The 119,428-nt window shown below is 37.0% G+C and overlaps 1 protein-coding gene across 1 annotated transcript; it reads right to left on the bottom strand.

Moving 5' to 3' along the window:
• Positions 1-25,885: 25,885 nt before the first annotated feature.
• Positions 25,886-116,989, bottom strand: Cmpk (cytidine/uridine monophosphate kinase Dak1). Its single transcript, XM_090374862.1, has 7 exons — positions 116,664-116,989; positions 112,477-112,582; positions 95,332-95,478; positions 89,619-89,756; positions 65,183-65,262; positions 41,632-41,728; positions 25,886-26,095 (listed from the first exon to the last, which is right to left on the bottom strand). The coding sequence occupies exons 1-7, from the start codon at positions 116,987-116,989 to the stop codon at positions 26,045-26,047; spliced, it is 945 nt and encodes a 314-aa protein (XP_090230988.1). The 3' UTR covers positions 25,886-26,044.
• Positions 116,990-119,428: the final 2,439 nt, after the last annotated feature.

Genomic DNA, 119,428 nt, shown 5'->3' with positions numbered 1-119,428 from the left:
GCTCTTACCAGGAAAGGCTTAAGTTCTGCAAATTGCAGAACTTAAGCCTTAAGAACCTAAGAACTCAAGGTGATCTGATTGAGGTGTATTAGCCCTTGAATGGGATGAGCAAGCTGAATGCTGATTGGATTTTTCCTCTTGCTCAGATTAAGAACTTGAGGGGGGCATAGATTCAAATTGAAGAAAGACAGTTGTAGACTAGATGTGCAGAAATTTGACTTTATCCAGCTCAGCTTTAAATAAATTTAAAGCTGAGCTGGGTAATTGGAATGAATGGAAGAGTGAAATGGGAAGTTTTTTTTTTTTTTTTTTGCTGATGCTGCATAAGCTTGCATTGTATGCTAATGCTATAGAAAAAATGCTACTTATTGTAATCGAAGACGAGTGGCCTAAAATTGTCTAACTTCTTGCCGTGTAGTGTACAATGCAGACTGAACTGGACTCTGCTATTGTCTTGCCTGAACACAATTGTTAATAAAATGAGGATGCTAAAGGCAGTAAAACATTGAAGGAACATGCAACAATATTATTTTGTGCAAGTATGTCTGGTGACATAGAGACTTGGTGGTAGCAAGAACCTACTGCTTTAAAGGTGAATAAATTTGGACTACTACCCACTCCAGCCTGGATGATTCCTTGATTTTTAATCAGTGGTTAATGGAATGGGACATTAGGCTGGATTACACAATTGTTTTGCTTGATGACAACTGTGCTACACAATCCTTCATTAAAATATAATGGTTGTTTTCTTACTACTAATATAATCATGCAACCAGGAAATCATCCATACTACCACTGAGAAATTATACTAGAACCTCATGAAAATATGGAGGATATGGCCAAAAAAAAAAAAAACCCATTCTAAATGTCCTGCATGTTTCAGCCATGTCATGGAATCAACTGTCAGGAAATTCTTCTGAATTATTTTCAGTGTCGGAGATTTTAAAAAGCCGACGAAATTGTAGATATACAACCATGTAATGTGACTAACAATTAGCCAGTTGTGTCAACAATAACAATATTCTGATGATGTTGCTGCCAAGCTAAAAGGCGACATCTGTGAAGCCATTATTTCTGCAAACAAGGGTGAAGATAAAGATAATGCTCATGAAACCTCCAATAAATACTGAAATGCAATAGCTTTAGAAGTTTTTCATAGTATACATAGAGATCAGTGGATTTCCAAAATCATGAATATGAATGTTTTTTTAATGACCTTATTGGAAAAGATAGTAGACAAACTTTAAAACATTTTTTCTAATTCTTTATTTTAATATTTTGTTTTTAATGGTTTGTGCAAATTTCCAGAAACATTATGCCAGTTTCATTTTTATTAAAGAAATAGTGGAGTCATATTAAAGCACAATGCAACCTCAGTATAACTGGTGTCAAGCGACAACTTTATAGCAAAAAAAAAAAAAAAATTTAAAGCACTTTATGGCCAAAAAAATTACCATTTTCCCCCCAATAACATTTTACTTAATAAATAAACACTTTTACTTTTTATGAGTATACAGGCATTATCTTACATTCTACTAACATACAATGCTATTATGGACTTGCATATGCTCTGAAATAGTCATGTAATATATAGTTTTCCAAAACATAGAACATGTTCACTATCACTCTGACATCCTAACCCTGCCACCACTTCATTAATGTTTTCAAGAAAAACATTAATGAGGTGATGGCATGGCTGTTAAATTCTGGTGCTTTTTCCTCGTACAAGTCAACGTTATCTTCCCAGTCACCTGTCACTAACCTGTTTGTTCATTTGTCTTCCCACTGTTCACAGAGGCTGCAATTTGTTCTTGTTTATACGTCAGCACGAGTATGGTCAGTCACTTAACGATTTGGTAGAGTTCTTAGTGGGTGTGAGCATAAAACGCTACATCATTCATACTAAATATTTTGGACAAGTAAAACCGATTGATAATGAAAATGTGAGACACAAACGTCACTTCTTAAATGACACTTAACTCAATCACTAACATTGATTCAGTAGAGAAAGTGGGTGTAACATAAAATGTTACATTGTTCATAACTTCAGTTCTAGCTTGTTTGGTTTTAAAAATTTGAAATGGTTTTGATTTTGTTTCGTCATCTATCGAAAAGTATTGAAAATATAATCTCAAGTGTATGTTTCGCATAAAACATCTTGTGTGTTTTATGTGAAACATTTCTTACAAAAATTACTCTAACTGAATGTATCAAAGCAAAAATACAGCCAGTTTTCAGCTAATTTCCACTCTTTAAAATTTGATAAGTAGAATGTACAATAGATACAGTATTCACTTTTTCCAGTTTCCAACATCAACTTGCTAGTTCTTTGAGCACACTTTTTTCCCCATAGTTATACTCTTACTACTACTTTTTTCATAATTCCTGGTTTTTGGGGGGGGGGGGCATGATCATAACCAGGGCACATATTGAGGTTGCACTGTTTTTACATTGCTTGATGTTTTTTTTCCTGTCCATTTACACATTTTTATATGCACATTTCTGGTCTGCATCAATAAATGCCGAATAGCTGCATTCTTTGGCTATTATCAATTAGGCTATGATCGCAATATATGGTATCTACTGTATGTGTTCTGATGGATTCAAAGTCAGCATCATAGACAAACATCTAAGAAAGGCTTTGTTAATACCAACAGACTTGGAATAACTGAATTACAATTTAACAAAAACTGATTTGGTACGCTTTTTTTCAGACCATCTTGTGACTAAGAACAAAGAAATTTTTAAACAAAGGCTTAGTTAGTCATTGCTGCATCTGTTCTGCATTTGGGTCTAATTCTCCAGGCAGTAAATAAAAGATTTCTTATTAAACAGTGACAAAATAATGATTTTGCTCCCCAACAAAAAAGGTGCCATTGTAAATATTTCCAAAACTAATAATTGCTAATTTACTAATGAATGTTTAAGGCAACTATAAATAAGGCAAATAACTTCAAAAAATCTGATTTGCATAATTTTCCCTGTCATAAGAGATGAATTGTTTATTACTAATCAGGGTATTGATTTTTGGTGGAGGGCATCTTGTTTGTAAAGTAATAAAATACAGCCAGGCCTCGCATTACACAAGTTCAATTAACGCGTTTTTCAGTTGCTACTATTTGAAAAAATTATACCACTTTTCACTTTATGCCATGCAAATTTCCAATTAACAGGTTTTTTTTTTTTTTTTATGCGATAGTTGAAAAAGATTTCAATCACGCATTAAGCTTACCGTGCGTCAGACGGGCAATGAACAAACGTTTGCCTGCTGCCCGCCTTGGTGTGTTCCATCAACCATCGGAAGAAGCAGTTGTTACTTGTTTGTCTCCCGCTAATAAAGTTAATGCAGACTTGCACTTAAAAATTCTAATTTTTAAAATGAAAATGTTACAGAGTTTAATGGTTTGAGTTTCTCTGCGATATTTATTTTGCCAGGGCCCAAAGAAGATCGTTGTCAGCTATCGGAAATTGATTGACGAAAAGAGAAAGTCAACACTTCAAATATTTCCGCAAGTCATTTCTTCATTGTGTATTTTATGTCAGAGGTTCCCAGACTTTCTCGGTTCACGGCGTCCTTAGTGTCTCAGTAATATTTTCGCGCTGTACCCGGACCAAAAGAAATACCTAACAGTTCCGTTTAGTAGTTAGGTCCAAACAACTAAGAAATGTTGAAACTGTGAGCTACCTCGAGCTAGTAGTTCGTGTGCGTCCGACAGATGTCACGTATTACAGTGTTTCCCTCGAAAATTTAAAATATTCCAGGGTGCACAGTTTGGGAACCACTGTTTTATGCAATAAACATTTAATTCCATAATTATTTTCAAATATCTTTTATATTGTATACAGTTAAAAAGGTTTCCTATTGATTATTATGTTCGATTGATGCATTTGCACGCTGCGTTCTCGTGGGACAAATTAATCGAGGCCAGCCTGTATCTCTGACATTACTATTTTTATTGTAACAATGAACTAAAAAAAAATTGAGCACACTATACATGAAGTAACTGCCTTTTACTTTTTTTTTTTTTTTTTTTTTTTTAACTCAGACAGCAATGCCTGAAAAACAGCCACCGGTTGGAACCGAGGCTGTAGATTCTGCAATGCTTACTTTGAAATTATTGAGTGGTATACCCTATATATTAAATAGCAATTGCAGCCTTCCATAAAGAACATTTTTTTTGTAGTCTGAATAGTGAAGTTGACTAATCTCTTTCTTTTTGTGACATAATGGAGACTAACCTATACCACAGAACTCTGTTGTAGGTTTCCTTTTTCGGGTCATCTAGGACTGTAGCTAATTATTAAAAACTTATGCTCCTATAGAAGAAGCTACCTTTAAAGAGCACTAATTTTGCAAAACTTTTCTTTCCAACTATAAGCCAAAGATGGTTCACTTTCAACTTATTTGGGAAGTATGCACTTTGAAAATCAGCAGCTGTGGCATCTAATCCTTTGCCTACTTGATCTTGGGCTGTCATAGACCTCCTGTTTCAGTCATTTTTTTGCAAATAGTCCTAGCTTACAGAGCTCCATATACTTCCAGTTAATCAGTTGGCTCTGTTGTAATATATACTGTCACAATGGAGAAAACTATTTTAATTACAGTAATTTTGAAGACCACTATTTCATAATTCATGTACTGCAGTTATTCAGAAGCCAGTGTGTTCCACACTGGCACATTGTTAAACACGAAGACTAGTATCAAATACACACTAAACAGAGGGGTTCCCCAAGAAGGGGATTCTCTCTCTCTCTCTCTGCAACATTTTTTCTCTGCAGCCCTTGATCGGTTTCTCAACCTGCAATAACATCCTTACCTTAGTGGACAACATGAGAATGGTCTTTCCATCCAGCAAGTGTTAGCAAGCACAACGTTGCTCTACAAGCCACACAGCAGTTAACTAACCTGGCTTTGAATGGTCTTGAAATAAACCCTCAAAATCGCCCAGATGTCCTCCTGATAGCATAACATCATCATACTCTTAAATGGTCAAGTCAAAAATCTGAGACAAGTTATCCTTCATGGAGCATTTCAAACAAAGAAGACGATAACCACCACCTGGAGCTCAAGACAGGAATTTACTGGGGTTCATAATGCTCAATTGATGAAAGAATACACTGTTAGGTACGTTGGCTTATATGCTTTGGTCATCAGTTTCAGAATTGTATCTTATATCTTAAAACTTAGGTGGTTAAACCGGATCTTCCAATTTCCCTTCACTGTATCAAAAGCCATTGTGTGCAAATATGGAGTGAACACGGGATTTTGTTATCAGGACAAATATACATATCTTGACCAAGTTATTGACAGGAGATATGACACACCAGTGCTATCCAGCACCACCTCTCATCTGCAAAGGCTGAGACAATCACGCAGTTTCCAAATCAAACCACTTTGCTCCAACCTAATGAAAAGTATTAACATCCCACTTAATACAATGGAAATCCTGAACTAGTTTCAAGTTAACTGAAAAATTATGCTCCAGTAAGACCTACAGAACGACAAACAATGAGTCACATCATTACTAATACTCCTCTTTGGAGACAACCAGCACAATGAACTTTTTTTTTTCTTTTACTAAACTCACTATTTATGTAAATTTATTCTGAGTGTTGTAAATTTTTTTTTATCCCCTCTGGCTTGAATGCTGGAGCAATTGTAACTAGCAATCAATTGAATAAATAAATAAAAAATTGGAGAATTTATTTATTTATTCAATAAAAATAAAAAAAATGCCATAAAGCAGGCCTGCTCAATGTTTTTTTTATTAATGTTAATACAATGCCAGTTATTTAATTTAATACATTTGCAGAAGAATAAGAAAAAAATATTCTGCAAATCTCAATATGATACATAGAACACTTCTATTTGAAATGAATATAACATTAACACAGAATGATTTCAGTAAAAAAAAATCAATTGAATACAATTAAAAAAAGTTTAATGTAAATTCAAAAACAATTTTCCTTCCTGGAACGAAAGAAGGAAAATTGTTAAACTTCCTGTAATTTTTTAATTGTTTTCAATTTATTTTAATTTCTAGAGAGTATCATACAGAAATGTTCTATGTATCACATTCAGGTAAATTTCTCTCATTCTTCTACAAATATTGAAATCAACGTATTGAGCATACTATATATGGTTTATGCTATTAATTTAATACACTGCAGTTAAAATATTATGACCACTTTCGTGTTTTAGCAATTTGCCATTCCCAGTTGGCAGCATGTGGTGAGAACCAGTAAATGTAACACTAGGTTTGCAGCTCATATGGAGCTGCAAATCAACATGGGCAAGGGACATGATCTGACAGACATCAAAACAGAGATGGTTGAAAGGGAGTAGTAGTAGTGGCATGTGATGCAAGAAAGCAAGTGTATGAGCTTATGCAGCATCAGCCAAAAAAAACAAAAAAAAAAAAAAAACACACCATTCCTTCCAAATGCCTGTCCAGTTCCTCAAATTTATTCAACCTATCAACTTCCACAACAACAGATGGAAGTTTGTTCCAGCAATTAACCACCCGCTGGCTAAAGGCAAATCTATTCTACATCTATTCTACATCTGTCTTCTTAATTTGAATTTATGCCCCCTTAGGTTCGTGATCTGAACAAGTGGAAGGATCCCATCAGAATTCAGCATGATCAACCCATTCAAGGCCTTATACACTTCAACCAGATCACCACGCAGGTGCCTAGTCTCCAGCCACTGCAATTTGCAGAACTTAAGCCTCTCTTGGTAAGAGGATCCCTTCATTCCCCTCCCCAATCTTGTTGCCCTTCTCTGTACACGCTCAAGTAAATCTACATCCTTCCTAAAATGAGGCCTCCAGACCTGTACACAGTACTCAAAGCATGGCCTCACCATTGCCTTATACAGAGGGATAATCACCTCCTTTTCCCTGCTAACAAAATTCCTATATATCATTGACAAAACCCCATGACCTGCCCTGGCAGCCTGTCTGCATTGCTCAGAAAACTTCATATCTGACTGCACAATTACTCCCAGGTGACAGTATTGCAGAAACTGCAAATTTTGTGGGCTGTTCATGGAGTGCTGTAGTGAAGGGCACATTCAAAAAGTGAACAGAGACAAGGTTTCAGATGCCCATGCCTCATCAATGGTTGTGAATATAGACTGTTCTGCTGTTAGATGGAAAATTGTGGAATGGCTGACCATGGACCTAGAGATGGCCAGTAGCATTTCCAAGGACACAACCCATCCTTTGTATTGGCTTCCAGAGTAGGCACCCATGCTTAGTATGAATTTTTACTAAAGTTTGTATCTGAATGACATTATTGGACCACTGACAATGGAAAAAGTTTCCTTTTCTGAAGAATCATGTTTCCTGCTGTGCGATGTGGATGGCAGGTACGATGAAAAACTTCAGAGAGGAATCACGCCAGTGTCCTCATCCAACAGACAGCTGGTGGCAGGGTTTTAGTATGTGGGATATTTTCCTGGGAATCCCTTGGAGCCCTTATACTCCTAGACCACACTCTGAATGCTATCTATCGATTATGGTTGATCAGATACATCTCTTCATAGGCATAGGTGTGTTCCAACATGATAATACACGTCACACTGGTATTGTCTTTTTTTTTTTTTTTGACAAAGCATAAAAACTTGTACCTGTGTGGCCATGATACAATTTTCATGAAAATCATGACTGGTAGATAATAAAATCATAGGTATCAGAAAAATCACTTAATAATATGGAGTTCAATGGCTTTGTTTTAACTGTTTTTCCTATAACTTTACAAAGAAACATCTATTTCATTTATATGGTTATAGGCACCTACATATTTCATGTTATATACAAACATATTTTGTTTTTTAGCCATCAAAAACGGAATTTCCCCCCAAAAAGAGGTGGCTCTGTTCTTATAACAAAAACTGGGAGCAATAATGATGGCTGGCTTCAACAAATTATCCTCATGAGGTGAGATGTCTCCCATGCAGAAATGTATAATGTATTTAAAGTTGGTTATATGGGCATCTTAATAGTTACTCAGCATAAAGACTTACAAGCTCATAAATCAGCAAATTCTTCAAATCTTCAATTCTTGATAGACTTGTGAAAAAGTATATGAAGGAAGAGGAGGATTTAGTTATTGGAGCTGAAATAACCCATATTTATCATTCAATTAAGAATTACCATTCTTATAACTCATTAGATTGTAGCATGAAATTGAACTCTAAACTTTACAAAGATTCAAAATTTGTACCAAAAGTATGTGGAAGAACTAAATCTGTTCCATTGTAATGTTTTAGGTAAAAAAGCATTGCAAATTATTTTGGATGATTTAAAACCTCATGATCCACCATTATTTTTGTTTACAGACTGATCCTTCTAATAGAAAGCATTAGCATTAGTAGAGGCATTTGATGCAAGAAAGCAAGCTTATGCAGCATCAGCCAAAAAAAAAAAAAAAAAAAACCCACTTCCACTTCACCCCTCTGTTCGTTCAAAATACCTGTCCAGCTGAGCCTTAAACTTATTTAGGCTATCAACCTCCACCACAAGAGATGGAAGTCTGTTCCACCAACCAACCACCCGCTGGCTAAAGGCAAATTTCCGCACGTCTATCCTACATCTGTCTTTCCTCAATTTGAATTTATGCCCTCTCAGGTGATTTTTCTGAGCTAGAGGAAGAATCCCATCAGCATTGAGCATGCTTAAACCATTCAAGGCTTTATACACCTCTATCAGATCACCTCGCTGGTGCCTAGTCTCCAGACACTGTAATTTGCAAAACTTAAGCCTTTCTTCGTAAGAGCACCCCTTTGTTCCATTCACTAATCTTGCTGCCCTTCTCTGTACTCGTTCCAGCAGCTCTACATCCTTCTTGAAATGAGGCCTCCAGACCTGTATACAGTACTCTAGGTGTGGCCTGACCATTGCCTTATACAATGGAATAATCACCTCCTTATCCCTGCTGTAAAAATTCCTGTATATCATTGACAATACTCCATGAGCTACTCTTGCAGCCCGTCTGCACTGCTCAGAGAACTTCATATCTGCCTGCACAACCACCCCCAAGTCCCTTTCATTCTCTACCACTGTCAGTGTAGTACCACAGAGTTGATACGTTGCTCTGGGGTTGCTTTTTCCCATGTGTCGTACTTTACATTTGTCAATGTTAAACTTCATTTGCCACCTCTCAGCCCATCTGCTCAACCTTTCCAGATCCTGTTGCAGCAGCATAGTGTCAGTAGTGTCCTTGACAACCCTGCCAACCTTTGTGTCATCTGCAAACTTGGACACTAAGCTTGATATACCATCATCAATATCATTTATAAATACAGAAAACAATAATGGACCCAACACTGAGCCCTGAGGGACTCCACTAATAACATTAGTCCACGATGAGCAGTGTCCATTGATTACCACTCTCTGTCTTCTCCCCCTCAACCACCCCTTTATCCATAGCAGCAATTTGCCTCCAATGTCACACTGCTCCAATTTGTGTAGCAGTCTTCCATGTGCAACAGTATCAAAAGCCTTTCTAAGATCCAAGTATATAATATCAAAGTTATTCCCTGCATCCAGTTCTTTTGTGACTGCATCATAGTATCCAATCAAGTTGGTCAGGCAAGACTTCCCCTTAACAAAACCATGCTGTGTCTGAGCTATAACTGAAGTCTTGTCTAAATGATCCTGCAGTACTTCTTTAACCAGTGCCTCCATTAATTTTCCTGGAACAGAAGTTAAGCTCACAGGTCTATAATTACTTGTGTCAGCCTTTGATCCTCCTTTGTGAATTGGGGTCACATTTGCACATTTCCAGTCTATGGGTACCTCCCCTGAGTCCAAGGAAGCTCTCATAATTATGGCTAAGGGTTTGCTTACTTCCTTTGCTGCCTCCTTTAATATAACTGGATAGATCCCATCCACCCCGGGTGCCTTTCTTGTGTTTATCTTCAACAGTTTCTCCTCCAGTTTACTCCCAGTTATTTCAAGATTCTGTAGCTTACTGCTAGAGTTGAATACACCTCTGGCATTCCCCTTGCTGAATAACTCCTCATGTGTGAATGTCGATGCCAAATATTCATTTAGTTTGTTAGCTACCTGAGCAGGATCATCAACAGTTGACCCATCAATATCAAGTGGACCAATCTGATTCATCCCCTTCCTTCTAGAGTTTACATAAGTAAAGAACTCTTTGCTGTTTTTCTTTGCATCCCTTGCCAAGGATTTCTCGTAATCTGCCTTCGCCTGCCTAACCTCCTTTGTAACTTGGTTGCATATCAACTTGTATCTATCATAGGCTTCTGTGTCATGTGTTAATTTGTAAGTATCCCATGCATTTTTCTTCTCTGCCATATGCCTCATTAGTTCATCTGACATCCATTTTGGCCTAAACCTTGAACAATATTTCTTAGTTGGTATGTAAAGCCTAGTAGCTTCCAAGATAAGTTCTTTGAATGCTTCCTATTTTGAATTTGCTGTTGGTAACATCATCAGTTGGTCCCACTGTATAGAATTTAAATACTGTCTCAGTCCATCGTAGTCGCCTTTACGGAAGCAATAACCCTTCCCTTTACCCCTAATGGTAGTTACCTCTTTGAGTAAATCCCACTTCAGCACACTGTGATCACTGCCACCTAGTGGTTCATTTATCTGCAGATTCTTAATGCATGAAGAATCACTGCTGATAATCAAATCAAGAGTATTCTTCCCTCTAGTTGCCTCCCGAACATGCTGATGTAGAAAACAATCATCCAATAAATCCACAAAAGCCCTGCTAGTGCGTGAGTAACCAGCCCCCAAATTCCAGTCAATATCTGGGAAATTAAAATCTCCCATTATAAGACTCTCTGATTTACTGGCCCACTCTATTTCCCTGTACAGTTCCTTATTATACTCATCAGAGTCATTAGGCCTATAGCACACTCCTATTCTCAATTTTGATCTCCCAATGCTTATGTCACACCAAACTGACTCAACACTGCACTGTCCAGCGATGTCGACTGGACTTGGTTTTTATGTGTTTCTTAACTAATAGCATAACCCCTCCCCCTTCCTATCCTTTCTGTAGACGTTGTACTCCCCAAATTGCAGTTCTGCATCCCTTATATCTGTGTGACACCACGTCTCTGATATCCCAACAATATCTGCCTTTGATGTTTTGAGCAATACCTCAAATTCATCAAATTTATTTACTAAACTCCTAGCATTGGTGTACACGCAAGTATACCTGCACCTGTTTCTATTCTTAGCTACCCTAACACAACCCATGTGTTTACTTGTACCACAATGGCTCCCAGCAGTCTCTGAAATACCATGCATCTTGTTTTTCAGGCTTCTGCTCATTCTAATAGAAGCAGTGCAAGAATCTCTTTCACCTCTGCCAGTGGCTACTGTCAATCTATTGGTCTTTGTCTCCCCCCAAGCTAGCAGTTTTCCGACCCACCTAACACTGCCTCGATAGCATCAGCAAATATTCTTGCACCCTTTCTATTTAAGTGTATCCCATCCCTGTAGAAGCAATCTCTCCTGTTAACAAGTACAGTCCAGGCTGAAAAAAATTCTACCCCTTGAGCCTTGCACAATCTTTCCAGGGCCGAATTGATCGCCAAGGCTCTCATCATATACTCCCTCCTATCGTGTCTGGGCAGAATTGCAGACACTTTCAAATTCAACCCTAATTCTCGGCTTTTGTTCAACAGTGACCTGTACTTGTTAAGTAATTCTGCAAGTCTCCTACTCTTAATATTGTTAGTGCCAACGTGAAAGAATATGAAAATGTTTCCTTTGTAAATTCAGTACTCCAACAAATAATATGGTCTCTAATGCATTAAGGGCTTATGCCTCAAGCTGCAAAAGAGTTAGACTATGTATATTTTAGTGCACTTGCATCATTTATACACAGCCAATTATAGATTAGCAAATTTGCAATAGCAGCATCGTTTAAGTTACATCTCATATTGCGAATACCTTCATGAGTTGCCATGACATTGCACTACTTTGAATAAGTAACGCTTTACCAAAAGTAGAGAAAAAAAAAAGTGAAGTGCAGCCAATATCAACCCACTGCAGGATGGAAGCCTCAACAATTCATGCTGAGAGAAAATGGACCACAATCTGCCACACTGGTCCAGTGCGGGTTGGCAGATCGACTGTATTCAGCAGTCAGGGTCTACTCAAAGAGCGTGTGCTGATGCAAATTAGACTTAGAAAAGCAAAAAAGGTAGAGGGAAAGTAATAGTAGGAGTGGAAGAGGAAAAGAAATGGTGTAGAAGAATGAAATGGACAGTAACTACTTCAACTCACACCACTCAAACTCCTCGAATAGGCAAAGCCTCCCTAGTGGAGAAGGCTGTTGTTACCTATTCTTGGAAACTCCGGACATCATCTGGCTCCCCCTGGTGCCGTTTCAGGGCTATTTGGCCCTTCGTCGGTGGGTGGGTAGGGTATTTTAGTGCACTTGCATCATTTATACACCAGTTATAGATTGGCTATTGCAAGCTATAACTTAAATGATGCCACTATTGCAAATTTGCTAATCTATAATTGGCTGTGTATAAATGATGCAAGTGCACTACTAAAATATACATAGTCTAACTCTTTCGCAGCCTGAGGCATAAGCCCTTAATGCATTAGAGTCCTAACTTATATCATACACCATCAGGAATCTCTCATATTGTGGAGATATACTTCACAACTGTTTTGTCATCATTACATCACTTGGGTACCTACCCACCCACCGAAGAAGAGCCAAATAGCCCTGAAACGGCCCAGGGGGAGCCCGATGATGTCCGGAGTTTCCAAGAATAGGTAACAACAGCCTTCTCCACTGGGGAAGCGTTGCCTATTCGAGGAGTTTGAGTTTTTGAGTGGTGTGAGTTGAAGGAGTTACTGTCCCTTTCATTCTTCTACACCGTTTCTTTTCCTCTTCCACTCCTACTATTACTTTCCCTCTACCTTTTTGCTTTTCTAAGTCTAATAGGGACAACTGGGTAGTCGAGTTATTATCCCACACAAATGCAAAATAGCCCTGAAACGGTGCCTTCTGGGTGGTGGTATCCGCTGAGAATAAATAACAACAGTCTTCTCCTTCGGGTGAAGCGTTACTTATTCACAATATGAGATGTAACTTAAACGATGCTGCTATTGCAAATTTGCTAATCTATAATTGGCTGTGTATAAATGATGCAAGTGCACTAAAATATACATAGAATATGGTCTATAAATTATTTAGTTGATTTTTTTTTGAAAATGCTGATGAAAGTGCAGATGGAATGTTTCGGTGCCTAAAAAATTCAAAGTAATTTACGATTGGATTGGAAAAGGCTATCTAATTTCAGTGCAGACAATGTAAATTGTAATTTTTAATAAATCCTTATTCCAAAATATTAAGCAATTAAATGAAGACATAATTAAAACTACCATGCTCACATTACTCATAATTTAGCTAAATATGCTTAAGGTAATTTATATACTGATATAGAAAATATTGTTTTAAAAATATATGGTCATTTTTCTGTTTCAGCTAAAAGAGATAACCTTAAAGAATTTCACGAGTTTGCCGAAACAGAGTTTAAGGAAATTTTAAGGCACGTACCAACCAGATGGATTTCTTTACAACCATGTACAGAACTAATTTTGTTTTCATGGAAGGCTTTGAGCAAACAAATCAAAAGAATGTTCCAAACAGCTTTTTAAAATCCTTCAAATTCATAGAGGTCCCTATAATTATAGAATATTTTCTTTTCTCAACGTATGCGATCAAAATAATTTGCAAAGCAATAAAAGAGCTTGAAAAGAATGAAACGTGTGCCAGTGATATTTTTTACATAATGAATGATCTAAAAGATTCACTGAAGAATCGTCTAGATCAAGAATTTTTTGGGTATCAAATTCATCAGCATTTTCAGAAATTAGACCCTGTAGTTAAAAGTGCAGTAATAAATAATTTCAAAGCATTTTATACTGCATTGAAATATTTAGGAAAGAAATTTAATTTTAATGAAATACCCCTTTTTTGAAACTCAGAAAATTAAGCTTTAAAAATGGTCATCATAACTATGACTCATTTGAATATTTTAAATTAATAGAAAAACTAAAGTTGGATATGAATATTATTTGATGAGGTTTTAGTACTGAAAACAAATCAAACTGTGTCAACCTCTGAAAAATTTAAAGCTTGTTCGAGTACTTGGAGTCAATGGTATTTAATTTTGAAGTGTTGATTTTAAGCTTTCAAATATTTTCAAGGTCATTTCGTATGAAATGGCCAAGGATTCGGCCAATTCAGAATGGATTTTTAGTGTAATGAACTCAAAGTGGAAGGATGGGCGAAATAGATGTTCAGTTTCACATAAAAAGCAAACTAATGATCTACTTCAATTTTAAAGATAATTGTTTAGATTTTTCTGAGAAAATTAAAAATGATGTTCAAGTTCTTAAGGCTGTTCGAAGTAGTACAAAATATGTTCAGCGTGAATGATTTCTAGCTATTAAACCAGTACTTTTTTTTTTTTCACCTACCTAAAATTACTTTAGCTTGACGTCAATTAATGCACTAAAATTGCATTAAAATATTTGGATCAATTCATGCTTTCTGTATCATCCATATTGTTCATTATCCTTATACAAAGGGTACTAGGAAAGTTTTGCAATACAGCTTTGTTTATTTAATTTTTTCAAAGTAATTTCCTCTACATTCAATACACCTCTCCATCCTCCGAAACCAATCTTTAAACCAGTTCTGCCAAGTTTCACTAGGGAGTAAAGCACACTCGTCCCAAGCCCGTAGAAGGTCCTCATCACTGGAAAACCGCCTCCCTTTTAGCTTCATTTTCACATGCGGGAACAGTGCAAAGTCGCAGGGAGCAAGGTCTGAACTGTAGGGAGGGTGCTTGAGAAGTTTCAGTCCTGTCGTGGTCAAATATTCGGTGCAGGCTTTGGCGTGATGACCTGGAGCATTATCGTGATGGAGGTACCAGGTGTCCATTCTTGACTTTGGCCGCAGGTTCTTCATAGATCCAATGACTTTAGGCAGGCATTGTTCAGTATACCGCTTAGCTGTGACTGTCTTCTGCGTGTCCAAAACGATGTGTTCCACAATTCCACTCGATTTGAAAAATACAGCTATCATTTTCTTCTTTACAGATCGGGATTTTCTGACAATTACGGGTGTGTCGTCATCATCAAAGACCCAAACTTTGTTTTGAGCCTTGGTCGGCAGAACGTAATAGTACAGCCAAGTCTCGTCACCTGTCACGATGTTGTTCACATACCGAGATTGTCCCTTATCAAACTTTTTTAACATCTCCCGGCACCAAGTCACACATCGTGTCATCTGCTCTTCAGTCAGTTGATGCGGCACCCAGAGAGAACAAAGTTTCTTCACGTGCAAATGATCTTGCAGAATCGAACGAATTGCTGGTGCATTTAGGCCCAAAGTATCCTCTATCTGTTGGTAGGTCACTCGCCTGTTTTCGTCAAGAATTTTCCTCACAGCAGTAACGTTTTCCTCCGTAACTGACGTTCGTGGCCTTCCCGGCCTCTCAGAATCCTCCAGAGTGAAATTTCCCCTTTGGAATTCTTTCTCTATACCACCTGAATATCGTTGTACGATGTGGACAATCATCATCTAGTGCAAGAGTCATTTCTTCTAAGCACTGGTCTATGGTTAAACCACCCACGAAATTATACCGCAAAACTGTCCTTATCTCATTTCGTGACAGGCGCCTCCGTAGCCAGGTGGGAAGGAGCAGCAGTGCATAGCACACGCTTCTTGATTAGACCGGGGTTCGAGCCCGTCACCACCAAATACGAAGGATGCGGAAAGGTCACGAAATGACCACCGCATATCCCGGAGCAATATGGCCTTAGTTGCTAATGCTCCTAAAAATCAAATAACAAACAAACTCATTTCGTGACCACGATGCCATCGCAAGCACTTTACACTCTCACTACTAATGAATAACTGAGCCCATCGACTTGGCGCGGCGGCTACTATGCACGTATGAACATGCAGCTTCCTGTGATTCATTGTTGCGTCATATTGCAAAACTTTCCTAGTACCCTTTGTATATCAATCCATATCCTTCTCCATAGAAAGCCATGGTTTGCCATTAAATATTTTAAATTCTAAATTAAACTAAAATTTGCAAATTTTTATGAAAACTAATTTTTAAACCAAAATCTAAAAAGTATAAACTAAATTTTTAATTATTAACTAAAAAAATCATTAAATTTTCCTTTTTTGGGGTGGAGTGAGAGTTCGAGAGTGGTAGCATTAATTATTTTTGAGTGTCCTTGAATCCAGTCATAGAAATCTGGCAACCCTAGTTACAACCTCAAGCCTGCCTGTCTTAGGGTGTTTTCCTCCCCCCTTCCTGATGTTTTAAAATAGGAAAACAACTTCTACTGCCACTACCAATTAGACTCGTTAGAAGTCGTTTTCCTATTTTAAAAAAAGCAGAGGGGGGGGGCTAAACATCCTAAGACAGGCAGTCTGGAGGGTGTACCCGTAAGTAAATTTCAGCTACAAAAACACAGCTACAAGGATTCAAATAATCTGCTTTTAATAATGAGAAAAAACTAATCAATACATCGTTATCAACTTCTACTGCCACCATCAATAACACACACACACATACACACAGTTTATTGAGAATGCAGGGAGAAACGAGTTTGCCATGGTTCTCGTGTTGGCTTTCTTTACCTTTGCCAGAATGCCTATTCTTAATTTTTTTTTATATTCTCAAAGAAAGGAACTACCAAGTTTTTTTTTTCCCTTTATTGGTTTCTTGCATTACATAAAATGGCTAGTGTGAAAAAAGTAGCTTATATTACACAAATATAAACTTTGCACAGTTGCAACAAACTATGCAATTTCTTTTGACAGCTGAATTTCTTATGCAATTTCTTTTGACAAATTAAAAATTACGCAAACATTTAATGGAAAGCAAGGCAAATCTTCCTTTAGTGAAGTATTGCATGTATACCAATGACAATGGAATAAGTGAAGAGCATCAAGAATTATCCTAGTGACATGCACATATACAAATACTGGCCCCATTTTTATGGAAATTAAAAGGACCAATAATATCTTGAGTGTTTTAACCCTCCCATCTATAAAGGATTATAATATAAAATAGCAGCTGAATGACATCTCCAGAAAAAAAAAAAGAAGTTCCAAATATGTTTTTGTACAGTTTAATAAAAACCAACTGCAATAGCAGAATTGATATTAATCAGTTGAACATGACCACTATTCACAGTCAACACATATTTGTGGTTGAGCATAGCTGTTCCCCCCCCCCCACCATAAGGCAATTATTGGCAATCTCAGACAAATCTGTATTGAGTTAGTAAACAAGGACTTATTACTAAAAATTTCCAGTTGCATATTATTTGATATTATTAATTGACATGAAGTAGTTTAATATCAATCCTAAATGAAAGTATTAAAACTGATTCACTCTTATTTAAGTATTACATTCAATTCAAGAAACACGGGTAAAGTACAGCTGGAACGGAAAAAAAAAAAAAAAAAAAAAACTGGTTAAAAGATTTTTTATTGCACTTTGCTCAAACTCTTGACAGAGAGCTCCTTATACAGTCATGAGCCTTGAGGACATTCACAGTCCATTGTGCACATTGTCCTCCTGTTGGGTGTGTTTGTGGGTCAATAGTCATTAACATTTTAGAGGCCTAATTAGCTTTGTTTGGAGGAAGTAAAGCATTCCCTCTTTGTTTCTTCAAACATTTCCAGCTGCCAAGTTTTTTTGTTAAAACAGTTTTAGAATGATAACACTACTGCAGAATCCAATTATTACATATACTCAGATGCAAATCTTTTTGGTCAACCACACACATATTTCATGATCAAAATTAACAAGTTATTTGGTTTTTTAGGAGCATTAGCAACTAAGGCCATATTGCTGCGGGAATATGCGGTGGTCATTCCCTGACCTTTCTGCATCCTCCGTATTTGGCGGTGAACAAAATTAACAGAAGATGTAGATTACCTGCAAAGTGAGTATGTGGTGGCAATCAGCAGAAAGTGGCTGTGAGTTTCATGAAACTAAGGAATAAAACTAGTAAAGGGGTTGTCAACTTCTTGACAGTGTGCCAAGTACACTCCAATATGGGGGGGGGTCTCTGATACTCGTGTCGGTTATGTTTGAAAGCCAGGATTGTAAGGAAGTTAGCTGTTGCCAATTTGCAAAACGTTTACAGAATAAGAGAATTTTAAATACACAAAGGGCTTCACTTTGAAATTAGAATATAGGTGTACCTGTTTTTCTGGAGACTCATGGCAACTTGTGACATTGAAGGTATCTAATGCTGCTATTGACACTGCTGTAGTAATTTGGTGGCAGATTCCCTTTTCAGTTTGAAGACAATTTCCATTATACCTGAAACTTATTTCTGAAATTCTTGAACAATGTTCAAGTAACTAAAATGTATGTGATCAAGAAACTTATCAATCATGAAATATTTATATCGCTGCAAAACTAAAATAAAAACATTCAAGTATTCATTTGAAATGCAGAAGACAGTATTTATGATTGAATACAGTGATTTTAACAGGCAGTGTTTTTAAACATGTGGAAGTATTAGCCATCTTAATTTCCAAGGATGTCATAAAAGTAAGGGAATCAACTTTTTTTATATATATATATATATATATAATACCAGCTCTAATAATCATGCTGAAACCTGTTACTGAAAAGAACTTAAACAATCAGTTGTATGACTTTAAATGAGTCATTACCTTTGCAGGTTATTACTAATTAAGAGAACTACAATTTAGACAGTATCACATTCTAGATCCTCAACCTATGACCTGCAAAAACATTTTGTTGATTCACTAGAGAAAGTCACTAATTTTTTTTTTTTTTTTTTTATAAAAATAGTCTACTAAAAACCCTTATGTAAAATAAAAAAATTGTGTTATAAATTTTTTTATATAACTATGTAATTTGTACAAATTCTATATTATAATATAAGAATCGTTACATGTACAGATAAAAATTTTTTGAATACTACTCCATTAGCTGAAAATCCAGGATCAAATTGACAAAAACTGCCTCCTATAAAAAAAAAAAAAAATCTTTGGTGACCCATCATTCTTGATCATATAACAGTTCCTTGGTTCCATGCACAGGATTGCCTGGCCAGGATGTCCAGGCAAGTAAGAAAAGGTAGATGACATCATAAGAGAGCAATTAACTCCCAACCGGTCAGTCAAAAGACCCAGTAACCTGCCTTACACTAAAGGATCAGTTCTCTTGCGATTATGTATATTGATTTTAAACCAAGTAAAAAAAATAAATATATTCTGTATAGTTGCAACTACATACTTTTCTGTGTTTCTTTTTAAATAAAGGGACATACAGTTGAACTTGGTTATAATGAGCAACTCATTATAATGGAAATAACGAGATCGCGGCTGTAATGAGAAAAGCATATATGATTTTAATTTACACGTATTCCCATACAATTGCTCACAGTTATGAGCGTACTACACTGATATACCATACAAATTTCGGTAACAATGCAAACATTAATTGCTCGGGTAGCTGAAAAACGGGGCTATACAATAGTGCAATGGTGTTACGCTCGTCACATTACCCTATTTACAGATTGTCTTGTATTCACTGAACCATAAATTTATTTTTGGACTTAGGAATTTTGGAAATGGGACTTCAGAACTTTATATGCAGATCAGTGCAAGGTTACAAATGTTGATGAAGCATTGCCTCAACAGTTCACTACACAAAGAAGTGCTAAATTTTCAATAGATGGTCCGATCTTGAAGACTTAAGTGGAAAAATCTGCTAAACAATTTGGACGTGATGATTTTGTATGTAACAACGGTTGGCTGGATAGATTTAAAAACCAAATAAGCATATTAATACAAATAATATGTAGGTATATACTAATATTATATTATTTTTCTCTCTCTAATATTTCTTTCATTTTTTTTGAATCTTTTTATCAAGTTATTGAGAATTAAAAAAAAATATATATATACAGGAGGTAGATTTAACTCAATCACTGATATAGTGAGTAATGGTTATAATGAGGAAATTTTGTCGGTCCCTTGATGCTCATTATAACCAAGTTCAACTGTACCAAGAAACAGATAGTAGAACATGCTTTTATTGTTTTGCATCCTCTGGCAGCAAGTTTGTGTGCTTATCATAGCTGTTTAAAACTAATCTATAACACTGTGATTATGGTTGGGGGGGAAGAAAAAGGTATTTTTTTCAACTCCACCATGCACTTTGATTTTATAGAACAGTTTTCTGAATCAATTTTGAGAGCATTCTTAAATTTAGGGTAGTTAGTAGAATAGTCACAATTCTAATTAGTGAAAGAGCAAATGACTATTATAACATTCATTGTTGGCTTTTCCGACTGCCTTTTAGACCTGCGATTGAGTAAATCTGGACTGAAAACAGCAGCTTTCTTCTCACTATGATTGAATTATTCAGCCGGGTGAATGCTGCTTGACAAAAATATCTAGTTTTTCTTGTCAAATTGAAATTTGAAGCCTTATACTTGTGTTCAAGCAGCAGCAAACATCAAGAAATAACAATTTAAACCTCTGTTATGAACCTAGACTAGAAAATCTGCCTACATCTACAAGGACTTGGGATATCACATTTGTATCCTACATGCTTTGAGAATAGTTTGTTTCTTTATAAGGTTAAACTCTTATAAGGGAGAAAATTACACAAGAAAAATGTTAAATTCCCACATGAAACTTGGCTAACACAGGCATGCTTGAAAAGTTCTTAAAAAGCTCTTTGTAATAGCAGAACTCCATTAAAATTACTATATTTAATACCATGTGAAATTAATAATATAGTTTATTAAGCTCCTCGCCTAAACTATTAAATACAGTAATAATCTTAATGGAAAACAACCACGTAATGTCCTTGCCTAATTATATTGAAGTGGAACTGTTTTGAAACAAGTAAAACATGTTTTACCTGTTTGAAATGATTCAAAATATATAGATGAATGAAATTCACTCAGCTTTATTTTAGCAGTGCTCCAAATGTTTTGGGAATGTTCCTAAGGAATATTGTGAGTTTTAAACAGAACACAAAGTTCTTCATAAACTTGAACAAATTCTAGCACTTTGGTCAGGTTAGGGTTGATGGAAAGTCTAATTTATTATGATTGAAATTTCTTGTACTATATGCTCTTTTTGCTCCTATTATAGTCCCATTTCAGTCCATTATCCATTTTCTCATCCCACAAGCACGCACACTGAAACACAAATTTTTAGAAAAATACCTATGATGATAAAGTGCCAGGGGGACTGCCCTTATTCCTATACAGCCACCCTGAGGGATTAATAAATTATGGTTGCTGGATGTTGGTATACACTGCAATTAATTACTAATAATGCTACATCACTTTTTCAAAATTTAAAGATAAAAAAAAAAAGCTAAAGGTTCTAATATCTTTACATTGGAACCTTTAACAAGTTTTTTTTCACACCTGCAGCTTCATCATTTTTTTTGGTTAACAAAGCCGATTTTAAAATGTCAGTATAGTTTTCACAGTATAATTTTAACTATGCATTCTTGAGAACATTATAAACAAATGAAAACAATGACATGCTGTTCAGTAAGCGGTACTAAATAAATATAAATATTCTTTACTGCACTATACATATATATTTGATACTTCTTGATTGTTTATAGACTATAATGTACAAAGTAGATATGAAACTTCAGAGATCAACATGGAACATCGAGAATAATATAACGTCTTAAAGAGAAATAAATGTTCTCTTATAACATCTCTGTAATTTGAGTATAAATATGTAACATACAATATATACATTTCTATCTCAGTGTAAGGATTCACATGTCAAACTACTACTAATCACAAGGCATTCAGTTTGATGGGTGGTAGAAGCTATATTAAAAAAGGGAGACTAATGACTAACAACACACAACACAATAAAATTTAAATATTCTCATATGATAACGAATAAACAGTTTAATACATGATTTAAAACTAAACTGCTAATGAACACAACATGGCATGTGAATAAATACTCTGCATTTCTTAAGGATTTCTATCTAATAGGTCTCTGAAATCAAATGGTTTTTACCCTTAAACATTTAAGAGAAAATATGCAATTATGTGTGATTATGGAAATACAAATGATCCTTGCATTTTCTATAAGTAAACAACAAACTTTTTTTAAATTCCTTTTACAACAAATACTGTTTTACATAATATAGTAGGGCCTCGACTTACGATGACATCGGCATCTGATATTCTCAGGAACCGATATACCATCCATGCGATCTTTTATTTTAAGGACTGATGATATTTGCAGGTACTGATGGCTTTCTGATATAGCTGGAACGATACATGGGTGGAAATTTTCAAATGCGTGGTGCACAGAACATCACTCATACGATTGTTTCAGATCTATGATGATCTGAAACTTCAAGTTCCATCAACGCATGGCAGTGCTGTGCACTTTGAAGACTTTAAAAAAAAAGGGCTCAAAAGTGTTGAAAGTTATGAGGAGGCATCCAGTGCTGATAATGAAGCAGCTGAGACCTCTAAAATTGAATTCAAAGGTTAGTTGATCAGGAGGGTTATCTTCCCCAGCAAGTTTTAACATTTACAAAATCGGCCTCTTCTGGAAGCGAATGCCCAGGAACACATACATCACTAAGAATGAGGCTAGTTTACCTGGGCATAAGCCTATGAAAGATAGGCTCACTCTTCTGTTGGGTGCCAATGCCTCTTGAGATTTTAAGCTGAAGCCTTTGCTTGTGTATCATTCTAATGCTCCCCCCCATAGTATTTAAACAACAAAAGGTCAACAAATGCATGTGGGAGTATTTTTGCACAGTAACAAGAAGGCCTGGCTTACAGGATATGTCTTCAATGAATGTGAGCTTGAAGTTTTTTGTCCTTCAATGAAGAGTTATCTTGAGAAAAATAAGCTTCCTGTGAAGGCACTGCTCCTGCTGGATAATGCACCAGGCCATGATCCCAACCCTGTTCAATCTCTTCAGGTACAATTTTACTTTGTTTAAGTCAAATTTTTGCCACCAATACCACTCCTCTTCTTCAACAAAACCAGCAAGTGATTGCAAACTTCAAGAAAATCTACACCACAAAAATGTTTGCAAGTTGCTTTTGCAGCAGCCTCTAGTGAAAATGCTCTCACCCTCAAAGATTTTTGGAGGTCAAAGTTCAACATGCTGGACTGTGTGAGGCTGATTGTAAGTTCTTGGAATGATGTTTCCACCAGGTGCTTAAATTCAGCCTGGAAAAAGATCTGGCATTAAATTATTCACAACGTTGACAGATTTGAAGATGATGGTGCTTTAACAAATGATATTGTCACTCAACTCAATGGGTCTGGTCTGGAGGTTGGCGAAGAGGATGTGGAGGAACTTATTGACGCTCATGGGTGTGAGCTAACAACAGAGGAACTACTAGAGTTGGAGAAAATTACGGAGAGTGACACTGGTCCTCGGGAAGCTACAAAACAGTCGTCAAAATCAGTCCATTTGGACAGTTTCTTTGCCAGTATCAACAAAAGGCTGAAAAGATGCATACGCTTGATATAGTCCCACCACCACTATGCCACCGTCCATTGATTTCATCAGCTCTGCACTTCAAGTCTGTTTTTTTATTTTATTATTATTGAAATTATGTGTTGTTGGGGAATGAATTACAGGAAATCTATGTATTATTGGTTTCAACTTACAATATTTTCAACCTACAATGGGTTTTGTGGAACGAATTACCACCGGATGTTGGGGCCCCACTGTACTGTTTAAACCATAATAAATCTTTTCCCAGTGGTGGTGGTGGTGGTGACAGCATGAGACAGGTGCACAAATTTCTTTTAATTTCTAGAATTCTTGGAGAATACCAATATTTCTTCTTTTCTGAATAGATTGCAATAATTATTGTGTATAATTTTCTTTTTTAATAAACAATTAAATATTTATTTTAAATATTATGTTTAAATAACTGTTTTTATGTAAATACTGTTTATATTTTTCTGAAAATCAAAAAAAACAAAAGCATTTTCTACATAAAATATCAACATGAAATGAGTCTCGTTCATTTTCCCCAGTTGAAACAACTTAAACATTGAAATTTCAAATGGTCCTCACTTTGCATGGTTCTGATATGCAGGAATTTCAGTTATGGTTTAGTTAAATAACACCAGTTCCACAACACTGTTCTTTGAATTTCAATTTCAGTTACCACAGTTTATTAACTGTGAGTAATTGCATAAACTTAGTGAAGGCAAACTTATTGACATAAATAAGGAAAGTGGTTGTGACAAAAAGGATGAAGATGTCCCAGAGGAAGTGACAGCAGAAAAAAACCTGACATTAAAGGATCTCTTGCAGATATTTCACAACATTGAAATCACAAAGGATAAAATGTTGGAAGCTGATCCAAACTTAGAAAGGATTATGATAATTTGGCAAGGCACAGAAAAGATGCTTGCTCCATATCGTAAGTTATACGACGAGAAGGCAAGCACTGTTCAAATTACTCTTGATAAGTTTTTTACAAAGAAATAAAACACTTTAATTCTTCAATGTTTCAAATTACAGTGGACTACATAAATAGTAGTTTTTCTTTTTTCATTTCCCTATACATTTATAACCGACAGTAAGAGAGTTTTTAATGTTTTAACAAAAAATTTTAAAGGTCATGGAACAATCATAATTTTTCCCATTGATTATTAAGATCGCTTCGCACGGTTTCAGCCTGCACAGTCATTTTTATGGTCCCGTAATATCGTGCAAAGCGAGGACTGCCTGTATTCCTGTTATTATATGTATAAATTCTTAAAAAATATATAGTAGATATTCTTCACTACCATTTTTGAATCTGAAATGCAAGTAACTCACTTCTCACAGAGACATCTCTAGTGAATATTGCATTTTGTGTTCTCATCTTTATTTATGTAGAAAGAATAACAACTTTTGAAAAGAAACTTGTGTGAGTCTAGATGTTTATATAACTTGGGAGAGGAAAAGGAAGTAACCTTGAACTATAAACAAACAAGTAATTCAAAGCTTCAGAGTGATATCAGCACCTGTCAAGTCCCATGTTACTCCTCACTCAAGCAGATGAAAAGATGGTGATACTTAAAAGTTCATGCATTTAATTATTCAGAAACTAATGCAGTAAAAGTTTGTCTATATTTAGGTAGCTAGAAAAAAATTCCAGATTTTTAATCATTAATTAAAGGGTAACGCAGGATCATCATTTTGGAGCAACACCTGTCAGGTGCAGAACTGCCATCACTACTACCAGGTGAAACAACCAATTTTTCTTTAATTAAATGTAGTTAGGGTTGTGATGTAGTTACAGTTATGAAAACAACTTCAATGTACAAAACAAAAACAGAAAACTCCTCACTACAGAAAACAATCGCCTTACAGCTAATATTTGCAAATTCAACCTCATATAAGTGCACTGAGTGTGTAATATTATTTCAACTATATATTATTGATCTTAGGTAAGCCAAGTGGTTATTTTCCAAAAATTTCCTGTATAAGTTATAGTTACGAAAACACCTTCAGTGTACATAACAAAACAGATAACTCCCCTCTACAGAAAACAATCACCTTTCAGTCAATATAAATATTTGTAAATTCAACCTCATTAGTGCACTGAGTATGTAATATTATATCATCTATATATATTCTTGATTTTAGGTAAGCAAAGTAGACATTGCCAAAAACCTCTTTAAAATAAAATTTACAAAAGATGTTCAATTCTTAAATATAAGAATTGAACTTTTAATTTGTTAAAAGTAATTTTCAGGTAACACTAAATTTATAATAATCTTCAGTTCCAGATAGGAACAATCTATTATAAATGCTTGCAGGGCAGCTTTCTCAAATGGCTCAGAACTAGTAATGGACTTTTGTGGACTTGCATATATATATATATCTGCTGTGCTATCTTAGCTAGGCAATTTCAGAGACCTGTACAGTAAAACAGTGATTCTCAATAATACAAATTAAAAGCACATGTTCTCATCATCTTCATATAGAATATCCTGGAGCCATAAATACTTTCTTTACAAGTTCAAATACCTAGAAAAACAATATATATATATATATATTGATAATCATGCAGATTATGAATCAGAATATTCAGTATTAATAATAACACTAATTGGAGAAAAAAAAAATTTCCACCTGTTATTCAGGGTGATTCTTGTAGATTTGACACTGCTAAATTCAAATATGGCAACCATATTGCTATAACTCTCAACAATTTTAAGGGAGAGCGGATTAAAATCAAAAACTAAATTTCTAATAAAACAGATTTCATATATTTTAAGAAAATGCTATATACAGTACTAAACATTGAACAATGGGTCTATTAACCTTATTCTATTTACAAAAATGTTTATCTAATAACAAAACACTTATTTTGTCGTTTTTTTTTTACTTTTACAATCATCCCTTGGTGTCTTGTGTACAAGATTCCAGCAGTAGTCTGCCTATTTGAACTCCATTTTCCCTGGTATCTTTTTTCCATTTGAGAAATACCTTGGTGAAACCTTTCAGAGTGTTCATCGAAGGCCCCCCCCCCCCCAAGTTTTCAGGAAAAAATAAAGTCTAAATGGAAATGAAGCTTTAACTACATGTTGCAGCTCAACTCTCTGTACGCTAAAAATAGCGTACAGAGAGTCATCCACAATTTCACTGTAATTTTGGGATTTCTCACTGCCTAAAAAAAGTTCTGGCAGACATTTTTGAATGACTTTCAGGCTATTTCTGTAGCATTTAGTTTTTAGTGAATTCCTCATCTTGGAATAGCAATCTGATTTTAGGACCCACAAAAATTCCCTTTTATTTTGGCCTCACTGATTCGAGGAAACTTTTTCCTCAAAGAAAAATCCTCCTTTTTTGTCCACTGCTTTCACAAATATTTTTTATCAAACCCAACTTGACGTGTAATAGCAGTAAATAGATTTTTGACTTATCCACCAAAGGAGGATGTGCTACATTTTCTGGCTTCGTGTAGTTTCTGAACAGTCTGGCCATTGGTCATGGCATTTTTTTTATCCTGTAGTGGCAATCCTTTGCTTGACTTTCCCACTTGCTTAAAAAGCAGCAGTATTTAGTGTATCCACCTTGCAACCCAGTCAGCAAAATTAAACTTTCAGGTCAACATGGATATTCCATTTGTATTCTTGATAGAATATTGTTTGCAAAAGAACCTACAGGTTCTTGTATGCTTCCTTCATGTGAACTGCATGGACCAATGGTATAGATGGATACTTATTTTCATTATGGAATAAAACTACTTTCAAACTGACCTTAGTTTGTTGTTTGTTTATTTGGTTTTTAGGAGCATTAGCAACTAAGGCCATATTGCTCCGAGGATATGCGGTGGTCATTCCCTGACCTTTCCGCATCCTCCGTATTTGGTGGTCATGGGCTCGAACCCCGGTCTAATAAAGAAGTGTGTGCTATGCACTGCTACTCCTGCCCACCTGGCTACGGAGGCGGCCAACTGACCTTGGATGAATCAATGAAAAGCCTCCATTGATTTCTGGATTTTCACAATAAACCAAAGCACACCATCCATGGAGTAATAGGTCATTATGTTAGATTGCCTCTTCCTATAAAAAGATACTTTACACCCTTTTCAAAAAGATTCCACTGCTGAAGCTGTGATCCTAGTAACTGAGCCTTAGTTTTGGAGAGGTCCTCTGAACAAATCATTCAATTTTGCTTGAGTGATTAACTACAGCTTTGCAGTATCAAGAGTTGAAAAGTCTGAATCTGTACTAATTCTGGGTTCTGCATCTTCTGGAGACTCCTTTTCTGATCCTGAATCAGAGTCAAGTCCATAAGTTTCTGGTGGCTTTGGTACTGACAGTGCCGCTGCGACCCTATGTGCCGCCAATAAGCGAATCAAATTTGCAGCCCCCAAAATATTTGGATTAAAAAATAAAATAAGGAGCAAATAATTATTATTAATTTATTGAAAAAGAAAAGAATTACAACATATCTCACATATAATATAATGAAACAACAAACAAAATCATTCTGAAATTAAACTTTAAATTCTAAATCACAATAAGCGATAAAATAAAAGGATAATTATGTTTAAAAAATTATACAAATTTTTCGAATGCAAATTTATTATTTCATTTATGTTTATTTGTTCCAGAAGATCATTTTCTATTGAAATTTTTGCCAAATTAGAGTCGTTGAGGCATTTTTGATTGTAAATAATTTTTGATTAATTTTGAAACATCCATTCACCCGAAACTGGTAAAGTTAGAAAAAATTTTAATGCAACTGCTACATTTGGAAAAGTATCTGTAAAATAGTTTTTAAAAATAAATTGTAACACTTCAAATGGAGTAATATCATCTTTAATACAAATCTTAAGTACTCTAAGTTCTTCAGATAATGCTAAACCATCAATATTGGACTCATTATGATCAATGTCACTTAACTTAATATGTAAATCTTTGCAATTATTTAATAAAATGTTGTCTGACCATTTTTTAATTCAGAAATATTATAAAATATTTAAATTTTTCTACATGTTCTTTCGTATTTTTAAACCTTTCAGTTAACGAGGAGAAAATTTGTGTCCATAATTTGAAAGAAAAAAATTAATTTTGAAATTTTGTTGTGGATCATGAATAGCTCCATCTCTACTTCGATTATGAAATCGAAATGTTTTTTCAATCTTTTCCTTAAAGTGCTCACTTCTGGAAACGATGCTTCAATGCCAATGATAGTAGCGATATTATTATCCTAATGTTGAATTTTTTTTGACTGCTTCCTCTGTTCTATTTTCTTTAAAATATTCCATGATATTTTGTGGACATTCAAGAGCTTCATATATATCAGAATATTTTTTTTTTTTGAGCATTTTACTTATCGGATTAATTTTATTTAAAATATCAGCCAAATTATAATTGAACAAAGAAGCTTATAAGATGCTATATTTCTATATTTAAGGCTATTGATTTAGCATGATTCCTTGTATCTATATTTTTATTTTCATCTTAGCATTAGTAGAGGCATATGATACAAGAAAGCAAGCTTATGCAGCATCAGTCAAAAAAAAAAAAAAAAAAGCCCCGCTCCCATTTCACCCCTCTGTTCATTCTAAATACCTGTCCAGCTCAGCCTTAAATTTATTTAGGCTATCCAACTTCCACAACAAAAGATGGAAGTCTGTTCCACCAATCAATTACCCACTGGCTAAAGGCAAAAATCTGCACATCTATCCTACAACTGTCTTTCCTCAATTTGAATTTATGCCCTCTCAGGTGATTATTATGAGCAAGAGGAAGAATCCCATCAGCATTCAGCATGCTCAAACCATTCAAAGCTTTATACACCTCAATCAGATCACCTCACAGGTGCCTAGTGTCCAGACACTGTAATCTGCAAAATTTAAGCCTTTCTTCATAAGAGCAACCCTTTGTTCCATTCACTAATCTTGTTGCCCTTCTCTGTACTCGTTCCAACAGCTCTACATCCTTCTTAAAACGAGGCCTCCGACCTGTATACAGTATTCACGGTGTGGCCTGACCATTGCCTTATACAAGGGGATAATCACCTCCTTATCCCTGCTGGAAAAATTAATGTATATCATTGACAATATCATCTTCAGTGATCATAGCAAAATATTAGATATGACTAGCTTTTCCAGTAATTTCTAGTATTTTATCTGTAATATTTTGGAAAATTATTTCAATAATTTAATTTTGTATCTGATCACCCAAATAATGCACGATATTTTTCAATTCTGATTTCTGAATATGGAAAATATGTTCTGCCATAACTGAATCAAATTTAGCAATTGTTTCAGAAAGTATTAAAAAGTTACCATTGTAATTTTCATATAAATCTTTTGAAGTTCCCCTGAATACTATACATTACCTTGCTAAAAACAGTACCATATATGTTATTCTGGCTGAACTCCAGAACATGGGTATCTGTTGGACATGGCCAAAGAACAGAGTGATTGGCTGATTATTGGTAATGCATAATTTACCTCATTTTGTATCTCTGATTGTTTGATTGTATGCAAATTCTCTTCTGATTTTAGCGGGAAATGTGAAATTATCGTGCTGTTGTTTAGTTGTCGTCGTGCTGGTCTGCTGTCTCTCGATTATTGTGTGTTATTGTTATTTTGTGTTATTCCATTTGCAAAAGGATGGATGTAAGACTGCAACTGAATGGTGTGTGAGTGTGAATTTGATCCATTTGGAATACGTTTTCAGTGTGGATGTTTGATGAAGTATACTGGCATGCGAGGACTGATGAGGTTAGTTGTTTTTTGTTTTGCTTTCAAGTTGTTTCTTAACAATTTGATGTTTTTTTGCAGTAATTGTATGTATGAGTTGTTAGTATCGCGTTCTCTTCATATTAGTGGGGGCAACAGCCCCCAGAACATAAAAAAAAAAAAAAAAAATTGTTGATGTGCATGAGCAATTCTCACTGTTAATGCACGGAGGAAAAGAATCAATGGTAGTGGCAATATTTGTTATTTGTTTAAAAAAAAAAAAAAAAAATTGCCATTTTGTCAAATACTGTTGAATATAGAAGGCGTTGAGTTGGTCCTTTAAGACCTCAGTCCTTGCGGGTAAAGCGTGCTAACATATGGGAGATGAAAGTTCTCCTGACATCCAAAATTACTCCTAGGTACTTCACAGATCGGTAGTTTTTCAGTTGGCGGCTATTAAAACGTATGGAAGGAGGTCTGGAGAAGTCCAGTTTGCCTTTCAATCGGAGGGTTTTGCTCGTCTCAGTGGAGACAGTTTATTTTCCATGGCCCATACGGACAGAGCAGAGAGAACAACTGACCTCTTCTTCCTTTCTTACGCCAGGGACATAATTATGTCGCTGGAGTAAGAAAGCTGAGTAGTGTGTGGTAGTCCCTCAGGAGCCAGTTGTCGAGTATCATATTACAGACAGCTGGCCCCAGGACGGATCCCTGGGGACAGCCTCGGGTTAGATGTCGGGTGATGCAGTGATATTTTGTTTTGATGCTGACCTTGCAGTTAGAGAAGTAGCTTTTGAGGCAGTGGTAGAAATTCCAGGTACAGTTAGAGACTCTGGCCCTCTGAAGAATGCCCGGTCACCACACTGTGTCAAAAGCTCCTTTGAAGTCAGTGAAGATTGCCAGTAAATAAGTTGCATCCGCCTGTTCTGCAACTTTGAGGGTTTTAGATAGAGCATCAATTGTGGAGCACCCTTGTTTGAATCCAAATTGAAGCGTGGATGCCGGACCACTGGCTTCATATCGGGGGTTGGAAGCAGGAGAGCAGCAGTCTCTCAAAAACCTTGCCGAGAATGAGAAGCGGCGCAATCGGGTGGTATGCCTTAGGTAAGAGCCTCAGGTTAGCATGCTTCCAACGTGATGGAAAGTTACCCTCATTCAGACAGGTGTTGAAGAGCTGAAGAAGTATCATTGGAGCTATGGCCCAGAGACGTTTCACAGTCTCACCTTCAATAAAATCCAGACCAGGAGCTTTACCTTTTTTGATTTTTTTTAATTGCTGCATCGACTTCCTCCTCTGTGAATGGTTCCTCCATAATGTCTGACTGGAAGTTGGAATTTTGTACTGCTATCTTCCTGTGGATGTCAGAGTTGGTGTTGTTCCGATATATTAGTTCATCCAGAATCTGGTTGATTGTATCTTCCCAGTGTGTAGTCTCAGATGGGTCATCAGAGCCGACAGAGTGTATGACATCCATGGATCCCAGCTTATTCCTCGTGAGTTTGTGGACTAAACTCCACGGATTCCGGTTCCCCTCAGTCTCGACAAGGGAACGCCAAGAGCTCTGCTTGGCATGGTAAATGTTGTTAGTATATTCAGGGCGGACTGCTCTGAATCGGTCTCTATACTGTTCTACGATGTGAGCACGTTCAGTCCTTCGCTTGCATTGGTACTCTTTGCAAGTGCACTTCAGAGAATTGCGCAGGTTAGTGAGTTCCTGTGACCACCATGGTACAGAACTTGGGTTCCTGGAACATTTTTTCATGGAAGCCTCTGAAGCTTTGAGAAGCAGACTCTGCACAAAGTCTGTTTTCTGCATAACTAACGAAGTTAGCTGGGTCACGAAGAACATCTTGAATTACATTGTCAAACTGGTCCCAGTTCGCTGTTTTAGTAGACAATCTTACAATATCCTGGATAGACACTTGATGAGGGAATTTTCAGTCAAAATTAATCTAACACTTTCCCGATTAATGTTTAGTTTTTCGGCAATCATTCTTGTGGTTAACTGCCTATCGCTTTGAACAAACTAATGCACACGAACAATGTTTTCATCATGTCGAGTTGTGGAAGGACACCCTGAACACTCAGCATCTTTGACGGATTCACGTCTTTCTCGAAACTGTTTTGCCCAATTGAAAAGCGCAGTTTCAACATGGTTTCATTTCCACAAACTCTGGTCAACTTTTCATAAATATCCGTTGACGATTCGCCACTTTTCACCAAAAATTTTATCACAACCCTTTGCTCTAAATTGCATTCCATTTTTCGCGTAACACAGAACTGAAACACATCTTTACACGAACCAACTTGTACAATGACTGACAATGTTTACCCTTTGCATGCAGGTAGAGGGTGGGTTCGGCTACACAGCAGGAGGATGTAACGGTTTACCGTGTGGCCACTTTGACGGAAACAAAATTATTTTCGAAACTTTGTCATATATATGCCTCATTGTTCTGTTTATGACACCCCAGGCAAGAGCCCTGCTAGCCTGTACCTTAATCTGCCACTGAACACATATCCAGATAATAAGAAAATTAATGCAAGTCTGCAATTTCATGTACTGTATTTATTTCAAATGAATTATCTGCCTGCTGTGTTGAATACTGGTAAATGTTAACCAATCAGATGACCAGCACGACTTCCGGGTATGTGGAACGGGCAGCTGGAGAGGTTTTACGAGTACCACTAAGTTACAGAATGGTAATCCCTTTAACTCTTAATTCATGCTTAAAAGCAGCACTAATTGTCTCAATTTCCTGAAGGCCAGAGGTGCAAACTGTTAATGCCTTCCCAGTTGTCTCTTGTAATCCATTCGTTATATGGAAATTTTGTTTTCTACAGAATTTTAAATGAATTACTAAGGGGAATTCAAAAAATATTGATAAATTGGAAAATTTTGCTTTAAAGAAGTTCGTTAAACAGAGGTCTGACTTGTATAGGTCAAAAAAAATGTTGGCGCCCTCCTGAACTGCCACCTGTAAGCAACGCTTACCTCGTCTACCCTATGTTTACCCTTTGCATGCAGCTAGAGGGCGGGTTCGGCTACACAGCAGGAGGATGGTGCCAATGCCCTGTGCACTGGCATTGTATCATTGTGAGGAACCAGCCTTAAAGCAGAAGGTATGTTGGAGTACTCTACTTTAACCAGAAATATTGGTAATGCAAAAGTAACAATCATTTATGTGGCCTTGAGGTTCCTGCTAGAGCTTACAATACTGAGATTCCGGGATCCTGGTCAATTTTTCAGGAATTCAAATACCAGTATTGATACAAAAATATCAGTTTTTTGGTACTAATTTAAAAAATAATTGTTTATGATTTATTTACATAAAATTTATAAAATTGACAACGATAAATCATTATTATTACTGAATTTGAAACTGTGGGATTGTTATACACAATACAAATAATGGAAACCTAAAAACATTACGAAACTGTAAGATGAAGTCTTACAAATATATTTCTCTTAGTAAGTAGTGTGCATAAGTAAAGCAGTTAAGGAATAAAGAAAACATCCTTACAGAAATATTTCCATCAATGGGAGTAGGCCTGTTAGGGCACTTAAGGAATATGGTGAACAATAGCATGGCAGCTGCTGAAGGGTTAAATTAAAAGCTTCAGAACGGTAGTTTAATCCCTCTATTACACTGCTATTTGAGGATGCAACACTTATTGCTTTTTTGGGAAAGGACGTTGGTATGAAGCAGCTCAAAATCAAATGTAGTGTTAGCAGGTGGTCTAGAAGTAAAAGATGAAAGAGTTCCGTTGTGTGGAAAAAACAGAATGTGAGTTACTGACATATGAGAAGAGTGAGTTTAAAGAATAACACCATGATTGGATCAGGTTTATATTAGATAGGCGGAGATAAATAAATGAGAAGGAAATAAATAACGTTTTCGCGTTAAAAAATAGGGGAGTGGTTGTTGCTCCTGCCTTCTATCGGTAATTTATTTCAGTATTAACAGAGAACTGTTCCTGAAATAAGACTGTACTGGAAAAGCTATACGGAAGAGTTCAACTAAGAAGAAAGAATTGCTGCACTCCGTGGAAGGAATCCTCACCAAGGAACCCCACCATGAAAGAGAAGGAAGGTAAGTTCTCTGACTATGTTGTATTGGAAAGGGTGCTTAGATAAAGTTTTAGATTATTTTAGAGCAGCAGTTCCCAAACTTTTCTGACTCGTGAACTCCTTTCAACATAGTATTTTTATCAGGAACCACTGAAATCATATAATCGTTATTATTTTTTATGTTATAAAATATTTCCAGTACTACTTTTTTATAAGTGACATTGCGTAATAATATAAAATTATTATTAACTATGCTTGAGAATAATAAAAAAAAAATAGTATGGGAAACATTTATTTAACACGATATACTGTATGCTAGTAATATAAATTTTAATATATACAGTATTAATGGATCCCTTCTTCTAGCTCCCTGCTTGCCTTTCAGCATTATCCTTAGTAGTACTGAAATTCAAGAAGCCATCAGTGACTTATTTCTTTCTTTTATTTTTTTTCCTCTTGTATGGGCAACTAAATAAATCTGCCAGCACCCACCGATTTAGCACTGCCTTCATAGTGTGGGGGATCTGCCCTTTTTGGGCAATTAAGTTAATAAAGGCATACCTCATTGTGTTGAGGATGGGTATTGAGTATTCCTTTGCTGCCCGGTTAAGGTAGCACATACAAACCACATGTGATTTCCATTTGACCAAACTACAGCATCCTGTAAACAATAGGATGATAACTGGAGAGTTGAACTCTGTTCCAGGTGCTGATGCTACAATTGAACGTAATTTCTTCAACAGTTACACGTGTACATGCATACATGTTTTTCTTTAGAGTCATTCAATGTTTTATTGTTATTTATGGATTTGTACGAGATGATCTTTAATCAGAAGAAGTTTCTCTGACGAACCGGTGATTTTAAGAAAAGTACTTGTATATATATAAAAAAATATATACAGCATTAAAATATATTATTTAATATATTAAAAGACAAAGATTAACAGTAGCCGCAGGCAGAGGCGAAAGCGATTCTTGCACTGCTTCTATTGTAACGAGTAGCAGCCTAGAGAGCAAGTTGCTGGGGACTTCAAGAGCTGCTGGGAGTAATCATGGAACAAATAAATACATGGGCTGTGTTAGGGTAACTAAGAGTAAGAACAGGTGCACGTATACTTGCATGTATGCCAATACTAGAAGTATAGTAAATAAATTTGATGAATCCGAAGTGCTGGTTAAGACATCGAAGGCAGATATTGCTGGGATATCAGAGACGTGGTGCCACTCAAATATAAGGGATGCTGAATTGGAATTTGGGGAGTACAATGTGTACAGAAAGGATAGATAAGATAGGAAGGGAGGAGGGGGTTATGCTATTTGTTAAGAAACATAAAATCTAAGGAAGTGCATCCAATCGAAATAGATGGACAGTGCAATGTTGAGTCAGTCTGGTGTGACATAAGCACTGGGAAAGCAAAAATTAGAGTAGGAGTAGGCTTTAAGACTAATGAGGACAATGAACAATTATACAGAGAAATAGAGTGGGCCAGTAAATCAGAGGGTCTTATAATGGGGGATTTTAACTTCCCAGATATAGACTGGAACTTGTGAGTTGGGTCACTCGCACACTAGCAAGGCTTTTATGGATTTATTGGATGATTGTTTTCTACAGCAGTATGTTAGAGAGGCAACAAGAGGGAGTAACACTCTTGATCTGATTATCAGCAGTGATTATTCATACATTAAATTACAGATAAAGGAATCCTAGGTAGCAGTGACCACAGGGTATATCAGGCTTAATGTCCTGATGTGGGATTTGCTTAAAGATGTAACTACCATCAAGGGTAAAGGGAAGGGTTTTTGTTTTTGTAAAAGGTGACTACAGTGGTCACAGAAATTTTTTAGGTTCTATACAGTGGTACCAACTGATGTTACCAACAGCAAATTCTAAATGGGAAGCATTCAAGGAAGTAATTTTGAAGCTACTAGGCTTTTTGTTCCAACTAACAAATACTGCTCTAAGTTTAGGCCCAAATGGATGTCAGATGAACTAATGAGACTTGTGGCAGAGAAGAAAAATGCATGGTATGCACATAAATTGTCAGGCAACACAGACGCCTATGGTAGATACAAGCTAGTCTGTAATCAAGTCACAAAGGAGGTTAGGCAAGCGAGCGAAGGCTGATTATAAGAAATCCTTGGCAAAGGATGCAAAGAAAAACAACAAAGACTTCTTTACTTATATAAACTCTAGAATGAAGGAGATGAATCAGATTGGTCCAGTTGATGTTGGTCGTTCCACTGTCGATGATCCTGCTCAGATAGATGAAAAACTGAATGAGTAGTTTGCATCTACATTCACACATGAGGAATTCTGTAAGGAACGGGAGGACAGAAGTTTACTAAACTCTAACAGGGAGCTAAATGATTTTGTAATAACGGAAAGCAAAGTGGAAGGAGAGCAAACTGCCTCTTTCAATATATCTGGGGCAGATGGAATCCATCCAGTTATATTGAAGGAGGCAGCAAGGGAAGTAAGCAAACCCTTAGTCATAACTATGAGAGCATCTTAAGATTCAGGGGAGGTCCCCATGGACTGGAGATGTGCAAATGTATCCCCAATTCATAAAGGGGATTCAAAGGGTGACGCAAATAATTATAGCCCTGTTAGTTTAACTTCTGTTCCGGGGAAATTAATGGAGTCACTGGTTAAAGAAGTGATACAGGATCACCTAGACAAGCTGCAGTAATAGTTCAGACATAGCATGGGTTTGTTTAGGGAAAGTCTTGTCTGACCAATTTGATTGAATACTACAATGAGGAACTGGATGTAAAAAATAATTTTGATATCATATACTTGGATTTCAGGAAAGCTTTTGATACTGTTGCACATGGAAGACTGCTGTACAAACTGGAGTGGTATTGTATTAAGGGAAAGTTGCTGCAATGAATAAAGGGATGGTTGCGTGGGAGACGGCAGAGCGTGGTAATCAATGGACACTGCTTTTTTTTTTTCCCCCCCTTGTTAGTTGTTTGGCACATCAGCTTCTATGGCCATAATGCACCTCCCAAAGTTTTTGCTTTTTACTGTGATCCAAGCCCGAGGCGGGAATCGAACCCGCAACCTTTGGGTTGCCAGGCAGGCACTTTACCTACCTGGCTAGCCCGGTCAGCAATGGACACTGCTTTACATGGACTAATGTTATTAGCGGAATACCCCAGGGTTCGGTGCTGGGCCCATTGTTGTTTTGTGTATTTATTAATGATATCGATGAAGGTATATCAGGCTTAATGTCCAAGTTTTCAGATGATACAAAGGTAGGTAGGGTTGTTAATGATAGTAAAGACAGTATGGATTAAAAAAAGGATTAAAAACTAACAAGGACTAACAGGATTAAAAAAGCTAGGTAGATGGGCTGAGAAATGGCAACTGAAGTTTAAAATTGACAAATGCAAAGTACTGCATATGGGTAGCAGTAAACCAAGAGAAACATATGAACTGTGTAATACTACACTCAGGGAGGTGGAGAATGAAAAAGACCCGGGGGGTAATTGTGCAGTCAGATATGAAGTTCCCTGAGCAGAGCAGACGGGCTGCCAGAGTAGGTCATGGAGTTTTGGCAATGATATATTGGAATTTTGCTAGCAGAGACAAGGAGGTGATTATACCTTCGTATAAGGCAGTGGTCAGGTCACACCTTGAGTACTGCGTACAGGTCTGGAGGCCTCATTTTAGGAAGGATGTAGAGTTGCTAGAACGATTACAGAGAAGGGCAACAAGATTGGTGAGAGGAACAAAAGGGTGCTCTTAAGAAGAAAAGCTGAAGTTCTGCAAGTTGCAGCATATGGAGACTAGTCACCTGCTAAGTGATCTGAGGTCTTGAATGGTTTGAGCAGGTTCAATGCTGATGGAATACTTCCACTTGCTGAGAAAGACAGTTGTAGAATAGATGTACAGAAGTTTGCATTTAGCCAGCGGATAGTTGATTGCTGGAACAGACTTCCATCTGTTGTTGTTGTGGAAGTTGATAGCTTAAATAAATTTAAGGCTGAACTAGAGAAATATTTGGAGTGGTCAGATGGGGGATGAAATGGGAAGGGTTTTTTTTTTTTTTTTTTTGGCTGATGTTCTAGAAAGCTTGCTTTCTTGCATCATATGTCTCTGCTACTGCTAATATTATTATTTAATATATTAAAATTTAATGTATTAAAATATAAATTAACAGTAAATATATTTTAACAGAATGAAAACATTAATTAAAAATGGGGAAAATTTATTAATCACAAAAGAAAAAGATAATTAGTATTGCAAACACAATGGCTGCATTGATGCACATTCCAATATCTGCTGCTTATAATAACTAAGATTAAAACAAATAAAGTACATGCCAGTAGAATGGCAAACTAGAAGAGCAAAAATATAAATGTGCCATACATAATAAAACCAAACAAAAGGGTGGTAGTGAAGGAAAAGGCTATCGCAGAAGGCATGCCCTATAATTTAGAAAGGCCAAAATGTACAATGGCAAAATATATACAGTATTTTATAAAATGCTAATTAATTGAAAATTTAGCGGCACCCCTCTGACGGCACTAGGTCCAAATTCTGTGAAATATCTCTAAAAAGGAGACAAATGCTATCTACAATTTGGGTATTGTACATTTTGGTCTTTCTAAATTATTTTAGGAGTGTTCCTTCTGCGATACCCTTTTTCTTCACCCCCTCTTTTTGTTTAGTTTTATTATGTATGGTTCATTTATACTTACACTCTACTGGTTTCCCTGCTACTAGCATGTACTTTTTATTTTAATCTTAGATAATATATTTTAACATTTATATAGTAATATAAATTTTAATATTAAAAGATAAAGCTGTTATAAAGCTGTTAAAGCAGATAAAGCTGTTATAAAGCTGTTAAAGCAGATAAGCTGTTATCTACATAACAGTTCTGCATATCTATGCAGAACTGTTAGCATTACGTTAGCTTACAGAATGTTGTGAAGAGGATTTCTGAATAAGAGAAAAATAAGGAAGTGATTAAGATTGAATTAGTTTACTGTTTGGAGAGAGAGATGATATTGTTAATTCAGAGAAATTTTGTGGAAATGATAGCTAGTATGTACTGACATATTAAATAAGAAAAACAAATTTTAAATGCAAATGAATACCAGTTATGTATATACTTGTAAGTAATTTTGTATGATAAATGACTGTTTTATAATATTTGTTTCATTCCTTTTTTTTTTTTTTTTTGGTAGTTGTTGGCGCATAGGCTTCTGTGGCCATAATGCACCTCCCAAGGTTTTTGCAGTACTTTGATCCAAGCCTGAGGCAGGAATTGAACCCGCAACCTTTAGGTTGCCAGGCAGGTACTTTACCCACCCGGCTAGCCCGGTCGGCGTTTCATTCCTCATGAGAAACTGACAGCTGCCATATAATATATATATTATATGGGAAAATCTCTCAGCTCCTGGATATTTTGATAGTTTAATGCAGTCATATAGCATGTGGGCCTTAGTGATGCGGAGAGCTGTTGTACGAAAATAATAACAATTTGTCACTGACAGAAATACCAAGAAACAGGGGAAATAAAAATAAATAAATACCCTCCCCCCCAAACTCAATCTGGCTTCCTCACCAAGCATAAATGTCAATCCCTTTCTTTCATTAATATGGATAATATGCCATAAAAAGTAAATAAGTTAATTTTTTTTTTTTATATTTGATTAATTTTGAATTGCCATTAATTTAAATTAATTTTATATTTACAGGCTCAATGGACACAAAAAATGTCTTCATAGAATACAGAAAAGGAAGCAGTAAGTCTTCAGTGTGGTTTTATTATTTGATAGGAAAAAATGATCAGCTAGCACAGTGCTTCTCAAAGTGGGCGATATCACCCCCTGGGGGTCGTTTGAATTATCCATGAGGGCGTTAGGCATGAAAGGGGTGACAGGGGGCAGTTGGAGCACCATCAATGATTGGTCATTACAGGGTTTTATAGCTTATTTAAAAAATGCTGTGCCAAATATTATTACTGTTCATTGTGTCATTCACCGTCAGCATTTAGTTGCGAAAAAAACTTGGTGATCTACTGCACAATTCTCTACAAACTGTTATTACTGCTATAAACAAAATTAAAGCACATTCTTTGAATGATTGTATATTTCGGAAGCTTTGTGATGAAAACAATGAAGATTCTGAATGATTTCTACTTCACTCCGAGGTTCGATAGCTGTCAAAAGCCAACTGTCTCAACAGATTTTATGAACTCTGATACTGTTGTCGAGTTTTTTGACCTCAAGAAAATGAAAACTGATATCGCTTATCTTGCAGATTTATTTACTAGATTCAACTCAATGAACTTACATTTACAAGGACAAGAGGTAACTCTTATTAAGGCGAAAACTCAAATTTCAGCATTTATTTCAAAATTAAAGCTTTTTATGCGCAACATAGGACGATGTGAATTGTATCAATTTCCAAATCTGTTGGAAATAGAGAAAAAAAGAAAAAATAGCTGATGAAACTAACTTTTTTGTAATCATCTAGAAATTTTGTGCAGAGATATTGAAAGAAAGGTTCAAAGATCTTAATTTGAAAATTCCAGATTGGGTTATAAATCCTTTTTTAAATAATGACGATGGTGAACGTTTTGTAGAAGAATTGATTGAGTTACAAAATGAAGTTGAACTGAAGCCAAAATTTTAAAATTCATATTAGGAATTTTGGTTACAAAAGAAAATCCCTGACCATTATCCTGCATTGTGGGGAATTGTAAAAAAATTACTTCTTTCCAACATCATATCTAGTCGAAACCGGTTTCAGTGCCGTATCTCAATTGCTGACAAAACAAAGAAATTGTCTGGATGTTGTTAAACGTGGCGATTTATGACTTCTGCTTACAGACATTAAACCTAATATTGATAAGCTAATAAATCTCCACCAAGCTCATCCATAATTAACTATTTCCATTCATATCGTGACTTATTTATGTAATTAACTTTAATTTTTATGACTTAATTTAAATGACTAATAACTGACTTTATTTATGTAGTTGTAATTTTTTACGAAGAAGGAATAAACTGCAGTAAATAGTTTTCTTTATAATTCACACACATACATGCAGGGCTGCATTTACGTTTTTGGAGGCAAACAGACAAATATTCATTTCAGTTATTTAGCTTCACTTTATATTCGTGGGCTAAAAAAAGGCCCTGGCGAGGGGGATTATGCAGATCAGCCATCTGCATAATCAAACACAGAATGTACAATAGAAGAAAGATGTTTCCTGAAACAATATATAAACAGTTATCCATAATAGTTAACCATAAATGATACTTACTTCATCTGCTGATTTACTTGCATCAACTCTTCTCACCATATCCAGGATTTCATAATGATGAATGATTGGCATGGTATCATTGTAGTATGTATTAAAACTGCAAGAAATTTTGTAATGTTTCAATTACAGTACAAATGTAAGAATACAGAAGAAAAAAAATGCTACAGTATTTTTTTCTATATTTAATATTATTTTACTTGTTTCAGTTCAAAGTTTGTGTGAGCACAGCAATAACATACAAGAGCCTGTACTAAATAATATTGTAATAGGTGCATTATAGTCTTAGTAGCCCTTGCACCAATAAATTAAACCAACAACAAGTTACCATCAGGTATTCAAATAAAATTAAGGTTTCAGAGGATAAATTCTAGCAACATGCCATTCAGAATCACTCATCAAATAAAAATGAACTAAAGAAATCTCTCAACACACTAAGACTGGCTGATTTCATTCTTATCATGTCAGCATGAAAGACGAATTATACTGTAATAGCATCACCCAGTGTTGATCATTGGTTTAGCCACAAAACGTTGCTAAATAGACTAGAACAATTACTGTAATGAATATTTAACAAGCAATTTTTAAAAGATCATTCCTTAACAATCACTGTGATTTCAGTAATGGAAATACACAATCACTAATGATAACTGACTTCTAGTCACCATTTGGAACTTGGAATGAAGGGTTTGTAGTTCTTCTTGCTCTATCAGGCTTCTTAATTTCCTTTAATTAATTAAGAAGGACATTAATTAATTTTTTGCATGTTCTGGTATTCAGTAGAAAAGTATTTCCTGCTTTTATTTTCATTAAGTCTTACCATCCATTTAATTTGCTGAAGAACTAGATAAGTCATACTGTTTGGCTTATAGGACTTGAATGACATTATTCTGATGTGCTCTAGAGCTATCTGAAATGCTGCTAATTCTGCAGTGTAAACATTACACTTATTATAAAGTTGGTGGGATAATGCAGCTTCCGGAAAAACAGCTTTCCAGTTTTAATCTATTGGTATATATATTTTATTTTAATCACATACACAAGGATGAACCCATTTACTATGTACAGCAAAGAAGAAAAATAAAATAAACCACAATCAGAAAAAAGGTCTTGTGCACCAGGGATGATATTAACATACACACTATACAGTCAATAATAATACAATAATCAAAGAAAATTTAAAAATACAATCAAAGTGGACAGATGCACAATACAATTTAGAGCAAGCAGTTTTGCTCTACCCTATATATGAGAAATGATGCCAAACAAGAAAAATTTAAAGTATTCACATGAGTGTTTCACAGTGAAATACTTACATTATTTAAGAGAATATAAAGGATTGAAAATGCCAGAAGGTTATCAAATTGTAGCAGGGTGCTTAATGATTTTGTAATAACTCAGAGCAAGGTGGAAAAGAAATTGAAGTTAAACATAAGAAAGGCACTGGGGTGGATGGGATCTATCCAGTTATATTAAAGGAGGCAGAAAAGGAACTAAGCAAACCCTTAGCCTTAATTATGAGAGCATCCTTGGACTCAGGGGAGGTCCCCCACAGACTGGAGATGTGCAAATGTATCCCAAATTCACAAAGGGGAATTGAAGGGTGACAAGTTTTTTTTTTTTTTTTTTTGATTTGGTAGTTATTGGCGCATCGGCTTCTGTGGCCATTGCACCTCCCAAGGTTTTTGCAGTTCTTTGATCCAAGCCCGAGGCGGGAATCGAACCCGCGACCTTTGGGTTGCCGGGCAGGTACTTTACCCACTCGGCTAGGTGACACAAGTAATTACAGACCAGTTAGTTTAACTTCTGTTCCAAGTAAAATAATGGAGTCACTGGTTAAAGATGCACTGCAGGATCGTCTAGACAAGACTAGTGCCGACCGGGCTAGCTGGGTGGGTAAAGTGCCTGCCTGCCTGCCTGGCAACCCGAAGGTCGTGGGTTCGAATCCCGCCTCGGGCTTGGATCACAGTACTGCAAAAACCTTGGGAGGTGCATTATGGCCACAGAAGCCGATGCGCCAACAACTAAATAAAAAAAAAGACTATAGTGTCAATAATTCAGACGCAGCATGGGTTTGTTAAGGGAAAGTCTTGTCTAGCAAATTTGATTGGATATTATGATGTGGTTACAAAGGAACTGGTGCAAAAAATAATTTTGATATCATACTCTTGGATTTCAGGAAAGCTTTTGACACTGTTGTGCATGGAAGACTACTGTACAAATTGGAGCAGAATGGTATTAAGGGTAAGTTGCTACAATGGATAAAATGATGGTTCAGTGGGAGAAGACAGAGGGTGGTAATCAATGGGTGCTACTCTTCGTGGACTAATGTTATTAGTGGAGTTCCACAGGGTTCGGTGTTGGGTGCACTGTTGTTTTGTATATTTATCAATGATATTCATGAAGGTATATCAGTCTTAGTGTCGAAGTTTGCAGATGATACAAAGGTTGGCAGGGTTGTTAATGACAGTAATGGCAGTGTTGTTATGGGAGTTTAAAGGCGTATAAGCTACTATGGCTATAATGCGCCTATTCATTTTTTATATAGGAAAATGAATAATTTTCACAAGATCAGAAAAGATTAAAGAGTCCAATCTGCTTCAGAAAGTTGAAAAATTCGAAAATATTTGCCTTGTCACCAATGAGATTCTCTAAAGTTATTGGTTTATTAAGATTTACCAGTGATAGCAGGGTTGATGTTCTGTCTTGTCTATAGTAGGGGCAGTCAATGAGTATGTGTTTAACAGTCAGATTTATAAAACAATGTGGACACTGTGGTGGATCGTCTCCTCTAAGTAAATAATGATGGGTTAGATGGGTATGACCTATTCTTGCCCTTGATAGTACTTCTTCTCATTTTAATGTACGGATACTGGAGCACCAAATTTTCGGATCAAGTTTAACTTGAAAGAGTTTATTATTTGTTTGAGAGTGCCAGATTGTTGTCCATTCTGACAAGCATGCAGCTTGAATAGTTAATGCAAAGTCTGATGGTGGAACAGGGATATTAGTTAAGTCTAAGCTAGTTGGATTTTTTGCAGCTTTATCAGCCAGTTCATTGCCCAAAATACCAGAATGTGCTGGAATCCAACAGAAGATGACCTGTTGATGGCATTCTTCAATTTTTAGTAATATGCTTCGTATTTCGTCTATAACAGGGTGAACTTTTATCTGAGAAATTACATAAAGCCATGATCGAACTAAGCGAATCAGCGTAAATAACAGATTTTAAAGATCAATCAGCACAGAGATTTTGTAAGGCCAGTTTAACTGCATATATTTCAGTTGAAAAGATACTGAATTTAGATGGAAGGGATACCGAAATAAAGGTATTCGGAAACACTGCAGCTGCTCCAACGTTTGAATTAGATTTAAAGCCATCTGTATAAATTGGGGAAAAATCACTATATCTTTGAGTGTGAACTGCATGAAGTTGTATGATATTAGATGCTTGTAAATTGCCCTTTCCCCATTGGCAGAGAAATGTCACAAGTCACCAAGGAAGAGAAGCCCATGGTGGTTGACAGCAGGTTGCTACCTGTTGTACGGAATGAACGGAAAGATTCCAAACTTCCATCAGTTCAAGGAGGCGAAGACCAACTGGCTTTACTATGCTAGGTTTATTTCTGAAGAGGTTTTCTAATGGTGGATATAGAACAAATATGACTGAATGGGATGCGAAGCACAACTTTGTATCTTAACAGCATACTTTAGTAACAGTGTTTTTCTACATAATGATAGTGGGGGCTCATGAGTATCAATATAGAGACTGTGTGTGTGTGGACGACTTTCTAAAAGCACCAAGTGCAATCCTCAAAGCACTGTGTTGAATGGGATCAAGCCAGCGTAATGCGCTCATTCTGGTAGAATCATAGATGAGAGCTCCATAATAAACAGGATCATCTGATTAATGACCTGTACGTTTGGGCGGATAAAGCTTTGAGTATGTTTAACTTTTTTAGGGAGGAAGTACGTACATTTTTAATATGGTCTATAAAATTTAGACTTGTTGTCAAGGATTAATCCTAGAAATCTGATGTTATTAGTGACCGGGATGGAGACATTAGAAATTTGAAGTTCGGGATCCGGATGAACTTTGCACTGCCTACAAAAATTGATAGCAACTGTTTTCTGCTGCGAGAGCCGATAGCCATTGAGGCTAGCCCATTGTTGTATTTTATTAAGCGATATCGGAGCTGCCGTTCAATAGACCTCAAATTTTGGGGAATGACAGGAGATGGAAAGGTCATCTGCATAAAGATAAGTCTCGACTGTATTTGGAAGCTGTCTTGTAATAGAATCTATTCTAAGAGCAAACAAAGTGGCACTCAGTACTGATCCTTGTGGAACACCTTCCTGCATGAACGTTTCCGAGAGGGCATGTTGGTACTGAACTTGAAATGATCTAGTATGTAGGAAGTTTTGAACAAATATAGGAAGGTTGCCCCGCAGACCAAGGGAGTAAAGATCACTAAGTATGCCGTGCCGCCAGGTGGTGACAAAAGCCTTCTCTATGTCTATTGAAACCATTACAAGATGTTCATATTTAACAAAGGCATTTCGAATGGCGAATTCAGCCTTGACCATAAGATCTAACCACGACCTATTTTTACGAAAGCTATATTGACTATTGCTCATTAGATGTTCTGACTCAATGATCCAGACGAGTCTTCTGTGGACAATCTTTTCTAGGATTTTGCTGAGGCAGCTTGGGAGAGATATCGGTCTATAGCTATGAGGGTTGGTTGGATCTTTCCCAGGCTTTAGAAATGCCAAAACAGTAGAGTGATGCCAGGAAGCTGGAAAAACATTTTCTGAAAATATACGATTGTAAAAAACCAGCAGCAAACGCAAAGCTTTGTCATCAAGATGTTGTAGCATGACATAATAAATCCCATCTGGCCCTGCAGCACCATTGTGGGCTGTTCTAATAGCATGCAAAAGTCAGAGTATTATAGAGGTTTGTTATATGAAAGAAGGCGGGCTTGTTTGTTTGTTTTGTTTGGTTTTTAGGAGCATTAGCAACTAAGGCCATATTGCTCCGGAATATGCGGTGGTCATTCCTTGACCTTTCCGCATCCTCCGTATTTGGTGGTGACGGGCTCGAACCCCGGTCTAATCAAGAAGCGTGTGCTACGCACTGCTGCTCCTTCCCACCTGGCTACGGAGGCGCCTAAAGAAGAAGGCGGGCAGTTTGAAAGTTAATAGCATGCTTTTCTTTGGTGTTTTTAATTCGTTTGAGTGATGTAGAATAGGCTGATGCTGCTGTGTTTGTTGTTTGGTTTTTAGGAGCACTAGCAACTAAGGCCATATTGCTCCAGGAATATGCGGTGGTCATTCCCTGACCTTTCCGCATCCTCCGTATTTGGTGGTGACGGGCTCGAACCCCGGTCTAATCAAGAAGCATGTGCTATGCACTGCTGCTCCTTCCCACCTGGCTACGGAGGCGCCGGCTGATGCTGCTGAGATTTCAGCAAACGTATTGCCCAAAGCATTAGTAATATCTAAGGGACTGGATAGGTCTTGCCCTTTCCAGAAGAGGATTGGAGAGGGTATAGTAGGAAACTTACCAGATAACTGTCTAATTTTTTTCCACATAGTTTTCGGATCAGTGTTTCTGTTACAGGTCGATGTAAAATGGGTCCAGGATTCTTTCTTGGCTTGCCTTTGTACAAATCGTGCTTTTGCTCTTAGCTCTTATAATTAATAAGATTGGTCGTGGTTGGACATCGCCGAAATAAATTCCAGGCTTTAATTTTTGCTTTCTTTGCTTTTGTGCATTCCTCAATTCCACCAGTAATTATAATGCTTGCGACCAGGGGGATTTGATAATGGTATTGTGTCCTTGGCCACTTTTAGATGTGACGTGATGTAATCTGTTACATTATCAATATCCTGGAGCTGGATTTTTTCCTCATCAAGAGAGATCAATGATTGAAATTTTGCCCAATCTGCCCAAACAAATTTCCAATTCCTGTGGGGTTTGTTTGAAGGAGTCTTTGATATTAAAAAATTGCATATGATCGGAAATGATCATTGCCCACAGGTCATTTGAAACATACCACTCTATGCTTGGGACCAGCACTAGAGAACAAATTGAGAGATCTATTGCTGAGGTGTGTCCAGTTGGGAGTTGTATGTAAGTGTGTGCACCAGTATTGAGTATGGTAAGATTTTGAGACTCTAGAAAGCTTTCAATTAGTCGACCCCGTCTTTCTAGTTTAGGATTGGCCCATAAGGGGTGGTGCCTGTTAAAATCCCCTAATATACAGAGAGGTGGAGGTATCTGTATGAAGAGATCTTCAAGATCTTTTAAAGAGTAAGTATGGTTTGGTGGTAGGTAAATTGAGACAATTGTCATTGAAATACAGAGAGTTATATGAACAGAGACAGCTTCTATTTCAGTTTGAAGTGGAATATGTTTAGTTGGGATATTTGAATTTATTAGGATTGCTACACCACTGTGGGCAGCATTTGTTCTATTACGATCTCTTCGATAAAGGCAATAATTCTTTATCGAAGGAGAAATTTGCGAGGTTAGGTAAGTTTACCGAAGACAAAGAGCAACTGGAGAATACAGGTTAATTAAATCATGGAGATCATCTCTGTTGCAACGAAAGCCTCTGCAGTTCCATTGTAAAAACACAGGCCATTATTTGTGTTTAATTGGAGCTGTATCTAACTGCTTTTTGAAGGTGACTGGCTTTATTACGTTCCAATTTTGAAAACTGGTCGACCGTATCCGTTTCTTCTTCAGCGTAGATTTCTAAAATTGGTTCTTCATGTATAGATGTGCCATCTGTATCCATGATTATGTCCTGGGTATTTTTCTTTGATTTTGGGTTTGTAATATCGGATGTATTAGCACACATATGAGGAGGAGATGCAGCTGGTATTGTCAGAGGAGTGTTATTTGCCTGGTCTGAGAGTTTGGGTTGTTGTTTATGCACACTTGGTTGTTGCTCAGAGAGGACAGTTCTAGCCCAATCAGAAATTAACTTGGTAATGGGAACTGTGACATCTGTTTGAGTGGAAACTGTTTGGTATTTTTTTATTACATTAGCATAGGTACCATTTTTGTTTATAGTAGGTGAAACTAGTTTTATTGCTTCTTGGTAGCTGACTTTATTCTTGACCTTGTATTTTACTATTTTTTTTTTTTTTTTTTCAGTTTTCCATTTTTCACAAATTTTGGAATATGCTGGGTGGTCACCTTTGCAGTTCGTGCACGTCATTTTTGCAGCAGAACAGTCACTCTGATTGTGATCTGAGGGCCCGCAATTTGGGCAGACAGGAACTCCTTTGCATACAGTTTGCGAATGGCCAAATTTTTGGCACTTAAAGCACCAGACTGGGTTCGGGATATAAGGTCTTACCTGACACCTAAGGTAACCAGCTTTTATGGTGGTAGGTAGGTAGGTTCGGTGTTTTAAATGTGGGTATCACTGTTCGAGTAGAGACAGGCTCTCCATCTTTTTTGATGACGATTCTTTTTGCATGTACCACATTTTGATTTTGTAGTTCCTGGACAAGTTCATCCTCCAATACGTTTAAAAGATCCCACTCTGATATTACCCCTTTAGAGGAGTTTAAGGTGGCATGTGGGGTAACCTTCGTGGGAATTCCACCAAACGTAGATACTTTTAACAGTCTCTCAGCGTGTCTACATTCGGTCATTTCAATTAATAAGTCTGTGGATCTCAATTGCCTAACAATTTTGGAGGGCCAGCCACATTTTCAAGACATTTTTGTATCAAAAACGGGGAAAGCTTACTCAATGGTTGGTCTGTGGAGGAGTGTAGAATTAAAAAGAGAGGTACGGTATTATCCATTCCTTCTTTTTTTTTTTTGTCGTTTAGAATGGGATGTTGTGTCATCATGATCTCGATCATGTTTATCTAGGTCTGGATCAAAAGATCCGTAGTTGGACTGTTTAATTTTGTCCATCTTTGCTCCTTTTTGCACTGAGAGGGTGGCTTTCTTCTCCCAGATTTTCAGCCCCGCCATGTGGAGGCAGGAGTGGTGCCACCAGTGACCAAGCGATAAAGGAAGGTTAGTAGTTAGTGTGTTAATAAATAATCCTATGTACAAGGAGAAAGGTGTTTGTTATTTGGTTTTTAGGAGCATTAGCAACTAAGGCCATATTGCTCCGGGAATATGCGGTGGTCATTCCCAGACCTTTCCGCATCCTCGGTATTTGGTGGTGCCGGGCTCGAACCCCAGTCTAATCAAGAAGTGTGTGCTACGCACTGCTGCTCCTTCCCACCTGACTACGGAAGAGCCGTAAAGAAAGGTGTCTTTCCCTTCTGTTAGGTAAGCTAAATTCTTTACTTTAGAACAGCAAAATTAAATAACTCTGAAAAATGAAGGCTACTACTATAATTATCAGCCACTCTTTGAGAAAATCGCTTTGATATCACTTAGAAATTGCTATAGTCACTCGGGGCCTAATGCCAGTGTGCTACAGCAACAGAATCTAGAAAATTTGGGAAGATGGGCTGAAAAGTGGCAACTGAAGTTTAACATCGACAAATGCAAAGTACTGCATATGGGTAGAAGCTACTCCAGAGGAATGTACCAACTGTGTGGTACTACACTTAGAGTGGCAGAAAATGAAAAAGACCTGGGAGTAATTGCAATCAGATATGAAGTTTTCTGAACAATGCAGCAGGCTGCAAGAGCAGGTTATGGGGTTTTGTCAATGATATACAGGAATTTTGCTAGCAGGGAAAAGGAGGCAATTGTTCCTCTGTATAAGGCAATGGTCAGGCCACACCTTGAATACTGCGTACAGGTATGGAGGCCTCATTTTAGTGTGGGGAATGAATGGATCCTCTTACCAAGAGAGGCTTAAGTTCTGCAAATTGTAGCGGCTGGAGACTAGGCACCTGCTAGGTGATCTGATTGAGGTGTATAAGGCCTTGAACGGGTTGAGCACATTGAATTCTGATGGGATTCTTCAACTTGTTCAAATTATGAACCTAAGGGGGCATAAATTCAAATTGAGGAAAGACAGCTGTAGAACAGATGCGCAGAAATTTGCCTTTAGCAAGTGGGTGGTTAATTGCTGGAACAAACTTCCATCTATTGTTGTGGAAGTTGTTAGGTTAAATAAATTTAAGGAGGGACTGAACAAACATTTAGAGGGAATGGTTGTGTAAATTTTTTTTTTGGATGATGCTACATAAGCTCATACGCTTGCTTTCTTGCATCACATGCTGCTATTACTATTACTATAACAAAGAAATACTTCACACAGATGAAATTTACAAAAGAATGAACAATCACTGTGGCTGAAATTTCTGAGTAGCAATTAAAACAATTATTAAAGAAAGCTTTTTGATTCAGTCAGTTGGACAATGTGGGTAGAAACCTTCAATCTTCAAAAGAATTCTTTGAAGTTTGCATTCAAATCCAACTCAAGTTCTCTGGCAAGGAAATTCCAGTTTGATTTGAGTTCGCTAAGAAGGAAAATTCCTTGGACAAGAAAACTATGCTGATACATGTTAAGAGGGCCTGAGAATACATGAAGTAAACCACAGTGTTATGCAAGCCACCGTAGCGAGCGAGAGAGAGAGAGAGAGAGAGAGAGAGAGAGTGTGTGTGTGTGTGTGTGTGTGTGTGTGTGTGTGTGTGTGTGTGTGTGTGTGTGTGTGTGTGTGTGTGTCGGGGAGGGGGGGAGATACTGAAGGCCTGGTGGCAAAATCCGTTAATTAAGACCTGATGTAGCTTTGATATGATTTTTTTTTATCATGAAATGCTTCTTCATGTTTCAAGCAACCGTAAACTTGATCTGTAGTCTGTAATCTGAAATGACTGTATAGCTAATTGTAAAAGATCCTATGGTAGAACATCAGTTCTATTATAGTAAGATAACTGATGAAATGTGATTGCACTTATTCTTAGTTGGTTTTTTGGGTGATGAATGTATGGATTCCAAAGACTGAAGACAAAGTCCGTATCTTCTCACATATTTGACAGATTGCATCTAATAGTATTTGCCATATAACACAAGGAGGGGCTTATTCTGTGTGTTATCAGACACTCAGTCTAAAACACTGATGGATCCAATATCTTTCTATCTCAGAAGATTTAGGAGAAGTCCGGTTGGCCTGCCTTCCTAAAATCCACTCATGCAAAATCACTTGCTGTCTCAATGGTAAGCCGTGTTATGTCACTTAGGGGGGAATAAACATGTAGAGTGGTTCTCTTCAAGACACCTGGTCAGTGTGAAGAGGAAAAGACCAAACCCTCCAGCACATGACAGCACAACGAAACAAATGGCCCTCAGTCCCCAGTGCCTTTCACTCCCCCTCTTACAGCAGCGAGAGGATGCTAAGAATCTTTGGGTATGACCAGGCTGCGATGCATGGAAACTGAACTTGGCATGTTATAACGTAAGATTGCTCATCGGTGAAGATAGGATATTAGAGCTGGAAAAGGAATCACAAGTTTATCAAGTGGAAATCTGCTGTACACTAATAGAAACAGTGAAAGGAGCAAAGGTGGAGTTGCTTTTCTGGTCAATAAAGATATAAAAAACAACATTTTGAAATTCAAAAGTACATCACCAAGGGTGTCAAATACTACTCAGGATTTCTAAGAGGTTATGATGATTTATTCACCAACATTAAGCCATGATGATGAGGAGGTTGAAGAAATGTAAACTGAAAGATGAGCAGAAAACACTACACTATCATTATGGGGGACTTCAATGCTAAGGTTGGAAAAAGACAAAACAGTGCAGAAATGGGAACTATAGGAAATTTTGGAATTGGTGAAAGAAATGAAAGAGGCGAAAGACTTGTGGAATTTGCAGAATCTCAAGGAATGTCAGTAATGAACACTTTTTGTCAAGAAAAGAGTGAACATAAAGTGGACATGGAAGAACCCAAATGGATTAACAATTAATGAAATTGACTTCATCCTCACTAAAAGATATACTGTGAACGATGTTACCGTCCTGAATAAGATAAATGTTGGAAGCGATCACAGAATGGTAAGATGCACACTTGATATAGATGTAAGAAAAGAAAGGAAAACGCTGACTCGAGTAAATAATACAGAGGTCTTTGAGAACAGAAGAGGAGAAAAAGCAGTATGTACTAGAACTTAAGAAAAAGTTTGAGCTTCTTCAGACCGTTCAGGAACAAGATATCGATGAGGAATACTACAACTTTCTGAAAATGATAAAGCCCAAGAAATCTATAGGTAAAAAAATCCAAAGAAGAAAAAATTAGTCAAGGAACACTTGTCATGATGAACTGAAGACGACAAATGAAGAACAAGATAGATAAACACTGACAAGGCCAAAATCAAATACACTGAGTTATGCAAAGCCATTAGAAAGAGACTCAGAGAAGACATAAGATTTAACACAAGAAAAGTACAACAAGCATTAAAGGAAAACAAAGGACTTAAATCAGCAGCCATGAGCAGTAATATAGAAAGACAAATGATACTGAAACTGAAGAATTGTGATGATGTACTCATAAATAGCAGAAGGCTACTATAAAGAATTATATAAGGAGCGAGGGATCGATGCCAGCAGTGGGGAAGATGGATCAGAAATTAGTAACACATATAACATACCAGGTATCCTTCCTGATGAGGTAGAATGTGTTAAAGAAAATGATCAATCAGAAAGCTCCGGGAGAGGATGATATGACACAGAAACTGGCAAGACTCTTCACAAAATGCATTAGAAAAGGTGTGATGCCTAAGTGGAATAATGCAATCATAGTTTTGCTGCATAAGAAAGAGCTAAATCAGAAATTGGAAATTATAGACCAATTAGCTTGTTATCTCACATGTACAAGCTTTTCACAAGGGTCATTAATAACAGATTAGAAAGAATACTTGATGAGAATCAACTGAAAGAGCAAGCTGGTTTTAGGACAGGATTCTCAACTATGGATCACCTTCACGTAATATCACAGCTAATGGAGAAAGCAAATGAATATAAATCACCATTATGCCTTGCATTTGTGAATTATGAAAAGGCATTTGATGCCGTACAACATACGGCAATGTTTCAGGCACTGGAAAGACAAGGCATAGATACCCCCATATATTATGATTTTGAAGAAAATATATGGAAACGCTACCTCCTTTATTAGACTAGATAAAGACAGTAGCAAATTTAAAATCGAGAAAGGAGTAAGACAAGGAGACACAATATCTCCGAAACTGTTTACTGCTGCCCTTGAGAGAGCTTTCAGAGGATTAGACTGGTCACAGAAAGGAGTCAATGTGAACGGAGAGTACCTAAACCATTTATGATTTGGGGTGGGTTTTTTTTTTTTTTTTTTTTTTTTCCTGGTGCAGCAAAAGCCTGTGGCTTCCTTGCACTCATTATCATCAGCCATTTCAATCAACTGCAGTATGAAGGCCTCTCCAGCAGCTTTCTAGTTTCTTCTGTTTTGTGCAATGACCATCCATTTATTATAAAATCTTAATCAGTTATGCACAGCTAGTAAGGATTTTGGACTAAAGATGAATATGGCTAAAACAAAAGTAATGATGAACAAGTATGCCACTGAAAGAGATATAATGATTGAAGGAGCAGTAATTGAAAAGGTAGATTCATATACTTATCTGGGACAAGTTATTAGCGGTAATAATGATAAATGGCTGGAATTTAAGAGAAGAATAAATTTTGAATGGGTAGCATTCAGGAAATATAGTCACATACTGAGGAGCAATATCCCAATTTGTCTGAAACATTAGCATTAGCATTAGTAGAGGCATATGATGCAAGAAAGCAAGCTTATTCAGCATCAGCCAAAAAAAAAAAAAAAACCCTCTCCCATTTCACCCCTCCGTTCGTTCGAAATACCTGTCCAGTTGAGCTTTAAATTTGTTTAGGCTATCAACTTCAACAACAAGTGATGGAAGTTGGTTCCACCAACCAACCACCCGCTGGCCAAAGGCAAATTTCCGCACATCTATCCGACATCCGTCCTTCCTCAATTTGAATTTATGCCCTCTCAGGTGATTATTCTGAGAAAGATGAAGAATCCCATTGGCATTGAGCATGCTCAAACCATTCAAAGCCTTATACACCTCTATCAGATCACCTCGCCGGTGCCTAGTCTCCAGACTCTGTAATTTGCAAAACTTAAGCCTTTCTTCGTAAGAGCAACCCTTTGTTCCATTTACTAATCTTGTTGCCCTTCTCTGTACCCGTTCCAGCAGCTCTACATCCTTCTTGAAATGAGGCCTCCAGACCTGTATACAGTACTCAAGATGTGGCCTAACCATTGCCTTATACAAGGGAATAATCACCTCCTTATCCCTGCTAGAAAAATTCCTGTGTATCATTGACAAGACACCATGAGCTACTCTTGCAGCTCGTCTGCACTGCTCAGAGAACTTCATATCTGCCTGCACAATTACCCCCAGGTCCTTTTCATTCTCCACCACTGTCAGTGTAGTACCGCAGAGTTGATACATTGCTCTGGGGTTACTGTTACCCATATGTAGTACTTTACATTTGTCAATGTTAAACTTCATTTGCCACCTCTCAGCCCATCTGTTCAACCTTTCCAGATCCTGTTGCAGCAGCATAGCGTCAGTAGTGTCCTTAACGACCCTGCCAACCTTTGTATCATCTGCAAACTTAGACATTAAACTTGATATCCCATCATCAATATCATTCATAAACACCGAAAACAACAATGGACCCAACACTGAACCTTGAGGAACTCCACTAATAACATTAGTCCACGTTGAGCAGTGTCCATTGATTACCACTCTCTGTCTTCTGCCACTCAACCATACCCTTATCCATAGCAGCAATTTGCCTCCAATGCCACACTGCTCCAATTTGTGCAGCAGTCTTCCATGTGCAACAGTATCAAAAGCCTTTCTAAGATCCAAATATATAATATCAAAGTTATTCCCTGCATCCAGTTCTTTTGTGACTACATCATAGTATCCAATCAAATTGGTCAGGCAAGACCTGCCCTTAACAAAACCATGCTGCTTCTGAGCTATAACTGAATTCTTGTCTAGATGATCCTGCAGTGCTTCTTTAACCAGTGCCTCCATTAATTTACCTGGAACAGAAGTTAAACTAACAGGTCTATAATTACTTGTGTCAGCCTTTGATCCTCCTTTGTGAATTGGGGTTACATTTGCACATCTCCAGTCTATGGGTACCTCCCCTGAGTCCAAAGAAGCTCTCATAATTATGGCTAGGGGTTTGCATACTTCCTTTGCTGCCTCCTTTAATATAACTGGATAGATCCCATCCACCCCAGGTGCCTTTTTTATGTTTATCCTCAACAATCTCTCCTCCACTTTCCTCTCAGTTATTACAAAATCATCCAGCTCACTGCCAATGTTTACTTTACCTACATCATTCTCCTTCCTGAATAACTCCTCATGCGTGAATGTAGATGCAAAAAACTCGTTTAGATTGTTAGCCACCTGAGCTGGATCCTCAACTGTTGAACCATCAATATCCAGTGGACCAATCTGATTCATCCCTTTCCTTCTCGAGTTCAAGTATGTAAAGAACTCCTTTCTGTTTTTCTTTGCATCCTTTGCCAAGGATTTTTCGTAGTCTGCCTTTGCCTGCCTAATCTCCTTTGTGACTTGGTTACAGACCAACTTATATCTATCATAGGCTTCCATGTCACCCATTAATCTGTATGTATCCCATGCATTTTTCTTCTCTGCCACATGTCTCACTAGTCCATCTGACAACCATTTAGGCCTAAACCTTGAACAATATTTCTTAGTTGGTATGTAAAGCCTGGTAGCCACCAAGATTAGTTCCTTGAATGCTTCCCATTTTGAGTTTGCTGTTGGTAACATCATCAGTTGGTCCCACTGTATAGAATTTAAATACTGTCTCAGACCATCATAGTCGCCTTTACGAAAACAAAAACCCTTCCCTTTACCTCTGATGGTAGTTACCTCCTTGAGTAAATCCCACTTCGTAAAATAACGAACCAATGTATACTACCCACCATGAATTAACAAAGTGAAACTTGGGCACTCACCAAAAGAATGGAAGAGAAGCTGAGAACTACACAGTGAAGAATGGAACGATTTATATTAGGAATCAGACTGTTAGATAAGAAGAGAAACACATGAATTAGGCAGCAAACTCAAGTAAAGGACATTCTTGTCAAAACTAAAGAACTGAAATGGTCTTGGGCAGGATACATAGCTCGAAGACATGATGGCAGTTGGATTAAGAAAATAATGGAATGGTACCCAAGAAGAGCTAGAAGAAAACCTGGAAGACAACAGAGACAGACAGATGAAATTCACAAGTTCTTGGGTAATAAATGGATGGTCATTGCACAAAACAGAAGAAACTGGAAAGCTGCTGGAGAGGCCTTCATCCTGCAGTTGATTGAAATGGCTGATAATAATGAGTGCAAGGAAGCCACAGGCTTTTGCTGCAGCGGGAAAAAAAAAAAAAAAAAAAAAAACCCCACCCCAAGTAGATAAGAAAATACAAATTATATGCTTCCCTCCTCACACAGGTAGCTATCCAGTTGACCTTTGAATTCATTCAAACCTTCAGCCTCAACTAACTGCGAGGGCAACTTGTTCCAATAATCAGCAGCCTGCTGAACAGCAAAAAAGAAAAATTCCTACAATCTAATCTAAACCTAAAACCCTGTAATCTGAATTTATGGCCCCCAGTTCTAGAATTCTTCATAAGTGAGAATTCCACCTTCATTCATTTTACTAATCCTTCTCAGAGCTTTATAAACTTCAATCAAGTCACCTCTAAATGGGAAAAAGCTGGCCAGCATGTTCCTTTTCTCTTGCACCAACCAGAACCCTGCATTAATTCCTGGCTCTAAGAGAATCATTTTCATTTGATCTTCTTTTCTTATGCTTACTGATTGAGCTCCTTCAATATTGCTATGTGTTTTTTGTTTCTGTTTCTGCTAAATTACCCTCAATCTGTTAAAGTATACGGCCTAATAATGTCTGGAGGCCATATCACTAGACTGGAGACAAAGTGCCTCATCTATACATTACAGGTTAAAACTTTAGGCTTTGATACAAAAACTAGAAGGATGCTCAATTTGGTGTTAAGCCGTGTATGTCTACGGGCTTAATAAGGATGAGAAATAATAATGATTAAGATGAGAAAGGTAGAACTAATATTTTAGGCATTATATCTATATATATTGTAATTATTTTTGAGGTGCTCCATAAAATGAGGATTTTTTTTTGTTGTTGTTGTCCAGGTCCAGTATTTGAAAAGCATCACTCACAAACGAGGTTCGTGTACACTGGTATGCAACCATATGTGTAGTTACCTTGGCTATACTCACTTAGATCAATGGGGAGACCATAATATTTCTGGTTCGATTTTAATGGTGGTGTTTCATTTAATAGCACGATCCATTTTGCATTTGGCCTTTTGCACTGCTGTTTTAGCATTGTTACTAACATTCTGTTTAATTTTTTTGTTTTTTTCTGTGGCTGATTTTACATTTCTGGATTAAGTGTTGTTTTCTGCTGGAATTGTATGGCTAGATGCCTTCACATTTACTGCTGTTCAGAGGATTTCAAGAAATTCATTTGCATATGATTTAAAGATTTTTTTTGAAAGAATGATTTTTGCTATCATCCATAAGATCTGTCGTAATTTTTTTGTTTTTTGTTTCTTCTGTGTACAATGCAACACACAAAATAAAGTCCATTCAGTACATCTGAATATTCTTTATTATACACTAAAGGAATGCTGTAAACAAACATCAACCATTGTGGAAGGAGGCTGAAGCCATTTCATCTGTTAACCTTATCTGTAGTTTTATTATGCAGTCGTGCACTTTTATCCTCCCATAATTTATCTATTTCCCCCACACGGTCCTTGAGGTTGTCACAGACATTCTCTCAGCTATGCCAGCCAAGCTGTGCTTGCTACCTGGGAGTCTAAAACGCTGATGGAACTAATATTCAGGTGGAACTCAAGTCAAGTGGACCCAATTTCGGCAAAGTCCAGACGGTCTGTGACAGCCAAATCCTCTGCTTGTACCTTCACAATGGTGGGACTGTTAGTAATCCTGGGTATAACCCTCATGTGCAAGCACACTGTAGGTGACCACCCAGGTCTGAACCAAAAAAACCAGGGGTCGAGGTGTGGCATCCACACACCCTTGTGTGTTACCGGCAATACGAGATGGTAGATTGTATTTCCAGGCAATATGAAGTGGTACTGCATCAACCGGTGCAATACCACCACTTTGCTTATTTGAGGCTTGAAGTGGTGAAACCCATGTTTAGTCTCCAGTGCTAAGTTCTGGTCATCCCTTCCCCTTTTCTTCCATCATACAGTATACGACTGATGTCTTCTGAGGTTATGATGAACACCATGGCGAGATCCAAACTCCCTTACATTTCGAGATTACAGCTCTAAAATGGTGTTTGCAGGCTGGCCACTAGTTACTGCACCGGACCGAACCTATTGGTAGCTCTCTAGGAGGGTTCTGGATCAGTTAGTGTATAATCTTGCTACCTCTACTCTGCCAGATAGTGACTGGAGGGAGTCCGAGTAGTGTGTATGCAGGGAGGGGGGGGGGGCTTTGTCGAGGCCAAGGATCTAGGTATATTCTTATCATGTGTATGCCATATCCAAAAATTTCATTACTTCATACAGCATGTCCCCCCACCTTTTCTTACCATTGAATACACCGTGAATTGTCAAACTAATAGAGCAAGCATATCTGCAAAAAAGATCTAAACCTCCCAAACATTTCCTAGTTAAATTTCACAAATATATGTGGTCTCAGTTCTAATCTTAACAATGTCCATTTCCATTTACAGTCTGCCAAACTTCATGTACTTTTTCTGACAGAATCTCAGTTATCAGTTGATTCAACCACTATTCATCTCAGTTGCCCAAACCATTCGCTGTATGATTTCTTTCACCTCAAAGGTGGTACTTGTGCATATATTCGTTCCGATATTCCCTGTCAGAGACTTGGTAATTTACAATCTTCTCTGGCTTAAAATCTCCCTACCTCATTCTGCCAAATTCATCTGTTGTATCTACCTTTCTCTCAACTCCACTAATCACTTGGAGCCCTTTGACTTCCACTTTTTGCAATTTGACTTTCTCTAGTCCAACTTTCCTAACACTGAGGTAATTTTCCTTGCAATTTTAATGTTCACAACTCCAGATGGCTTCCGTTCTCTAGTCACATAGACCCAGCAGGTCGAGATGCCGAGGCATTTGCAATTACTAATGACCTCACACAGATTCTTCATTTACCTTCAAGAATACTGGACAATTCTAACCATACAGCCAATACGCTTGATTTTTTCTCACAAACAACCCTTCTAAGTACATAGTTGAAGTGAGTGGTCCTTTAGGCACCTCAGATCACAACTTAGTGATTATCTCTTCTCCAATGGAACCTTGATCTCATGGCTATTCCCAACCTCGTGTTGTTTGGCATTACAAGAATGCAAAATGGGATGACCTGCAAGACTTCTTTTATTCTTTCCTCAGTCAGATTACTGTTTCAAAACTTCTGATGTCAAAGTTTGCTCAGATCGTGTCAGTGAAATTATTCTTGGAGGAATGGAATCCTTTATCCCACACTCCACTTTAAAATCTCGCCCTATACCTAAACCTTGGTTTTCCAATAAATGTGCTAAGGCCGTTCAGAAGAATGTTGCACATTGTAATTGGCTTGTTTCCAAATCTTCAGTCTCATTTTCTGCCTACACCAAAGCTCGCAACAAGTGAAAAGCAATTATTAATCGGTTCAAACTAGATTTTGAACAGGTTAAGAGTAGAAAACTTTCTTCTTGCCCTAATGGTAGCCGAGCATTCTGGTCTCTTGCCAAAGCTATTAGCCACAACTTTTGCCCATTTCTGCTCCCACCTCTGTCAAAACCAGATGGTTTTATTGTCACTTCAGCCAAGAATAATGCTGACCTGCTAGCATCCCATTTTCCTTCCAACTCATGTATCAATGATCGGGGTAAAGCACCTCTCAAATGCTCCATTCAATTCCTCCTGTGGTCTTCCGTCAAAAGGATGTCAGAAGGATTTCGATAAATCTTGATGCTAAGAAATGCCCCAGGTCCTGATGATATTTCTCAACTTGTTCTCAAAACCTGTGCTCCTGAACTTACTGCTGTTCTTTGCTGCTTTTTTCACTTTCTTATTCCAAAGGTGTTTTTCCTTCTGATTGGAAATTTGATCATATCCAGCCAGTTGCTAAAAGGATTGACAAATCTCTACAATCCAATTATCATCCCAATGCAATTATTTCTACTCTTTCTAAAGTAATGGAGAAATCAATTAACCGTCAACTCAAACTACCTGGAAACCTGTTTGATCAACGATCGCCAGTATGGGTTCTGTCAGTGTCAATCCACTGGTGATATTCTTGCTTATGTTACTCATTTATGGACAAATTCAATGGAAAAGTTTGGTGAAACACAAGAAGTTGCCCTTGACATCTGAAAGGCTTTTGATCGTGTATGGCATAAAGGTCTTCTAAACAAGCATCCATCTTATGGTTTGCCAACTGTTTTTTGTAATTGGTCATCCAGTTTTCTCTCTAAGTGCTCACTGAAGGTAGATGGCTCTCTGTCTTCTAACTTCTCTGCTCTTTCTTCTTTACCTCACTGTTTTCCTCTTGTATATTAATGACCTTCTTCCACTGACCAGAAATCCTATTCATAGTTTTGCTGATGATAGCACATTGCATTCCACTTTCCAGTTTGAGAAACTTGCCCTGCTCAATCAGCTTCAACTTCTCGAATATCCGCTACCAATTCCTTAAATGCCGATCTCCAGGTAATTCTCCAGTGGGGCAAAGACAACTTGGTTGATTTCAATCCTTCCAAAACTCAGTTCTGTCTTACATCTCACAAAAAAGGATTCTTCTGCTCCTATCTTTGGTGACACTCCAATTTATAGGCAAGATGATATATCTCTTTTGGGGATTACCCTGACTTCTAATCTCTCTTGGTACAAGCACATTACAAATATTGCTTCCTCTGCATCTAAAAAAAACTTTTTTTCTTTCACTCTTGGTGTTAATTTTCTTCCAAACAGCTGTTCACTCTGTACTAATTACAAATTCACCCTATCATGGAATATTGTTCACACATCTGGGTCAGTGGCCCCAAAACCTCTTTCAGGCTTCTAGATTCCATTCAGAAGAGGGCAGTTAGGTTAATTAGTGACTCATCTCTAACAGAGTCTCTCCACTCTGTCTCAAAGACGTAGTTTCTGCTGCATGCCTTTTCTACAGATACTTCCATGGGCACTGTTCCTCTGAATTGGCCTCTATAATTCCAACTCTCTCTCTCTCTCTCTCTCTCTCTCTCTCTCTCTCTCTCTCTCTCTCTCTCTCTCTCTCTCTCTCTCTCAAAACAGTCCAAACATGTGGCGCCACCAGCTAACATCCATTTACTGTCCAACTTCAAACTCAACCAACAGAACCAACTTTCCATGTTCCTTGTTTATTTATTTGACTGCTGCTGTTTTCTGGAACAAACATACGTATTTCCTGAAAATTAGTCTACAGAAGTTCAAGTCTAATGTTAACAAATATCTTCTTTCGTCTTCTCAACTTCCAACCCAAGCATGTACTAAGTACTATAGGTTCTAATTCCTCTCGTGTTTGGGGTTTTCATATATAAAAAAAAACTACACACATTTTGACATTAACTTTTGATATTAACACAATTCATGTTTTTTTATCTGCTATAAACCCTACTGGCTTTGACCATATCAAGTAAGGTATTAATCAAGTTAACAGCCTTATAATTTGCCAAAACAACTATGAACCTATTTATCTCTACATAAGATCCTTTATAAAAATAACAAGGCGTATATAGAATTCCCCAACAGTGTAATAAGAGTGGTCAATTTTAGGTTTTTTAAGAGAAAATATTAATGAAGATGCTTTAGGTCAGGGGTTCTTAACCTTCTTAGTTCCACGGACCCCTTCTCAGAATAATGTTTTTAAATGCATCAAATAAAATTACAAAAAAACCAGTTTAATGAAATAGTTACCAAAATTTAAAAAAAAACATTATACAGTAATATATGTGTTTCTTTCTTAACACATTGAATAATAATACAATACATTTAAAATATAGAAAAGTTGAAGTTAAATTTTATTTTTTAAGGACATAGTATGAAGACTAGTTTTTCTTGAATAAGAACATTAAACTGTGGTGTGGTATTTGACAAGGCAACATGCATGTCATGTTGAACATCTAATTGATTTCTATTTTTTGTTTTCATTGTTACAAGTGCTGAAAATCCCGATTCGCACAGATATATTGTTCCAAATGGTATCAACGCTTCCATAGCTCGCTTTACAAGACGAGGATAGGCTTCTCTCAGAGAACACCAGAATTCTCCAAGGCTTTTTGAGGTAAATTCCAATCATAGTAAGTTTTTTGACCTAAGATCAATGAGTTCATCTTTGGTTAAGTCAACATCTTCGACACAGTTCATATCAGAAAGAAAAGGATTTCGGATCCATGGTTCAATTTTCATGCCATCAAGAGAGAAATAACTTTTAAAAGAGTTCTGTAATGTTTCCAAGTGTTCGCAGATATTTCTTTTCAAAAAAATTGAGAGAGAAGTTTGCATTTCAACTACATCTTGGTAAAGCACTTCATGCAACAGTGGAAAGTTTGCAAGAATGTTGGTTTCTACTCTCTTCTTCCATATTGGTAACGTAGCCAAGAAAGCTTGTAATATTTCAGTTGCATCCATAATGGTGACTTCATGACCTTGAATGGAAAGATTTATCTCATTCATATGGTGAAAAATATCTGCCAGGTAAGCCAACCCATGGATAAAATCCTTCCTTCCAAAATGTTCCAAGAGTGGGTTTTCACTTTCTTCCAGAAAAAGTGAAACTTCTGCCCTAGTTCGAACAAGCGCTTCAAGACTTGTCCTCTTGAAAGCCAGCGCACTTCTGTGTGGTAGAGAAGCACTTCATATTCTACTCCCGTTTCTTGACAAAATCTTTTAAAAATACGATGATTCAGAGAACTTCTTTTGATAAAGTTGATAACTTTTATGGCTGTTGACAATACTTCTTTCAGGGTTGTTGGAAGAAGTCTTTGTTGCCAGTGCATGTCTGTGTAAAAAGCAATGAGTGACGACGACTTGAGCTTTTTTTTTCACTAAAGTAGCAAAACCAGATGTATTACTAAGCATTGCAGGAGCTCCATCAGTGCAAAGAGAATGAAGTTTTCCTTTCCATTCAAAGTTTCGTTGGTAAAAAAAACTTTTTACCATTTCGAAAATGTCGACGGCCTTTGTAGTTTCCGAAAGAGACTCACAAAATAAGAATTCTTCTTTGATGGCATCAGCATGCACATAGCGAACAAGAACAAGGAGCTGGCTACATTGAGAAATGTCTGTAGTTTCATCCAATTGCATACTGAAGGGGAATGGCGAGGCTGCCATTTCCTTGATGACCTGCTTCAAAATATTAAAAGACATAACTATTCTAGAATGTATTACATCATTTGACAAGGGAACAGCTTCCAGTTTTTTTCTCTGTTCCAGTCCACAGACCAGTTCGACCATTTCCAGTGCACATGGCTTTACTGAAGTCTCTCCAATAGTGTGGGGCTTCTTTTGCTTGGCAATCCGGTAAGAAACTTTATAGGATGCTTCAAGAAAAGGTTTTTGTGAAATGGCAAATCCAAGTTTTGGAAGTGTCCCTGCTTTTTCGAATTGAGATTTTTTCGCACGAAAAAAAACCAGCATCTTTAGATGCATTTTCAGCATGGATAGACTTGAGATGGTCTTTCAGTTTTGCTGGCTTCATACTTCCATTCGCAAGAATTTTTCCACACAAAAAACACTGCGGTATTTGAGTCCTGTCAAGTTCATTAATGCAAGTGAAACCAAATAATACATAGTTTTCATCATACTTCCTTTTCTTCGACATTTCAACTTAAATTTGGTCTGTAACAAATGTTAAATAATTAATGCAATATTAGCAACTAAGAAAGACATATACGAAGACTGTATGCATCGACAGACACACGGTGGGCATGCATACACACCTGTAGCACTGCAGGGTCCTCCACCGTTGGACCGGTATACACGCACATAGCAGCGAAAAGGTTAAATTACACACTTCAACTGTTATCTAAACCGTAGGACGTGTTTGAACATACCTGGTTTACACTCATAGCCAGCGTATCTATTCGTGTTAAAAGTGGCCTACTAGGCGCTGATTTGCTGGATAGTTTGCCAACTACGTTGCACGATAGTCTGTCCACAGCAGGACTGCAATCAAGTGCGATCTAGCGGCAGGTCTAATAACTGCCGTAATTTCAAAGTAACAATGAGCGTAAGCGATTTTTAGAGATATGCAATAACTATAATATGATATGAAAATATCTGTTATTTCTATTGGTGACTACAGATACAGTTAATACAATTGTAATTTATTACATACATTCATAAGTGAAGGAAATTAATGAGTTGATTTTTTTCCCATCCAAGCTCACGGACCCCTGGTTAAGAAACCCTGCTTTAGGTGAAAGGGCTCAACAAAAATTTCATTACCGTTTCTTTAAGCTTTCAATGTTATCATCAGAACGTCCACTTCCTTCCTGTCCTCTTTTCAGACATCTCTCAACACAGACCTAAAAATAAAATACCTCTTTGAAACTAAATCGGTAACGTCTAGGATAAATGTTCTTAAAACTATCATATGTTAAGAGGATACAGTTAAAATCTCTAAATCATTTACTTATTTCAATCATGTTTTGACTGAAATGTTTCCATTTTGAGTATCGTGTTAAAGACAAAACTATTGTCAAGAACAATACACACATAATAGGATACATAAATGAGATAAAATACCATTTTGTCATTATGAAACAATAAATGAGAAGATTTACTATTCTATACAATGTAGAAATCCATTTCTGCAAATGAAATTAAGCTTATATTATACAGGAACAGATTTTAGTTTTTTAAGCTGCACACTCTGGAAACTGGACATCCATGTGGGAATCTAACTGAAGCCCTTAAGGCCATAAAAAGGCCAGGCCAAACTTAATGACAAAGCATATTTAATTTTTTTTTTTTTAATGATAAATAGAAGAAAACAGATTCAAATTACAGAAACATACCAGTAAACTGGATATAAGAAAATTTACTTTTAGTCAATCAGTATTCAACTATTGGAACAAGTTATCAAGTAACATTGTAGAGGTGGAAAGCTTATATAAATATAAAAATATTACACTACATCCTGTGGTGATATGCTGGATTGTTTCTGGGGCCCAGGCATTGCCGACATGTGTCATCTATCACTCCAGGGTCCTTGGTGATGTATTCCCTGTGCTGATTTCCTGGTCTTAGATGGCAAGCATGAATCCTTCAGTCTTGGGGAAGAGCCTCCTACCCATGAGCCATGCATTGGAAGCCACCTTAGCTATGTAGTCTTGATGGAGGTCATCATAGTGTTTACCAGGGCATGCCTTCTTTACCCATATTTCTTGTCTGTGTGAGTGGGATCTCCTTGTTGAGGTTGAGTGGTGTGGGTGTGTCATTATCTTCCTTATGGCTTGGTAGGCTGGCACTGTGTTTTCCTGGAAGTAATCCCTCAGGTTCTCAATTGCACTCTTCTGTTATTCAATGAGGTCTGCCAAACCCTCTCCTTCCTGGGCTATGGTCAGTCTCTCAGTGGCTGACTTGGGTGGTGCTGGCAGTTCTCGGTCATCATTATCTTGGTTGGTCTCATAATTTCCTCCAGCTCGGCGGTGGTCCTTTCTCTGATCCCAAAGGAGTATGCTAGTACTGGGACTGCATAGGTATTTTTGGCACCAATCACATTCCTGCCATTCAGCTTTGTTTTTGCCTACCCACCGATGAGGAGCCAACAAGCTCTGAAACGGTGCTGTCTGGGCGGTGGTATCCAATGAGAATAAGTAGCAGTAGTCTTCTCCATTGGTGAAGCATTACTTATTCGGGGTAGTCCAATACCATGGTAACTCGTTGAGAAGGTATTCACAATATGAGATATGCTTAAACGATGCAATTTCTTAACAACTTAGTAGTTGACTATGTATAGACATGATGCTCTAGCACTAACTTATACATCAGTTAACTTCTATGTAGCCTGAGGCTATTGCCATAAATGTATTATGTAATCTCCATTATAGACATATTTCCAAATCAGAAATAAACATAATTAAATCAATACAGATTTGATGCTTCATTATATTCAAATAACAGTTTACTTATGCACCACGCTGATCAAGAAATAGCTAAGACAGGGGTGGCGAACCAATGGCACACGTGCCCAAATAGACAAGAATTTTTCCAATGTTGAAAAAAAAGCCGTGAGTTAGGGTTGAATTTGAAAGTGTCTGCAATTCTGCCCAGACAATAGGAGGGACTATATGATGAGAGCCTAGTCAATCAATTTGGTCCTGAAGAGATTGTGCAAGGGTCAAGGGGTAGGATTTTTCTCAGCCTGGTCTGTGCTTGTTAACAGGAGAGACTGCTCCTACACGGATGGGATACACTTAAATAGAAAGGGTGCAAGAATATTTGCTGATGCTATCGAGGCAGTGTTAGGTGGGAAGAAAACTACTAGCAGTGATTCTTGCACTGCTTCTATTGGAATGAGCAGCAGCCTGGAAAAACTAATATTATACATTAATGGTTGTGTGGATATAAGGTTGGATCATATCAGTATTGAAATGGTATAAGCCATTTGGAAAATCAAAAACCAAATGAAAAAAATAAACCCAAGGAATATTTTTAATGTTCAAAAGACCAGTATAAAATAAATAAATGACTGATATTTACAATTTAAAATGTATCAAATATTAGCAGTGCATTGGGACTAGTGCAACAGTTCATACGGTAGGTTGCGGAAAAGTTCTGAAATGGCATAGGCCAGGGCCACTGAACCTTCTGAAAGCATGTGCCAAAATTGCTAATAGATTTGTTAAAAATTTTTTTATCCTTCTCCATGCACTGCTAACTCAAATTTCTTTAACTTAACTGTTAAGTAAAAACATTTTGGATAGCAGCGTATGCTGCATATAAAGAAAATTTTTGGGCATATATGTCATGGGTTTGCTGCTCTGGCCTAGACCATTTGGAAAACAAGAAACCAATTTAAGAAAATAAAAAATCAAGGAATATTTTGGATTGGGAATAGTGCATCATTTTGTATGGTGGGCTGCAGAAAATTTAGCATCAGCAGAGGCATATGATGCAAGAAAGCAAGCTTATACAGCATCAGCCAAAAAAAAAAAAAAAAACCACTTCCCATTTCACCCATCCAAAAGTTTGTCCAGTTCTTTGAATTTATTTAAGCTATCAACTACGACAGATAGAGGTTTGTTCCAGCAATCAACTATCTGCTGGCTAAAGGCAAATTTCCGTACATCTATTCTACAAGTGTCTTTCCTCAATTTGAATTTATGACCCCTCGGGTTCATAATCTGGGCAAGATTATGAACCCGAGTCTGCTCAAACCACTCAGGACCTTATGCACCTCAGTCGGATCACCTCGCAGGTGCCTGGTCTCCGGATGCTGCAGTTTTTGAAACTTAAGCTTTTTCTTGGTATGAGCACCACTTTGTTCCCCTCACCAGCCTTGCTGCCCTTCTCTGTATTCATTATAGCAACTCTGCATCCTTCCTGAAATGGGGCCTCCAGACCTGTACCCCAGTGCTCAAGGTGTGGCCTGACCATTGCCTTATCTCTGCCGGCAAGGTTCCTGTATATCATTGACAGGGCCCCATGGCCTGCTCTGGCAGCCTGTCTGCGCTGCTCAGATGGCTTCATGTCTGAGTGCACAATTGCCTCCAGGTCTTTTTCATTCTCCACTACCCCGAGTGTAGTACCACACAGTTGGTACGTTTCTGAGATTGCTGATACCCATATGCAGTACTTTAGCATTTGTCAATGGTTAAACTTCAGTTGTCACTTCTCAGCCCATCTGCCTAACTTTTCTAGATCCTGTTGCAGTAGCATGCTGTCATTACTTTCATGAACAACCCCGCCAATCTTCGTCTCAACTGCAAGTATTGCTGTGTATTATATAGACAGAATTATAGAATGACTATATGAAAACTAACTAAAATATTGGCAGTTTTCTAATTAAATTGATTACTGAATTTCTGCATTTTCTGTCTTTGGCATCACAGTTTAATCAGATGGTAGGTGGAGCAGAATAAAAATAAAATTAGAATGTGTCATTCCATTTAGAGATAGATTCTGATGAAGCAATAGGAAGCCTGATATTGCACTGACTGATAGGTAACTGTGTAAATGTGCTGTTTACTGTTTGGTTGTTATAATAAGAATGAGCAATTACAAGAGTGATAATTGTTTACAATTTTTTTTTTTTTTTGTGTATTGCAGAATGCAAGATGATTATATTACTTATCTTTCCTAATCAGTTTATTTTCTAGTTCATTATCAGTTATCAACTAGGAGTGCTTTGAGATTGGAAATGATTTCAGGTTTTACTCCATCTTTTTTAACATTAACTAAGTAAAACAGTTATGATGGTTTTTTTTTTACAAATATTTAATCTAAAAATTTCATCTTGTCTGGCACGTAAAAAAAATTAAGAGCACAACTCTTGTAAATATCTATTATAGCAAATGGTCTGTGTGTGTATATAGCCATTTTAGCTGTTGTCATATTGCCCATAAACAAACTTGTTTAAATTTTTTTTAAATCTATGGTATTTTAATGTATTTCCAGTTGGACTTTATTTATTTTTTAGTTATTAGTTATTTCATTAGTTATTTTTTTATAGTGTAGATAGTAAGTGTACCAAAAAAAATCCACAAGTGTATTGGTGTATTTTATTCATCAATCATTTTTTTAAAAAACAGGCAAAAAAATAGTTAAAAATGAGCACTGTAAAAGTTTACTTAATTCTGATACTGTGTTGGATAATACGAACATATAATACCTTTAGTAACATCAATGTTGTTATTGAAAAAAAAAAAAAGTGAAATCAAAGACATAACCAAAGCTATGTGGAATATTCATATGGTAACAGGGTATGGGGCGCATTTTTTCCATGAATGTAGGGAATGTTTTTTGTGTCTATACTTTTCCAAATAAAAATTGACGTAGATCAAAAGTGAATACCATACTAGAGGAATACAAAATTTCTAACAGACATAAATAAATTTAAAAAAAATAAAATTATTTTTGGTGTACAGTTTATGCCAAAAACAATTTTTAAATGTTACACCGAAAACAACGTTTAATGCCAAATGCTGTGTGACCCTCTTGAAAGCAATTTCTTTCCTATACGACAGTAGTCCCAGTTACAAGGCCCAAGGGTAACCATGAAGACAATCCATGGTTTAGGTTAGAAATTGTTGACACCAATGCACTCACGAAAGGATTAATAGTAATTTTTCTTCCTCCAGCACTATGTAAATTATTGGTATTTGAAAATTTGCTGGCATACCATATATTTTGTTATTTTAAATTAAATAAACATAATATTAAATTATGCACGTAATCCAACAATAGAGTAATCATTTAAATTTATTTAAATGATTTATGCCCCCTCCAATAATTTAATTTATTTAAATGATTTATGCCCCCCCACCAATGCACCAATGCCACATTGGAGCAGTGTGGCATTGGTGGCAATTGTTGCTATGGATAAAGGAATGGTTGAGTGGCAGAAGACAGACAGTAGTAATTAATGGACACTGCTCATCGTGGACTAATGTTATTAGTGGAGTCCATCAGGGTTTAGTGTTGGGTCCATTGTTGTTTTCTGTACAGGTGACCCTCGCTTAACGGTGATAATTTGTTCCGTAAAAACAGAGCGCTAAGTGAATCCACTAAGCGAGCGGCGCATTCCCATAAGGTAATATATGTATTTGTGAGTTGTGGTCGGTGCCATTGGATATTTCCTAATCAATAATAAACGGTAGTGAAAAGATGCACAAATGTCGATCAAAATATTTAATATTCAAATATTTGTACATATAAAATATTCCGCATTACATACGTATATAATTATGTGGTAACTACTTACGTATCAAAATTAAACTTAAAATTCCAATTAAAATCATGAATTTAATTGATCTAAATTGATTTAATTTAAGTGATGAATTTAATCAAGAAAAATGTGTTGATTTTTGGTTGAACTCTGGCCCTCTTCCAAATAAACTAAAAGGGGTATTAATTTTAAATCCCCCGCAGTGTTACCACTCAACAATAAAGTCAACCGAACCTTCGCCGCTTTGAAACCTGGCATGTTTTTTTCTTCTTTCAATATGAAACTTCTTTTAGGCATTCGTTTCCACAAAAGTCCTGCTTCATCTATGTTATAAACTTGTTGAGAAGTATAACACATAATACCCCTCTTCAATAATTTTAACAAGTTCTTTTTTGGAAGTTTCGGCTCCTTAATCTGCACTTGCGGCTTCTCCCTGGATTTTAAATCTATTCAACTAGCCCTTACTAGTTTTAAATGGTTCCACATTTTTTTTAGGTGAGTTTTCTTCAGATCATCATATTGGCTAATCTCTCTCTCTCTCTCTCTCTCTCTTTTTTTTTTTTTAATAAAATTTAACTGAATTCTGCATTGGATATTATCTTCAATAAAATTAGTTAAAGTCTTTCCATTTCAATCCTAATAGCCGGCCTAGCCCTAGTTGCTTGCAGTGGAACAGCTATCTTTCCCGTTGCTAAAATTAATTCTTTATTTTTTTTTATAATTGTTCTTACAGTTAAACTTGTAAGTCTTAAATTATGGCACACATCCGCTTGTCTTTGATCGGAATCGATTCGCTTCAAAATGTCTAATTTAATTTTCAAATTCAGTCCTTTTCTTACATTTATAGTCTTCGTACTGCGTCCAGACGTTGTTGCTTTTTCATTCTTATCGGCCATTATTAACTCTTCGAAAATGTAACTGCATTGGTTCCATTAATTATGATACAATGTTCAAGTAAACTGTCCGCTTCGAATGATGTCTAATATGGTACATCTAAAATGAACTAGACTTCGGATAAATGCATATAATGCAAATATTACAAGCAATGTACTTTGCCATTTTTTAAAATGTTGATCTCGGAACTACGTAACAATTTACTGTACTGCAATTAAATTAGCGTGCGAGAAAATTTCACTAGGCGTGGGAAACGTTTTAATGCTATTTTGGTATTCATTTTCAAGCTATCGACTCCAACAAATGAAACGATTTCGTTAAATATGCCAAAAATGCAATCAGTAAAAGAGCGTTATAGTGATCTGACAGGTTATAGTCAGATACGGGTTATAATATAAGAACAGCATTATAACGAATCAGCGTAAAGCGAACCATGTTATAATGGGGGCCTGCTGTATTTATAAATAATATTGATGATGGTATATCAAGCTTAATGTCCAAGTTTGCAGACGATACAAAGGTTGGCAGGGTTGTTAAGGATGCTACTGACGCTATGCTGCTGCAACAGGATCTGCAAAGGTTGAGCAGATGGGCTGAGAGGTGGCAAATGAAATTTAACATTGACAAATGTCAAGTACTACATATGGGAAACAGCAATCCCAGAGCAACGTATCAACCCTCTGGTACTACACTGACAGTGGTAGAGAATGAAAAGGACCTGGGGGTAATTGTGCAGGCAGATATGAAGTTCTCTGAGCAGTGCAGACGGGTACAAGAGTAGCTAATGGTGTCTTATCAATGATATATAGGAATTTTTCTAGCAGGGATAGGGAGGTGATTATTCCCTTGTATAAGGCAATGGTCAGGCCGAACCTTGAGTACTGTATACAGGTCTGGAGGCCTCATTTCAAGAAGGACGTAGAGCTGCTGGAACGAGTACAGAGAAGGGCAACAAGGTTAGTGAATGGAACAAAGGGTTGATTTTACGAAGAAAGGCTTAAGTTTTGCAAATTACAGTGTCTGGAGACTAGGCACTGGCGAGGTGATCTGATAGAGGTGTACAAAGCCTTGAATGGTTTGAGCATGCTCAATGCTGATGGGATACTGCCTCTTGCTCAGAATAATCAACTGAGAGGACATAAATTCAAATTGAGGAAAAATAGATGTAGGATAGATGTGTGGAAATTTGCCTTTAGCCAGCAGTTAATTGGTTGGTGGAACAGACTTCCATCCCTTGACGTGGAAGTTGATAGCCTAAATAAATTTAAGGCTCAGCTGGACAGGTATTTCGAACGAACGGAGGGGTGAAGTGGAAGGGTTTTTTTTTTTTTTGGCTGATGCTGCATAAGCTTGCTTTCTTGCATCATATGCCTCTGCTAATGCTAAGTACAGCCAGTCGACATTGCTGGACAGTGCAGTGTCAAGTCAGTTTGGTGTGACATAAGCTCTGGGAAAGCAAAAATTGAGAGTAGAATTGCATTATAGGCCTAATGACTCTGATGGGTATAATAAGAAACTGTACAGGGAAATACAGTGGGCCAGTAAATCAGAGGTTCTTATAACAGGGGATTTTAATTATCAGATATTGACTGGAATTTGTGGGTTGGTCACTCACACACTAGCAAGGCTTTTGTGGATTTATTAGATGATTGTTTTCTACGCAGCATGTTCGGGAGGCAACTAGAGGGAGTAATACTCTTGATCTGATTATCAGTAGTGATTCTTTTTTTTTTTTTTTTTTTATTTGGTAGTTGTTGGAGCATTGGCTTCAGTGGCCATAATGCACTTCCCAAGGTTTTTGCAGTACTTTGATCCAAGCCCGATGTGGGATTCGAACCAGTGATTCTTCATGCATTAATAATCTGCAGATAAATGAACCACTAGGTGGCAGTGATCACAGTGTGCTGAAGTGAGATTTACTCAAAGAGGTAACTACCATAAGGGGTAAAGGGAAGGGATTTTGATTTCATAAAGGTGACTACGGTGGTCTGAGACAGTATTTAAATTCTATACGGTGGAACCAACTGATGATGTTACCAACAGCAAATTCAAAATGGGAAGCATTCAAAGAATTAATCTTGGAAACTACTAGGCTTTTCATACCAACTAAGAAATATTGTTCAAGGTTTAGGATTAAATGGATGTCAGATGAACTAATGAGACATGTGGCAGAGAAGAAAAATGCATGGGATACATATAAATTAACTGGAGACACAAAAGCCTACGATAGATATAAGCTGATCTGTAACCAAGTCACAAAGGAGGTTGGGCAGGCCAAGGCAGATTGCGAGAAATCCTTGGCAAAGGATGCAAAGAAAAACAGGAAAGAGTTCTTTACTTATGTAAACTCTAGAAGGAAGGGGATGAATCAGATTGGTCCAATTGATATCGGTGGTTCAACTGTTGATGATCCTGCTCAGGTAGCTAATAAACTAAATGAATATTTTGTATTGACATTTACACATGAGGAGTTATTCAGCGAGGGGAATGCCAGACGTGAATTAAACTCTGGCAGCGAGCTAGTGATTTTGTAATAACTGAGAGCAAAGTGGAGAAGAAATTTTTGAATATAAACATAAGAAAGGCACCTGAGGTGGATGGGATCTATCCAGTTATATTAAAGGAGGCAGCAAAGGAAGTAAGCAAACCCTTAGCCATAATTTGAGAGCTTCCTTGGACTCGGGAGAGGCACCCATAGACTGGAGTTGTGCAGTGACACCCCAATTCACAAAGGAGGATCAAAGGGCGATACAAGTAATTACAGACCTGTTAGTTTAACTTCTGTTCCGGGGAAATTAATGGAGGCACTGGTAAAAGGAGCACTGTAAGATCATATAGACAAGACTTCAGTTATAGCTCTAATACAGCATGGGCATGTTAAGGGGAAGTCTTGTCTGACCAATTTGATTGGATACTATGAAGTGGTAACAAAGGAACTGGATGCAAAGAATAATTTTTATATCATATATTTGGATCTTAGAAAGGTTTTTGATACTTTTGCACATGGAAGACTGCTGCACAAATTGGAGCAGTGTGGCATTGGAGGCAAATTGCTGCTATGGATAAAGGGATGGTTGAGTGGGAGAAGACAGAGTGGTAATTCAATGGACACTGCTCTTCGTGGACTAATGTTATTACTGGGGTCACCAGAGTTTAGTTTGTTTGTTTGGTTTTTAGGAGCATTAGCAACTAAGGCCATTTTGCTCCAGGGATATGCGGTGGTCATTCCCTGACCTTTCCGCATTCTCCATATTTGGTGGGCACGGGCTCGAACCCCGGTCTAATCAAGAAGCGTGTGCTATGCACTGCTGCTCCTGCCCACCAGGCTACAGAGGCACCCCAGAGTTTAGTGTTGGGTTCATTGTTGTTTTCTGTATTTATTAATGATATTGATGGTGGTATATTAGGCTTAATGTCCAAGTTTGCAGACGATACGAAAGTCGACAGTTGTTAATGACACTAATGACAGTACGTTGCTGCAACAGCATCTAGAAAAGTTGAGCAGATGGGCCGAGAGGTGGCAAATGAAGTTTGACATTGAAAAATGTAAAGTACAATAGACTCTCGATTTTCCGGGATAGATGGTAAAAAACAAATCCCGGATAATCGATTTCTCGGTTAATTCAAAAATACAGATGTCCCCGACATATGTAAGAGATACGTTCCAGGACTACTTACTTCGTCGAGTTTTACGTAACTTGGGAATGACTAGTAACATACTGCTACTATATTATTATTGACAAATCTGAATTCAGCGCGATATTTGTTAATGTTCATTATTTTAATTAGTTTAATTCTCTGATCCAAATTGATCACTTTCCTTTTCTAGGTAGATTTACTACACCATTATAATGGTCAAAATTAAATTTTCTGAAAAGAACTTCACAGGGTTAAGGCAAAAGCTCACTATTATCACCCTGCGCGAGCTCACATTTACTAAAGCACACATTTCTGGAGGTCAACAAAAAAATAAAACAATTTGCACTTTCCGTTTTATTGGGCTTTTCTGTTAGCGCTATCTATTATAAACGGGTAGTAAACTGGATCTTATTGCATTTCGATAATATCAATAGCTGCAATTCTGTTGGTTTTTAATTATTATGTTGAAGTGCATGTCCCCCTTCACTGAAATTTTCAGTCATATAAAAAAAGAAAAACCATAAATAATTGTAAGAATCTTCTTCTCTTCTTTCCTATTTTTTTGCTCGTTCTCCAATCTCACTTGTGCATGCCGTGATCTTCCTTATTGATTGCTTATTATTATTTTTGTTTTAAATTTTACAATCCTAAAAAAAAAAAAAAAAATTGAGCGAAAACAAATTTACGTAAATCCGTAGTTGCTTAAACCGGGGACTTACTGTATTGAAACATGTTCAGCAACCTATGTAAAAAATATGGTGATAAATAAAAAAAACTTACCACGTACTACTTGTGTGTCCAACACGATGCTTCCCTTTATTTTTTACAATGTCGCGTATGGTTTGGTCACCAACATTAAAATGGTTCATTTAGAGATTTAACGGTTGCACCGTTTTCAAACTTTTGAATAATTTCAAGTCTTTGTTTAACTAAAGGTACAAGTCTTTTGTGTTTACCCATCATTTGCCATTTCTAAACAAAAAAAATATATTTACTATAAAAAATAAATTGACATCGCTGATATAAATAACAAAACAAAATTTGCCTTTTTGCAGTGCGGCAAAACACAACAATCGACGCAATGCACTAAAACAAACTAAACATTCGGTCCTTTTTTTTTTTTTTTTTTGAGCGGCAGATGCGAAGACAGCGGGGCTTGCAAGATAATAGGCACATTAATCTTCCAATGACGACTTATATCACCGCTTCTTTTCACTTATTTACAACTTGCAAAATATCTGTATATACCTATTCTAATTATTACTTGAATTTTATGATTTCTTGTTGATTTTTTTTTTTTTTTTTTAAATTTGGAGTCTTGAAGTGTCCCGCTTAATCCGAGAGTCTGCTGTACTACATATGGGATGCAGTAACCCCAGAGTAATGTATCAACTGTGTGGTACTACACTGACAGTGGTAGAGAATGAAAAGGACCTGGGGGTAATTGGGCAGGCAGATATGAAGTTTTCTGAGCAGTGCAGACAGTCTGCAAGAGTAGCTCATGGTGTCTTGTCAATGATATACAGGAATTTTTCTAGAAGGGATAAGGAGGTGTTATTTCCTTGTATGAGGCAATGGTCAGCCCACAACTTTTTTTTTTTTTTTTTTTTTATGAGAACCCCAAACACGAGAGGTATTATAACCTATAGTACTTAGTACCGTGCTTGGGTTGGAGGTCGAGAAGACGAAAGAAGATATTTGTTGATATTGGACTTGAACTTCTGTAGATTGTAATTTTCAGGAAATACGTATGAAGGAAGGTTGTTCCAGAAAACGGCAGTTGAATGAATAAATGAGGAAGATGAAAAGTTGGTTCTGTGGGTTTGAAGTTGGACAGTAAATGGATGTTGGCTGGTGGCAGCACGTGTTCGGACTGTTTTGAAAGAGAGAGCGGGAATTATAGAAGCCAATTCAGAAGAACAGTGCCCATGGAAGTATCTGTAGAAGAGGCATGCAGCAGAAACAGTGCGTCTATGAGACAGCGAGTGGAGAGACTCTGTTAGAGATGAATCATTAATTAACCTAACTGCCCTCTTCTGAATGGAATCAAGAAGCCTGAGAGAGGTTTTGGGGGCACCACCCCAGATGTGGGAACAATATTCCATGGCAGGGCGGATTTGCGATTTATACAGAGTGAGCAGCTGTTTGGGAGAAAACCAAGTTTTTTAGATGCAGAGGAAGCAATATTTGTAATGTGCTTGTGCCAAGAGAGATTAGAAGTCAGGGTAATCCCCAAAAGAGATATATCATTTTGCCTAGAAATCGGAGTGTCACTAAAGATAAGCATAGGAGCAGAAGAATCCTATTTTGCGAGATATAAGACAAGATTGAGTTTTAGAAGGGTTGAAATAAACTAAGTTGTCTTTGCCCCACTGGAGAATTACCTGAAGATTGGCATTTAAGGAATTGGCAGCAGATTTTCGAGAACTTGAAGCTGATTGAGCTGGACAAGGTTTCTCAAAATGGAAAGTTGAATGCAATGTGCTATCATCGGCAAAACTATGGATAGGATTTCCAGTCAATGGAAGAAGGTCATTGATATACAAGAGGAAAAGAGTAGGGGAAAGAACTGAACCTTGGGGGACACCGGCATTAGTGGAGAAGTTAGAAGACAGAGAGCCATCTACCATCACCCTCAGTGAGCGATCAGAGAGAAAACTGGATAACCAATTACTAAAAACAGTTGGCAAACCATAAGATGGAAACTTGTTTAGAAGACCTTTATGCCAAACACGATCAAAGGCCTTTGAGATGTCAAGAGCAACTACTTGTGTTTCACCGAACCTTTCCATTGAATTAGTCCATAAATGGGTAACATAAGCCAGAATATCACCAGTGGATCGACACTGACAGAATCCATACTGGCAATCGTTGATCAGACGGAAGGTTTCTAGGTAGTTTAAGAGTTGGCGGTTAATTGATTTCTCCATTACTTTAGAAAGAGTAGAAGTAATTGCAATGGGACGATAATTGGATGGGAGGGATTTGTCACCCTTTTTAGGAACTGGCTGGATATGAGCAAATTTCCAAGCAGAAGGAAAAACACCTTTGGAATAAGAAAGTGAAAAAAGGCGGCAAAGAATAGGAGTAAGTTCAGGAGCACAGGTTTTGAGAACAAGTGGAGAAATACCATCAGGACCTGGAGCTTTCTTAGCATCAAGATTCATCAAAATCCTTCTGATATCCTTTTGAAGGAAGACCACAGGAGGCATTGAATGGAGCGTGTTAGGAATGGTGGGAGGTGTTTTACCAAGATCATTAATACATGAGCTCAAAGAAAAATGGGATGCTAGCAGGTCAGCTTTATCCTTGGCTGAAGTGACAACAGAACCATCTGGTTTGGACAGAGGTCGGAGCAGAGATGGGCAAAAGTTGCGGCCAATAGCTTTGGCAAGAGACCAGAATGCTCGGCTACCATTAGGGCAAGAAGCAAGTTTTCTACTCTTAGCCTGTTCAAACTCTAGTTTGGACTGATTAATAACTGCTTTACAATTGTTGCGAGCTTTGGTGTACGCAGAAAATGAAACTGAAGAATTAGAAACAAGCCAACTACGATATGCAACGTTCTTCTCTTGGACAGCCTTAGCACATTTATTGGAAAACCAAGGTTTAGATAAAGGACGAGATTTTAAAGTGGAGTGTGGGATAAAGGATTCCATTCCTGCAAGAATAATTTCACTGACACGATCTGAGCAAACGTTGACATCAGAAGTTTTGAAACAGTAATCAGACCAAGGAAAAGAAGAAAAGAAGTCTCGCAGGTCATCCCATTTTGCATTCTTGTAATGCCAAACAATACGAGGTTGGGAATAGCCATGAGATAAAGGTTCCATTGGAGAAGAGGCAATCACCAAGTTGTGATCTGAAGTGCCTAAAGGACCTCTCACTTCAACCTTGTACTTAGAAGGGTTGTTTGTGAGAAAAAGATCAAGCGTATTGGCTGTATGATTAGGATTGTCCTTTATTCTTGTAGGTAAATGAACAATCAGTGCTAGGTCATTAGTAATTGCAAAAGCCTCAGCATCTCGACCTGCTGGGTCGGTGTGACTAGAAAATGGAAGCCAGCTGGAGTTGTGAAAGTTAAAATCACCAAGGAAAATTACCTCACTGTTAGGAAAGTTAGACTGGAGAAAGTCAAGTTGCAAAGAGAGGAAGTCAAAGAGCTCCAAGTGATTAGTGGAGTTGGGAGAACGGTAGAGACAACAGATGAATTTTACACAATGAGGTAGAGAGATTTTAAGCCAGAGAAGATCAAAGAGAGGAGATTCCAAATTGCCAAGTCTCTGACAGGGAATATCAGAACGGACATATGCACAAGTACCACCTTTGAGGCGAAAGGAATCATACAGCAAATAATTTGGACATCTGAGATGAGCAGTAGTTGAATCAACTGATAACTGAGATTCAGTCAGTCTTGGTGTGGAGGCCTCATTTTAAGAAGGATGTAGAACTGCTGGAATGAATACAGAGATTGGCAATGAGGTTAGTGAATGGAACAAAGGGTTGCTCTTATGAAGAAAGGCTTAAGTTTTGCAAATTACAGTGTTTGGAGACTAGGCACCTGCGAGGTAATCTGGTTGAGGTGTATATAGGTTTGAATGGTTTGAGCATGCTCAATGCTGATGGGATTCTTCCTCTTGCTCAGAATCGCCTGAGAGGACAAATTCAAAATGAGGAAAGACAGTTGTAGGATAGATGTGCAGAAGTTTGCCTTTAGCCAGCAGGTGGTTGACTGCTGGAACAAACTTCCATCTGTCATTGTAGAAGTTGATAGCTTAAATAGATTCAAGGCAGAACTAGACAAACATCTGGAGCGAGTGGATGGGTGAAATGAAATTTTTTTTTTTTTTTTTTTTTTTGGCCGATGCTATATAAGCTTGCTTTCTTGCATCATGTGCCTTTACTAATGCTAATGCATAGAAATTTTTTGGGCACGCAGAATTTAGCCCTTCCCAAAAAAAATTTCAAACCTCGAACATCACTTCAGAAACCTTGAGTTGTGACGTGTGCACACCCTTCCCTCTTCCAGGCATGTAATGATGTTACACCATTTAGTAAATAGCTATATTCACGCAGCGATTTGTTTTTGAACCAGCCTATACTCTGATGTTCTTTACAGATTTCAGCTCACATTTAAATGACTTGAATGCCAAATTATAGGGCTCTGGCACGATCCCTGATGTTATGTTTGATAACATAAAGGCATTTGAAATTAAGCTGTGAGTTTTTAAAGGCGATGGTACAGTCACAATTTTAAATATTTTCCAAACCTAAAAAGATACATCACTGATCTTGAAACTGATGAAAAAAACAGACCATCAGAGCCTTCAAATGCTGTCTGAATGTCATTGAGTCAGCTATTGAACAGTTTTCTTCAAGATTTGTCAAGTTCTGAGAATCGGAAGAAACTGCAAAGTTCATTAAGTTTGCACACGGTATAAAACTACCTGAAATGAACCTGAAAATGTTTCAGTGGATTCACTTGGATGATTTTGAGATGTACAAGTGATTGATTTTCAGAGCAGCTCAATTAGGAGGCAAAAATTTATTGATCTCAGAGCTGATTTAGAAAATACTGAAAGGGAATGATTAGTGATGGGATTAGCATAGAAAACTGCAGAAAATGAGGTATTAAAAGTTTGTAATTCCATTCTTGAAACTTTTGTCTGTTTAAAAAATCTGTCAACAGCATTACTAACAATTTTCTCACAACTTATTCTTGTGAGTCGTTGTTCTCAGTGATAAACTTTGTTAAGTCTGGTCATAGGAGTAGTCTCACGGATGAAACTAGTGCTGCATGCAGAGTGCTAAAAGTTGAAGTACAGCAGACTCTCGATTTACCGGGATCAGATTAAGCAGATTAACTGGGACACTTCAAGACTCAAAATTAAAAAAAAAAAAAAAAAAAACCAGAAATCATAAAATTCAAGTAATAACTAGAATAGGTACAAACAGATATTTTGCAAGTCGTAAATAAGCAACAAGAAGCAGCAGTGTTATAAGTCGTCATTGGGAGATTAGTGTACCTATTATCTTGCAACCCCTGCTGTCTTAGCATTCCACCACTCAAAAAAGGAGAGACCAAATGTTTAGTTTGTTTTAGTGCGTGACGTCGACTGTTGTGTTCAATCAGCACACAACAAAAGGCAAATTTTTCTTTGTTATTTATGTCATGGATAGTGTATAGTGTGTTTAGGGTCTAACGGCACCAGGGGTTTCCCCCATCTCCACGTAATATACATTGTGGTGTTATACAGAACACTGTAGAGGCCAGAGGTTTAAAAGTGTGTGGATATTGTGGCGTGTAATGTTTTGTACCGTTGTTCATCTAGTCTTTTAGCCGTTGGGTCTCAAATGAGGCCCACCGTTGCCCACACTATACCCCGTGGAGGCAGACCAGGTACACCAGTATTTTAGAAATTTACCATTTACTCTGGCAGGTCCTGCCACCTAATTTCCTGAGATTTCAGTGGCTAGAACCTAAAAAAAAAAATATAAAATAAAAAAAATAATAATAATAAAAAAAAAATTAATAATAATAAAAAATAAATAAATAAAAAAAAATAGAAGAAAAAAAATGGAGGGGGGGGGAGAAACGCTAGAAATTGGGTCAGGCCGAGATATAAGTATGGATATCGGAATTTTTATTATTATTATTTTTTTTTTTTATTTGTTCAGAAATCGCTAAAATGATGGGAAAACAAAAGAGTTGTTCTTTCACAATTAAAAAAAAACTTGAAATTATTCAAAAGTTTGGAAACTGTGCATCTGTTAAATCTCTAATGAACCTTTATAATGTTGGTGACCAAACCATACGTGACACCGTAAAAAATAAAGGGAAGCATCGTATCAGACACGTGAGTAGTGTGTGGTAAGTTTTTTTTTGTTTTATTATCTATCGCCATACTTTTTACGTAGGTTGCTGAACCTTTTTTGATACATTAAGTCCCCGACTTACATAGCTTCAGACTTACGTTACGTTATTTGTATGACTGAAGATTTCAGTGAAAGGGACACACATTTCACAATAATACTGTAACTTAAAAACTAACAGAATTCCAGCTATTGGTATTATCACAAATGCAATAAAATCAAGTTTACTACCCGTTTATAATGAATTGCAGTAACAGAAAAGCCCAAATAACCCGGAAAGTGCAAATTGTTTTTATTGTTTTATGGTAATCTTCTTCTTCTTCAAGAGGAGTGTTTCCATTTACAGTGGGTTTCCTCAGCCTACAAGTTCTTTTTTGGTAGGAATTTTTTCCCACCATAAAGCGCAGTTTAAGGAGTCTTGGTCGGTTAAGCCTCGGGCTGTCATGCACTCATGTACTCCATCCGTCCATGTCCTCCTAGGTCTTCTTCTTCTTCTTCTTCTTCCAGGAGGTATCCATCCCAGGATAGCCTTTGGATGGTAGTGACCTCCAGAAATGTTAGTAAAATGTGAGCTCACGTGGGATGATAATAGTGAGTTTTCGCCTTAACCCTGTGAAGTTCTTTTCAGAAAATTTAATTTTGATTGTTATCATGGTGCCAACTAAGAGAATAAGTGACAGCGGTACTAGTAAATCTATCAAGAAAAGGAAAGCGATCGAGTTGGATCAAAAAATTAAAATAATAAGGATGTATGAAAATGGCCAAACATTAACAAGTATTGTGAGGAATTCAGATTTGTCAGTGGCAACGGTGAACACGATAATAAAGGAGAAAAACAGAATATGAGAAGCGGTGAAGGGATCGGTACCAATGAAGTCAACTATAACAACCACAGCTACGATACACATCAGTTTTTACAGTACTAACGTGTTTTTTTCTTTCTTTTATGTTTTCTTTTCTTATGTGTCACTCTGGCTACTTTACTGCTGTTCCCAGATAAAGTTTTTAATTGAACTAATTAAAAATACAACTATTTTTCTTCATTCTTCTGGGGATATTATGTGGTTTTGGTAATTTTAGCATATCAGGGATATAGTAGCAATATTTTATTAGTCATTCTCGAGTTACATAATAAGTCCTGGAAAGTATCTCTTATGTATGTCGGGGACTTGCTGTATTTTTGGATTAACCGGGAAATCGATTATCCGGGAATTTTATTTTACCATCTACCCTGGAAAATCGAGAGTCTACTGTATAATCTGCCATCAAAGGCACAGCAACAAAAGTCTCACTGATGTTTTATAGTTATAATGTAAGTGAAGTTTATTATTTTATATTAAATTATTTGTTCTGTAACATAAAAGTTACATTTTTATTATGAAGGATTTTATTTTAATACCTTTATGTATTTTATTTTATTTCATTTTTTTTTTTGGTTATGCTTTTGTCAAGCAAAACATGTATGAGAAAAATGGAATCCTGACAAAAGCACACATGAAAATTCTGCACAGAAAAAAACTCCACTGTCATAAACGCTCACAAGAAAAATACCCACTCGGAAAATTGCTCACACGGATAAATTCTCACATTATTTTTAGTTTACAAAAAAACAAATTATTTCATATTTCAAAATGTTGAATTTATATATTTTATTTCTACTTCTATGCGATGTATTTTAATATAACTTTTGATTTTAATATAAAATAGAATATTTGGATGTAAATGTTAGTAAGGGAAATTACAGGAAAAAATGCTCTGGTTTTATTGCAACTAAAGCCTTTTATTTTATTTATAAAAATTATTTTTTCTCTGTCTTACAAAGTGAACAGTCAACACTCTTTGGTTTTTTTATTAACAAACAACTAATTCAAACATATTTCAGTGATTTATTTATTTGTCAAGGATTTGAATAGAATTTTCATTCTGAAGTATTTCAGTTTGTCTTCTACCTGCTCATATTGCTGCAAAAAGTGGCAACCAAGTGTAGTGCATCATATCTTCTCTTTTTTACCTCTAGACGGACCTGCCCATGCTAGCCAGTGTCAATCTGTGACAAGCCAGGTCTCTCTTCAGTCCATCAAACAAAAATCACATGCTGGGATGACTGCAGTGGAATAGGGAATTAAGTGCATTGTGAAATCCCTCACAGCAGTTTGTAGTTTTAGGCGACCGTTCAAGAGCTGCATCATGATGATTCCATATTCTTATTGGAAACTGGGGATCTCTAACCCAGTTTCCAATTCTTTTGTTAATTCATTGAGAGCTATTCATTGTTTTGAGCTACAGTTTTGTTTTCACTGAAAATGGGTGGCTAATTTTGTACACTCTAACTGGCTAAATAGCTTTTCGTGTTCAGATGTTGAAATATTGATAAAAGAGTGTCTTTAATTTTTTTTTTTGTTTTATATCCTCTTTTCATTGCTGATATATTATCTGCTCTCGCTGACAATTGCGTATTACTGATTCGTTTTAATGTAAATTAATTTACCAGTAAACATATTTTAAATATATTCCATCTTTTCGTTTTCGCAGAAAAAATAAATTATACAAATTTTGGACAAAATTGAAATAATGTAATACAGCGGAGCAAGATTCTGCTGTATAGTTGCCTACTAAATTTGGTGAATGATTAGTACACAGTATATAAAATGCTGTGGGGCTGTGCTGCCTTATTCTAGCTTGTAAACCTGAATATTTCCCAGCTATATTAGAAGCATTATCATAACTTTGCCCTCTGCATTTTTCAGTATCTATGGATAACTCAGATAACATGTCAAAATGATTTTTTCAAGATATTCTGTGGGAAGAAAACCTAAGAATCTCTCTTTAATTTTACCATCTTTTGAAGCATATCTGATTTTGAAGCACTAACTGATCGATGTGACTTATGTTGGGCATAACTTCGATAATCACTGAAAAGTGATTATCGAAGCTATGCCTATGTAGCTTGTTTTACTTCAGATATTAAAGTTTCTTCTGTCTTATTTGCCATTAAATTTATAAAGTCACCACAGGTTTTGCGTGAAAGGAAATTTGTTTTACCAGGTCTGCAATTTGCAGACATTTCTATATGATTTTTTAAAAATATGTCAAATTGACTAAGATGATCCAAACAACTTAAATTTCCTTTACGTTTGGAATATATATTGTCATTGCTACCTCTAAATGCTTCACCAAGGTTAATAATTGAATTGTAGCAATACTTTTCAAAACATCATGCTAATAATTTTCTTGGCACTGTTTTATTAACTCCATATCAATACGTTCTATTCTTTGACACTCATGTTCAGTCAAAGCAATTTGCCAATGAAACAATACATGGACTTACTTGTGAGGTTTCTTTTTGTTCATTGTTGTTTTCAGATCCAGAGGATAGTAAAAAAAAAAATTGATGGCATTTCTTTCGGGTATTTGTTGTTGTTCATTTCACTTCTTTCATTTTGCTGCTCCTGATTCGAATCTTCTTTTCATATTGGGTGGTCAAGGGGGAATGAATTAACATTAAAATAAAGGAGTTATTTTTTTTTTCATTATATTTTTATAACAGGTGTATTATAAAGACATTAAAAAATGGCATACCATTTTTTGGAAAGTCTGATTTGATTTTTTGTGGTGCAAAAACCTTTTTTGGAAAGTAAGTTATAATTAATTAATATTACATCTAGCAGCATATTCAATACAGTTAATTTAAAAGCTGGTAAAGGAACAATTTTAATGAAAGGAAATTGCTTTTTTCAACATTAATATATCATTGTTTTAATTACTGCTTCATTTAATTCATTGTTTGACAATTTTAGATTTTTAATTCAAAAAAAGATTATAGTAAAATAGCTTAAGAGCAATTAAAATGATAATGATATTGATTCAATATAAAAAATTGACACTTGAATCAACTCATATTTTAGAAACCAAATCATCCTAGAAACCAAAAGGCTTTCAATAAAGGAAATGTACACAACATTCACAATAAATAATGAAACATTACATAGATATGATATTTAAATTTGCTGTTACAACAGAATCAAAATTTATTAAACTACAACATTATTTTCAAAGATATAGATATGTGCCTATATTTAATTCAATGTGTGCACTCCTACATATCACACTTTAACTTTGCACATCAACAATTAAACTAAATGTTACAGTTTTTGGGTCTCCGCTTATACAGATTCTCAAATCCATGGGTGGTTCAATTAAAATAGCTTCTGTACAACAAATAAATTTCCACATAATGAAAGGCTTTTGAGAGACTTGTAATTTGTTCGCACCTCTGGCCTTTAGCAAATAGAGCTGCTGCAGTAGAAAGCATGAATTAAGAGCTAAAGAGATTAACATTCCACAATTTAGTGGTGTCTGTAACACATTTACAACCGCCTCTCCCACATACTATTACTGTCGGCGCCTCCGTAGCCAGGTGGGAAGGAGCAGCGATGCGTAGCACACGCTTCTTGATTAGACCAGGGTTCGAGCCTATCACCACCAAATACGGAGGATGCGGAAAGGTCAAGGGAATGACCACCACATATTCCTGGAGCAATATGGCCTTAGTTGCTAATGCTCCTAAAAACCAAATAGCAAACAAACAACAACCCACATACTGTACGGAGCACTGGTCAACTGCTTCCTTGTATCCATAGCCAGTGGAAAAGATTAAAGCATATTCCTGACGCAGACAATATGCTGTAGTCAACCTGTTTTTTTATGTAAGTACCCTATTAGAGAATTAGGAGAGAGTGATTTTCCTTTATCCTGGAAATTCATCTGTTGTTTCACAGAAATGAGTCATCCACACTTTCAGTAAATTTCACCTGTCTGTTTACATGGTAGGTACAAGTGGGCCCTAGTTTGGATCAGCATGTTAAAAAAAAAAAAAAACGCTTCAAAAAATTGAGATTACATAGGCTCCCCTCTAAGGTGAGGCTCAAGGCTAGCATCTCATGTCTGTTCATAAGTATGACTCTGCAACATTTAAAGGCGTCCCAAATCTCTGGGGAATGTGACATATCTGAGGGAACAGTTATAACCATCCTCCATGAATATTTGGGGATGACTAGGTCAGTGCAAGGTGGGTCCCCAAGATTTCTGATCTCTGTGCAGAAGCAATTCAGAGTACAGTACTGTGAGGAGAATTTAAAGCTTTATGGAAGAGATCCTGAAACTTTCATTTCCAGAATTGTTATGGGTGATGAAACATGGGTTCATCATGGGATTCTGAGACCAAGCAAGATTCAATGCAATGGAAGCACAAGGGTTCTCCCCACACCCAAAAAATTTTGGGTGGGGGAGAACCTTCAGCCAGCAAGCTTATGGGGTGCATACGACTTCCTAGTGACTGTGCTTGTGTTCCAAGTAGTTAATGTACAAAATTTCCTCAGAATCCTAACTTAAGGGATGTCATAAAGGAAAAACACCTTGGAAAACTTTCCAGAGGTGTGCTGCTGCTTTGAGAGGCTGTGACTTTACAGAACTTACTCATCCACTTTACAGTCTGGATCTGACCCCCAATAACAATTTCATGTTTCGACGCCTCAAGAAAACGTACGTAGATGTTGCTTTGCTGATGATTATAAACTAAAGTCTGCTGTTTATGCATTCTTTGATGAGCAGGACAAAGAATTTTATTTGTCTGGCATTTCCTCATTGCCAGACAAATAAAATTCTTTAAAAATAAAAATAGATTTTTGCCTCTATCTCATTTTCTTCACAGGTAGGTAGATAATTTACTGAATGCTCCTTGTAAGTGCAAGTTAGATATTTCACAAATTTCAGTAAAACTTGTGGAGAATATATAGGTCATGGAGTTTTATATTGGTTTTCTCCTCATTAGATCTATAATACCTCCCTACCCCCACTTTTTGTTTTCCCAGTGCACATGCCACACCAAATTGAATCAACATTGCACTGGCCATCCATGGCCAGTGCAAAAACTGGATGTACTACCTTATGTTTTATTTTCTTCTAAGAACTTGTCCATTCTTTCTGTACACATTGTACTCCCCATATTCAACTGAATCTCTTATATCTTGAGTGACACCATGTCTCTGATATCCCCAGAATGCCTGAATTTGATGATTTCATCAGAACTTCCAATTCATCACATTTATTTACTATGCAGATCACATGTATTTGCTTGTTCTACAATGACCCCCCCCCCACGACCAGAGTCTCAAAATCCCCAACACATTGCTTTCCAGAAGCCTGGATAAGTTCTTGCATTGCTTCAGTAGTGCAAGGATCATTTTTGCCTCTGCCTGTAGCTATCGTTAGTCTGTGTATCCCACCCCCCACAGCTAGCAGTTTTTTGACCTGCCTAATATCAGAATATTCTTGCACCTTTTCTATTTAAGTGTATCCATTTATGTAAAAACACTTTCCTGTTAACAAGCACAGACCATGCTGAGAAAAATTCTACCCCACAAGCTTTGTACAGTCTCTCCAGGGCTGAACCAATTGACAAGGCTTTCTCATCTTACAGTCCCTCTTATGTCTTGGCAGGATTACAGACACTTTCAATTTCAATCCCAACTTGTAACTTTTTCTTTGTACTTGTTAATTAAATCCTCAGATTTCCTACTCTTAATATCATTAATACTAAATATGTGCAATGATATTACTTTTTTCGCCCTTAAAAGATGATAGTTGTTCTACAATATCATCTAATTTAACCCCCTGGCAAACGTATGCTTGTTTCTTTTCTGCTTATATTTTTGGCACAACATATTTCCCACTTCCCTTACAGTCGCATCACCAACTAGAACTACTTCCTGTGGGACCAAGGTTCTTTGCTACAGAGGATGTCTTTATGTTGTATGATGCTGGAGAATGGGCTCAAGCATTTGGGTGGGTGGTTGAGTGCTTCATAGTCCCTCTTTTTTAATCTTTCAAGGGCACTGACCCTATTCTTTGGGCCCTCATAATCTCATCAGAAAACAGTTTGCATTTAACTTTCTCATGTTCCTTGTAATGAATATGGCTGTACCATGTTCTGCTAGAGGTAGTTTCACAAAAAGAACACAAGTAATGCACATACCATAATTCTGATTCGTAGTAAAGCTGCTTTCAGAAGCTCTTCCCGAATTGATAATAAATATATAAGAGCAGCAAAGAAAAGTAGCAGGAATGCTATTTTGCTTTGTTGCTCTTACATATTTATTATCAATTCATTATCAAAATAGGATGACAGTATAGAAAAGGACCTCATTTGTAAATATATCACTGGGTATACCAAGGGATGAAACTTTGAACACATTGTGCAAATGGTATACAAATTTTTTCTGTGGCTAAGAAGAATAATTTTTTGTTTTTGGTCAGAGTGTGATTGATTTTTGGAACAAACCTCCAGACTGAAGTTTGTTCCAACAATCAGCAAACAATCATTGTACAGGTGACTAGTTTGAATAAATTTAAGGTAGAATTAGACAAAATATTAGAGGGGATAAAAAAATGAGGTTGGGTAGAGATTTTTAATTTTTATTTTATTTTTTTTTTGCATGATGATATATAAGCTTGTCTTCTTGCATCACTTGTTACTACTAATAACAACACATCTCATTATATGATTATAATAATGATATAACATACCTCCTGTGGACATTCAAAAAACAGGACAAACAGGACATTGGCTTTATCCATCATCTGCTTGTTCCATCCATCCAAGTTATTCTTATTGCGAGGAAATCCATCAACGAGGAAGTTTCTACTGCTGCTTTTCTGCATGGCCTAGGAAAATAACAAATGTCCTGATAAATCAATGAACTTAAGAATGGAGTAGGGGAGAAGCCCGGCTTAAAATCAGAAGCAGCTTCTGTTATTCAAGAACTGGATTATTTTCATTCAAAATCACATGCAATGTTGGCATGCTATTTCAATGCAGCGAGTGGCATTAGTTTTGACAAGTGTACGTTTAACAAAATTCTGGTTTCTGTATTCTTCCAATCCCCCCACTTCATCTGAAATCATATTTCCTGTGGCTGATAAAAAGAAGTATCACTGAAATAGTTAATTCAAAACAACAAAGGAGATAACAGCAAAAATGACATCTGACGTAATTAGCCAAAGTATCCTATAGGGTTGTTCTTGGAATATGTTTTACTGGCACAAGGGCTGTTATGGCCAAATTTGTGTGTGTCACCTCGTTTGTGGAGAGTATTTTGTCACAGACAGGAAAAATAAAATTAACGAAATTAAGGCATTCAAAAATGAAAAAGTAAATTAGTCCTTTTCAATTAAGCAAAGATTTCAGCCAGATATGCATAAAATTTCCAACAATGTAATTTAATTCTAGAGGTTCATCTACTCTTAGGCATATTTGAAAACATGCATACCCAGCAGACCAATAGGAAAGAGTTAAGAAAAAGATGTTACAGAATGTAGGGATAAATGATTTACAGAGTGAAAGGGAAATGTTGCCTTTAAGTAAACATAAATGTGTTAAGTTGGTATAGCCAATTCATGCTTTGGTGAGAATAACCTCTTCGTGTTAACCATGCAGTGTCTGGTGTGTAGTTATGATTGCAGAGTAGTGTGGAAGTAAATGAACAAGTTGCGGGAAACCATTAGTAATAGCAAATCCTCCATAACCCCAGGGGCTCACATCTGGTGTACCATTGACAGATGAGGCTTGGCACACCCAGGGTCCTGAGCTGGCTGGATATCATCATTCTCTCTCTCTCTCTCTCTCAAGGTACTCAAATTTTTTTTAGCTGGTGCAGCATAAGGCTCAGACTTCCTTGTACCATATGGCTGATGCCAATGATAATAATAATACTTCTAAGATCTAGGTGTGCTTTATCTTGGGCAACAACACAAAAACTGAAGTTATGAATATCAAAAATCTCCAAGCAAAATTACTTCAATGTTAGGAACATTAGAATGGAAAAAGCAGTTTCAAAGAAAAAAAGTTAAATTCTGAGTGATTTGTTCAGTTGCAAAAGTGACAGAGACAACAAATGAATTTGAGAGAATTAGGTAAAGAAATTTTTAAGCCAGAAGAGATCAATAAGAGATTTCAGATCAGAAATTTAATGAATATATCAGAACAGATACATGCAGAGGTTCCACCCTTTACAGCAGAAGGAATCATGTAATGAATAATTAGGACAAATGAATGGTGGTTGAGGAACCCAATAACTGGGATTGTCAAAGAGGAGAAAGGGGAGCTTCGCAAATTTTCTGATGGAAATCGACACTAATGAAGGAAAGAGGAAAAAAAAAAAAAAACCCCTCTTTTATTAGTGTTAAGTTGTGTATGTTATTTATTGAAATGTTATGTTTTGGGATTCTACAGAAACCCCAACTAGGGTCAGGTACAGATAACTTTAGTTAAGTTTCAACTTATGTATCGTCCCACCCATCCCCAATCAAGAATATTTCTGCTATGTGGCATCACTAACATGTTGAAATAGGAGTCACCTACTCAATCAAAAAATATACTTCAGCTGCTCTCTGCACTTGTTTCTTTTCTTTCAGATATATCCTACAGCGCTGTGTTGCCCCATGTCAGAGGCCCCCCTCCTCCTCCCCACCAGTTCACATCAATCTGCCTAAAGCAACCATGTGCACCATGTTATATCAGAATGCATATACTCTAAGGAACAAGCTTGACACCTTGTAGCAGACTTTGCTGCTGGGGCATAATGATCTGTTTGGCATCACTGAAACCTGGATTGATGATGATCACGACTTCCTAGCTGTGTCTGCTCCAGCCAGTTTTGGACTATTATTATTCACATCCTGTACTGGACATAGAGGTGGAGGTGGCATTGCAATATTTTAGTGGCCAGCATTCAAGCTATTGCATACTAAATCTATCAACTATTGTATACTATCAGCTATTGCATACTAAATCCAACAACTCACCCAGTTACAAAGCAATCTTCATCACACTGCAACCTCTCTCAACAACTCATCCTCAAAGGTTCCTACTGGATAATTAATCAGTTGTATCCCACCTGATCTGCATTAGGTCCACAGCTGCCTTACTTGAAAAAAGAATTTTCTTGTGCACTTTAGCTGTTAACCCAAATTAATTAATGAGGCACCAACAAGTGGGCATAACCACTTAGACCTTATCCCTGTTTCAATCCCATGCACCCTGGACTACATCATAGAAACATTGACTCAAATCACATACATGCCAATATAAGTGCTTGTATACTTACCAACTGCCAAGTCAGAAACCAAAAAGGCTAAAAAAAAAAAAAAAAAAATAAAAAAAAAAAGGTTGACATCATTGGAACCTACTTGCCTGATGTGGATAAATGCATTATAGTCGCATTTGTCCCTAAGAGGTGTTAGAGACATTTGACTAGAGACATTTTAAATATTTTCACAAACTGGATCAACATGGCTGCATTAGTTTCCAGCTGAAACACCAACTCCACTGAACGTGGAAGCAAACATTAAATGTTAAGTGATTGTGTCTATTCAAGAGCATGGGATCGATTCAACTGCCTGAAATTTCAGGCAATCAAAATATATGTTAATAGAAATCTGGTTAAAGTCAAAATCCCATATAAACAACGGAGTCTGGTCTTTCCTCAGCAACTTGACCCACAATTTTGGCCCAATTCATCACCAGGTTTCATGTAACCCCACTCCAAACACTAAAGCCTACCCAGCATGAAGTGTTAAATGCCATAATTATCCATAATTATGAAACATCAGGTGATGACTCCATTATCACCATTGACTGATGATGATGATAGTAATGGGGTTCCTCAATTCATGCATAAATGCCTCAGTATACATTATACCGCCACTTTCAATAATTTTTAATCAATTTCTCTCACATCAGATTTTTCCACAGCAGTGGAACAACTACCTTATCAGATCTATAGCCAAAGTGCAATTGCCATCATAAGTTAAGCATTACAGGCACATCTCCAACTCTTCTAGCCTGCCGAAGCTTCTGGAGAAAGCTCTATTCCATGTCCTCACTAAGCAGATACTGCCCAGTAACTATCACTTACTTGAACACAAGGCTGCCTTAGATGCTGTTCAACTAAACCAACTTCTCACACTACTAGAATGCCACTGTCTTCTCTTCTGTGAGACAGAGTAGTAAAGCTTCAAACAGGGCATTGCACCCTTGCAAGGTCTATCACTGCTAGAATTCCACAAGGAGGGATCCTCTCTGGCCTTCTGTTTCAGCTTATGTCCCCTGGTTCCAGCTGGTTGCACATAATCAATATTGCTAAGCTATGCTAATGATATAAAAATTCTTACTCCCATTAATCTATGTCAAGACCTATGACCTGACAAAAACTAACACTCAAACAATACACTCTCCACAGTTGCATCTTATTTCTATCAGTTTGAGCTAAAAATCAATCCTGACAAATATGAATTCATGATACGGTCACTGAAGCAAAAGCCATCATCACTCCAGCCATTTGTCAGAAGTACCCTCATTCCTACTGTATCCAGTCATAGAGACTAAGGTTGAGTTTGATTCCAAACTCCAATTCAATGCCCACTTAAGAGATGCTACTCACATGTGCTTTAAGACTCCAATGGATAGTTAAGCAACATCTACATATAACTGACGAAACAACAACTGTCAGGTACATCAGAACAGTTGTCTTTCCACCTTTATACAGCTGAAATTTAGGCTTCAGTAACACCAACAACAATTAAACTCTTTGCTGCAGAATTCTGGCTCCTGAAGGTTGTTCCAACAAGAAACACAACTGAGTTTGTTGTTTGTTTGTTATTTGGTTTTTAGGAGCATTAGCAACTAAGGCCATATTGTTCCAGGGATATGCGGTGGTCACTGGCTCGAACCCCGGTCTAATCAAGAAGCAGGAGAGTGCTCCTGCCCACCTGGCTACGGAGGAGCCATTCCAACTGAGAATCACACTAGAGCTAGCTAACAGTTGGGGATTCCATGTCCCCCCCACCTTAATTAACACCCAATGCCTCCTAGCAATAATCAAAGTGATAACAGGTATAATCTCAACACCTTTGTTCCAGGTGGCTGGAGGATCCCTTCTGCTGCCCTAGGGGTTCTAGAGCTCTGTCCATGTTCAATAAGACTCCATCTTTTAGACAGGTTTCTACCATATCAGATGCTCAAACAGACACTTCAGAATCTTGATACTGACCTGAACAAATCTGCTGCTCAGAGGTGCAGAAATGAAATTCTCAATAACACATCTCACCTCCGATAATTCAACTTCCTTCAAGTGTTTCTTCTGTCTGATTGGGAATGACCTCTTTATCTTAATGAGAAGCCAGCTCAATCAAAAAACCCATTTATGAGGGGTTTTCTCATTTGTTGTTAATTTTTTGTTCATGATTTTTATTTGTAAATACATAAAGCAGTACGCTACTTTTATTTGCTTTATTATGAAACCACTGGTGTCATAGGTTATGAACCATTGAATTTGTAACCATAAAGGGAAACATTGCAAAGTTAGACGTGGAAATTTGCATTTAGGCAGAAGTTGGCTGATTGTTGGAACAAACTCCCATCTGATGTTATAGAAGTGGAAATTTTAATAAATTCAGGGAAGAACTAGATAAACTGTTAGAGGGGATGAACAGCTTAAATGGGAAATGTTGGTTTCCCCCCCCCCCCCCCCATTTTCACTCCATGGCTGAGTTAGTCAGTCTCAGGCACAGATAGCAAGGTTTTTTTAATCCAGCAAAACAGGCAAATCGACCAGAGAACACAGGCAATTTACAGACACAAATACTGGTTTATGTATTAAATTACAGGTAACCCTACTATAATAAGTTGATAATTTGCTTTGCAAGGTTTGCCGAAATTCTCTAACCGTGTTATATAAGTACCATGTTGTGCGAGGATTTCCACAATTTATCAATTGTGTTAGAGCGAAACCGTGTTGTACAGGGGCTGCCTGTACTGATATTACAATGAAGATTCTCTCTTTCATTTATGTGGACATAAAATCTGTAAAATATTCACCCATTTCTTAGGAGTGCACATTCATCAAACTAAGTTGCCTTTTCTTTTCTTTTGTGTGTGTGTGTGTGTTGTTGTTGCTGCTGCTCCAAGGCTTATCATAGCATTTGTAATAATTGGTTTGATTATTGCTTTGGTTCACTGAAGGTGCATGAACCTTTTTACAACTAACTTTAGTTAAGTGTGAATCCACATGGGTAGCATCACTAGCATGCTGAAATAAAAAGCACTCTTCTATTCAATCAAGAAATCCTTCAATAAAGATTTCACAAGTGTGACTTACAACGTCCTTATTTATTACTTAAAAATAGATTTCTAAAAAATTCTTTTAAAAATATTGTCTTGACAACAAAGAATTTAAATTACAATTTCTAGCAGACTGCATGTAATCTCAACAGGTACAATGGTCCCATTCTTAATGTGGTTTTCAATCAATTCTCCATATTGAGATCCTGATGTATTTCTCTCTTCACGTAAGAGGTCCCCAGCTGACAAGTGAATGTAGCCAAATTCCTACAGAAAATGAAAGGAATAAAAATTAAAATAATTAACAATACTAACATAAGTAAAGCAGCTTAATAAACAACATAATTTATGAAGTGTGTGTGCATGCACACACACTTCATAAATTCCAGTTTTTAGAAAGAATATACAGGTATAGTAACCTGTATTTTAACAGGTACTCATACTAGCTTCTTCTATGAACCCCTTATTTCATGTTATAATTAGCCACTTGAAAGCTGTAACTGCAACAAATCAGAAGACATTAAAAGAAACTGCATGAAATTATTCAAATGTGAAACACAATTTAATAAATTTAAGCAGATAAATGAAATGCAACCTCCACTGATTTGCATTGCATGTGGATATAAATTTTATCATTCTGACAAGTTTTTAATGAAGATTTTCTTGTTCTATAAAATTATAGAACAAGAAAATGGTTACCACCCCACTTTCTTTCAATTACAACCACCTGAATTCCTAAAGAGTAGGGGTTTGCAAAATTTTGTGTACCTATGGAAAGCATATATGGTTCTGCATAATTTTCCATTTTCTGGGACATCACCTCATTTGTGTAAAGGATTTTGCCAAATTAAGTTGCCTTGATCACCTATACACTTCTGGCTAGATTTGGAGAATGAGATGAGAGTTGTCATCTATTCTGAGTTTTTCAATAATATCTTTAAATAGTGAAAAACTCAGAGTAGATGACAACTGTCATCTCATTCTCAAAATCCAGCCAGAACTCTGTAAGTGATCAAAGCAATTGGCAACTTAATTTGGCAAAATCCTTTACACAAACAAGTTGATGTCCCAGGAAATGGGAAAATTTGAAAACATTGGATGTAGACTGCCCTGCATTGTGCTATGCTCTATTTTATTTGTCACTTTACTCCATGTTAACTTGTATAATGAGGTCAGCATGATTAATACTAATTATTTTGGTATGCATCTCACAAAGAATATGCTGCAATCTGAGATACAATATTGGTATTAGTAGTGGAAAATGATGCAAGTAAAGTAAACTTATATAGCAGTAAAAAAAAAAAAAAAAGTACCTAACCCATCTAATTCTCCTTCAAATTTATTCTAACTGCAGACTTCCACAATGACAGATGGCAATTTGTTCCAACAATCAATTACTTTCAGGCTGAAAGCAAACATTTACAAATCTGTCCTGCACACATCCTTTTTCAATTTAGTTTACCCGATCCATTTAAAGCCTGAACACTTCAATCAGGTCATCCCCCTTACAAGCTTCTATTAGAATAAGCAGCGGCATGTAAAGCAAGGCAATGGAGATTTCCAGGACTATTGGGAGTCATAGTGGAACAAATAAATACATGGGCTGTGTTAGGGTAACTAAGAGTAGAAACAGGTGCATGTATACTTGCATGTACACCAATGCTAGGAGTACAGTTAATAAATTTGATGAGCTTGAAATGCTACTCAAGACATCAAAGGCAGATATTGTTGGGATATCAGAGATGTGGTGTCACACAGATATAAGCAGTGAAGAATTGAAATTTGGGGAGTACAATGTGTACAGAAAGGGAGGAGGGGTAATGCTGTTAGTTAAGAAACACAAAATCTAAGGAAGTGCATCCAATTGATGTTCGTGAATAATGCAATGTTGAGTCTGTTTGGTGTGATATAAGCACTGGGAAAGGAAAAATGAGAGTAGGTGTGTGTTATAGGCCTAATGAATCTGATGACTATAATGAGCAATTGTGTAGAGAAATAGGAGTGGGCCAGTAAATCAGGATGTCTTATATAATGGGGGATTTTAACTTTCTGATATTGACTGGAACTTGTGAGTTGGTTACTCGCACACTAGCAAGACTTTTTGGATTTATTGGATGACTGTTTACTACAGCAGCATGTTCGAGAAGCAACCAGAGGGAGTAATACGCTTGATCTGATTATCAGCAGTGATTATTCATGCATTAAGAATTAGCAGATAAAGTAACCACTGGGTGACAGTAATCACAATGTACTGATGTGTGAATTACTTAAAGATGTAACTACCATCAGGGCTAAAGAGAAGGGCTTTTGCTTTCGTAAAGGTGACTACAGGGGTCTCAGGCAGTTTTTAAATTCTGTACAGTGGGAGCCAATTGATGATGTTACCAATGTTGAATTCTAAATGGGAAGCCTTCAGGGACTTAATCTTGCTACTACGCTTTTCATTCCAACTAAGAAATATTGTTCAAGGTTCAGGCAGGCGCCTCCATAGCCAGGTGGGAACGAGCAGCAGTGCGTAGCACATGCTTCTTGATTTGACCGGGGTTCGAGCCATTCACCACCAAATACGGAGGATGAGGAAAGGTCAGTGAATGACCACCGCATTTTCCGGAGCAATATGGCCTTAGTTGCTAATGCTCCTAAAAACCAAATAACAAACAAACAATCAAGGTTCAGGCCAAAATGGATGTCAGATGAATTAATGAGGCTTGTGACAGAGAAGAAAAATCTATGGGATGCATATAAATGATCAGGTGACACAGAAGCCTATGGCAGATATAAACTTGTCTGTAATCAAGTCACAAAGGAGGTTAGGCGAAAGCAGGAGAGAAATCTTTGGCAAAGGACACAAAGAAAAACAGCAAAGAGTTCTTTATTTATGTAAACTCTAGAAGGAAAGTGATTAATCAGATTGGACTGCTTAACATAGATGGGTTGACTAGATGATCATGCTCAGGTAGCTGATAAATTGAATCTATATTTACACATGAGGAGTTATTCAATGAGGGGAATGCCAGAAGTTTATCAAACAATAACAGGGAGCTAAGTGATTTTGTAATAACTGAGAACAAAGTGGAGGAGAAATTGTTGAAGTTTAAGTGGACGGGATCTATTCAGTTATATTAAAGGAGGCAGCAAAGGAAGTAACCAAACCCTTAGCCATAATTATAAGAGCTTTCTTGGACTCAGGGAAGGTTCCCATAGAGGAATGGAGATGTACAAATGTATCACCAATTCACAAAGGGTGGTTCAAAAGGTGACATAAGTAACTATAGACCTGTTAGTTTAACTTGTGTTCAGGGGAAAATAATGGAGTCACTGGTTAAAGAAGCATTGCAGGATCATCTAGACAAGACTGCAGTAATAGTTAAGATACTGCATGGGTTTGTTAAAGGGAGGTCTTGTCAGACCAATTTGATTGGATACTATGATGTGGTCACAAAGGAACTGAATGTCAAAAATTTTTGATATCATATACTTGGATTTCAGGAAAGCTTTTGATACTGTTGCACATGGAAAACTGATGTACAAATTGGAGAGGTATAGCATTAAGGGTAAGTTGCTACAATGGATAAAGGGATGGTTGAATGGGAAACAACAGAGTGGTAATCAATGGACACTGCTCGTCGTGGACAAATGTTATTAGTGGAGTTCCGCAGGGTTTGGTGCTGGGCCCATTGCTGTTTTGTGTATTCATCAATGATATTGATGAAGGTATATCAGGATTAATGTCCAAGTTTGCAGATGATACAAAGGTTGGCAGGGTTGTTAACAACAGTATGCTACTCCAAATGAATCTAGATAAGTTGGGCAAATGGGCTGAGAAGTGGCAACTGAAGTTTAACATTGACAAATGCAAAGTACTGCATATGGTAGCAATAACCGAAGAGAAACGTAACAACAGTGTGGTACTACACTCAGGGAAGTGGAAATTGAAAAAAACCTGGGGGTAATTGTGCAGTCAAATATGAAGTTTCCAAATGCCTGTCAAGACTCATGACCTGCCAGGGCAGGTCATGAGTCTTGTCAATGATATATAGGAATTTTGCTAGTAGGGACAGGGAGGTGATTATCCCATTGTACAAGGTAATGGTCAGGCCACACCTAGAGCATTGTATACAGGTTTGGAGGCCTCATTTTAGGAAGAATGTACAATTGCTAGAACGAGTACAAAGAAGGGCAACAAGATTGGTGAGGGGGAACAAAGGGGTGCTCTTACCAAGAAAAGCTTAAGTTTTGCAAATTGCAGTGCCTGGAGAGTAGGCACCATCAAGGTGAGCTGATTGAGGTGTGTAAGGCCTTGAATGGGTTGAGCAAGCCAAATGCTTGTGGGATTCTTCCTCTTGTTCAGATCAAGAACCTGAGGGGGCATAGATTCAAATTGAGGAAAGACAGTTGTAGAATGGATGTGCAGAAGTTTGCCTTTAGCCAGCGGGTGGTTGATTTGTGGAACACTTCCATCTTTTGTTGTGGAAGTTGATAGCCTAATAAATTTAAGACTGAGCTTGACAGGCATTTGGAATGAATGGAGGGGTGAAATGGGAGGGCTTTTTTTTTTATCTTTTGATGATGCTGCATTAGCTTGCTTCTTGCATCGTATTCCTCTACTAATGCTAAGTTTCCAAGAACTGCAACTTGCAGAACTGAAGTTTCATTGTAAGAGTACCCTTTTATGTCCTTGACCAACCCTGTTGCTCTTCTCTGCACCTGCTACAACAGATCTATATCTTTAAAATGAAGTGACCAGACTTACAAGGCTCGACAAAATTAACAGAACAAAATGTTTTGCACAAATATTTTATTTTATTGTGAACGGTGTCACTGAAAGGTGAATATTTGATATAATAGGCATCCAGAATGCAAATTCCAAGTGTCCAATAGAAATAGATCTACCACCTTACAGAGCTACACATTATGGGAATTATCATCATCATCATCAGCCATTTTCAATCCACTGCAGGATGAAGGCCTCTCCAGCAACTTTCCAGTTCCTTCTGTTTTGAGCACTGGCCATCCATTTACTACCCAAAAACTCATGAATTTCATCTATCCATCTCCGCCTTTGTCTTCCAGGTTTTCTTCTAGCTCCTCTTGGGTACCATTCTGTTATTTTCTTAGTCCATCTGTCATCAATGATCGCATCGTTTATTCTAGGGCACGGGCTCAATTTAATCGCATGAAATCTGAGGCAATCAAATTATACGTTAACCGAGATCTGGCTAAAGGAAAAATTCCATACAAGAAAGTGAACCATCATTTTCCTCTGCAACTTGATCCTGAATTGTGGCTCGATTTCGTCACAAGATTTAATCGTAATCCCATGCCAAACTCAGATCTGGCTCTACTAACAGAGCCCACCCAGCAAGAAGTGTTGAACACCATTCAGATCACAAAACAACAGCTGATCGTCGCCATCAATTCTCTACCTGCCTCGTCAACCACTGGTGATGATGGAGTTCCCCAATTCATGCTCAAATGCCTAAGTCCGTACATTATTCAGCCACTTTTAATTATCTTCAACCAGTTACTCTCGAACCAGATTTTCCCACAGCAATGGGAAAACTATCTTATCAAACCTTTAGCCAAAGTTCAGTCGCCATCGAAACCTAAACATTTTCGACCCATCTCCAACTCCTCCAGCCTGCTGAAGCTCCTGGAGAAGACCTTACTCCCGATCCTCACCAAGCAGATCATGCCCAGTAATCCAGCCCAAATTCACTATTCCCTTCCAAACAGATCAACGATCACAAATCTGCTAGCCACAACGAATACTATCTTGTCAGCATTCGAGAAAAGGCACGAACTAGCTGTTACTTACTTAGACATTGAGGCTGCATTTGATGCCGTCCAAGTAAACCAACTACTCACTCTCCTGGAATGCCACTTCCAGATCACAGGGAACATATTATGCTTTCTCTCCTCTCTTCTGAATAACAGAGTTATAAAGCTTCAGACAGGAGATCGCACCCTTACTAGATCCGTCACCGCAGGAGTCCCACAAGGAGGGGTCCTTTCCGGCCTTCTGTTCTCATCTATTATCTTCCCACTGGTTGCACATTCTCGATGTCTACTGAGCTATGCAGATGATATCAAGATACTTACTCCCATCATTCCTGGTCAAGACCTTGATCTGGTAAAAACGGAAATTAACAACACTCTCACTGCAGTCACATCTTACCTCTGCCAGTTCGGGCTCAAGATCAATCCTGCTAAGTCCGAATTCATGGTGTATTCATTGAAGCAACCTCCTTCTTCTCTCCAGCCTTCGGTCGGCAACACCCTCATCCCAATTGCATCCAGCCATCGTGATCTGGGCGTTGTATTCGACTCCAAACTTCGATTCAACGCACACATAGACATGCTCCTCACACGTGCTTCAAGACTCCGGTGGATAGCAAAACAGCATCTCCTTCATATCAGAGATAAAAAGACAACCGTGAGGTACATAAGAGCAATCATCTTTCCACCTTTACTCTATGCTGCTGAAATTTGGGCGTCAGCGGCACCATCAATAAAGAAACCACTCTTTGCCACAGAATTCTGGCTCCTAAAGTGGGCCAACAGGAAGCACAACCTTCCAGTTCTGATTCATACCACGCAGCTCGCCAACTCTCTCGGGATTCCACGGCTTCCCACCTTAGTCGAAGACCAACGCCTCCTAGCAACAGTCAAGATGATAACAGGCACAATCGCAACACCTTCATTCTGGGATACCTGTGGCTGGAGGATCCCCCCTGCTGCCCTTAGGGCCAATCCCGAGCTCTACTCGCATTCAGCGCGACTCCATCTCTCGGACAGGTTCCTCCCTCAGCAGATGTTCAAGCAAACCCAGGCACTTGACGCCGACCTGAACAAATTCGCTGTTGACCGGACTTACAGGAAAAAAATTATGTCTAGTAGGACTAATAAGCATTGACATGTGTACCTTACATCTGTTCCTGTCTGATTGAGCTGGTGCTCTTATCTCGATGTTAAGTCAGCTCAATCAGACCTAACTCTCGTAAGGAGTTCTCTCCTTTGTATAAAATATGTTTTCCTTTGTAAAATTACCTGTTTTTGTAAATTAATTGTTCTATTTTCCCAGAAGTTTCGGGAGGTTGTAAAAATGTAAACCCCTGGCTTTTTGGCCATGAAGGGCATTAAAGATTATCTCTCTCTCTCTCTATCATGTCTTCGAGCTATGTATCCTGCCCAAGACCATTTTAGTTCTTTAGTTTTGATAAGAATGTCCTTTACTTGAGTTTGTTGCCTAATCCATGTGTTTCTCTTCTTATCTAACAGTCTGATTCCCAATATGATTCGCTCCATTCTTCGCTGTGTAGTTCTCAGCTTCTCTTCCATTCTTTTGGTGAGTGCCCAAGTTTCACTTCCATAAGTCATGATGGGGAGTATACATTGGTCCATTATTTTACGTTTCAGACAAACTGGGATATTGCTCTTCAGTATGTGACTATATTTCCTGAATGCTATCCATCCAAAATTTATTCTTCTCTTGACTTCCAGCCATTTATCATTATTACAGCTAATAACTTGTCCCAGATAAGTATATGACTCCACCTTTTCAATTACTGCTCCTTCAATCATTATTTCCCTTTCCGTGGCATACTTGTTCATCATTACTTTTGTTTTAGCCATATTCATCTTTAGTCCAAATTCCTTACTAACTGTGCATAACTGATTAAGATTTTCCTCTAATTCTTTGGGATCGTGGCTTATAACCACAATGTCATCTGCAAATCGTAAATGGTTTAGGTACTCTCCGTTCACACTGACTCCTTTCTGCGACCAGTCTAATCTTCTGAAAGCTTCCTCAAGGGCAGCAGTAAACAGCTTCGGAGATATTGTGTCTCCTTGTCAAACTCCTTTCTCGATTTTAAATTTGCTACTGTCTTTGTCTAGTCTAATAAAGGAGGTAGCACTCTCATATATTTTCTTCAAAATCATAATATATGGGGTATCTATGCCTTGTCTTTCCAGTGCCCGAAACATTGCCTTATGCTGTATGGAGTCAAATGCCTTTTCATAATCCACAAATCCCAGGCATAATGGTGTTTTATATTCATTTGCTTTCTCCATTAGCTGTGATATTACGTGAAGGTGATCCATAGTTGAGAATCCTGTCCTAAAGCCAGCTTGCTCTTTCGGTTGATTTTCATCAAGTATTCTTTCTAATCTGTTAGTAATGACCCTTGTGACCAACTTATAGATGTGGGATAACAAGCTAATTGGTCTATAGTTTCCAATTTCTAATTTATCTCCTTTCTTATGCAGCAAAACTATGACTGCATTATTCCACTGCTTAGGCGTCCACCTTTTCTAATGCACTTTATGAAGAGCCTTGCCAGTTTTTGTGCTATGTCTCTTCCTCCCAATTTTAACAACTCTACAGTAACTTCATCTTCCCCCGGGGCTTTCCGATTCTTCATTTTCTTCAATGCATGTTCTACCTCATCAGGAAGAATATTGGGTATGTCGTATGTGTAGATACTTTGTAATCCATCCTCCCCACTGCTGGTATCATTCCCTCGCTCGTTGTATAATTCTCTATAGTAGTCTTCTGCTATTTGAATTATGCCTTCTCTGCTGTTTATAAGTACACCATCGCTATTCTTCAGTTTCAGTATCATTTGTCTTTCTATATTACTGCTCATGGCTGCTGATTTAAATCCTTTGTTTTCCCTTAATGCTTGTTCTACTTTTCTTGTGTTAAATCTTCTTATGTCCTCTCTGAGTCTCTTTCTAATGGCTTTGCATAACTCAGTATACTCAATTTTCTCCCTGTCAGTGTTTTTCTTGCTCTTCATTTGTTGTCTTCGGTTCATCATGACAAGTGTTTCTTGACTAATTTTTTCTTCTTTGGATTTCTGTTTCCCTATAGGTTTCTTGGGCTTTATCACTTTCAGAAAGTTGTAATATTCCTCGTCGATATCTTGGTCCTGAGCAGTCTGCAGAAGCTCAAACTTGTTCTTAAGTTCCAGTACATACTACTTTTTCTCCTCTGTTATCTCAAAGACCTTTGTATTATTTACTCGAGTCAGTTTTTTCCTTTCCTACATCTATATCAAGTGTACATCTTACCATTCTGTGTTCACTTCCAACATATACCTTATTCAGGACGGTAACATCATTCACAATATATCTTCTGTTAGTGAGGATGAAGTCGATTTCATTAGTTGTTAATCCATTTGGACTCTTCCATGTCCACTTTCTGTTCACCCTTTTCTTTAAAAAAAAGTGTTCATTACTGACAGTCCTTGAGATTCTGCAAATTCCACAAGTCTTTCACCTCTTTTATTTCTTTCACCAATTCCAAAATTTCCTATAGTTCCTCTTTCTGCGCTGTTTTGCCTTTTTCCAACCTTAGCATTGAAGTCCCCCATAATAATAGTGTAGTGGGTTTTCTGCTCATCTAGAAGACTCAATTTCGGTGTACATTTCTTCAACCTCTTCATCATCATGGCTCGATGTTGGTGCATAAATCATTATAATCTTTAGCTTCTACCTCTTAGAAATCTTGAGTATTAGTCTTGACACCCTTGGGGATGTACTTTTGAATTCCAAAATGTTGTTTTTAAAATCTTTATGGACCAGAAACCCAACTCCACCTTCACTCCTTTCACTGTTTCCATTTTATAAATTATAAAATTATAATTTATAAAATAATTGATTTATAATTTTTTGGTGTAGGCAGAAAATGAAGTTTGAGATTCGGAGCAAGTCCACTGCAAAATATGCTACTTTTTTAACATCCTCAGAATATTTATTGAAAAGTCAGGGTTTATATAATAAAGGGCAAGATTTTAGGATGAAATGTAGAATAAAGGATTTTATCCCTACAAGAACAATTTCACTAATGTGAGCTGAGCATTGGGATTGAAAAATTTAAAACAAACAAATTTTTAATGTAAATATGAGGTGCGGCTATTAAATAGCAAGACAGTTGCAATAAAATAAATTGTAACGAATATTTCATACCTTACAAGTTATTCCCTACAGAATAATTGCCTTGTGCTTGCATACTACTCCATATATTTCTTATAAGCACAGAAATGTTTCTGGAAGTCACTTCTGTTAAGTCTTTTTTAACACTTCAGTCATTTTTTTCTGAATGTCTTCAATGGACCCCCTTAGTACACTTTTCAGTTTAGGGAAGAGAAAAAGTCACAGGGGCTAGGTCAGTTGAGCAGGTTGCATGTTCACACACATGCAGGGATTTGTTTTTTGGCCAGAAACTGATGACCAGAGAGCCATTGCATTGTCTCAATGGAGCATCTAACCATCCTTTCACAATTCAGCAATTGTACTGTCAGACATGAAGTTCTCTAAGCAGTGCAGAGATTGGCTGCTAGGAGAGCTTTTTTGTCGATAATATACAGGAATTTTTCCAGGAGGGATAAAGAGATAATTATTCCACTGCATAAGGTAATGGTAAGACCACATCTTGAGTACTGTATACAGATCTGGAAGCCTCGTTTTAGAAAGGATAAGGTTCTGTCTGAAAAGGTGCAAGGAAAGCACTGAGATAAGACAAGGAGAACAAAAGGGTACTCTTACCAAAAAAGAATTCAGTTCTGCAAATTGCAATGTCTGGAAACTAGACATTCCAAAGGAGGTGTTTAAGGCTTTGAATGGATTAAACAAGCTAACTTTTCATGGCATCCTTACTCTTGCTTAGATAACACACAATGAGAGAAATTTAAACTGAGAAAGGATGATTGCTAGAGATAAATGTGAAAATTTGTTTGCAGTCAGAGGTTAGTTGATTTTCAAAACAAATTTCCATTTGGTGTTGTGAAAGTGGGTAGTTTGACTAAATTTAAGGAAGAATTAGAAATTATTAGAGGAGATGGAAAAGTGACATGGGAAGTTTTTTGTTTATTTTTATTTTATTATTTTTTGCTGATGCTGTATAAGCTTTCTTCATTGCATCATTTGCCAATACTAATATTAATGTTATAAAAACCACCTGCTTTTTCCAAAATATCTCCCTTTTTTATTCCAGCCAAAAAGTCTGTTGTTTTTTTCTCCTACTGCCAAATAATCAATATCCCGCTTTTTGAAAGTAAAAAGTTGGCAGCTATGTCCTTCAGAAAAGAGACCATTGCCAAGTTATGATCTAAGCTAACAAGATGATCACTAACGCTGACTGTGAACTTTGAAAGACTGTTGGTAAAGATAAGATAATGCTGAGTGTGTGTTTAAGTTTGTCCAGTGTTCTGGTAAGTGAATGCACATGTTGTGCTAAGTCATTAGTAATCACAAAATGCCTCATCATCTTGATCACCCAGGCCAAAGATGGGCAATGCACCTGAAGAAATTGGCAAAAAAAAAAAAAAAAACCACATCAGGAAAGACTTTGGATATGGATGGGGACTACAGAGCTCGATAACTAGGTATCTAAAAAGACCTAATTGAGGTATATAAATGAGGCTTATAGATTTGGTATAAGGCTCCTAGAGGGAAAAAGTAAAATGAATGAGGACAACATTCACTGTTATAAATGATTTCAGAACTAGAGGAAAAATAATAGGAAAAGAGCTTCCTCCACGAGTAGTTGAGGACAACAATTTGCGGAAATTCAAAGGTCAGCTGGATAGGTAACTATGTGGGGAGGGAGTAAAACAGATACATTATTTTAAACAGATACACCACATGGCTAATACTAATAATACTTAAAACTATTAAATGCTCTGTAAACATATTTCCTACATTAAAACAAAGGTGTGGTGTATATTCAGTACAGGGCAAAGTTGGAAAAAGGTTGAGTTAGGATTGAAGTGTCTGCAATTCTGCACAGACATGATAGAAGGTAGTACATGCTGAGAGCCTTGTCAATCAATTGGGCACTGGAGAGAATGTGCAAGGCTCATGGGGTAGAATTTTTTTCAGCGTGGTCTATGCTTGTTAATAGGAGAGACTTTTTTTACAGGGATGGAATACACTTAAATAAAATGGGTGCTATCAAGGCAATGATAGGTGGGTCAGAAAGCTGCTAGCTTGGGGGAATACACAGAATAATAGATTAACTAGAGCTACTGGCAGAGATTATTCTTGCATTGCATCAATTGGAAAATGCAGCAGCCTGGAAAGCAAGTTGTTGAGGATTTAAGGACTCGCTGTGGGTCATCATGGAACCAGCAAATACATGGGCTGTGTAAGGGTAACTAAGAGTAAGAATATGTTCATGTAAATTAGTTTGTTGTATTTGAAGTACTGATTAATCATCAAATGCAGATATTGCAGGGATGGCAGAGACATGGTGTCACTTAGACATAACTGAGGCTGAATTTCGGGAGTACAATGTATACAGGAAGAACAGACAGGGCAGAATGGGTGTGTGTGGGGGGGGGGTGATGCTTTAAGTTAAGAAGCATATTAAATCCAAGACAGTGTATACACCCAACATGGGTGACAAGTGCAATGCTAGTATGATATAGCACTGGAAAAACAAAATTAAGAGGAGGAGTGTGTTATAGGTCTAATAACTGTGATGATTATACCAAATAGCTATACAGAGAAATAGTGGGTCAGAAAATCAGAATGTCTTATAATGCGAAATTTGAACTTTCCAGATGCTGACTGGAATTAGTGGGTTGGCCATTCACACACTGACAAGACTTTTGCAGATTCCTTGGATGACTGTTTTCTTCAGCAGCACGTTAGACAGGCAACAAGAGGAAGCAATACTCTTGATCTGGCTATCAGCAGTAACTCTTCATGCATTAAGAATATGTAGGTAAAAGACCCACTAGGTGACAGCGATCAGTGTACTAATGTGGAATTTAATCAAAAGCATAACTACTGTCAAGGGTAAAGGCTTTTGCTTTCGTAAGAGTGACTACAGTTGTCTTACACAGTCTTTAAATTCTATGCAGTGAGACCAACTGATGATGTTACCAACTACAAATTCTAAATATGGGAAAGTAATCAAATAAGCTACTACGCTTTACACACCAATGAAGAAATACTGTCCAAGACCCAAATGGATGTCATAAGAAAATTCAGAGAAGAAAATTGTCTGGGATGCATATAAATTATCAGGCGACACACACAGAAACATATGGTATATATAAATCTGTAATCAAGTCACAAAGGAGGTTAGGCAAGCTAAGGCAGATGAGAAGTCTGGCAAAGAATGCCAAAAATGCAACAAAGACTTCTACTGTTAATACTTATATTAACAGTAGAAGGAAGTGGTTGAATCACATTGGCCACTTGATATCAATGGGCTAACTGCTGATGACCCTGTTCAGGTTGCTGACAAATTGAATAGATATTTTGCATCTACATTCACACATGAGGAATTCTTTAAGGGTGGGAATATCAGAAGTTTAACAAACTCCAAAAGGAAAACTGGAAGTGGAAGAGAAATTGTTGAAGCTGAACATAAGAGGCACCTGGGGTGGATGGAATCTATCCAATCATATTAAGAGAGGCAACAGGGAGATGAGCAAACCCTTTGCAATAATTATGAGAGCATCCTTGGATTCAGAGGAGGATCCCATGGTTTGGAGATGTGTGAAGGCATCCCCAATTCATAAATGGGATTACAAGGTGACATGAGTAATTACAGACCTGTCAGCTTAACACCTGTTTCAGGGAAAATAATGAAGTCATGGGTTAAAGAAGTAATGCAAGACTATTTGGACAGGAATGCAATTATATTGCATTCACAGCAAGGATTTGTTAAGGGGGTGGCCTGTCTAACCAATTTGATGGGTTGCTATGATACAGTGACCAAGGAACTGGATACAAAAAATAATTTTGTTATCATATACTGGATTTCAGGAAAGCTTTTGATACTTTTGCACATAAAAGACTGCTGTATAAACTGAAGCAAGGTGGCATTATGGGCAAGTTACTACTACGGATAAAGTTAGCATTAGTTCAGGCATATGATGCAAGAAAACAAGCTTATAGAGCACAAGCTTATAGAGCATCAGGGAGAAAATTGAGTATACTGAGTTATGCAAAGCCATTAGAAAGAGACTCAGAGAGGACATAAGAAGATTTAACACAAGAAAAGTAGAACAAGCATTAAGGGAAAACAAAGGATTTAAATCAGCAGCCATGAACAGTAATACAGAAAGACAAATAATACTGAAACTGAAGAATAGCGATGGTGTACTTATAAACAGCAGAGAAGGCATAATTCAAATAGCAGAAGACTACTATAGAGAATTATACAAGGAGCAGGGGAATGATGCCAGCAGTGGGGAAGATGGATTGCAAAGTAGCAACACATACGACATACCCAATATTCTTCCTGATGAGGTAGAGCATGCATTGAAGAAAATGAAGAATCAGAAAGCCCCGGGGGAAGATGAAGTTACTGTAGAGTTGTTAAAATTGGGAGGAAGAGACATAACACAAAAACTGGCAAGGCTCTTCACAAAGTGCATTAGAAAAGGTGTGACGCCTAAGCAGTGGAATAATGCAATCATAGTTTTGCTGCATAAGAAAGGAGATAAATCAGAAATTGGAAATTATAGACCAATTAGCTTGTTATCCCACATCTACAAGTTGTTCACAAGGGTCATTACTAACAGATTAGAAAGAATACCGGATGAGAATCAACCGAAAGAGCAAGCTGGCTTTAGGACAGGATTCTCAACTATGGATCACCTTCATGTAATGTCACAGCTAATGGAGAAAGCAAATGAATATAAAACACCATTATGCCTGGCATTTGTGGATTATGAAAAGGCATTTGACTCCATACAGCATAAGGCAATGTTTCGGGCACTGGAAAGACAAGGCATTGATACCCCATATATTATGATTTTGAAGAAAATATACGAGAGTGCTACCTCCTTTATTAGATTAGACAAAGACAGTAGGAAATTTAAAATTGAGAAAGGAGTTCGACAAGGAGACACAATATCTCCGAAGCTATTTACTGCTGCCCTTGAGGAAGCTTTCAGAAGATTAGACTGGTCGCAGAAAGGAGTCAATGTGAATGGAGAGTACCTAAACCATTTACGATTTGCAGATGACATTGTGGTCATAAGCCATGATCCCAAAGAATTAGAGGAAAATCTTAATCAGTTATGCACAGCTAGTAAGGATTTTGGACTAAAGATGAATATGGCTAAAACAAAAGTAATGATGAACAAGTATGCCACAGAAAGGGAAATAATGATTGAAGGAGCAGTAATTGAAAAGGTGGAGTCATATACTTATCTGGGACAAGTTATTAGCTGTAATAATGATAAATGGCTGGAAGTCAAGAGAAGAATAAATTTTGGATGGATAGCATTCAGGAAATATAGTCACATACTGAAGAGCAATATCCCAGTTTGTCTGAAACGTAAAATAATGGACCAATGTATACTCCCCATCATGACTTATGGAAGTGAAACTTGGGCACTCACCAAAAGAATGGAAGAGAAGCTGAGAACTACACAGCGAAGAATGGAGCGAATCATATTGGGAATCAGACTGTTAGATAAGAAGAGAAACACATGGATTAGGCAACAAACTCAAGTAAAGGACATTCTTATCAAAACTAAAGAACTAAAATGGTCTTGGGCAGGACACATAGCTCGAAGACATGATGACAGATGGACTAAGAAAATGACAGAATGGTATCCAAGAGGAGCTAGAAGAAAACCTGGAAGACAAAGGCGGAGATGGATAGATGAAATTCATGAGTTTGTGGGTAGTAAATGGATGTCCAGTGCTCAAAACAGAAGGAACTGGAAAGTTGCTGGAGAGGCCTTCATCCTGCAGTGGATTGAAAATGGCTGATGATGATGATGATGATGAGAGCATCAGCCAAAAAAAAAAGTTCCCATTTCACCCATCCAGTCACTCCAAATGTTTGTCTAGTTCAGCCTTAAATTTATTTAAGCTACAAACCTCCACAACAACAGATAAAAATAAAAAAAATAAATTTTCTGTTTATACTTTGGGACAACCAAACAGTCAGAGGAGTTCACAAAATAGACAGAATACAAGAAACAGCACCGTATTTAGCAGTCAGGGGCTCGAACCCCGGTCACTCAAGGCAGCCTGACCACTTGGCTACAGCAGCCGCGTCAGATGGAAGTCTGTTCCAGCAATCAACTACCCACTGGCTAAAGGCAAACTTCTGCACATCTATTCTACAACTGTCTTTTCTCATTTTGAATCTATGCCCTCTCAGGTTCTTAATCTGAGCAAGCAGAAGTATCCCATCAGCATTGAGCCTGCTCAAACCATTCAAGGCATTGTACACCTGAATCAGATCACTTCGCAGGTGCCTAGTCTCCGGATGTTGCAACTTACAGAATTTAAGCCTCTCCTAGTAAGAGAACCCCTTTGTTCCTCTCACCAATCTTGTTGTTCTCTGTACTCGTTCTAGCAACTCTACATCCTTCCTAAAATGAGGAATCCAGACCTGTACACAGTACTCAAAGTGTGGCCTGACCACTGCCTTATACAAAGGTATAATCACATGTTATCAGTAGAGTTCCCCAGAATTCAGTGCTGGACCCATTGTTGCTCTTTCAATATTTATTAATGATACCAATGAAAGAATATCAGGCTTAATGTCAAAGTTTGCAGATAATACAAAGGTTTGCAGGGTGGTTAACGGCAGTATGCTACTGTAATAAGATTTAGAAATTAGGTCAATGGGCTGAGAAATGGCAGTTGAAGTTTAACATTGAAAAATGCAAGGTACTACATATGGGTAGCAGTAATCCCAGAGTAACTTATCAATTGTGTGGAACTACTCAGAGGTTAGCAGAAAATGAAAAAGTCAGATATGAAATTCTCTGAGCAGTGCAGACGTGCTGCAATGATATAAAAAAAAACTTTGCTAGTAGGGATAGGGATAAGGAGGTGAATATCCCTTTATACAAGGCCATGGTTAGACCATATCTAGAGTATTATATACAGGTCTAGAGGCCTCACTTTAGGATGTAGATCTGCTGGAACAGATGAAGAGAAGGGCAACCAAATTGGTGAAGGGAACAAAAGGGTTCCCTTATCTAGAAAGGCTTCAGTTCTGCAAACTACAACATCTGGAGACTAGGCACCAGGGAGTGAGTGATTGATTGATTATTAAAATAGGCTTCATCTGTTGTGGAAGTGGATGGTTTGAATAAATTCAAGGAAAACCTTGGAGGGGTAAGGATGGGTGAAGTGTGTGTGGTTTTTTTTTGGCTGATGCTATATAAGCTTGCTTTCTTGCATCATTTGCCACTACTACTACTACTCTGTGCAAATTTATAATACTCAAATCACATACAATTTGTACAATAAATGAAAAACTCTTACCTTCACAATCTTTTCACACTGAGTTCCCTTTCCAGCACCCGGAGCTCCCAGTACAAACACCACATTTGGTTTTGCTGTCATGGTCAATAACTGCCTGATGATCAACCTGAAGGACATGCACTAAGCACATCAATTTAAAGGTAGATATTCAATTTAATTTTGTCAATTAATTTATTTTATGTACTAGCTTACTGTAATTAAGTATATAAGTTAATGAAATCTAAATTATATATTCAAAGACATAAGAACTAACCGGCTTGTTTAATGGGCAAGTACTTCCAAAAAAAAAACCCACCAGAATATGAAATGTAAGGTGTAAATAAAATATATTGTAAAGATCCCCAATTCAGAGAATTGGGAATCTTAGCACTATAGTTTCTGTTTACATTAGAAATCACACATTCTAAAGTAAGCGTTGAATGGCATGCTCACAGATTTGCTAGAAAAAAAAAATAATAAATACTTCTCTATATAAAAAAAAATATATAATTTATTGTCGGCTGTGACATGATTTATTTGATATGATCCTAAAGATCTTCAATCAAACAAGAGGGAAAAAAAAATAACTCTGCATATTTCTATTCGAGACACTGAACAACACGAGTACAGAGCCATGCTGTGCAATGTTTAGAACAACATGGGTGCAGAGCCAGAACTACAGGACTTTACAGGTATGCAGCTTTGAGAAATATGAAAGTCATTGTTTTCTTTAAACCACTGTTTAGCCATTCATGAAGATCTGTGGGACCAGGTAATGGATACTAATCCTTCCAATTTCTTAGTTTATTTCTAAACTTTAAATTGTTTACTACACACTGAGGTGCTATCGCTGCCAGGTTAGCCTGGCAATGTTGGGTACCCAGCAGGTTCTCCTCAAAAATAAAGTTTGTTAACTGTTAATGATTAAAAACCTGAAATTTTTTTTATGTTCCTAAATACAATCAAACTTTTACTGCAATAGTTTTTTTTTTTTTTTTTTTATGGATTACGTACAGAAATTATGCATGAAAAACTGTCAAGTGCCTAACCACTATCTCAGCAACTAGTTTCCTTTTGCTTGAAGAGTGGCACGGTACTGGACAAGTGTCAAGGGTGTGCTTGCTTCAAGTTTGAGGTTCCTTACTTTTCCTTTCTCACTAGTTTAACAAACATCAACTGTATTAACCTTGATGTTTTCAAAGATTTATTGTTGTTTTCACACAGTAAAGACGACAACCCAAAACCAGATATTCTCCCAAAAGGGCAATTACTCTGAAGGAAGCAACACATGCAATTTCAAAGATTGTGACAGCACTAAATTTAAGATAAATTTTGAAATAAACTTGGAAATGGAAGTAACTAATAGTATCAAATATACATTTTAAAATAAAGATTTATATGCACAATAAACAGAAATATGTGCAGGCACATACTTGAAAGTTCACATATTTCAGTCTTTTAAATTGGAAAATTAAAGACACAGAGACTGGTGCTTCTGTTTTAAGTGCAAAATGTGTTTTTTTTTTTTTTTTGTTGAATTTTCAGCAGAATTAACATTTCTTTTTGTATTTTTGAAAATAAAAGCCATAAAACAGTGTTTTAAAAATTTATTTTTCTTTATAATTTAAAAAAGTTACAATAAGTACACACTAGTTGCACACTATTAAGAAAAGATGAAATATTGGCACTCACTATTCCAGGAAGAATTAAAAAAAAAAAAAACTAAAATTGAAAAGGAAATTGAAACTTGTCAGATGTATTTCCTGCAAATGAGGATTCCACCACTGCTGCTGGGTAAAACCATGCAAGTATATCAAGATCTGAGAGATTCTGAAACTGCATTGATTTAGATTTCTACATAAAAAGTATTTCTCATGTTAAGTTGCTTTAATATGACAATCAGATTTAGTATATAAGAATAAGGGAAGAAACACATTGGTCCACTATACAGGAATGGAACTACTGATAATCCTATTCAGGTTGCAGACAAACTGAATTCACGAGTACAGAGATGGGCAATGAGATTGGCGAGGGGAACAAAGAGTTGCTCTTAACAAGAATGGCTTAAGTTCTGAAAATTGCAGCATCTGGAGACAATGAAGCTGCAATGTGATCTGACTAAGGTGTATAAGGCCTTCAATGGTTTGAGCAAGCTAAATGCTGATGAGATTCTTCCTCTTGCTCTGATTACGATCCTGAGGGGGCACAAATTCAAATTGAAAAAAGCCAGTTGTAGAATAGATGTGTGGAAATTTTTCTTTAGGCAGTGGGTGATTGATTGCTGGAGCAAATTTCTTGGTCGTTGTGGAAGTTGATAGCATAAATAAATTCAAGGGTGAGAGAGATGTGCTGTATAAGCTTGCTTTCTTGCATCCTATGCCTCTACGAATTGCTAATATGCAGCTACATTCATACATGAATGTTTATAGGGATGGAAACACCACTGGTAGACCAAGCTATAACTTGGAGCTGAAATGTTTGTGATATATGAGAAGAAAGTGGAAGAGAAATTGAAGGTAAAACTTAAGACACCCGAGGCTGATATAATCCACCCAATTATATTAAAAGAAATATCAAAGGGACAAGCAAACCCTCGGCCATAATTTTGAAAGCATTCTTGTATTCAGGGGAGATACAAACTGTAGATGTGCAAATATCTTCCTATTCACAAGGGGGAGAGGTGATTTTAAGGAAAAAGTCAATTACAGAGCTGTAAGTTTAACTTCTGTTCTAGAAAAATAGAGAATCAATGGTTAAAGAAGTAATACGGGTTCACCCTATCTTACCAATCTGACATACTGACGAAGGAACTGAATGTGAAAAATACTTCTGACATGTTCCACACTTCTAATGCCACACTGCTCCAACAAATTGGAGCAGTGTGGCATTAGAAGCAAGTTATCATTATGGATAAAAGGATAGGTGAGTAGCAGAAGAAAGGGGTGGTTATAAATAAGCACTGCTCTTCTTGGGGTAAAATTATTAGTGGGAGTCCTTCAGGATTCAGTGCTGGGGCCCATTACTATTTTCAATATTTGTTAATGATATTGATAAAGGCATATAAAACTGTCTAAGTCTGGAGATGAAACAAAGGTAGGCAAGGTGATGAATGAAAGGATTCAAGGCACATTGCTGCAACAACAACTAAAAAAGTTAGGCAGATGGGCAACTGAGGTTTAAATGCAATGTATTGCATATGGGCAGCAGTAATCCCAGAATGACATACCATCCACTGGGTGGAAGTATGAAAGGAACCTGGAGTTATTGTGCTGTCTGACATCTTAAGCAGTGCAGTGAGGATAGCTTGTGGAGTTCTGTCAATGACATATAGAAATTTTGGCAGCAGGAACATGGTGGTAATCATCCTCTTGTATAAAGCAATGGTTAGACTGCACATTGAATACTGCAAACAGGTCTGGAAGTCTCATTTTAAGAAGAATGTGAAACTGGTGGAATGAGTGTGGAAAAGGGAAACAAGATTAGATAAACTTTTAGAGGAAATGGATGTGTGAATTTTTTTTTTGCTGATGCTACATAAGCTTATACATACACTTGTATATAGTAATGGAGGCATCACATGCCTTCATTACTATACTACCATAAAAGCACTCTCAAGGAAACCTGATCGAGGTGTTAAGGCTTAAATGAATTGAGTTAACTAAACTCTGATAGCATCCATACTCTTGAAAAAGGATGGTTGCAGAACAGATGTGTGAAAATGCATTGTTGAAACAGAAGGCTTTTTTTTTTGATATTGTATAAACATCTTTCTTCTTTGCATCATCTGCCACTACCAATACTAATATTGACATTTCTACTGAAGTTGTAGCCCTCAGCATATACTCCCCATTTCAAGATTCACATGCCCACCTCTACCTTGAATTAAAGCCTGTCACACAGTGACCATTGAATGCAGAAAAAATGGAATACTGTTATAAACAACATAGTTTCTAACAGCAACTTATTTATAAAAACAGTTCCACAGCTACAGTCAGATATTAATAATGAACAGAATATTATAGAAGCCAGTCATACAAATGTAAATTTTTTAATATTTTTATGCTGTTAAACCATTTTTTAAATTAAGGACTGAGGTAAAACTATCACTCAAAGTTAAATTGATATTTCTTTGCTATTTCAACCTCATGTAGAGTGTTCAAAGAGTTATGTAACCTGTGTGTGCAATAAGATTCACGAAGAAAGGTTACCTCTGCACAGCTCTGTGAGTTGATCCCAGTGATACGCCTGCTTGTTCAGAAAGGCATCTAAGTGAATTATTGGGGCTGAGTGCCATAACTTGCATCTCAAGTAATTTTTTTTCTGTGAGAATAGGTGGTCGTCCTGACCTTGGACGATCATTAACACTGCCTGTTTCATGAAAACGATCATATAACCTTTTAATTGTTGATTTTGCAGGTCTGGGTGCATTAGGAAAAGCTTCTACAAACTGAGATGCTGCATCCTCATAACTCCGACAACGAATATAAGTCTCAAGTATGAAAATCCTTTCTTTTAGCTGATATTTATATGCCATTTTTTCTTGGTATTTCTTCAATCTGTAAAAGAGGAATCACCAATTTCACTTTTCTATTCTCTTTAACAGAGACATTAATAAACCAACTTTAAAGTCTGTTTAAATAACTTGCACATTGTAAAGACAGCTATCACGTGTGCAAACAGAAAACTTAAAATATGAACCTGAATCTAAAAATACGAAGGCCTGGCAAGAATGTTTCAGTATACTGTTATTTGAAAATATCAACAACGCTCAGTATAATAACATACTGCAGAACTATGGTGATGGCAGGTGAATTATGCAGAATTTTTTCAAAAGAAATTTAAACCATTTCTAAATGGAATGAGGCAACGATAATACCACTGAGAGAAAAAAAAAAAAATTATGGCCAGGGTAGTAAATCTGAATTATAGGACTAACTAAATTCAGTTTATGAAAGAAGAAAGCAAAAGAAAATAAAGAAAGTATTTTTTTAATAACCAGACCTACAGACCAGCAACCCTGAATTGGGAGTGCTGTGGCACTTAAGGGTATTATCCATAAAATACTTTAAGAATTTATTAAAAAAAAATAATCATAACAAATAAAATGTTTTATTACCAAAGTGGATGAGTAATGAAGACACTAAATGTGTTTAAAAATTAAAAATGACTCATTATAACACTTTTCCACAACAAAAGATAATGCATTCTTATAAAAGTATTAGCTTTTGAAGAAGGAAAACAAATTAATTGCTTGAAAATAAGAAAATGTCAAGAGTATCTACATAATCAGTAAATTGTTCTTTCTTATGTACCAATCAATCATATTAAGAGGGATATGGGAAAATTTGAAAATGGTTCCAATGCTGCTATCACAATAAAATATATTAAGAATGCATTTTAAAAATGTCTACAAATATAATTGCAACAGCTTCAGCCACTAGTAATCACATGAGATCATGAAGATACTGCTGCTCTGAGTCATTTTGACAAAGTTCAAAAGATTTCTTAAACTTTTAATGGAAAATCTGTACAAAAATGAAGAAAAGAAAAAAAAAAATAATACATATCTTGGAAAGCACTGATAGTTACTTGTGAGTGAACAAAATGTTTTTTTAAGTCTAAACAGAAAAATGCAAACACACACACTGTGATTATATGATCCCTATGCAACAAAAGTGGATTTGAGAAATAGCTTTGGAAAGTGAAGTATACAGAGGGCTAACTAAACTGCCTGCATCAAATAAATAAAAAATATACTGCTCTATTCCAAATTACTTTTAATGTTATTTCAATAAAATAGAGCACTCTGAAAAATGAAATGTCTACTTTGACATTTATAGTTATTTAAACAGACTACTAAAGAAAATTTTATTAATATGGGTCTGTTCTAGAATGCATTATTTATTATATTTTACCCATAATCAGCTGTGCAAAAGAGTGTTACACCTCTTGGTGCACTGGGTCTAAGGCCACAGGCAGAAACCAGTAAGAAATAATTCGAAGCTGTTCTCTTTTTGGTGCCACTTTTATTTTCAGTCTATTATGAACAAAAATCCCATTTTTTTTATTAAAATGTATATTTTAATTACATTCTGAAAATAAAGCCTCTTCTGATATGCTGTACAACTTTTGAAGAGCAAAATGTAAATAAAAAAACCGAGGTGTGTGCTTTAATGATTGGACATCGACCAATCAATAACACCAAAGCCTCAGAAAGTGTACCAAATGAAGCAGCTACATGTCTCAACCACTGGACACCAGCCAGATGCCTCAAAGTCATGAAGCCGATGAACTTTGATAATTGTGATACCATTCAACACATGCATAAAATTAGGTAAATTATTCCTGCATTTTTTTTTTTTTTTTCTATTTGCATGATAAATAAGAAGGCTCAAAATTTCAATGGAGAAATCAAAGAAACACTTTTGTTAACAGCTTTTGGAAGCTTCTTCAGTTGGGTGGACAGAGTAGGCAAAGTGCATAATATCACTGAAGGCTGTATGATAATAATAGGTAAATTCTATAAAAGGCAACTTAGCAAGACAACATCATTAAGTTTTTATACAAAAATATCTAAGCTCTACTATTCTGGAAATAAGCTGTTTCACCAATTTTTTTTTTTTTTTTTTTTTTTTACTCTTCACTAATAAGTAAAAAAGACACCCATTCTTATGTTCACAACTTCTGTATTTAGAAAAAATATCAATGCACACCTTTTGAATGTATTCTGTTAACTAAAGAGTTCAATTACTTTTTTTTTTTTTTTAATGAAAATCCCAAACACGAGAGGTATTAGAACCTATAGTACATAGTACGGTACTTGGGTTGGAGGTTGAGAAGATGAAAGAAGATATTTGTTGACATTAGACTTGAACTTCTGTAGATTGCAATTTTCAGGAAATACGTACGAAGGAAGGTTGTTCCAGAAAACAGCAGTTGAATGAATAAACAAGGAAGATGAAAAGTTGGGTCT

This window comes from Mastigoproctus giganteus, chromosome 5 (assembly GCF_048544385.1).
Source record: "Mastigoproctus giganteus isolate SK-2022 chromosome 5, ASM4854438v1, whole genome shotgun sequence".
Taxonomy (NCBI): domain Eukaryota; kingdom Metazoa; phylum Arthropoda; class Arachnida; order Uropygi; family Thelyphonidae; genus Mastigoproctus; species Mastigoproctus giganteus.
Note: the sequence above shows the minus strand (reverse complement) of the source record. Positions and strands in the feature narration are given on the sequence as shown.

What these genes read in the sequence shown, in the direction of transcription:
- Cmpk (XM_090374862.1), bottom strand. Translation starts at nt 116,989, where the DNA reads ATGGCATATAAATATCAGCTAAAAGAAAGGATTTTCATACTTGAGACT. An exon ending in ACTCACAGAGCTGTGCAGAG is followed by an intron (nt 112,583 to 116,663) that starts GTAACCTTTCTT and finishes CATGTCCTTCAG; the next exon opens with GTTGATCATCAGGCAGTTAT. An exon ending in ATTGAAAGCTTAAAGAAACG is followed by an intron (nt 41,729 to 65,182) that starts GTAATGAAATTT and finishes AATTTCTTGCAG; the next exon opens with TTTTAATACATACTACAATG.